The 138,251-nt window shown below is 41.0% G+C and overlaps 1 protein-coding gene across 1 annotated transcript; it reads left to right on the top strand.

Annotated features, from left to right (window-relative positions):
• The first annotated feature begins 29,463 nt into the window (after positions 1-29,463).
• Positions 29,464-94,674, top strand: LOC134578530 (mucin-17-like). Its single transcript, XM_063437511.1, has 40 exons — positions 29,464-29,594; positions 30,566-30,604; positions 33,331-33,387; positions 34,617-34,878; positions 37,845-37,959; positions 38,126-38,216; positions 38,318-38,424; positions 38,787-39,003; positions 39,566-39,691; positions 40,059-40,176; positions 40,621-40,759; positions 43,061-43,171; positions 43,275-43,344; positions 44,154-44,291; positions 44,512-44,676; positions 46,312-46,406; positions 48,828-48,954; positions 50,354-50,609; positions 55,527-55,579; positions 56,059-56,159; positions 57,282-57,433; positions 57,600-57,738; positions 58,544-58,654; positions 58,760-58,939; positions 59,742-59,981; positions 60,427-60,583; positions 61,366-61,494; positions 61,974-62,124; positions 63,775-63,815; positions 64,658-64,903; positions 66,884-82,132; positions 86,190-86,486; positions 86,762-86,860; positions 88,803-88,843; positions 90,551-90,679; positions 91,655-91,753; positions 92,720-92,848; positions 93,042-93,096; positions 93,770-93,902; positions 94,102-94,674. Exons 1-40 carry the CDS (start codon positions 29,525-29,527, stop codon positions 94,271-94,273), a joined length of 20,406 nt encoding a protein of 6,801 aa, XP_063293581.1. The 5' UTR covers positions 29,464-29,524; the 3' UTR covers positions 94,274-94,674.
• The last annotated feature ends 43,577 nt before the right edge of the window (positions 94,675-138,251 follow it).

The following is a 138,251-nucleotide window of genomic DNA, read 5'->3' as shown; positions in this document are numbered from 1 at the left end:
TGATACGGTTCCTCACAATAGGTTAGTCTTCAAACTAAAAGAAATTGGTCTAGATGATTATTATTGTTCTTGGGTAGAACATTGGCTTAAGGATAGAGTACAACGAGTTGTCATTAGTGATGTACCAAACTGTCCGACGGCGAACAGTTCCCGGCGAACTTAGCGTGTTCGCGTTCGGCGCGGCGGGCGGACACATGCGCAGTTCGATCAGCCCCCTATTCGTCATCATTGGGCAAACTTTGACCCTGTGCCTCTCGGTCAGCAGACACATTCCAGCCAATCAGCAGCACTCCCTCCCTTCCACACCCTCCAACCTCCCTCCCAGCATCCATTTTCGATTCATTCTGAAGCTGCATGCTTAGTGAGAGGAGGGAAAGTTTAGCTGCTGCTGATTAGATGGGAAATTGATAGCTAGGCTAGGGTATTCAGTGTCCACTACAATCCTGAAGGACTCATCTGATCTCTGCTGTAAGGACAGCACCCCAAAAAGCCCTTTTTAGGGCTATAACATCAGGCTGCTTTTTTTTTTTTTTTTTTCCTGTGTAATGTAATTGCAGGTGCCTGCCTGCCAGCTTCTGTGTGAGGTTCACATTGGATACTGTGCCTACTTGCCCAGTGCCACCACTCATATCTGTTTTAACAATAGGTTCGGTTTACATTTAAAATAAATATTTTTTTTTCACTGTAATAGAAGAGCAGTTGCCTGCCTGCCAGCTTCTGTGTGAGGTTCACATTGGATACTGTGCCCACTTGCCCAGTGCCACCACTCATATCTGTTTTAACAATTGGTTAAGCTTTAGATTTAAAATAAATAATTTGTTTTCACTGTAATAGAAGAGCAGTTGCCTGCCTGCCAGCTTCTGTGTCAGGTTGGATGCCTTGCCCATTTGCACAGTCAGTGCCACCACTCATATCTGTTTTAACAATTGGTTAAGCTTTAGATTTTAAAGAAATCATTTTTTTTCACTGTAATAGAAGATCAGTTAGTTGTCTGCAAGCGTCTGGGTGTCAGGCCTACTTCAGCGTGTGCTCTGTAGACCTGTTCCCGCGTGCTTTGACAGTTGCCAATCATATTTGGTGTCTCTATAGCGTGCTTTTAAAACCAAAATTTGTTTTTCACTGTTATAGATTGAATAGCAGTTACTTGTCTTCAAGCGGGTGTCTCAGGCCTACAGTGTGTGCTCTGCAGAACTGTTCCAGTGCACATTGCCAATCATATCTGGTGTCTCTATAGCGTGCTTTTAAAACCAAAATTTGTTTTTCACTGTTATAGATTGAATAGCAGTTACTTGTCTTCAAGCGGGTGTCTCAGGCCTACAGTGTGTGCTCTGCAGAACTGTTACATTTCACATTGCCAATCATATCTGGTCTCACAGTAGCTTGCACGCATAGTACCACTAATCCCCCAAAAAATGACAGGCAGAGGCAGGCCACCCCGCAGGGGCCGTCGTGGTCGTGGTGCTGTGATTCCCTTTTGCCCTAGAATAATGCCCAGTTTTCAGAAGCCACGTACCCTGAACTTGAAAAGTTCTGAGGACTTAGTTGACTGGCTAACACAGGACACCCAATCTTGTACAGCCTCCGCTTGGAACCTTGACGCACCATCCTCCTCCAGCTTAGCTTCAGGCACCTCTCAAGATAGCACTCACCCGCCTGCCGCCACCACCAAAACTAGCACCACAGCCGCTTTACTTGGTATGTCAGAGGAGTTATTCACACACCCGTTTGAAGAAATGAGTGATGCGCAACCATTATTGATAGAGGATGTAGATAACAGGGATATGTCTCAGGCAGGCAGCATTAAACACATGGAGGTACGGTGTGATGATGATGATGTTGTACCCGCTGCTGCTTCCTTTTCTGAGTTGTCAGATACAAGCGAAGCGGTTGATGATGACGATGCGTCCATGGATGTCACGTGGGTGCCCGCTCGGCAAGAAGAAGAACAGGGCGAAAGTTCAGATGGGGAGACAGAGAGGAGGAGGAGACGAGTTGGAAGCAGGGGGGGGGTCGTTGCAAGGAGCTAGTGGCACAGTCAGACAGCATGCATCGGCACCCGGGGTCAGCCCGACAGCACGCCAATCAACGCATGCTGTGTCCACCACCAGAATGCCGTCATTGCAGAGCTCAGCAATGTGGCATTTTTTTTGTGTGTCTGCCTCTGACAACAGCGATGCCATTTGCAACCTGTGCCAAAGGAAACTGAGTCGTGGGAGGTCCAACACCCACCTAGGTACAACTGCTTTGCGTAGGCACATGATCTCACATCACAAACGCCTATGGGATCAACACATGAGTACAAGCAGCACGCCTACTCTAAGCCGCCATCCTCCTCCTGGTCCAGCATCTTCAGCCACGTCAACCACTGCTGTCCTTCTTGCCCCCTCTCAACCATCCGCCACTCCGTCTCCCGCCTTGAGCAGTTCCCGCTCATCTGCCCACAGTCATGTGTCTGTCAAGGACATGTTTGAGCGTAAGAAGCCAATGTCACCAAGTCACCCCCTTGCCCAGCGTCTGACAGCTGGCTTGTCCGAACTATTAGCCCGCCAGCTTTTACCATACAATCTGGTTGAGTCTGAGGCGTTCAAAAAATTTGTAGCTATTGGGACACCGCAGTGGAAGGTACCCGGCCGGAATTTCTTTTCACAAAAGGCAATCCCCAACTTGTACTCGATTGTGCAAAAGGAAGTCATGGCATGTCTGGCACACAGTGTTGGGGCAAGGGTCCATCTGACCACTGATACCTGGTCTGCAAAGCATGGTCAGGGCAGGTATATCACCTACACTGCGCATTGGGTAAACCTGCTGACGGCTGACAAGTAAGGAATGCGTTGCATTGCAGAGGAGTTGGTGACACCGCCACTAATTGCAGGCAGTCCTGCTGCCACCTCCTCTACTCCTCCTACTCCATCCTCTTCCATAACCTCCTCGGCTGAGTCCTCTTGTGCCGCTGCTTCTTGCTCCACATCAACGGCACCCCCCCAGCTCCCCAGGTACTATTCCACATCCCGGATACGGCAGTGTCACGCCGTCTTGGGATTGACTTGCTTGAAAGCAGAGAGTCACACCGGACAAACACTCCTGTCCGCCCTGAACGCACAGGTGGAAAAGTGGCTGACTCCGCAGCAACTGGATATCGGCAAAGTGGTGTGTGACAACGGAAAAAAATTGATAGCGGCATTGAAGTTGGGCAAGTTGACACATGTGCCGTGCATGGCACATGTGTGCAATCTGATCGTACAACGCTTTGTGCATAAGTACACAGGCTTACAGGACGTCCTGAAGCAGGCCAGGAAGGTGTGTGGCCATTTCAGGCGTTCCTACACGGCTTGACCTGTGGCCTGAGCTATCCCAATTTGCGATAGAACTTCTGGCCTGCCCCGCTTCAAGTGTCCTGTCAGAAAGGACCTTCAGTGCAGCAGGAGGTATTGTCACTGAGAAGAGAAGTCGCCTAGGTCAAAAAAGTCTAGATTACCTCACCTTTATTAAGATGAATGAGGGATGGATCCCGAAGGGACTGACACTGGGCGATACATTCGCTTAAAAAAGGCCTCATGAGATGAGCTGCCTTGGGCTAAAAATGGTCCACACGCTGCTGTATTTTAGCTCTGAATGACGTTTGACTTGCGTGACTTATCCGCCACCAACTAGGGTTCAAGCCGCCATGTTTTAGGGCACTTTCTGCCTGTGAAACAAACATCAATTTTTCTGGCCGCTGCTACAGCAGCGGCTGCAACAATACCAAATTTTTCAGGCATGTGTACATGCCTAATTTTTAGGCCCACTGGTGCAGCACTGTGGCTTCAAAAACCAAACCAAAAATTAAAATCCTCCAAGATGGCACCAATATACCAGTGGTCTAAGCATCTTCCCACCTTGGCCTAAAAAGGGGAGGTGATTCAACAATTAAAAATTTCTGCCATTTACACGTCCACTGATAGGAGACGCGGAAGGTATTAAACTGATATGAACAATACTCCACTCCTATCAGTAGGTCCGTCCCATTGTGATTTATGCCCCCCACCCACCGCGCAGGGATGGGGGCCGGGGGGGAGGAAAGTAGGCCCCCCCATTGTGATTTATGCCCCCCACCCACCGCGCAGGGGTGGGGGCCGAGGGGGGGAGGACAGTAGGTCACCCCATTGTGATTTATGGCCCCCACCCACCGCGCAGGGGTTGGGGAGGACAGTAGCTCCCCCCAGTGTGTATCATGGGCTTTGAGGACAGGTGTCAATCCATACCTGCCAAGTTACCCTATGTAGGGGGAACAGTCTCTATTCTGCTCTGTGTCAGTGTGTATCATGGTCTCTGTGAACGGGGAACAGTCTCTATTCTGCTCTGTGTCAGTGTGTATCATGGTCTCTGTGGACGGGGAACAGTCTCTATTCTGCTCTGTGTCAGTGTGTATCATGGTCTCTGTGGAAAGGGAACAGTCCCTATTCTGCTCTGTGTCAGTGTGTATCATGGTCTCTGTGGACAGGGAACAGTCCCTATTCTGCTCTGTGTCAGTGTGTATCATGGTCTCTGTGGACGGGGAACAGTCTCTATTCTGCTCTGTGTCAGTGTGTATCATGGTCTCTGTGGACAGGGAACAGTCCCTATTCTGCTCTGTGTCAGTGTGTATCATGGTCTCTGTGGACAGGGAACAGTCCCTATTCTGCTCTGTGTCAGTGTGTATTATGGTCTCTGTGGACGGGGAACAGTCTCTATTCTGCTCTGTGGCAGTGTGTATCATGGACTCTGTGGACAGGGAACAGTCCCTATTCTGCTCTGTGTCAGTGTGTATCATGGTCTCTGTGGACAGGGAACAGTCTCTATTCTGCTCTGTGTCAGTGTGTATCAGGGGTTTTGAGGACAGGTGTCAATCCATATCTGCCAAGTGACCCTATGTAGGGGGAACAGTCCCTATTCTGCTCTGTGTCAGTGTGTATCAGGGGTTTTGAGGACAGGTGTCAATCCATATCTGCCAAGTGACCCTATGTAGGGGGAACAGTCCCTATTCTGCTCTGTGTCAGTGTGTATCAGGGGTTTTGAGGACAGGTGTCAATCCATATCTGCCAAGTGACCCTATTGTCAGGGTACCTGAAGCCTCTACTTCTAAGAGAGGTAGAGACTTAGAAGTTTATCCGTCCGGACGGCATGTCTCCTCGGTTCCTCGCGGTTCACCCGGTCTTGCAAACGCCGGCCGCGAGGGATCCACTTCCTTTTATAGCAGGAGGCTCAGAGGCCGACGTCATGACGCCAACCCGGAACACCCTGTCACTCAAATCAGTGGAGACGAATCAGGACTCGCCGGAGGCGTGTCTTCTCTCCCTAACCAGCATACTTAACAGTGGCTATCTCATTTACTCATTGCCCTGTCGTGGTTCTAGTCCGCCTAGTCACACAGTGCTTTGTTATTCTCTAGTCTTTTGGTTCCGACCCGGCTTTGATATTTACTCTCCTGTCTTTCTGTTATCCTTGACCCGGCTTGTCTCTCGCTTACCTGTCTTCTCGTTCCCTCGACCTCGGCTTGTCTCTGACCATTCTATCGTAGTTATACGTTAAGTCCGGCCATTCTAAGGACCGGTATACGTATCTGCTACTCTTTGTACTCTGCGTGTTGGATCCCTGACCCGATCCTGACATTACGACAGGGCCATGGATCCTGCAGGTACAAATTGTCAGCTTGGTTCTCCTGATCCTAGGTTTGACGCCATGGATCATAGGATGGATCAGATGGCTCTAGCACTACAGGCGCTGCTGTCTCGTCCTATTAATCCACCTGAAGAGATGCGTAATATGTCTGCTTCTTCTGTGGGTTCAGGGCTAGAGGTAGTTACTGTAGGTGCTTCTTCCCGAGTTACCCCACCTGTACGTTATGCTGGTTCTCCTGAAAGGTGTCGTGGCTTTTTGAACCAGATTAGTATTCATTTCGAACTACAGCCTCGTTCATACCCTACTGATAGGGCAAAAGTGGGATTTATTATTACCTTACTCATTGAGAAAGCTCTGAGATGGGCTAATCCGTTGTGGGAGAATGATAATCCATTAGTCTATAACTATAATGCCTTTGTAGCTGCTTTTAAAAGAACTTTTGATCCCCCTGGCAGGAGGGTCAATGCAGCCAGATTACTGTTGCGTCTTAGACAAGACAACCAAACACTTGTGGATTACGCACTAGAGTTCAGGTCTTTGGCGGCAGAGGTAAAATGGAATGAACAGGCCTATATAGACGTATTCTTAAATGGATTATCTGATGTAATACTTGATGAGGTAGCGACAAGAGAGCTTCCCGAGAATCTGGAGGACTTAATTTCCTTTATCTCTCGTATTGACGAACGTCTAAGGGAGAGACAAAATACTCGAGATAGAACCGGTAAATCTTCCTTTACACTAGCACCATCATTTCAAATTTCTGAAACCAAAAATCCACAGGTTTCAGAACCTATGCAGTTAGGCCTTACTCGTCTATCAGAGGAGGAGAGACAGTACAGGAGAAGGGAGGGACTGTGTATGTATTGTGGGGCCAGAGGTCATGTACGTTTGAGCTGTCCCAGTCGTCCGGGAAACGCTCGCACCTAAGTTTCTCTAGAGGACAGACCTTGGGTGTTTCGATTTTGTCCTCTACTCATAACTACAAAGAACATAGACTCCTATTACCGGTCTCTTTAACTTGGGAGAAGGGAACTTTAGAGACTATGGCATTGATAGACTCCGGCGCTGCTGAGAGTTTTATCGACCAAGAGTTTCTCACCAAACACACTATCCCATCCCAGTTAAGGAAGACACCCTTGGCTGTTGAAGCCATTGATGGTAGACCTTTAGTTGAGCCTGTGATTTTCCGGGAGACCATACCTCTTTACTTAACTACTGGTATTCTACACAAGGAGGAAATATCCCTACTACTCATTTCATCTCCTTCTGTTCCCATAGTCCTGGGATACTCCTGGCTTAAGAGACATAACCCCGTTATAGATTGGAGATCAGGGGAGATAGTTTCGTGGGGTCAGGATTGTCAAGAGAATTGTTTAAAGAAAGTGTCACCTCTTTGTAGTGTCAACTCACTTAATAACGCTACCGACTCTACCAAGGTACAGATACCGTCCCTGTATCAAGATTTAAAGGCAGTATTTGACAAAGGAAAGGCTGATACCTTACCACCACATAGGCCTTTTGATTGCAAAATTAATTTACTTTCTGGTACCATGCCCCCCAGGGGTCATGTATACCCTTTGTCTACGAATGAAAACTTAGTTCTAGAGGAGTATATTCGTGAGAACCTAGACAAGGGGTTCATTAGAAGATCCTCCTCTCCTGCTGGGGCTGGATTTTTTTTTGTTAAAAAGAAGGATGGTTCTTTAAGACCCTGCATTGACTACCGAGGTCTTAACAAGATAACCATCAGAAATGTATATCCGATTCCCTTGATCACCGAGCTTTTTGATCGATTAAAAAGTTCTAAAATTTTCACTAAGTTAGACCTTAGAGGTGCTTATAATTTGGTGAGAATTCACGACGGTGACGAGTGGAAAACTGCATTCAATACTCGATATGGGCACTATGAGTATACTGTAATGCCTTTTGGTCTCTGCAATGCCCCGGCGGTATTTCAGGACCTTATTAATGAGGTTCTTAGGGAGTTTCAAGATGACTGTGTGATTGTATACCTTGATGATATACTTATACATTCCAGGGATATTGAGACTCACCACGGACAAGTCAGAAGGGTTTTACACAAACTTCTTCAGCATGGCTTATACTGCAAACTAGAGAAATGCAGCTTTGACCAATCACAAACTACCTTTCTTGGTTATGTGATTTCTGGGGAAGGGTTTGAAATGGACCCGGAGAAGCTCCAATCCATATTAGATTGGCCTTTACCTAAGGGTCTCAAGGCTATCCAGAGATTTATTGGTTTTTCCAATTACTACAGACGTTTCATTAAGGGATACTCCTCTATCATTGCTCCCATCACCAATATGACCAAACAAGGGGCTGACACTAAGAATTGGTCTACTGAAGCACTTCTGGCTTTTAAGACACTCAAGGAGCTGTTTGCTTCCGCACCAATTTTAGTTCACCCTGATACTACACTACCTTTCCTACTCGAAGTTGACGCTTCTGAGACAGGTATAGGTGCTGTTCTGTCCCAAAGGTTGGGTGTAGATAAACCATTACATCCTTGTGGATACTTTTCCAAAAAGTTGTCAGGTACTGAAAGCAGATATGACATTGGTGACAGGGAACTACTAGCGGTTATAATGGCCTTGAAGGAGTGGAGACATTTATTGGAGGGTACTTTGCATCCTGTTACTATTTTGACAGATCATAAAAACTTATCCTATATTGGAGAGGCTAAACGACTATCATCTAGACAGGCTCGTTGGTCCATATTTCTCACTCACTTCAACTACGTACTCACATATAGGCCAGGTTCTAAGAATTCTAAAGCCGACGCCTTATCTCGCCAGTATGAACCTGCTGCCGTATCTGAGCCGGTTTTGTCCTCTATAGTACCCAAGTGTAACATTATTGCTAACACTACTCTCAAAGTCCATTCTCCGCTACTTGATCAGATAAGGAGCTTGCAGCATCTGGCACCTAGACTGACTCCGGCTTCCAGACTTTTCGTTCCTCCTGAACTCCAATTGGAGCTCTTACAGTGTCTTCACGAGAGTAAGGTGGCCGGTCATCCGGGTGTTCGCAAGACGTATTCTTTGATCTCCAAAGATTTCTGGTGGCCTTCGCTACGGAAGGATATTAAGGATTTTATCGGAGTTTGTGTGGTCTGTACTAAAACTAAATTACCGCATTCGCTTCCTTGTGGCCTTCTGCAGCCTCTGGAAATTCCTGGCAAACCTTGGTCCTGTGTGGCAATGGACTTTATTGTGGATTTGCCTGTTTCTAAAAAGCACACTGTTATCCTCACCGTAGTCGATAGGTTTACCAAGATGGCACATTTCGTACCGTTGCCTAAACTCCCGACTTCTCCTGAATTGGCGGAAATCTTTGCTAAAGAAATTTTTCGCTTGCATGGGATTCCCTCGGAGATCACTTCTGATAGAGGCTCCCAATTTGTTTCACGCTTTTGGAGATCATTCTGTTCTCAATTAGGCATCAAATTGAATTTTTCCTCCGCCTATCATCCTCAGTCTAACGGAGCTGCCGAGCGTACCAACCAGAAGATTGAGCAATACCTACGTTGTTTTGTTTCCGATCACCAGGACGATTGGGTCGGTTTGATTCCTTGGGCGGAGTTTGCGCACAACAATCTCGTTTGTGACTCTACGCATTCAAGCCCCTTCTTCATGAACTATGGCTTTCACCCATCTATTCTTCCCTCGGTTTCTCCTTCCCAAGGAGTGCCGTCGGTTGATGTCCATGTGGCCAATTTGAGGAAGTTGTGGGATCAGACTCGACAGATTCTTCTACACAATTCTATGCTGGTTAAGAAACATGCTGACAAACGTAGAAGGGCGGCTCCGAATTTTGCTCCAGGCGATAGAGTTTGGTTGAGTACTAGGAATATTCGCCTTAAAGTTCCTTCCATGAAATTCGCTCCTCGTTATATTGGTCCCTACAGGATCTTGACTCGAATTAATCCAGTGGCGTATCGTCTAGCTCTCCCAGCCGCTTTACGCATCCCAAACTCCTTTCACGTGTCATTGTTGAAACCTCTAATCTGTAACAGATTCTCCTCCACAATCGCCCCTCCGCGCCCTGTTCAGGTGGAGGGTCAGGAGGAGTATGAGGTTAACTCCATTATTGATTCTCGTGTCTCCCGGGGGAGAGTACAATATTTGGTTAACTGGAGGGGTTATGGTCCTGAGGAGAGGAGTTGGGTACCACAAGAGGATGTTCATGCTCCTCACCTTCGCAGGGCATTTCACTCCCGCTTTCCATCTCGCCCCGGCTCCTTCCGCCCGGTGGGCGTATCTGAGAGGGGGGGTACTGTCAGGGTACCTGAAGCCTCTACCTCTAAGAGAGGTAGAGACTTAGAAGTTTATCCGTCCGGACGGCATGTCTCCTCGGTTCCTCGCGGTTCACCCGGTCTTGCAAACGCCGGCCGCGAGGGATCCACTTCCTTTTATAGCAGGAGGCTCAGAGGCCAACGTCATGACGCCAACCCGGAACACCCTGTCACTCAAATCAGTGGAGACGAATCAGGACTCGCCGGAGGCGTGTCTTCTCTCCCTAACCAGCATACTTAACAGTGGCTTTCTCATTTACTCATTGCCCTGTCGTGGTTCTAGTCCGCCTAGTCACACAGTGCTTTGTTATTCTCTAGTCTTTTGGTTCCGACCCGGCTTTGATATTTACTCTCCTGTCTTTCTGTTATCCTTGACCCGGCTTGTCTCTCGCTTACCTGTCTTCTCGTTCCCTCGACCTCGGCTTGTCTCTGACCATTCTATCGTAGTTATACGTTAAGTCCGGCCATTCTAAGGACCGGTATACGTATCTGCTACTCTTTGTACTCTGCGTGTTGGATCCCTGACCCGATCCTGACACCTATGTAGGGGTAACAGTCCCTATTATGCTCTGTGTCAGTGTGTATCATGGTCTCTGTGGACAGGGAACAGTCTCTATTCTGCTCTGTGTCAGTGTGTATCAGGAGTTTTGAGGACAGGTGTCAATCCATATCTGCCAAGTGACCCTATGTAGGGGGAACAGTCCCTATTCTGCTCTGTGTCAGTGTGTATCAGGGGTTTTGAGGACAGGTGTCAATCCATATCTGCCAAGTGACCCTATGTAGGGGGAACAGTCCCTATTCTGCTCTGTGTCAGTGTGTATCATGGTCTCTGTGGACAGGGAACAGTCTCTATTCTGCTCTGTGTCAGTGTGTATCAGGGGTTTTGAGGACAGGTGTCAATCCATATCTGCCAAGTGACCCTATGTAGGGGGAACAGTCCCTATTCTGCTCTGTGTCAGTGTGTATCAGGGGTTTTGAGGACAGGTGTCAATCCATATCTGCCAAGTGACCCTATGTAGGGGGAACAGTCCCTATTCTGCTCCGTGACAGTGTGTATCATGGTCTCTGTGGACAGGGAACAGTCTCTATTCTGCTCTGTGTCAGTGTGTATCAGGGGTTTTGAGGACAGGTGTCAATCCATATCTGCCAAGTGACCCTATGTAGGGGGAACAGTCCCTATTCTGCTCTGTGTCAGTGTGTATCAGGGGTTTTGAGGACAGGTGTCAATCCATATCTGCCAAGTGACCCTATGTAGGGGGAACAGTCCCTATTCTGCTCTGTGTCAGTGTGTATCAGGGGTTTTGAGGACAGGTGTAAATCCATATCTGCCAAGTGACCCTATGTAGGGGGAACAGTCCCTATTCTGCTCTGTGTCAGTGTGTATCATGGTCTCTGTGGACAGGGAACAGTCTCTATTCTGCTCTGTGTCAGTGTGTATCAGGGGTTTTGAGGACAGGTGTCAATCCATATCTGCCAAGTGACCCTATGTAGGGGGAACAGTCCCTATTCTGCTCTGTGTCAGTGTGTATCAGGGGTTTTGAGGACAGGTGTCAATCCATATCTGCCAAGTGACCCTATGTAGGGGTAACAGTCCCTATTCTGCTCTGTGTCAGTGTGTATCATGGTCTCTGTGGACAGGGAACAGTCTCTATTCTGCTCTGTGTCAGTGTGTATCAGGGGTTTTGAGGACAGGTGTCAATCCATATCTGCCAAGTGACCCTATGTAGGGGGAACAGTCCCTATTCTGCTCTGTGTCAGTGTGTATCAGGGGTTTTGAGGACAGGTGTCAATCCATATCTGCCAAGTGACCCTATGTAGGGGTAACAGTCCCTATTCTGCTCTGTGTCAGTGTGTATCATGGTCTCTGTGGACAGGGAACAGTCTCTATTCTGCTCTGTGTCAGTGTGTATCAGGGGTTTTGAGGACAGGTGTCAATCCATATCTGCCAAGTGACCCTATGTAGGGGGGACAGTCCCTATTCTGCTCTGTGTCAGTGTGTATCAGGGGTTTTGAGGACAGGTGTCAATCCATATCTGCCAAGTGACCCTATGTAGGGGTAACAGTCCCTATTCTGCTCTGTGTCAGTGTGTATCATGGTCTCTGTGGACAGGGAACAGTCTCTATTCTGCTCTGTGTCAGTGTGTATCAGGGGTTTTGAGGACAGGTGTCAATCCATATCTGCCAAGTGACCCTATGTAGGGGGAACAGTCCCTATGCTGCTCTGTGTCAGTGTGTATCAGGGGTTTTGAGGACAGGTGTCAATCCATATCTGCCAAGTGACCCTATGTAGGGGTAACAGTCCCTATTCTGCTCTGTGTCAGTATGTATCATGGTCTCTGTGGACAGGGAACAGTCTCTATTCTGCTCTGTGTCAGTGTGTATCAGGGGTTTTGAGGACAGGTGTCAATCCATATCTGCCAAGTGACCCTATGTAAGGGGAACAGTCCCTATTCTGCTCTGTGTCAGTGTGTATCAGGGGTTTTCAGGACAGGTGTCAATCCATATCTGCCAAGTGACCCTATGTAGGGGGAACAGTCCCTATTCTGCTCTGTGTCAGTGTGTATCATGGTCTCTGTGGACAGGGAACAGTCTCTATTCTGCTCTGTGTCAGTGTGTATCAGGGGTTTTGAGGACAGGTGTCAATCCATATCTGCCAAGTGACCCTATGTAGGGGGGACAGTCCCTATTCTGCTCTGTGTCAGTGTGTATCAGGGGTTTTGAGGACAGGTGTCAATCCATATCTGCCAAGTGACCCTATGTAGGGGTAACAGTCCCTATTCTGCTCTGTGTCAGTGTGTATCATGGTCTCTGTGGACAGGGAACAGTCTCTATTCTGCTCTGTGTCAGTGTGTATCAGGGGTTTTGAGGACAGGTGTCAATCCATATCTGCCAAGTGACCCTATGTAGGGGGAACAGTCCCTATTCTGCTCTGTGTCAGTGTGTATCAGGGGTTTTGAGGACAGGTGTCAATCCATATCTGCCAAGTGACCCTATGTAGGGGGAACAGTCTCTATTCTGCTCTGTGTCAGTGTGTATCAGGGCTGGGCTTTGAGGACAGGTGTCAATGTTAGGTGATTTCTGCCCTTTATGGATTAAAAGCAGACTCTGCATCAACTGTGCAATTTTCCATGGGAGTTTTGCCATGGATCCCCCTCTGGCATGCCACAGTCCAGGTGTTAGTCCCCTTGAAACAACTTTTCCATCGCTATTGTGGCCAGAAAGAGTCCCTGTTGTTTTTAAAATTCGCCTGCCCATTGAAGTCAATGGCGGTTCTCGCGGTTCGACGGTTCGCGAACATTTGCGGAAGTTCGCGTTCGCCGTTCGCGAACCGAAAATTTCGGGTTCGCGACAACACTACATATTACATTAAGTTTAAAGGTTAACATAACCACTACTACATTTGTACACAGTTTTTAAAAAGCAAGGTCTTCCTGGGGAAAATAAAGGATAGCTATCTCATGGACGACCTCACAGCCAGGGTACGAGGCACCCAAAGGGCATTTGAGAGGACATGGGGATTGTGGAGAGAATGCCCTTTGGCAGAGTAATGGACCTGACACTTTATGGACAATGGGGCCGCTGACTGGAGGGTCTTAGGGCCAACCAGGGTGGTGGGCCCCGAAGTGGGGGCATGCTGCTGCGCTCCCCGTGCCCTCTCTTGCACCCCCACCCCGTCGCCTCCTCCCCTCTCCTCCTCGAGCCCCCTCTGCCCCCTCCCGGTGCCTTGTCTACTCCTCTTCTTTGCTACCCCTCTTATTTCTCTACTTTACTTCTCTACCTTTCTCTTACTGTGGTCCTTACTCTAGACGAGGACCTTTTCCTTTTTTACATATGTAGTGCACATAGGCACTGATAGCTCACTGATGCTCACCATTAGCTTAATCACCCACGTAATAATCGCATACCAGACAGGTAGGCACCAGGGATTAGAATGGGTTTTCATACTCACCGGAGCTAAGCTGAGTCAGCCATGCGTACCATAGTAAGGATGATATACCGCAATATGATCAATTACACAGTTCCAGCACCCTCTTCTAACATTTCCAGCTGCTCCACCGCATTACTGAAAGTTACGTAATAATCCATTCCTACTCTAAGACCCTTACAATGCTTCAGGGTAGGCACTACCGGATGCCCACCGAAACCTATTTCCCACCCGGCCACCTGTGACCGAGTCATTGTGTCTTAAAAACGAAAATTGACAGCACATGTATGATGTCCGTGCCCCCAGTGAAGGGTATTGCTTACTAAGCGTTTATTGTTTACCTTGTGTTTACCACACCTGCAAAGTTTATGCTTTCACTGTATTAATGCTTTCTACACTTGAACACTGTATATGCTTAAACTGGAACATCCTGCCTTGTCATATGGTTAATGTAAAAAAAAAAAAGCAAGGTCTGTACCTGGCACCAAGAGGCCACCCCTCTCTGGCTAACTTGATAATGCAGAATTTACATTTCCACATATACATTCTATCCTGGATTGCAGTGATAGGCTATGAGCACATGGCCCTTCGCCCTTAATCTTGGGAATTAATGAAATAGGTAAGGAACTGAGACATCTTTATAACTTCCTCCTCCATCTTCACAGAAAAATAGGATATGTCTGGGTGATATTAGTAGCTATGAATCCATAAGGAGATTGCTCAAAACTAAGGAATTTCTATCCAACCCCAAGTTTTTGTAGGGTAAAACACGTCTTGAGATGGTGGCAACGTTTCAAAAAAGATTAGCATATTTGAAACAAAGCATTTTCTCTGTTGTAAATGACTTCTTCTATCAATGATGATTGGCTGGACAACTAACATAACTAAAGGAATAATCCAAACACCATAACCACTATGAACTCACTGCAGTGGTTATGGTGCCCATAGTGGTCTATGTGCACATCAATGTAAGTAGTCAAACTGGGGTCTATCAGGCACTCATGCCTGCCTTCTCACAGCTGCCAGGAAAGCTGGAAGCACCTGTTTAGGAACTTCTGTTAGCTCTCTTCCGCAAATACCTGCAGTGCAGGGCAAGCTCACTGGCAGAAAGCACCAGCAGAACAAGCTCATTGGCAGAAAGAACCAGCTGCATAATCTTAGCCAATGGAGGTTAACTCAAACAGGTCGATTCTTGCTTTCGAAAGACTTTAGGGGAGGTGGAGAGTGGTGCCCGAGTTGCTACTTACTACTTACAGTATTACTACTTATAATGGGGGTGCCTTCTTACTCCGGGCACCATAACCACTACTCTGCAGAGTGCAGTAGTGGTTATCGTGCTTGGAGTGTTCCTAAACCTTCTAGTTATTCTTACTGTTCCTTGTTATTCCGATCATTTAAAACTAGCAGTTCTGGCAAAGTAATTAGTTACCTGTTCCATTGCTATTTCATAAACTAGACCTTCAGCTATCACAATCCTTTTTAATCCTACTCAAGCTTCTTTATTACTTCTTGGTCTGCCCTCGATTTGCTCAACAATTAACCTAGCTATAATATTTTTTTTTCCAAGGATTAAAAACAAGAAGGTGGAGTGCCCTATAATTTAACTATTATATAACTTATCATAATAAGGGAACCAGTATGACAATTTTTATAATTTAAGAAATATAATTGCATACATATGACAAGGATACAACTCTGAAAAGGTAAACCTTGCTTATCTCACATGAAGAGGCATACAGATTTATTCAGTAAATTCAGAATTTTGTCTGGACAGACAAAATCAGGTAAAAGTGACAGAATTCTGACCACAATGGAAATTCTCATATTTACTAAAGCCAAATACGGTTGTAATTTGAGAAGCCTGAGCTAATCTGCAGCAACCACCTGGATGCAGTCAACTCCTGGATTAAAATCAATGCTTTCGCTTCGGAACCCTATACAAAGTATCGGATTTGGAATATCCACAAACCACCAGTGTTAATCAAATTCAAAACCAAATGCATCATGATGAATGTACTTTCACAAATGATTGCTCACAAATTATTGTTCATTTGTTGCAGTGATAATTTAAGATACTATTTGTCCACTGACATTGCTAGCAGCCAGTGGGTAAGTAGTTAAAAAAACAAAAAAAACAAGGCAATGCAAGCATTAATTAAGTGGCTTGTTATCCAGCTGTCACATTAAAAAAGGTAAAAATAATAAATTAATGCATAATGATGTGATCTGTGATGTGATTTGTCCATCCCCAACGTGGATGGATTATTTAGTAAAATAGAAGAGGTGACTTCCTATAATCCCCCACTGCTGCCACCCGTGGTCAGTGGTTATGGGTTATTACGATATGGAGGGAAGACCTAATGATCTTCCCCTGGCCACCCACCTCTTGGCAGCAGGGCCGGACTGGGACAAAAATTCAGCCCGGGCAATTAAAGGCAGAGCAGCCCACTATTAGGGGCGGGGCCAGAAAGGGGGCATGTCATGTCACCACCATTGACACGCACACCCCCTTCCCCCCCCACCAAATGAGTATGTTAATGTGACTGCTCCAGAGCATCCAGTGCTCCTGGCTAAAATAAATGCCAGGATTTTTTTGGGGGGGGAAGGGGGTGTTGAGTTTGTGCTGCGTTTGCTGGCGATTTGTCTCTGGTGTCCTCAATAGTGGGATACCAGAGATCAAAACAGGAACCGGACTGTTAAAGAGTGTTGTGCATGTGTGGGGATGTTCCTTGTGTTGTTGTAAATGTTTGGACGTTGCATGTGTGTAGAGCAATTGTGTGTGTGAAGAGGTCTGTTTGTGGCGTACTACATGTGGCTAGTGGCTGTAGTGTGTGTGTCTCTGGGTTGTAAAGTATGTGTGTTTGTGTGTGTGTATTTATATAGGGCCTGTGGAGTGTGTGCATGTAAGGAGCTGTACTGTGTGTTTGTGAGTGTATCTAGGGGCTCTAGTGTGTGCATGCATATGGGAGCTGTAGAGCACATGTGTATAGGGGGGATAATGTATGCATAGGTGGTGTAGTGTGTACAAGGGGTGCAGAATATGTATTTATAGGGGATATAAATTAGTGTGGGTGCATGCAGGGGGTGTGATGTGTGTGTTTATAGGGGTATAACGTATGAGAGTGCAGGGAGTGTAGTGTAGGTTTATGGGGTATAGAGTGTGTTTAGTGTGTGTATGTGAGTGTCAGGGGAATAGTGTGTATATAAGGGGTATAGAGTGTGTGTAGTGTGTTTGTGTGTAAGTGCAGGAGGTGCAGTGTGGATATAGGGGTATAGAGTGTGTATTGTGTGTTAATGCAGGGGCTGTAGTGTGTATGTAGGGGTATAGAGTGTATGCAGTGTGTTAATGCAGGGGGTGTAGTGTGTTTGTGTGTTAGTGCAGGGGGTGCTGTGTGTGTAGTGTGTTAGTGCAGGGGGTGCTGTGTGTGTAGTGTGTTAGTGCAGGGGAGCAGTATGTTTGTGTGTTAGTGTGTTAGTGCAGTGTGTGTTAGTGCAGTGCGTGTTAGTGCAGTGCGTGTTAGTGCAGTGTGTGTTTGTGTGTTACTGCATTGTGTGTTAGTGCAGTGTGTGTTAGTGCAGGGGAGCAGTATGTTTGTGAGTTAGTGCAGTGTGTGTTTGTGTGTTACTGCAGTGTGTGTTAGTGCAGTGTGTGTTACTGCAGTGTGTATTAGTGCAGTGTGTGTTTGTGTGTTACTGCAGTGTGTGTTAGTGCAGTGTGTGTTAGTGCAGGGGAGCAGAATGTGTGTGTGTGTTAGTGGTGCAGTGAGTGTTACTGCAGAGTGTGTTTGTGTTTTACTGCAGTGTGTGTATTAGTGCAGTGTGTGTTTGTGTGTTACTGCAGTGAGCGTTAGTGCAGTGTGTGTTAGTGCAGTGTGTGTTAATGCAGGGGAGCAGAATGTGTGTGTGTTAGTGGTGCAGTGAGTGTTAGTGCAGTGTGTGTTTGTGTGTTAATGCAGGGGAGCAGAATGTGTGTGTGTTAGTGGTGCAGTGAGTGTTAGTGCAGTGTGTGTTTGTGTGTTAGTGCAGTGTGTGTTTGTGTGTTAATGCAGGGGAGCAGAATGTGTGTGTGTTAGTGGTGCAGTGAGTGTTAGTGCAGGGGTGCAGTGTGTGTAGTGTGTTTGTATGTGTGTAATGTGTTTGTGTGTGTATATGGCCTTAAATTATTATTATTATTATTAAAAAGTAAAAAAAAAAAAAATCAATTTATTCCCCCTTTTAACTTTTATGTGGGGGAGGGAACATTCACATACCTGGTGGTCCAGTGAGGGGGGGGGGGGCTACGCCACACACACATCCCTGGCGGTCCAGCGGCAGGTAATTCAGTCTGTACCCCGCAGGGTACAGACCATCTCTCTCTCTCCCTCTCGCGAGCGCCGTTTTTTCAGAGCGTTGCCGCGGGTTACCATGGCAACGCTCTGATAATCTCGGAGCTCGCGAGAAGAAGAGAACGGAAGCTGCTCGCCGTGCGCGGAGGGAGACCGGCTCCCTTCCCGATCTCCCCATCGGCCCATGATGGGATAGAACTCCATCTTGGGGCCGGTGCTGCTGCGCATGGGCCGGCAGGGGAGATCTCTTGATCTTTCCTGCCGGCCTCGGCCCATGGCCATCGCGGCCCACCGGGCATTTGCCCGGTTTGCCCGATGGCCAGTCCGGGCCTGCTTGGCAGTGGGGGGAGAGGTCCTATTACATTTTTAAGAGGGGGACTTTGTGTCTTCCCCATGACCCTCATCCATCTGCAGTGGCCCTAGGTATTATATTCAAGGAGGGGACCTAGTGTTCTTCAACAGCCAACACCAATGGGTGGAGTTGTTGGGCCCGAGATAATGAAACGATGGATGTGGACATGCCATTGATCACCTCCCCCCAATAGTGGCATTTCTACCCTCTCCCCTCCAGGTGGCTAGAAGTCCCCAATCCTTTAGTCAAACCCCATTAAAATTTAATAACACTACCTACCCCCCTCACCTTAATAATATTGAAAAGAGCAATTAAACTAATACATGTAAAATAAAAAAATTAAAAACTTAACACTAGAAGTCTTCTTTCTTCTATTTATTATTTTCTTTAGCTCCAAAAAAGGTTAAACTATAATACAAAATTCTGATTAATAAACCATCCCGAAAATAAAAAAATATAGCAAATCATTAAAAAACCCAACACGATACATATAATCCATTTTTTCCCAGCAAAGTATTTTCCATAGTATGTCAGCTATTGCATTGTTTAGTTTTTTTTTATTTATTGTCCATTTAATTTGTTTTGTCATTTGGTCATATAACAATTCAAAGTTATGGAATAGGGCGGCATGCCTATTGCGTAAAATTCGGACAATCTGCCATGTATTCGAAACTGAATGTACAAGTCCAGGAGCCATCACAATGTAATTACTCTATATACACTACTAAGAAAATGCACTGGAAAAGCAGTCCTATGATATAAAAATACAAAAAGCACTACTGTTTTCCATTTTACAAACTTTTTTCATGTATGTCTAAATACATGCCTTTGAGAATTACACTTAAATTATATAACCAGACATTTATTTCTAATTCTCAATAGGTGAAAATCACTTGTTTTTATTCTCTCTTTTATTTGACACCCTCATAAACACCTTCAAGACCCTACCAAGTTCTACATGAACTAACATGAACTGTCAAACATTTTACGCATCTTGACTTTGATGAAGTGTTTTGTTAGTTGTAAGGCTAGGGGTAGGGAACATACAAAAGGTACAATCACTATGAAGCAGGCAAGTGAATTTGCTGAACTTATGTAAATGGAAAATGTTTCACACTTCGTGCATTGAGCGTGCTTGTTTACGGAAAGTGTCTATCGTTTGTCTTGGATGAATTCCAACACTATAACCAGCAATGGGAAACTGTAAGTGAATCTGTCATTAAATGAGTCTGAAGAAGACTAGAGGCAACATATTCCTCTCTAGCAGCACTAAAAAAATAGATGGAGTTTTTTTTTTTTTTTTTTTTAAACAAAATGTAAACTTGATGACCCTGTAGATACAATGATGCTATGTATGTATATATAATGATATAACACTATCTTTGAGGGATTGAGTGGTTCTGGGGCCGTTAGAAAACCACAAGGATGAAGGTCAAGTAACTTTTCTATTACAATATACTTAAGAATTAGGGTTGGATTTAGGGTAAAGTTTAGGGTTCCTTTAATCTTAGTGTAGCACCACAAAGTACATGTCCAGGTATACCCAATAATTGGTGGTGTTTATTCTCTGAGGTAGCAACTGCTCTTTGCATATAATTATATTTCAGAGAGAAGCGGTGGATACAGAGTTTAGCTGTTTTTGCCTCCTCGGATATTCTCCTAAAACATTTTTCACCAGTAGAATTAAATTGGAAGAAGCAGCAGACAGCTTGCCAGTAGCTCCCACTACTCAAACCATTCCTGAACATTTTTTGCAGTGTGGCATGGTGCATTATACTGCTAAAGGAGGTCACTTCCATCAGAGGACACCATTGCCATGAAGGAGTGCACATGGTCTACAACAATCTCTAGGTACGTGGTATGTGCCAAAGTAAAATCCACATGAATGCAAGGTTTTCCAGCAGTATATTGACCAGAGCATAACACTGCCTGTGCTGGCCTGCCTTTTTCCCATGGTGCACCTTCGTTTGATGATTGTTTAACCCCTTAAGGACACATGACGTGTGTGACACGTCATGATTCCCTTTTATTCCAGAAGTTTGGTCCTTAAGGGGTTAAGAATGACATCTCTTTAATATTCAGCCCCCTCTTTTTCTAGGCACCAAAAGTAATTGGACAATTGACTTAAAAGCTATTGCATGGATAGGTGTAGACCATTTCTTCTTTATTTCTTCATCAATCAAGCAGGTAAAAGGTCTGGAGTTGATTCCAGGTGTAGCATTCATATTTGGAAGCTGTAGCTGTGAATCCACAACATGCAGTCAAAAAAGTAATCAGAGAGATATCAGGAACATTAAAATTGTCAAATCAACAGTTTGGTACATTCTGATAAAAAAAGAATGCACTGGTGAGTTCTGCAACTCAAAAAGGCCTGGACGTACATGGAAAAAAACAGTGGTGTATGATCGTAGGATCCTTTCCATGTTAAAGAAAATCCCCCCACAACATCAAACAAGTGAAGAACACTCTCCAGTACCTAGGCATATCATTATCCAAGTATACCATAAAGAGAAGACTTCACAAGAGCAAAAACAGAGGCTGCAAACCATTCCTAAGCTTCAAAAATAGAAAGGCTTGATTAGACTTTGCCACAAAAATCTGAAAAAGGCAGCCCAGTTCTTGAACAGCATTCTTTGTATAGATGGAACTAAGATCAACCTGTACCAGACTGATGGGAAGAAATAAGTATGGAGAAGGTCTGGCATGCCATATAATCTGTAAAACATGGTGGAGGCAGTGTGATGGCATGCATGGCTTTCAGTGGCACAGGGTCACTAGTGTTTATTGATGATGTGACAGAAGACAGAAGGAGCCAGATGAATTCTGAAGTGTATAAGGATATACTGTTGACTGGACGGTGCTTCACTTTGCAGACCCAAAACATGCTGCAAAAGCAACCCTTACGTTTTTAATGGCAAAGAAATAGAATATTCTGCCATTGACGTGTCAATCACCTGATCAAGCATGCATTATACTTGCTGAGGACAAATCTTAACTCAGAAAGACACACAAACAAACAACAACTGAAGACAGCTGCAGTAAAAACCTGTCATAGCATCACAAAGGAGGAAACCCATCATTTGGCCCATGCATTCCAGACTTCAAGCAGTCATTGCCTCCAAAAGATTCTCAACAAAGTAGTAACAAGTAACATTATATTTATTATTGTGTAATTTGTCCATTTACATTTGAGCCCCTGAAATGAGGAGACTGCGCGTGTAAATGGTTGCAATTTCTACACGTTTTATATGATATTTTTGTTCAACGCTTTGAATTGAAGCTGAAAGTCTGCACTACAATTACATCTCAGTTGTTTTATTTCAAATTCATTGTGATGGCTAACAGAGCCAAACTAATGACAATTATGCCCCTGTCCAAATCTTTCCAGACCTACTGTATACAGTGTCAAGTGAGCTGTTGTTCAACTGTTGCTGATAATCACATGTGACATTGGCCGCCCAGAACGCTGTTCCGGGCTGTAAATGTAAATTCTGTGCATATTTTACATCTATTGTCAGAGTGCACAGCGTCCTGGCAACAGACACAAACAGTTTCTCCCTTGAAGGCAAAGCGCTTGCAAGGTGAAGTTAGCCCTCCCCCCCCCCCCCACAAACACACGCAGTGTGCCCTTCCTCCCACTTCCATGCACTGCAGGCAGTTTAAAAAAAATCAAAAAACCTCCCTCCCCCTTTTCCCCACTCCATATCTCTCCTTGCTGGTCCAGAGCACACGCACGCACTCTAAACAGGTGACCAAGGCTGAGTCCCCTGTGACGTGAGGATGGGGCATGGAAGTCAGTGATTACACTGGAATCAAGATGAGTGAAAACCCTTTTAGAGGTTATTCTGCAAATGGAGACGCGGGACCTTATTGACAGTGCCAAATAGGACATATAACAGAGAAAAGGTCCCCCCATTCCAAATGGGTAAAGTAACCCTTTAAGGCATCTATGCTAGTGAATAACGGCAATCCATTTAAAATCACCCTTAAACTTACCATTATTTCATGGTTGAGACAGACTCCTTACTGCAGTACAAGCCTCCTAATGTGGAATCATGAAGCTTGATTACTTTTGTCTGATCAATCCTTCTCATTTAGAGGCATTGGCTATTATCATAATCTACCAATCCAATGCTTCACCCTAATCCAAAGAAATAGATGCACATCATCTAATATCAGCAGCATATCGAAAATAGATTCAATTATTGAATCTATTTTAGTGTGGAGCCCTTAGTGGTTGTCTGAATGAGGAGCATGGATTGCAAAATGTAAATAGTGCTTTTTCTGAATGGGAACGGTTTTCAAATGCATGTTTACAGGGCCAGCATATAAGTTCCAAAATCATCTTTATTAAGATGAAGTGATTTAGGTGCTTTGACTATCCCTCTAAAATAATAGCTGCTCATACCTATATATTATAAATCATCAACTGGTTACTTGGAAAAACATTCCTTAATTCTACTGGTAAGTTTTCTGCCTTTGTAATTAAAGTGCTACTTCAAGAAGCATGGCTGCTCCGATGATTTGTAGTTGTTATTGTGCTTGGAGACTGTATGCACAACGTTTTGCTATGAAACGCTGAACATACTGAGTTTAACCCCTTTGCTGCCAGAGATATAACCAAGAGAGGTGTAACCAGTAGCTTGATTAGCCAGTCTGGAACAAGAGTTTTAGGCTGGTTAATGTCAGTTCTGTGCACATTGCATGGCTGTCATCAGTACGCACAACATGCTGGCAACGGGTGTCCAGTGGCGGCACTGCCCCCCTCTTTAACCCCTTAAGGACACATGACGTGTGTGACATGTCATGATTCCCTTTTATTCCAGAAGTTTGGTCCTTAATGGGTTAATGCTGCTCAAGTCCTTCTTTCAGCCTATCTGGCCTGACATCCGCACCCCTGCAGCGAGGTTGAGTGATGTTAAAGTAGGAGAATTGGGATAACTTAGCCTGGGCACTAGAATGGAGGAACGTTTTAGCTTTATCTTTAATTTTGGGGTGAAGTAAGGCGTTACCTTAAGCCAAAACAGTACTTTATTTATTTGTGGTCCTATTCCATTGTCCCAGGTTTGATCTTTGGTGTCCTGCATCTGGTGAGACCAGAGCCTTGGTACCTCATAAAGCCTAGTGTGAGCGTGTTATTAGTGGTGTTAACGCTGCACATGAAATGCTCTGTGCATGCACAGCCTTCAGGGGGTCTGGTCAATTCACGCCAAACTAACATGCCTCCTTTCTGGCTGGGCTCACCCCCTTTTTGGGTATCTCCCCTCTACTTTGGGCGTCACCAGTAATGTAAGTCAATTCACTACAAAAGACACAGTCTATCATGCAAGAGTGCACAGACTTATGCCCCAGAAAATAACAAAAAGTCCAGCACGATCCTTAATTTGATTTTTTTTATCTCAGTGTAAAAATAACATGTTATTAATAGGCCTTTCTCAGATATATTCTAAAATGATGCGTGGAAAAGCATTTGTGACTTTCTAGTTTACGGTTCATCCATTCCCAAAATATGCTGAGTAATTATCAGAGGCATGGTCAGGTTTACGTCAATGGAGCTTAGCTGTACATGCAAGACAAACAGGATCTGTTAAGTCAAAAATAGGTATGCACGCACATTTTTTCCACAGTGATGACTGCTGTGGATCTGTTTCTATGGCATATTCAATTGCTATAATGTATCCAGTGGTTTAGTGAGTAGGGAAGAAATTCTCTGCTATCCCTACTGTTGCATGTTCCCAGTTACTTACTTACTTGTGCTATTAGATCAAACCTAAATGGTCAAGTTTGAAAGGTTTATTGAAAAGGAATTCCCCCTAATCTGCTTTTCATGGTTCTGACTAAAGTAATTAAAAGTGATTCAAGGTGATTTTTTTCACTTTTTTTTTTTACAAAAATGTATAACATATATAACTTATATAAGTGGGATGAGTATGATAACCCCCACTATAGACACCCAGACCACTTCAGCTTAATGAAGTGGTCTGGGTGCCTGGTCCATCTAGGATTAACCTTGCCTGCTGTAATGTTTACTTTAGGGTTAATCCAGCCTCTAGTGGCTGTCTCATTGATAGCCGCTAGAGGTGCTTCCGAGCTTCTCACTGTGACATCAGAAGAGGGAGGAGAGTCCCCAGCGCCGAGGGGACTGTTTAACCCCCTTCCTCCAAGTTCAGCCCGGCGGGAGGGGGGCAATGAGGGTGGGGGCACCCTCAGGGCACTATAGTGCCAGGAAAACGAGTTTGTATTCCTGGCACTATAGTGGTCCTTTAATAAATTGAAATAATTAGGTTACCTTCACCTCTAGTGGTTTTCTAACAGACAGCCAATAGAGGGACCTCTGGGGGCTTAGGCAAATTTTGATCGCCCAACTGACCCTGGACATCCTCATGCTAAGCATCAGGACATTCAGCATAATCTAAAAGGAGGAACGGGGGGACATTGGCGCCACTATCAGGTTAGACAGCAGTGGTTTTAACCCCTTCTGCACCACGGGGTGGGGGGGGGGGATGGGCTATGCAAGGAAGAGGGGCACTAAAGGAAGCTATAATGCCAGGATTTTCATTTTAACATGCCACTGGAGGCAATTCTGCAGCTATAGCTCAAATGACTCTCCTGCGGAGTATTTGGTTGGTGTGGCACAGCATTTTGCTTCAAGCAATGGTGCCCTATAGGATTGGCTGAGGGAGATCTTTGATCTCCTTCACCAACCCACAGGCAGTGAGGGAGGCAGGAGAGGACCCGGGGAGCTCTAGCCAGCAGGTCTGCCGGGTTCCTCTCGCGAGGTCGGAGCATTGCCGTGGCAATGCTCAGATCTCGCGAGAGTGAACTCTAGCCCCGCAGGCTAGAGTTCACTCACCACTAGGACCATCAGGGATGGCAGCAGCATGGTCCCCCTCCATACAAAAGGTAAGAAGGGAGGGGGGATATTAACTAAATGGTCCCCTCACCCCACACAATACACACAAACAGCACACACACTAATAGCACCCACACACACACATCACCCTTACACATCCACACACATACATCACATTTACACACACAGCACCCTTACACATACACACACAGCACCCTTACACATACACATACAGCACACCCTCACACTAACAGCGCCCTCACACTAACAGCACCCTCACACATACAGCACCCTCACACATACAGCACCCTTACACACAGCACCCTTACACACACACATACTAACAGCACCCTCACACACACAAACAGCACCCTCCCACACAGCACCCTTACACATACACACACGCACAGCACACACTAACAGCACCGTTACACACACAGCAACCTCACACACAGCACCCTTACACATACACACACAGCACAAACTAACAGCACCCTTACACAAACACACACACATCACCCTTACACACACAGCACCCTCACACACTGCACCCTTACACACAACACCCTTACACATACACCCACTAACAGTGCCCTCACACACACAGCACCCTTACACACACACACACACTATCAGCACCCTCACACACAGCACCCTTACACACACACACACCACTCTCACAAACACACACATAGCACCCTTACACACAGCACCCTTACACACACACACTAACAGCACCCTCACACACAGTGCTATCACACACACAGCACCCTTACACACACACACACACACTAACAGCATCCTCACACAAACACAGCACCCTAACACACACACACACACACACTGCACCCTCACACACACAGAGCACCCTTACACTCACACAGTGCCCTCACACACACACAGCACCCTCACACACACACACACACACACACACACACACACACAGCAGTGTGTGTGTGTGTATTTATATATATATATATATATATATATATATACACGCGGCATGTGTGTTTTTGCTTTAGGGTGCACACCCTTATGCAATAGGCTGCGCACGCCTATGGTGTCAACTGAGTATAGATATGATAGCAGACAGCAAACACGAATAGTAAGGGTTACCCTCAACCTTTTATTGACAGCACACACACTAATAGCACCCACACACACACATCACCCTTACACATCCACACACATACATCACATTTACACACACAGCACCCTTACACATACACACACAGCACCCTTACACATACACATACAGCACACCCTCACACTAACAGCGCCCTCACACCCGCACTTTAAGATGAGTACATAGAAAAAACAGAAAGACAAGATACAAATAATAGTGCAATACTGTATGGTATATCAAAATTGATTTGTGAGATATAAATATGAATAAACTCACATATTTTAGAGCCTTTTACAGATCTAAGGTTCTAAACTTCCAGGTGTCTGTATCTTTAAGGTAGATCACACAACCTTCTTTTAGTTGCACAATAGGTATGTTCCTCTACACGTCATATATAGTGAATAGATGCAGAGAAAGAGTGATCATCTAAGTGTAGTATCTTCAATAATTAATATGAACAGGAATAAGGCATAGAAATGCTCACCTTGTAAAGAGCCTTTTGGAAACTGTCTCTAAGTGTATAGGCCTAGGTTCAATTTCTGGGGTGACACTCCCCTGACCGGAATCACATCTATATAGTTCTTTTGAAATAACGTTTTTATTGGATTTCTTTTGGAATGGCTGGCTCTACTAGATTGTTCCCTCGTGTATAGTAAAAAGTATATATTTATCATATTAGCCCAAGGGATTGGAAAATTTCATTTTAATCTTATAGGGTATGATGTGATAATTAGATCTCTTATCTAGTTCGGACTAATTTCCAGATGGAACTGACTACAACAAATAAACACATTTCCTTGTAGAAAATCTGCCCCACGAGGGAACAATCTAATAGAACCAGCCATTCCAAAATAAATCCCATAAAAATGTTGTTTCAAAAGAACTATATAAATATAATAAGTTCTCCATATGTGACTCCATATGTGATAATGACACAAGAGATTAGTATAAGACTAAGACAGTTGCAAGAGAGAGTTGGCAGCTATTAACCGTTCAATTGATACGCTTTTATGAAGAAGTGGGTTTTTAATGATTTTTTGAAGGAGTGGAGACTGGATGAGCATCTAACGGAGGAGGGAAGCGAGTTCCACAGGAATGGTGAAGCCCTTGAGATGTCTTGAAGGCGAGCATCAGAGGTGGGAGTACGGACAGAAGATAGACGTAAGTCTTCAGCAGAGCGTAAGGGCCTAGATGGAACATACTTGTGTATTAGGGGGGATAGATAGGTGGGAGCAGCGTTGTGTAGAGATTTAAAAGCAAGAAGCAGAATTGTAAATTGAACCTTATATCTTACAGGAAGCCAATGTAACAAAGGGGTGAAACGAAGGCGGTGCGGGCGGACAGGAAGACGAGCTTCGCCACCGCATTCGTTATGGACTGTAACAGCACGTAAGACCACTGAAGATATACTGAAGATATTTAGCTATTGTTTAAACTTTTTGTAGAATGTTACAACATATTTGCACATCCCTAGTTATTCCATTTATCTCCTCCACTATAAAAGATTTTCACATTTCTAGTTTTAAATTAGGGAAAAATGTAAAACTTACAAACACGCAGTGAACAGCATACTCTTCATCATCTCCATTGTGAGATTGTGAGGGAATGTTATTGTAGTTGGATTTCTATGCATTGAGGCTTAATGATAGGAAATCCAAAAAGGCCCAAGACATTCTACTACCTTCTTACCTACTTTATATATTTTTTTTATTCCTTTTCAAATGTTTATTGTTTTGAAGAATAATAATAAAAATAACAATTGTACATTTTTGCCAACGTTTTAAGGATCCTTGTTATGGTTACCTTATCAATACTATAAGTAACAACACAAATATCATAAATCCCTACTCTCTATTTTTTTTTTTTTTTTTTTTTTTTTTTTTTTAATTCTTTATTTTATGTAGTGCATTGTCAGGTTCACAAATAGACAGGACATGTTCAAATATAACATTGAAATTTGTCATCAGGTAGCTTACTTTACATGTTGAGAATACTGCACTATCCTACTCTATATTTAAGTGGAAAGTACGAAGGTATCCATAAAACGCTGATTCAAGGTATGGAAGATTTACCATACCAATCATGGTGTCTTTCCTACACTTAGCAGCTTCAATGTACTTTATGTAAAAATAATCTTCAAGGTACTTCATGTAAAAATTAAAACACTATAAACCAATGCAAAGGCATTGTGGGGATTAATAGATCTCCAAGTTACAATAAATTATGTTTTGTTTTGTTTTGTTTTTTTTAGCATGCTTGAAGTATATTCTTTTATATGGTATACATTCAAACTGTTGCATTTGTAATACTGCAGTCGTCTTTTTAGTGTGATTAGAGTTCCAAAAGTGGTAACATTCAAAATATAAGGCATTTGCACCGAATAAGGACTAATTTCTGTTTCAGCACAATCTAATTAAAACTACTTTTAACTCTGTGCACAGCATGTTTGAGATAAATTTTTTTGTATGGAAAGAATATATTTGTGTTATAAAATATTGTTAGAAACATAAATAGCCAATAAAAGCTCTTATGTTTTGATCCTTTAGTTGCTAGGCATTTCAGGTTATCGGGAAAACAATGACTCATTAATATTCACTATTTATCTGTGCTCCTTCTTGACTTTCAAGTTTCTTTAAATACAAAGAAAAAAAAATCATACGTTTTTTACTCAAACTAAGTCAAACATAAGTTGTTCATTTGTTATGGTTGTCTTATTCTATGTCTTTGACTCATTTTCACCTCCTAGAACTTTCTTGTGAAAGTAAACTTTAACCATCCGCCATAAAGCAAACATCCTGGGTCATACTCCTCTATACAGAGATAAAGCTCCAGTTAATCTCCATCAAAGTCCACCCACCCTACCCCTAACGTGATGTCACAGGGACCTTTCATAAACGTTCTCTATAAAAAGAGTCAAGCAGGATACAGGACAGCTGCACCTGCCCTATATACCCCTCAGTTCAGTACTTGGTGACTGAACATCAGGCAAAAATGGGAACTTGGAGGGGCACATGGATACCAATATGTTCCATTGTACTGCTTGTCTGCTTTCATGCACAAGGTAAGCATCCGTTAATCAAGTGAAGACTCAAATCCTCCAAAGGAAGAAAAATAATGTGATGGAGATTAGATAGATAGATAGATAGATAGATAGATAGAATTGCTGTATTCATCAATACAGAAAATAATATATTTACAACAGATGAAGGAAAACCATGATAAAATTGTATATATTTTTTTTACTTTAATATAGTGTGTACCAATTTATATAACTTAGAATGAACAACATAATAATAACATCATTTTAGTTATTATAGGGTTAACATAAACCTTATAGTAGATTTAGTATATAAATAATATTTCATGGTTAATGTGCTTTATTATAATTGTGGGTATTAAATTGCAGACGCATTAACAATCCATAAAACAAGATTGCATATTCCTCAATTATAATGTTTAACCATGATAACTACATGAATTACATGAATGGACAGTGACATGCCCGCACTTTCATTAAAGTAGTAATAGAATAGTATATCTTATATAGAGTAGTATATTTTTATTTACTTTATCTATTTTTTTTATTTTATTTTTTAAATAATTGATCTTGCCAACTGCTGGTCAGGTAGAGATAGCATCATCCCCAATCAGAAGTTGGCTGGTTCTAGATTGTTATAAATGCAGCTCAACAGCCCCTAGAAGGACCACAACAACAGGACCACCATCCATTACAACAGCAACAACATAATATACTGTGTTTAAATACAAAACTACCACTCTCAACCTATTCATGTAGACAGGTGCTTAGTTATCATAATGCCATGAATAAAAATGTTTTTAGGTTTAACATTGTATAGGGTCACTAGAAAGGCACAGTATAAGAGCACCATTCCTTTCCAGATGATAGACAACTATTTAGCAAATGCTGTAACAGCAAACACATTACTGTTCACAGTCCAGAACAAAAATAAGTGAATTATAATCAAATCATATTTCTTAATTCTTCCTTTCTCATTTATTTTTCTTAAAAAGGTTCAATCGTCCTTCAAAGTTCAGTGCAGCAGACATCTGGTAAGTGATCTGTTTACATTACACCAATGTAAATTTTACACGCTTAATATATATCAATGATAAAGTGATTAATTTCCTATTTCCAGTTGTCACTATTAATAATAACGGAAGTGCAATAAATAGATAAATAAAAATGCAAAAAAAGTACATTGGAATTGGATTACAAATAAAGGAGATTAAAAGGGATTTCTATGCTGTAGTTGGTTACAGACTTTGAGATTCATTTAGTTACGAACTACAATTATCGGAATTTGAGACATTCGGGTAATTGGCTGAATTCCAAAACTCTAAGCCAAAATGTAGCCAAATAAAAAACCAAGCTAAATGTGCAATGGCCGAACATTACATATACATTTTTGCAGAACACTGATTTTCCTATTTCTGCAGCCTTTTGGCTTGTCTGTTTAATTTTCTCTAATGTTTCTTCATTAATGGAATTTGACTTAGCCGAACTGCCGTATGACTGAAAAATATTTAATCAGAGGTGATTCGTCCAAAATTAAATTTTGCACAAAGATAGTGGCAAAATTTACTTAATAAATATCTAAACAATTTGTGATTTTTTTTATTTGTTTACGATTGCAAAACCAAATAAATGCTATACAAAATGTACACACATAAGTAAAATATGTTTGCAAAACAATTGAAATATGTTAAATTAAAAGGGAATTAAGAGAATAAACCTAGAACTATCTTGCAAAATTGGAAAGTTAGGCTTAATGTGAAAGGAATGACATTATCTCCACTGTTTAATTCCATGCTCAATGGGATAGGCATAAGGCTATCCTAACTATAAGGTAAGGCCAGGGACTAATGAAAGTATTTAGAAAATTGGGCAGACTAGATGGGCCGAATGGTTCTTATCTGCCGTCACATTCTATGTTTCTATGTTTCTGTTGTAATGTAGAATTTGTATATAAGAAATAAAGTTGTGCTCACCTCTATAAAAGTCCCCCAATCAATTACAATTGCTTTGTTTGATAAGACAATCCAAGATCTGGTGTATGCAACATGGTAGGCACTTCATAAACTCAAGCAACAAATGAAAAACACCAACTCTCCAGGACTTAAAGTAGTACGATATAAAACATGGCTTTTATTAGTAGATACTGTTTAAAACCACATTGTAAGTAAGAGATATGGGTCACAAAATCATTATCATTAAGAACAATGTACTGTGCATAATCTACCTTAAAAAGCATATTGTGATCCACCCCAAGCATGCTACATCTCAGAGCTTATTCATAGGTATTAATGTAGGGAGCTTCTTAAGTAGAAATTGCTTAATTATCAAAGTTAACTCTTCGTGTTCCCACGGGTAACACAGGGCATCCTATTTCATGCTCATCCATCACATGAATCTTACAATATCTACACTTTTTCTACACAAGAAAAAATAATTCAAAGAACGTAATGTATACGTGAGAAAATGTGAGAAAAGACAATTACAAATTTTAATTAGAACCAAAGCTGCCTGCGTGCATCGTAGCCATCACATAAAAGGCAGAACAGAGCCAAATAAATCTACAATATTCTCACAAAAATATAGTTAACTTTACACAAAGCAGGTAACATCATATACAAAGTTTAAACCTATGCAAGCTCTTGTTTTCGAGTAGAAAATCCATGAGGACTCAATTAATTAGAAAGGTTTATGTCAGCACCCCTATTACCGCCTTTACTTATTGTATGCCTTGTATCTACAAATACTTTCCATTGGCCCTATTACATAGTCTAAAGCAGGGGTCCTCAAACTCAGGCCCCCCAGATGTTGCTGAACTACAACTCCCATGATTCTCTGGCTACCTATGTAATTCAAAGAATCATGGGAGTTGTAATTCAGCAACATCTGGGGGGCTGGAGATTGAGGACCCCTGGTCTAAAGTGTCTCACACCGGAGGCGAATTTGGATTATTAACATCAATGATATAATTTATGTGCTCTCTCATTCGGTCTTTAAGGAGACAAATGATCTCCCACAGAAATACATCCGTAGGTCATGCATGGTTTGGTTTCACATCTAGATGTTGCTTTTTTACTTAACCAAGTTTGATTTTGTTTTGCTGCTAAATAATTAAGGAACTCATAAAGTGCCAATAATACACTAAGTAGTTATATTCACTAAACAGTGATCTGATAGTTGACATGCAAAAGTTAGGCTATGGTAGATACGTTGAAAAAGCTATTCCCAATATGGCTCTGAATTTAGCAAGTTAGTTGGCAATACACCATATCATACTGTTATGTAAGTATATAACTAGAGAGTTCTGTATATTTTTTTCAATACAGTTAGACATAATTTAAAAAATAATAAACTATCCACTATTGAGTTACAGCCTCTTTCTTACCAGTCTTAATTTTGTGGTGTCTACATTCACTTATCTTCATAGAAGAATGGGTGAGTGTACACTTAACAAAGTTAATATTTACCTTATAGTTTGTCAAACACTACGTATTGATAGTTACTTAGTTCTCAAAACAATTGGCAGACAGGACTGTAATGCAAAGGCCAGGTCATGTATTTAAATGTATCTGTCCAAATGATGTGTATTACATTTAGAAAATAAACTGAATGTCATGTTGAGAGAAGTTTTTAGATAAATGGGAAACATTTTGAGTAACATTAAACAATACATATAAAAACATAACCTATATATAAAATAAAAATCACAATAAAGGTAATCATTGCCTTGTATTTTATTTATGTACTTATTTAATTTCCACAGACGTGCAATCTCCATTGGTGAACTTCATCGGAACAACTGTGGCTCCCATTGTTAGAAGTAAGTATCTGAATTGTTGTATTGTAGGCATGATATCTGGACTAATCTTGAAAGGTTTCTAAAAGCAAATCACTAAATGGTATCAGATAACTTTTTACTGTGGTTACGGCCCTGCTATGTTGTTCTCATCAGCTGAGATGATAGAACTTTGTTATGGCTAAAAACACATGAAAACATGTTCTTCCTACACAAGAATAGTTTTCCTTTTTGCAGTCTATCTACATATCCAAATATGAACTAGGCAACTAAATGGGGGGATGGACCCCCATTTAGTTAGTTTTATTTAGATAATGCATTAAAATAAGAGAAGAAATAAAGAAATAATAATTAAAAACAAATACTTATCATCAAAGTTTTATGTAAATGCACAGTCCAGAGTGTTCTTCTGTAGTTACAAGTATATCTCCTTCATGAGTGAAAGAAATTCCAATCAGGGGTGTATCATTCAGATCTATGGGGGTCTGTTCATATGTAATATATACCTGTCCATCAGAGGTTAATTGGATGAGTATGTTTGTCCCAAGAGCAGTTCTATTTAGGGCATATGATTAGTGGAACAGCTCTATAAACTGATTGATTAAATTCTGGATCAGATTAAAAATGTGGGTTTTTATATATATATATATATATATATATATATATATATATATATATATATATATATATTCTGTTTCTGGGTTGTGTTGTGGTATTTTTATAGTTTCGTTCTTTTGCTTTTGACTATTGTCTTGCATTTTCTGGTTTTAGTTGAGTAAAAGTGCTCTATGCCATGAGTTTAGTTTTTTTTTGGCATGAGAAGCAGGACATAAGAGTTCAAATCCAGACAATGGCCAGGAGCTCTACGCCAGATTTGTCCCACTAAATATAAGATTGTTGAATGACTTTTGCAACTCATTCATGATGACAACATTCATAATGAGAACATGAACATTTAAAAAAGGAAAAGATTAGAGAATAAAAAATGAAAGAATGTTGTCATAACTAAAAATGTGTCTGTTCCACTTAATATTACCTTATAGGATTTTTTTTTTCTCTTACCCGATGTCTTCTTCTTATGATATTGTGATGTACACATTGGAAACTTGAAAAGTTAGAACTAAAAAAAAAAAAAAAAAGAAAAGATTACCTTATGGTACATATAATATATATACACCTTATAACCATACCTTATAACCTGTAACCTATAAACAATACTTCATACTTTAAATCTATAACTCATTGACTTACAGATAGTGTATCTATTCACAATGGACAAGTCTGCAGTTCCTGGGGTAATTACAACTTCAAGACATTTGATGGGGACCTATTTCATTTCCCTGGAACTTGCAATTATTTATTTGCATCCAACTGCAAAAGCAACTACGAAGACTTCAACATTCAAATCAGGCGTTCCATTGTGAACACACTGCCCACCATCAGCAACATTGAAATGAAGATCGATGGTGTTTACATTGAGTTGAAGAATAACAGTTTAACATTCAATGGTGACCCGTGAGTCATTCTTAATTTTTCTTTGACTAAAACGAAATGCCCGTAGTTTGTGTTAACTGCATACTCACATATAGGCTTTTTGTAGTTATTTGTTGCTTTCACAATATCAAGAAAAAAAATACCAACATATAAAATTATATAAATGTCTATGTAATGATTATTCCGTACAAAAATTCTTAAAGTGAACTGACAAAGCATTTTAAATAATGTACACTTGTAGTGGCACTGAATTTAAATCAGAACAAAAGCTAGTGTAGGTATGGATATGGTACATTTTGGACCAGGGAAAATCATTGATACTCTCCATTGATAGCATCTGTCCACTTTCATCAAACAAGAATAAAACACTAACAAGGTTATTCACAAAATGAGCATTCATGTGAATGTCAAATTTAACGTCAAAATAGTCAAACTTGAATTGTATATTTAGTGAATAACTCTGCAGACATTCTGTTCGTCTGACTATATAAATATCACACATAGAAAAACTCCAATTGAAGAAAGGGCTGGGTCACTGTAATCCAATTGGAATTGTATATTCATAAAAAGTAATTATTATAGTGAAATATAGTACTATAGGTATTACATGGATTTCAAGATCAGAGACAACAGTGGTTTACTTCAGGGAGATCATGCCAAACTAATCTTATTGATTTTTTTGATTGCATAACTAAAATAATAGATCAGGATGGTGCAGTAGACATTGCTTACCTAGGATTTTGACACTGTTGCACATAGAAGGCTTATCAATAAACTGCAATACTTAAGTTTGGATTCCAATATTGTTGAATTTGGCAGTGTCTGAGTGACAGGCAACAGAGGGTTGTAGTCAATGGAGTATATTCGAAGCATGGGATTGTCACCAGTGGGGTACCTCAGGGATCTGTACGTGCACCCATTCTCTTTAATTTTTTATTAGTGATATTGCAGAAGATTTTGATGGTATGATATGTATTTTTGCTAATGATACTAAGATATGTAACAGGGTTGATGTTCCAGGAGGGATTAGCCAAATGGCAAATGATTTAGGTAAACTAGAAAAATGGTCAGAGTTGTGGCAACTGACATTTAATGTGGATAAGTTCAAGATAATGCATCTTGGACGTAAAAACCCAAGGGCAGAGTACAGAATATTTGATAGGGTCCTAACCTCAACATCCGAGGAAAGGGATTTAAGGGTGATTATTTCTGATGACTTAAAGATAGGCAGACAATGTAATAGAGCAGCAGGAAATGCTAGCAGATTGCGTGGTTGTATAGTGAGAGGTATTGGCAGTAGAAAGAGGGAAGTGCTCATGCCATTGTACAGAACACTGGTAAGACCTCACTTGGAGTATTGTATGCAGTACTGGAGACTGTATCTCCAGAAGGATATTGATACATTGGAGAGAGTTCACAGAAGGGCTACTAAACTGGTTCATGGATTGCAGGATAAAACTTACAAGGAAAGGTTAAAAGTTTAAAGGAACTTAACATGTATAGCTTGGAGGAAAGACAAGACAGGGGGGATATGATAGAAACATTTAAATACATAAAGGGAATCAACACAGTAAAGGAGGAGACTATAAAAGTTTAAAAGAAGAAAAACTACCACAACAAGAAGACATAGTCTTAAATTAGAGGGGCCTAGCTAATCCTGTTGCAAACGCAAATTGGAAATTTATGCAAGACTGGCAAGAAGATCTTCAAGTGAATATTCCTTTGAGGGAATGGGAACATATTTTTATATACCGGACTAACTACAAGCACTGCGCATTTTGAAGCAGCAAGGAAAATAATGTACAGGTGGTACATGGTTCCTGTGCGTTTAAATACTATGTTCCCTGCAACATCGGACATGTGTTGGCACTGTCACACAGATAAACGCACCATGTTACATGTCTGGTGGACATGCAAAGCAGTGAATGCATTATGGAAGAATATTGAAAGAATAATAAAACAAATAACAAACCAGCAGTTATCTCATGATCCAAAAACAATACTCCTTCGATCACTCCCAACCAATATCACTAAAGTGACCAAGAAAATGATATTCCTTCTACTGAGCACAGGGTCTATACTAATTGCTAGATACTGGAAGACTAATGATTTACCTTTGTTACAGGAAATTGAAGACGTAATGTCTTCTACAGTAGAATACGAACTTTTAATGTGGAACCAAAGAAAAATAGGAAAATTGAGCCCCCAAACAACCCAAATGTGGCGAACATATCTTTAATCTACTTATGAGAATTAGCCAGATAAACTTAGACAATATATGAGGTATCTGCATTGAACAATTTAATGTTCTCATATAAAAATATCTAAAATTTTAATATGACACCATAGATATATTATAATTCGGTTTATGTCTGAGCAAGAAATATAAATAAATGATTCTTATCTGCCGTCACATTTGATGTTTCTATGTTTCTATGTAACTCAGGAAAGCGTTTAAATGTTTAGCATTGTAATTATGCAATAAAGTGTGTTTTTCTGCAATATCTTTTGCCCCCTTTATGACAGGCCTACCCGTAAGTTGCTTTCCGCACACCACTACGAACCTTCCCCCCTATTCTCTATTTCCATTTACGAATTAAGTTCTGACCACAAGTAAAAGACCATAGGCCTGAATTTGTGGGAGGAGATTTCCCAATATAAATTTTACCCCCCTGCTTACTTATGCCGTTTCCTGTTTGAGTGACCCCACCCACCACTTCCTCTAATACCTTACTATCACTATTACATTATCTCTGGTGGGCCCTCTTTAACACAGGCCTACCCGTACGTTGGTTTTGGCACACCACTACCAACCGTCCTACCTTTTCTCTATTTCCTTACACGAATAAAGTTCTGACCACAAATATATATATATATATATATATATATATACTCACTTCTTTTTATTGCTGAATGTATATTCTTTTCTGTAAATCAGTTATAATAAAATACATTAACCATCCTGGCATAATATTGTCTTCCTGTAGAGTGCAAATTCCATACAGTTTCTCTGGAATACAGATTGATAGAAGTGGGTTATACATCAGAATTCTGTCCAAGCTGGGTTTGAATTTCATGTGGAACGAAGACGATGCCATCCTGGTAAGCTCAACTTAACTGTATTGTTTACTTATCATATTATGATTATATAACCATCTCTATATACTTAAATTGATGATCATACATTTGTGTTACTTTGATCCATTTTAATTATTGCTTGCCTTAAAATGTCTTTATAAAACATTTTGTTCTTTTATTTAAAACTTAGTTGGAACTGGATTCAAAGTTTGCAAATGAAACCTGCGGTCTTTGTGGAGACTACAATGGGATTCCAGTATACAACGAGTTTATAATAAACAGTAAGAGGCTTTCTCTTTTCTGGATATTGCAAAGAGTAAAGTAAAAAAAAACAATGTAAACTAAAAAAGATGTAAACTCACAGTAGCATAACCTCTTTCAGATGTGCAGGTCAGTGAGGTTCAGTTTGGAAATATGCAGAAGTACAATGGACCTACAGAATTGTGTCCAGATTTGTTAACCGCTCCTCAGAACAACTGTACCGACAATGTAAGTATAGCATTGTTTCACCATAGGACTGCACAACTGCTGACCTCAAATAAATATAAAACTTATTCAACAACATTAAATCAACTATATATGCATTACATTTTAAATTTCATGGCTGACATAAATCTTAAACAAGAACTGGTCCTCCAAATATCTGTTTTTTTTTTGTTTTTTTTTTGTTTTTTTTTTTAAATGTCCAGGGGTTTTTACTTCCTTCTCTCTCATTGTCTTCTCAACAAGACTTTGTGACCGTTTTCCCATAATATGAAGAATTCAGACATATATGTTGGTGTAGTTCATATTATGTAGGTAAGAAATACACATTTGTATTCTTAACACAGTTGTTGTCTTTATCTCAACAGAGGAGAATGTGTGAAGTTATTTTGACTGGCTCAGCATTTTCAGCTTGTAATGTCCTTGTGAATCCCACTGAGTATATTGATAGCTGCGTCCAGGACCTGTGCAGATGTCAAGGAGATGGACTTGGATTCTGTCTTTGTAACACCTTTGCAGAATACTCCCGTCAGTGTACCCATGCAGGGGGAACTCCAGAAAACTGGAGAAGTGATTCACTGTGCCGTGAGTATTACCAGAAAATCCATCAGTGATCAATGGGCACAGAAAGCAGTATTATGAAATATAATCCATAGATTTAAAATAAAATAAAGAATAATGAATGTTTGGTTAAGATAGACTTTGCTAAATTCATAAATGAAGGTATTTTGCTTTTTGTGTCAGAAAGAGTAGAGAAATAGGCAGACAAACTGATGATAGAGATAGACAGATAGAAAGATAGATAGATAGATAGATAATGCATATGTTAGGAAATATATAGAGAGGGTTGAGAGAAAAAGGGAGAGAGTTATTGCAGATAGATTGTATAGAAAACAATATCTATATCTCTGTATATTTTCCTACATCATCATTAGCATGATATATTATTATTATTATTACTGACATTTATATACCGTCAACGTAATCTACAGTGTTTTCTATTCTGTTTGTCTATCTATTTCTTTCTGTCTTTTTCTATTACTGCTCCATACTACTCCTAAATATTTCAACACCCCACCATCTATTTTCAGTGTTTTGTCATGAAACATAATGCAAAACTGAATTATTTTCTTCTGATATGCTTCAGCCGTAACATGTGCTAACAACATGGAGTACAGAGAATGTGGAAGCCCTTGTACAGACACCTGCACCCACCAACAGAGGTCATCAGTCTGTGATGACCATTGCATTGATGGATGCTTCTGTCCTGCAGGTAAACATGGAACAGTCAAATACAAAAAGAACAAAATAATTAGAACTGTGGTAAATGTTTTCTGCCCTTTGACACAAATGATCTAGGCTTAGTGACATCAACTTCCAAATTCCAACAATTATCTTAGTTAAGCAGCACCAAGCACTCAAGATGTTCCTGAGCTAAGTTTCGAGCATTTTTCAGCCAGCTTTAAGGTTTGCAGAGCATAATGTGATATATATTATGTTGCAAAGATCAGCCATTCCTGCACTACTTTAAACAGAAGTACTACCACTCATAAATATCTGAATACATTAACACACTAAAAGTAATGATTGATATTTCCTTTGAACACACTGTAACATACGTTATCACATTAATGTTTAAGGAACGGTCTATGATGACATCAACAACTCCGGCTGCATTCCAGTCCTGCAGTGCTCCTGTGTATTTAATGGGGAAACCTATGAATCAGGAACAGGATATTCTGCTCAGTGTCAATCTTGGTAAATCATATGTACTTATTGAATGTGTAAAATTATATTTATGTAGCACTCCAAGTCTACTTTGATGTTTGTGTAGCACCCAAAAAAACTTTCAAATGTAGAAAGAAGATATGCCCCCTTATAAAACTTGTCATCTAATCCAAATGTTGATAAAACTGGTACTTGTCAAGATTTGACCATGGAAATACAAGATTTTAACCAAAAAAAAATCAAAATTGCAAACATTATCTAACTTTTTGCCTTGACTAATTTATTGACCAATCATTCCAACCATATATGGTTGTAATATTTATAATGGACAACATGGTTTCTTGACTAGGTCTGTCTATTCTTTTACAATTCATACACTGGCTTACATCCTATCATTAGAATAACAAATATAACATTTGGACTAACATTAGCATTAGTCTAGCTATGTGTTAAGTATTCTTGTTATCTCTGTAGTACATGTTCTGGAGGTATCTGGAAATGTTCTGAAGAAGCTTGCTTGGGATTGTGTTCAATCGAAGGAGGATCTCATATCACCTCGTTTGATTCTACATTATATAACTTCCATGGAGACTGCAGCTATGTAATAACAAAGGTAAACAACGAAAACTTAATTTGCTAAATGCTTTCATATTTTAAAAACTGTAATACATTTGCATGCATGTTCTTTTAATGTTATGTGGATATTTAGATATCCATGATCACCCTTCATCGGCCTACTTATATCATACATACATTCCTAACTGGAGTGGTTTATTTGTGTTTAACATAATTGCCATGACTGAGATGAAAACTCCTCACATTTTATTCAGAAGTAGGAAGCACAGCAGAACCTGTAATTTTGCATTTGTTATTCTTAATGTTAAATTAGAGTCCAATAATCTAAAGCACCTTTTTTTTTAATTAGTTCATTATAAGAATTCATTTCTGCTTTGGGAACAAATAGTACTAGAGAAATATAGGAGGTGATTGTTGAATTCATATGTGGACACTTAAGCACAATGGTGGCTGCTTTATAGAACACTCTGGGCACCACTACAACTTGTTTGTTTTATATTCTTTGGTCACTTATTTGTGCTGTATTTTTCTCCACATTCAAATTGTAATAGAAGTTTATTGAGTTTTTCATAAAGGTTAATGGGATACAGAAATGAAAAGGGAGAAAGTACTTTTTGGGATTATGAATACACATGAATAGTGCTATTGACACAAAAGCTATATATGCGTTAGTGCTGGTGTAGGTTGTCAAAGAATAAACAGCTATGGAGTTGTGAATGCTAGTGTGTGAGGAAAGACAAACGTTTCTCTTTTTTATAATTTCTTTAGTTAATTCCACCATCGTAGTCCCGTCTCCTCTTTTCACAAAATATAGGTAGGTATGCAGACAGACAGATAGGTATGCAGACAGACATATAATGTAAATATCAGGAAAAATCTGTGTAGAGATGACATTGTAGGGAAGTACTATATAATGTTACATAACAGTCTTCTGTGTAACTGTACATAGCATACTGTGTAACTGTAGATAACGCTCTTTAGATAAATAGTGCCTAACACTCTTCTGTGAACTGTAGCTAACCCTGAAGGCAGTGTGAGACACCATAAGCAACCCTTGCAGCATCTGTGTATAAACAGGCAACCCATAGCATCCAGCTACGGAAAGTCACCAGGGAACAGAGAGTGGACAAGGAAAATCACAATGTAGCAAAAAACAATAGTGCTAGTGTAAACTACAATAGAGAATCACCAGTGATCATTCACCTTCCTCAACGTTTGACAAGGAGCCATTCTAATACAACATACAGTGTAAACTGTAACCTGCCTCCCCACCGGCGCCTGGATGGAGGGGCCCTGCAGTGTGGGGAGGCCAAACGAGGTCTGGAGTCGTCGCTCCCACATGGCCAGGAGCCGTCGCTCCACCGTGGCCGGGAGACGTCGCTCCCACGTGGTCGGTCATTCCTCCCACACCACCCGCAGGCGCGAAAGCTAAACGGCTTCCCAGCAGTTCGGGGAGCGTGGGAGGGAGACAGGCAGATGGGCAGTTCCCGCGCGCCGTGATAGCGGCGTGCAGGATACCCACGTGGGACCACCGGCCGCTAGTGAAACAGAAAGAAGACAGAATGAAATGCAAGGGAGAGTAGGGAAAGCAGAGGGAGAAAGGCACCCTTACAGACCCCACAGAAAGGGGGGAGGTAGACAGAGCAGGCAAGAAGAAGACACCTGTATAAGGCACAATACATGACCTCACATCATAAAATCAAATCCTAAAATCTAATCATAGAATCAAATTATAAAATAAAATCATAAAATCTAATCACAGAATCAAAGCATAAAATCAAATCATAAAATCTAATCATAGAATCTAATCCTAAAATCAAATCATAAAATCTAATCATAGAATCAAATCATAAAATCAAATCCTAAAATCTAATCATAGAATCTAATCCTAAAATCAAATCCTAAAATCAAATCATAAGATGTAATCATAAGATCAAATCATAAAATCAAATACAAGTAAAAAGTATATCCCACTACCACCCATATAAAACAGGAGGCAGTGGTACTCTGACCTGTACTGACTGCGGAGCAGCAAAAAAAGAGGAATAGTTGCTTGGGAGGAGCTTTTTATGCATTCCTTACTTTTTGTCTCTGGTGTTTTTCTCTCTATGTTAATGCGCTGCTGTGGAGTTCTAGTAAAGAGAGACTTAAGCAAATATGAAGCCTCCTGTCATGTTATAAAATTATATGTCTATAACTATTTATCTATTTTATCTGTCTGTTTTGGACAGAATAAAAAAGACATTTGCACACAAAAAAAAAGGTCTCTAGAGTTTATGGATTAGGCTTTATGAGAAAATCACCTCACTAGATATTCGTCTTTCATATTCTTTTCTAGACCTGCAACAACAATGATTTCAGTGTGTTGGCAGAACTGCGAGACTGTGGCCTGACAGATACTGAGACTTGCATAAAAAGTGTCAGCCTCAGTTTACACAATGGGACCGATGTAAGTAAAAAAATATATTTATTGGCTATGGATAAGCCACACACTCTGCTCTTTTCTATTTTCCTGCCTTAACTCACATAATTTTTTCTTTTTTGTTTGCCAGTTTATCTATATTAAACCCTGTGGAAGTGTATATGTGAACTCATTGTACACCCAGCTACCCGTCTCTTCAGGTATGCAAAGTGAAATGTTAATATTATCATAATAGTTCAAGCAATGTTGAGATGGATGATGGTCTGTTATTTTAGTCTTAACAGCAGTCCAGAATTTGCCCTTTACCTGTTCAGGGACTACATTTCCCATCATCCCATTTTCTGAGTTTAGAGATTCACAACTAGCAGGGCAGCAGCTAGCTTAAATATCCACAACCAGGTCTGATGCCATATTTCTATATTTACAAATACACTTTTCCGTACCTTTCAACATTTAAAATGGACAAAGAGCTTCATTTAGGCATGATTGCGGGTGTGACAGGCGGGGCTGTTCTGAGAAAATGTAGGTGACTTACTAAGAACAATTTATACAACTTAAATGTAATTTAGAACAAGAACAATGTATTATATATATACACACACACACACAGAGATATTTCTAAATGCATTTTTGTAGTTTAAAGAAACATTATTTGTTAGTATTTTTGCTGTGGAGCTCTGTTATACATTCAGACACACCCACAATATGGAGCTTCTAGAAAAGGGACTGTGTCCCCTAAATAGGGACACTTGGGAGATATGTTTTTTTTAGTATGACCACATGTTTTTCGTATGCCTCGTTTGGTTCTATAAAACTGCACCCATACAGGAACTTCAAAGGTGAACATATATTTTGTTCTAGGTTTTTAGATTGTTTTGGTTTATCTATATACTGTGTTTCTCTTTTTCATTATTATCTTAAACAAGCATAGACTTGGGTATTATCCTCACTCACCCAGTGATACATATCTTACAATATCATCTTTTTTTTTTTTTTTTCTGGGTTACAGCCAGTGTCACCATCTTCAAGCCTTCATCCTTTTTCATTATCGTCCAGACCAACTTTGGCATCCAACTTCAGATCCAGATTGTTCCTCTCATGCAGATCTATATTTATTTGGATCCTTCCTATAGAAATAAGGTTTGCGGTAAGGAACATGTATATTTATATTATCAGTCATCAATAAATGTGTTATCATTCCGATAGGAATATTTTTGGTAAATTAATAATTACATTTCACATGCGTGATACATAGTCTTGATCTGTATTCATTCTGAATTTTTCATATTGGCAATGCTACCTTTCTTGGTGGTGTTAGGAACATGGAATTGGTCACATTGTCAGCTAACAGAGTTCTGCTTTCACAGGTCTCTGCGGAAACTACAACAATATTCAAGCAGATGATTTCAGAGTTCTCAGTGGAGTGACTGAAGGAACAGGGTCTTCTTTTGCAAACACCTGGATGACCCAAGCTGACTGTAAACTAGTCACAAACAGTTTCGAAAATCCTTGTTCTTTGAGTGTGGAGAATGGTAAGTGGAGTCTACTATCAATTACTAACAAAACTGTGTTTGTTAAAGAAACTGGATCTGTCATTCAGAAGCACCATTTCAGGACTTTCTCCTGTTTTCCAACAAAACAAGAACATTTTGTCATTAGTTCCCCAACTCGTACGTTCACTTCCTCTGGTTCATTCATATTTCCTCTGTATCAAAGGATCACTATAGGGTCATGTTTTCCTGACCCTATAGTGTTAAAACCACCATCTAGCCCCCCCCGGGCCCCGCATGCCTCCATAAATATAGTGAAAATCTTAGTGTATTCAAGCCTGAAGCTGTAACTCTGCATGCTGTTTGTCTCAGACAAATACAAGCAGTCTGCTGACATCATCAGAAGTGGTAGCCTGATCCAATCACAGTGCTTCTCCATAGGATTGGCTGAGACTGACAAAGAGGCAGATCAGGGGCAGAGCCAGCATGATTCAAACACAGCCCTTGCCAATCAGCATCTCCTCATAGAGATGAATTGAATCAATGCATCTATATGAGGAAAGTTCAGTGTCTGCATGCAGAGGTAGGAGATACTGAATGTTTGGATGCATTTTAGGCAGCCATGAACCAGGAAGGATCTGAGGAGTGGCCAGTGAAGTTATCACTAGGCTGTAATGTAAACACTGCATTTTCTCTGAAAAGACAGTGTTTACAGCAAAAAACCTGAAGGTAATGATTCTACTCATCAGAACAAATTCAAAAAGCTGTAGTTGTTCTGGTGACTATAGTGTCCCTTTAATTGTTTTGGAAAAGCTATACCTACAATAACAGGATAATACTAGGATAGCTTGTTTGTTAGAGATGGCAAGAACCACACTCTTAAATAGGTAAGCAAGATGCATACAAGATCCATAAAACATATAAAAATAGGAGCAACATATAAAATATAAAGGATAAACACTCAGAAAAAAACAAAAAAAAAAACTTCCTGGTCAGAGACTTTCTACTTATATGGTCACTGTGGATACACTGTGTATCAAAATAGGGACAACATATAAAAATTTAAAATACAATAGATGAATATAAAGAAATAAAAAACAGCAAAACGTCCTTATCTGAGACTTTCTGCTTATGTCCCTATGAATAATTTATCAAACAGTCCAGAGTTCTTAGTCTGTAAGGTATCCCAAAGACGTTCTATTGCAGCTCTTAAGAGGTAATGTCCTACTCCTTAGCACTCCTTGATCCAACAATTTAGTACATAAGACCTAAAAAAGCGCAAATGAAACAGGGTTTATATGATGCAATATTGTTTATTTAAGACACCATCTTAAAGAAACAATATTGCACTAAATAAGCGTTTTTAGGTTTTCTCTACTAAATGAATTGATTTAGGTTACACAAACAGAAAACCTTGTATTACCTAGAAATTCTGCAAATGTTCCATTTTGATGAAAGACAAAAATTTGAAATCATCTTGTTAGTGCCCCACGTTTTCCATTTAATTAATAAATCCCATAGAATATTCATAATTTAAAATAAGTGCCTATCGATTACCCATTTGCTTATTTTGTGTAATGTTTGTTCTCTGTTGTAAGCATACTGAGCAATTACTGATGAACTTATACCTATATTGAACTTTTTTCCTTTGTCTTTTTTCTTCTTTTTTTTTTACAGAGAAATATGCCACACATTGGTGTTCCATGTTAACTGACCCCAGTGGAGTTTTTGCATCATGCCATTCTAAAGTCAATCCAAACCATTACCTGCAGGTACGTCAATGTTTTATTAATTACAAAAACAAAGCAAAACACTATGTGTATAGAGTTTACTGAAAGGGTTACTACAAGCACCATGACTACTTCAGCATTTTAAAGTGGTCATGGTACCTAAAGTCTGCATGTGCAGCATTTTGTACTGCCATCCTGCAATGCTGAGTTTAACCCCATCTGCTGCCAGAGGTGTAGCTTTGTAAGGTCATGTGTTTAAACTGAAAGAAAGAAGATTTAGTTTAAGGCAAAGGAAAGGGTATTTTACCACAAGAACAATAAGTATATGGAATGAAGAAGTGGTTTTATCAGAGTCCATACAGATGTTTAAACAGCAACTAGATGCATTCTTGCAAAAACAGAGTATTCAAAGATATACTTTTTCAATAAAGGGTAAATGCTTCTTAATTAAAGGATTAATCCGTCTGCCTTCTTTTGGATCAACAGCAAAAAATAAATACGAGGAAGGCTCAACTTAATGGACACATGTCTCTTTTCAGCCTATGTAACTATGTAACTATGTAACCGCTACTCGTTTCCCTATTTACCACTATAACGTCTTAAAGCATAGAATTTAGCAGGGCTAACAGTACAGATACATTAGCTATAATATCATATAGTTAGGAAGAGTTCCTCCTAACAGCCTATAACAGCTTCACCTCCAGTAGCAGCATTAGCCTGCCGGGCAGACAATGTAACAGAGCAGCAGGAAATGTTAGCAGAATGCTTGGTTGTGTAGGGAGAGGTATTACAAGTAGAAAGAGGGTAGTGCTCATGCCATTGTACAGAACACTGGTGAGACCTCAGGATATTGATACTTTAGAGAGAGTTCAGAGAAGGGCTACTAAACTGGTTCATGGATTGCAGAATAAAACTTACCAGGAAAGGTTAAAGGATCTTAACGTGTATAGCTTGGAGGAAAGACGAGACAGAGGGGATATGATAGAAACATTTAAATACATAAAGGAAATCAACACAGTGAAGGAGGAGACTATATTTAAAAGAAGAAAAACTACCACAACAAGAGGGCATAGTATTACTTTACTGAGAGGGTAGTGGATGCATGGAATAGCCTTCCAGCTGTAGTGGTAGAGGTCAACACAGTAAAGGAGTTAAAGGCATGTGTGGGATAGGCATAAGGCTATCCTAGCTATAAGCTAAGGCCAGGGACTAATGAAAGTATTTAGAAAATTGGGCAGACTAGATGGGCCGAATGGTTCTTATCTGCCGTCATATTCTATGTTTCTATGTAATATAATGAGAATGACAGTGCCACCTAGTGGTATATTGTAATATTAGCTCAGCAATGCAGTCAAATTAGCTTTTATATGAAATGGCACAATGATCATAACTAAAACAAATTACAACTTATTTTACTGCAACAAAAAGCACTTTAGGGAAACTTTAATGTAATGAGAGCTGCGGTCAGAGATATAAGGAAATAAAAAAACAGAGATTGAAGATGCATTAAATGTAATCAAATAAACAGCCAAAGTGGTTTAAATAATGGGAAAACCATTATTAGGAATGGTAAAAACCAGAAAAATGCACAGATTAGAAAAAAAAAGCAAACTTTAAGCATTCTATGAAATGCATAATTTCTTGAGCAAGTCAAGAAAAAATAGATATCCTGCACTTTTGTACATTAAGGAGATGGAATTGACCCTTTTTAAATGCACTGGACAGATAATCGCGTAGGTATAGGTGCAAGCAGTCTCAAATTTGACAGAACCGTCCCACACTTTAGGGTTCTGTTCTAGTAAACAAGTTGTCCCACATTTTAAAATATGTCTGCAGTTTCTGTGCACTTCTAGAGAGGGCAGGCTGTCAGTCAGCCTGTCCACCCTCTTTAGTGGTGTGCCCTTTCATTTAAGGGCCGACGAGTGCCTTATTTAGCTGAACCCACAGATTTTTACAAGTGAACACCCCCCCCTTTCCCATCTGCATCCACTTCTTTGATGGGCAGGTCCACCCCTTTTGATGACTCCTATGCACCCTACACTCCTGCACACTTCCCTGTCGACTTACGTGATTAGGGAATGCTGGCAGGTATAATAATGCATTACAAAATATCAACAAATAACCACTCAAATTAATAATAAACACTTTTTGCATAATAGTAATAATGGTGAGATTTTACCTAGTACAAAATAACCTAGAAAACAATATTTAGATATTTTAAACACAAAACGAAAACAATACACAATTCAGTTTCATTCCTTCATATTATCAAGAGGCTGTTATAACATGCTTTTATCTCTAATTTTGGGATTGTAGTATATTTGTCAGGCAAAAATACTGTTTTCATAATTCACAAAAATGAACACTAATTTGTACTACTCCCAATGTCACTGTTATGTTTGATGTTTTATAAAAGACCAGCAAATATTATATTACTCTATATATTTCTCCATATTCACACAGAACTGTATGTTTGACTCATGTAATTGTGCCAAGAGTGAGGACTGCATGTGTGCTGCCCTTTCATCCTACGTATATGCCTGTTCTAGACAAGGAATCACTCTTAATGGATGGAGACAAAATGTCTGCAGTAAGTTATGTGTACCAGCCAATATTGTAATTTGTTATGGTAATCACAAACTAAGTCATGGACAGGGTTATTTACTAAAATGGGAATTGTTGGGAACGAAAAATTAATTAAAAGTACATTTCTAATGTTAGCTAAAATAGTCAAACTTAGATAATTTGACGGTTTTTTTCCAATTTTTCTGAGATTCATTTTGAATTCACTTTAAATTCATAGACATTCGCAGTCTAGTGAATTACACTATTAGTATAATATACTATAAGAGCCCTGTTGTAAGTGTACACTGCATAATAATGAATAACCTGCAGAACTGCAGTTAGAAACAAGAAGTGCTCTACAAATCACTGATACGAGAATGGTTACACTTCATTCGCTTGCTCCGGCAAACATGCAGTGTTCTAAAACTACAACTACCATGAGGCTATGCAGTTATCTTAAAAAAATAAAAAATAAAAAAAATATGTCTGTGACTGACTGAGCTTCATGGGAGTTAAAATTCTAAAATCCTGGATCACTTTTAGTGATCCATAGAACATTTGATTATTCAGATGATCTCCATAAAGTAGGTTTAAAGATTTTACCTACATTTGTTCTGTTTCATACAGAGATGCAGTATTTTTAAAATATGCTTTTTTTCTTTGCACTGTTTACTGATCTAGTCTTTCCATCTGTGTTTTAAGTTCAAATGCTGTAATTTAATAGACTTTACAGCTTGTAACTTTTTAATGTCCACAGAAATTAAAATACAATAAAAAATCTAGAAAATCCAAAAGTCTAATCCATTGACAAATAATACAACTATTCTAGTGGTATCGGATTTTTCCCAAATGAAGATATAGGTGGAAGGGGAAAAGGGTCAATAGATAACGAGATAAGAGTTAACCCTTCCCATCCAAGTAACACCTACCCCTAGGTACCCCTCACTCCACCGGCCCAAGACAAATTAACAAATTATGTATTATACAAATATATGGTTTGTAGAGAGTAGAGAGATAAGGGAAGTAATAGGAAGATTGAGGATAGAGAGAGTAGTGGGCGCATGGATTAACCTTCCAGCTGAAGTGGTAGGGGTTAACACAGTGAGGATGTTTAAGCATGCGTGGGATAGGCATAAGGCTATCCTAGACTTAAGAAAAGGCCAGGGACTAATGACAGTATTTAAAAAATTGGGCAGAGTAGATGACCCAAACGGTTCTTATCTGCCATAACATTCTATGTTTCTATCAGGGAAAATACTTTTAAAAAAGAGTATACGATAAAGTTATAAAAAATATCAAATGTAAATTTTACATTTTAAATAAACAAGAAATTAATATGTAGTTTTGGTAACTTCATGTGGAAGCGTTTGAAAGAGGAAGGCTAGATGAAATTGATTAACTTAAACTTTGTATTTAAACCCTAGATACATACACCACCACTTGCCCCAAGACCTTGTCATACAGTTACTCTATAAGCACCTGCCAACAAACATGTCGCTCCCTCAGTGAGCATGACATCACTTGTGACATCTCATTTGTACCTGTTGATGGCTGCATATGTCAGAATGGAACCTACCTTGATGACACTGGTGCATGTGTTCTCTCTACCTCCTGTCCTTGCTATTATAAGGGTACAGCTGTACCTCCAGGGGAAGTGGTCCACGATAATGGAGCCTTGTGGTATGTATTTTATGCCATGATTTTAAAGCAAGGTTTTCTATTTAGTTTGTATACTGTTATTTAAAGGGACACTCAAGATCCCTGCAGCACTTGTGCTTTCTGAAATGCTTTATGTATGCATAATAGTTTTATACACCATGTGCCACAGCTCACCACTCTATGGATTTACCTGGTCTTCCACTTCATGACTGAGTTGCTGCTGTTCCTAAATGCTCCAACTTTCCAATAATATCACTTACAGCTCGCCATAAAATATCCATAACATTTCACAAACTTACTTCCTTGCATCCTATCCTGTCCAACCCTGGCATACTATCACAGTACCATGCTTGAATTCACTGAGCTTTTTTACAATTACCTATTTCACAAATGTTTGTAAATGCAGACTGCATGGCTAGGTTCTTGATTTTATACACCTGTGGAAATAAGTCTTATTGAAACACCTGCATTCAATGTTTAAATGGTGTATTCCAATAATTTTGTCTATATAGTGTGTGTGTGTAGATAAAAAAAACTCTGGCTTTTTATTTTATTTTTTGTGTATTCCTCCCTATCGTCACTGTACTAAAGACTGCCCACTTCCAGACAACTATCTCAGATGTCCCACCAGGAATCTGCTGAAGCCAATCCCCCAACTTCAGTGTCACAGCTCTGAGTGCTCCTATCACAACTGGGACTACAACTGCCTTTACTTTCCACATCCTTTCTAGCTCCTCTTTCAGTCCTTAGTATTTGTCCACCTTCTTATGTTCCTTCTTCCTGATGTTATGGTCACTGGGTATTGCCACATTCACCACCACTGCATTTTTCCATTCCTTATCATCCATCTGGACTTAGGCAGGCCCAGCTCATATTCTGTGCAGATATTTTGGTACACCATCCTAGAAGCTTGGTTGTGCTTCTCAGTATATGCTGTCCCTGCAAACATCTTGCACCCAGCTACTATGTGCTGGATTGTTTCAGAGACCTATTTGCACTGTCTGCACCTTGGACCCACATTGGGTCTTGCCTGATGTGGTAGACCCCTGCTTCCATTGATTCGGTGCCTGTTCCTGTGCTGCTAGGATTAATGCCTCAGTGCTGCCTTTCAGTCCTGCATTTTTCAACAACTGGTAGGATTTTACAATGTGAGCCACATCCACTGTCTGCCTGTGGTACACCCCATGAAGAGATTTGTCTTGCCATGGAGCCTCTTCATTTCTCCGTCCTCTATCTGTTGTTGTCACAGGCATTCCCTTATCAGTTCACCTTTGACAGTCATCTTTGTGATGTACTTGTGGATGCTCTGTATTTCATCCAGGACTGTGGCTTTGACATTCATCAGGTCCCAACCTCCTTCCATCCGGCTGTTGTAAGTCTCTGAGTGCTTTATTTTAGGTGGAATCCTTCATTCATATTGAGTAGTTTTCGGATCATGACATCCATGGTAGCAAACTCTTCTCTCGGCCAGGTTATTATTTCAGCTGGGTACCTAGTGACTAGTAGGACTAGCTTGGATTTTGTTCTTGCAAAGGAGCTAGGACTTCAGGATCTGTGTGACTCCCTGGAGGTACTTTATATCCTATTTAGGCGTATCAGTGAGTCAATGTGCCATTCACTTTTGGCATACAACTTGGTGTCGTCTATGTAGAGAAGGTGGCTGATGGAAGCTCCATGTAATGGAACCGCTGGCACCCCGACCGGGTACCCTCCGCTGACGGATGCTCCTAGTGCTTTCCGAGGTCTCCAAGCACTCCACCAGACACCATAACCACTGTAGACTCCCACGAACCGCCGCAGCTTGGTTGGGGTCTCGCCACGCTACCCACTCTGGACCCAAGACCAGGGTCTAGCTTCCAGTAGATGGACCTCTCCGAATTCCAGAGAGCAGGCACAGGAACAGCTCTTAGCAGAGCTCAGCGATAATACCCTGGGGAGTATAGTGATTATAGCAATCCCCAGAGTGTAGTTCTCCAATCCCCCAAACATGAGCCGAAACTTCATGAAGGTACAAGATGATCTGAGGTGCTAGCACACCCAGTCTGCTTTTATTTCCATCTTACACATAAAAGACCGCCCACAGGGGCGGGGTAAAACAGCCAATAGCATAACGGTTACAACCCACAAGTTCCCTCCCCTCAGATAACCAGTTAACATAATTATTACAGCCAGGGAAAATACAGTTTTTATACATGTGCTATAACTTTAAAACCGTACATCCAATCTTCCCAAAAACCATATATTTAGAATCAGCACATTTTAAACATACACCCTTCCAAAATTCAGCCAAATCCCTCCAGCGGATCAAAAGTTAGCTGGAGGTCCCTTTATGACCGACCGCAAGCACGTTTTCCTGCCCAAAACAGTTCCATAGATTTGGGCTGTGCGGCCGGTCAATTTCATGCGAAAAAACGACTAAGTCCCATTTCGAACGGGACTTAGTCTCTGGAGCTGCAAGTTCAGTATGGAAGAAGGTAAGGGTCAGCGGTGTTCGGTAAAATGTGTAGCCGATTTTAGTTCCACAGAATCTTTAGCATACACCGCTGACCGCATTCGACTGAACAAAGATGGCCGCCGCCACGTGCAATTAACCTGCAGTAACCTCACAGCCTGGGAGGTAAATTGCCTGCACACTTTAACTTCTGGGTGGTCCGCCTATGTGGTACTTGGTTCAGTAAGCCCTATTTACTGAACCAAATGTGGGAAAGCCAGGAACAAGTTATTTTACAGGTCTGGGGACATAGTCTTAAAGGGGCATTGTTCAGCAAAGTCACAATATGTCCCCAGACGGTTCTTAAAGGGCCATACACACACAATAAAAGTTCATACTTTTCAGGGGCCATAGTCTTAAAGGGTATTGTTACCCAAAGTCTCAATATGTCCCCAGACAGTTCTTAAAGGGCCAGCAGCAGTACAATAAAATACCATTCAATGTGCTTAAAGGGCCAGCAGTCGCACAATAAAATACAATATGCCCAAATATAGTTCTCTAAATGTACCAATTTTCAAGGGGCCATAGTCAGCAGGTAGGAGGCGGGCAAACAGGCTTCTCCAATGCCCAGTGGCGAGGTTGGTTTCGTCACACTCCACTCCTTCATGATAATCTGGCTAATGGGGTTGGGAGCTATGCAGAACAGCACTTGGGATAGCACATCACCTATTTATGCCATATTTGATGTTCACTTATATTGGCTTCTAGAGTATTTTTCCACTTGCCCATTGAGTTATTAGGGTCTTCCTTACCTTGTATAGGGTCAAGCATTCCAGTATCCACATGTGTGGCATTGGGTCATAGGTTTTCTTGTAGTCAAACCAAGATGTGCATAGATATGGTCTTAGAATTGCGTAAATTACCTGATTTACCAGCTGTTAATGTTTTAATGTTGTTGTTTCCAATGTTCTGCTGAGTATTGCTCATGTATTGACGCATCAATCTTGGAGGCTAGGACCTTACATATTGTGGGGAGGAAAGCGATTGGTTGGTGGGTAGATGGTGTTGTTTACTTGTGAGGGTCCTTCATTATTGTTCTGCATGGGGAACCTGTAGCTAGTAGCTAATTCATTTGTGCTGCTAGATGTTCATGTAGCATTGTTAGTTTCTTTATTCAGTAGGTGTGAATCATGTCAGGTCTTGGGGCTGAGCAACTCACTTTCATGTGGGCTAGACATTATTGGATGTCTCCCACTGTAATGGTGACTGGTTCAAGAGAGCCTGCAGTGGTCTGCTTTTTTAGGTTAGTAGCACCTGGCCATGGTGTCATGAGATGCTTCTTTCTCCCAGTACTGTTCAGTCTCTATTCTGGGTGGGTCCTGACTCCTTGCAGGCTGTCAGCCTTTGATTAGTTGTTTCCAGTGCCTCTGGTATGGGCTTTCCCTTGTATTTCCTTAGTAGCCAACATATTTCCACATCTGTGGAGTTGAATCACCTTACTAACTTCATTACTTGTTGCCTTTATCTTGGCTTCCAGTCTTAGTTTCTCCTTTAGCCTGATCATGTGGTCCAGGAGGACCATTATGGCATATATGATCTTGGTCGGGATTGTGGGCATACTGCTAGCATACTATCTCTGATAATATTGATCATCATTCTTATATCTGCTGTCTTAGAGCAGAAATTCAGGTTGGCATCTCTGTAAGTATATTCTTTCTCATGACTCATGCATGGTGTTTTGTGTAGTCCCTCTAATTCCGGTTAACTCTAGCTTCCTTTTGACAATGTTCAAATATTTTGTAATGAGTGTAGAGGAAGGTCTCTTATTCATCCATATTTCCAATAGACATTTCATGTAGCCTCTCTGATTGGGTATGCTGTTGTACTTGCAGTCAAGCAGGCCTAGGTTCTCACTTCATGTCCAGGCATGGTTTGTTCCCACTTGATGTCAGGTTGCCCTGGTTCCCTAGCATCTGATGCAGACTCTGTTAATCCAGGCAAAGTCGCTTGGTTTGTGTTACTCTCATATGATTGCAATATATGTATATGTTCCCCATTTCCTCTTCCATTGGGTATAAGAAGCAAGAGATATCAGACACAATGTAATGATAAATTAGTATCAAATGCTAAAGCTTAGCTAACATAAGGATGGGGCAGTGGCAAAGAGTGTCAAAAGTGAGAGCAACTGCCAGTCTTCCAAATAGTAGACATACTATTCCTAACAGGAGTTAATAGAAAAACAAAGGAGCAGGGGGGAGGGGTTAAGATACACACAAAGGGGCAAAGAGAGGCTTAATGGAAACACAAATGAATAAGGGGAGTTTGATAGACACACTTAGGGGGTAGAGAGGGTTAAGAGATTCATGGACAATTATGACAAACACACAATGGGATGATGGGTGTGAAGCAAGACTCAAGGGGACGGTGGAGCAACAAAAAAAAAGTACTATTCTGGTGGAGAGCGTCAGAATTCTAACCAAGGTATGCCTCTTGTTCTTCTATCTTAGCACCTGTACCAGGGGTACATTGGACTGCATTGGACAACAACCTCCAGTTACAGGTACATTTACTTCTTAATTCCAGCACACTTGTGTGTTTATTTATTTATTTTAAAGTCATTTTTGAAGGTTTGGGGAAATTAAGAAGTGATTAACTCAGTTTACACCTGTGCAAGGTTATAGGTTTTGATAAAAATATAAATCAATATAATGTAAATGATCAATTATTATAATTTGTAAATACAAATATTGGCATAGTAGGTCAGAGCAGGAACTCATCCTAAATATGTCCCATAAGGTTATAATCTTGCAGGTAAACCTAATTACACAAATGATAATAATTCTTGATTTTTAAATATTTTTTTTTTCTATACCCTGTACGGTAGTTCTCAACATTCTGTAGTAACAAGTGGATTGACTATAGTAAAATTATAAAAAGAAAATGTAAAATGTAATGTAAAATAATGTAAAAAGAAGCAGGTGTAATGGATAAGGTTTGTTGCTTGAATCATCCTAACTTTCCATTTACTCTTGTGTGTAGTTTGTGCAGCTCCAAAGGTCTATTTTGATTGCACCAACCAAACTGCTGGAACCAAGGGATCAGAATGTCAGAAAAGTTGTCAAACCTTTGACATGAACTGCGTAAGTCCATAGATGAACTCATTCAGTCAAATAAGTGGAACGGGTAGTTCTATCTACAGCATAAACAAGCTTATAATATCAACGTTCATTGAAACCTATAAGAACTAATTTTATGTGTCTCAATAAATCAACTTTGCTTATTAAAAGATATGAGGACTGTAGCTGCTTTTAATGTTGTGACTTGAAACATAGAGCTTTGGTCAAGGTGTAAGGGCAACTTAATATGCAGGTATTTAATCTTTATACAAATAGGAGGTAGCTAGGTGAGGTAACTATAAAAGTGTTGGAGCAGTATCCTTGACAAAAAAAAAGGGCCTAAATGATGCTGAGCATTGGAAAGCACAGGAAGAGGTATTTTTTAAAGCTAAAGCCAAAGGCGATGTTACACTTTGTTACAGAAAACATGCAATAAAGTAAGGTTCAGCATTGTGTACCTCTTGCAGAAGTTGTATGAGTAAGCAATATTAGGAGCTAAGGATTTCAGTTTGAATAGAGTTAGGGTCTAAGGGTTAACAGGACTTAAAACCTTTTAAACCAGGCGTCCCCAACTGGTAGATCCCCAGATGTTTTAAAACTACAACGTCCATGATTCTTTGTAATCTAAAGGCAAGTAGAGGCATGCAAAGCATCTTGAGAGTTTTGGTTCTACAAAATCTGGCGATCTACCTTTTGGGCAGCCCTGTTCTAAACCTATGCTCTCCCTTAACCTTACCATAATCTTCTATCTCAAGTAATTTATATTGTAGGCCAGGGATAGGCAACCTTCAGCACCCCAGATGTTGTGGACTACAACCCCCATAATGCTCTTACCCCCATAATGCTGGCAAAGCATCATGGAAGGTGTAGTCCAAAAAATCTAGGGTGACGAAGGTTGCCTATGCCTGTTGTAGGCTAATTGTTTAACCCTTTTTGCATTGTACTACAAGAGAAGGAACATGCATATTTCCATTTTTAAACAAACATTCATGGTTACCCCATACTGAAAAAGAAATTGATACTTTAGTTTCAAATACCTGTGCAGGGTATGGAAATTTTTAGATATACACATATTTACGAATAGAAAATAAAATGCTTTAAACATTACCTGTTTCATCTAATGTATTTTCTTGTTGCCATCTACAGTATAGCACACAATGTGTATCTGGCTGTGTTTGTCCTAATGGACTGGTAGCTGATGATAATGGAGGATGTATTAGAGCAGATGAATGTCCATGCGCACACAACAACGAAGTATTTGCAGCTGGCTCTAGTATCACCGTAAAATGCAATACATGGTGCGTATATTTAACGTTTGATTACTGAAGATTCAGATCTGACTCTTTAAAAGTTGACAATTTAAAAATATCCACGTTATCACAGACAAAACAAAAAAACGTTAGAAACATTGAGGCCAACATCTATGACATTTTGGTAATTAAAAACTATTTTTTTTTCTTATAGTACCTGTGTAAATAGAAACTGGGTCTGTACCAGTGAGGCATGTTTGGGAACGTGTACTGTGTATGGAGATGGTCACTACCTTACATTTGACAACAAAGGATATAATTTCAATGGGGACTGCGAGTATACATTGGCTCAGGTAAATATCTCCAATCTACCATAAAAAAATCTAGATAATTCTACCAACTTCTCTTTTTCTCTCTATTCTAGAATAAAATTATCACCTACCATTCCATTTAAGTTTTAACATTTTAACACTTATCCTTTTCGAATTTTAAACATTACATTCTAAGACATTTCCTGCCTTGTTTTAACTGTGATTAGTATTCAAAACTAAATTACAACACTTAGGCTAGCATAAATAATAAATTATTTGGAACAATTACCCAATTTCCAATAATCACACACCAGGCAGCTTCCCAAAAACCTTGAAAAAATTGATTTAGTTTCAGTTTTTCTAGAGTCTTTTCAGTCTTCATAATACTTTACCTGTCCTCAATTTAATTGTTCTAAAATTATTTTATATATTAAGACTTAATTAGAGGGACAAAGGTTTAAAAATAATATCAGGAAGTATTACTTTACTGAGAGGGTAGTGGATGCATGGAATAGCCTTCCAGCTGAAGTGGTAGAGGTTAACACAGTAAAGGAGTTTAAGCATGCGTGGGATAGGCATAAGGCTATCCTAACTATAAGATAAGGCCAGGGACTAATGAAAGTATTTAGAAAACTGGGCAGACTAGATGGGCCGAATGGTTCTTATCTGCCGTCACATTCTATGTTTCTATGTTTCTATGACTATGGCAATTGTTTCTGCCCTTGCTTTTTCTTCTAACTGATAACATAATTTGACTCTTTGCTATGCATCCTGCAACTCTACCTGGCTAATTTTCCTTTTTAGATACACGGAAAATCTGATTTTTTTTTTTTTTTTTAAATGCTAGGATTATTGTAGCAGTGACTCTACTTCTGGTACATTCAGAGTAATCACACAAAATATCCCATGCGGATCCACAGGAACGACATGCTCGAAAACTATCAAGGTTTATCTAGGAGTAAGTAATCATCCTCTTGAATGTTTTTCTCTTATCATCTTGTATGTCTTTTAAAGTAGAAAGATAACAAACATGTGCTAAATATGTTTTTATTTTGCCCTTCAGAACTATGAATTTATACTCAGTGATGAGAAATTTGAGGTGGTCCAGAGAGATGTTGGACAATATGTGCCATACAAGGTTCACCAGATGGGAATATATTTGGTAATCGAAGCATTGAATGGATTGGTTTTGGTGTGGGACAAGAAGACAACTATATTTATCAAGCTTGAGTCAACTTTCCAGGTAAATTATTATAAATACTGATATTATTCAAGAAAACATGCATATATTTGCAGTCTCTTTAGTCACATAAGTCCTGGCAACAGACACGGGATATTTTCAATGGTTTAGTGGTTTCCTCTGTATCTCTGCCAAGACAGTGTGCCTGAAGATGTCGTGAAATGTACAGAGAGGTGCAAGTGTAGGGCATACAATGATTATATAAGCATCCGTAGATCCTCAGTATTGAGAATTTACTGAACTTGATGGTAACAGTTAGGCTTATTAGACTTTCAAAGTCTATTAGAAGATATTCATCCTAGGTTCAAAGAATGAACTTACTGGAAAGTATCCACAGCTCAAGACCAGGTTTTTAAAAATTTGAGCTGGTGATTCCAACATATAGAAGAGGATTTTATTCCTTACATTCACTAGTGACTCACTAGTGCCCCATCCTGGAAAACCCAAAACTTGTATGTATGGGTGTAATTGGATCATGGATAATGTAGGACCACTATGTCCTAGAAAGATTTTCTTGACCATAACACTTGTAGCAAACGAATAACAGAACCAGAATATTGAGCCACACATGACCTATTTTGTTGGAAAGGCCCTTCCTAATATCATCTAGTTACTCTGATCTGTAGCTTTAATGACAACACATAAGGGGGACACAATATAGATTAAATTGAATTTACAAACTACTGCATTATAGTTCTGGTGGGTTATACATATAATATTTGCAATGCAGAGCTTGCATTTTTGAATAGTTTTGATATTTGTGTTGGCTTCACCAACCACCTAATTGTGCATCTCTTGTTTTCAGGGTAAAGTGTGTGGATTGTGTGGTAACTATGATGGAAACGCTAATAATGATTTCACCACCAGGAGTTTCTCAGTAGTAGGAGATGTACTTGAATTTGGTAACAGCTGGAAACTTTCACCAAGTTGCATAGATGCAATTAACCTCAACGATCCTTGCAATCTCAATCCATACAGAAAATCATGGGCTCAGAGACAATGTAGCATCATCACTAGTGCAGCCTTCTCGACTTGCCACCCCCTGGTATGGAATTGTAATGTTTTTTTATGAAAATTAACTAATAAAACACATATTAAATCAGCTGTAATGGGGATGCTCAATGAGAGTATAACATTTAAATTGGAACTGGCAAATTTGTCAGCTTAAAAAAACAAACAAAAAACTTCACACAAATGTACATCCACATTTAAAGTGAACATTAGTCTCAGACACCCCTGTATTAAAACACAATGAATGTACACAAGCACCCCTTCATACACCAACACTGTACATTACACTATAGCACTAGATATACAACTTACAAATTTTGACTAGGGGTGTCTTGGAAAAATAATAAAATATTAAGGGCAACAGAACACTGGTCTATACCAATTAAACACTTGATAAATCAACCTATTTTTCTAAACAATATGCTTAGAACAGTGGACTAAGTAAGGACTACCACTTATTATTCAAGCTCTATTTACAGGTGGACCCAGTTAAATATTATGATACTTGTGTTAATGATGCCTGTGCTTGTGACACCGGTGGAGATTGTGAGTGCTTCTGTACAGCTGTAGCCTCATATGCCCAAGCTTGCAGTGAAGCTGGCGTATGCGTTAGTTGGAGAACACCAAACATGTGTCGTGAGTATTACTTAAAACTATTTCATAGCTATTCAAAGACCCTGAGGGTTGCAACTTTCATCTTGGGGATTCCACTGCATTATTGGGGTCTTCTTGTCAAAGAATAGACTTTCATGGTCACAGGTTCTGAGGAATTTAATGGTGCTTGATGTTCTTACTAGTAAATATTCTGCTTGCATACAGGTGACTCAGTTATATGGTTATATGCTGACAAGTTTTGATTTCTGCAAGGTTTCACATTAGTATCAACACATTTTTTCTTCATAATGAGTTACTACTGGGTTAGAATTTGAAGATTTTCAGGTTCAACTAATTTAAAAAAATCGAAGTAGAAAGAGAGTATACATAATTAACATTGTGCTATATATGTTTTAATCGACTTTTAAGATAATGATATAATTAAATATGAAATGCTATTTCTGTGAATGAAATACACAAATGTGTTCATGTGTCAAAAATAATTGTGCATAAGCTAATTATTTCTGGACAGACCAAAACAATATAATATAATATAATGATATATTATTTTGATATATTTTGGCAGAAAGCTTGCCATATAATATTTTTTTTTTTTTACTTTCAATGTCAAGAAAACAACTTCTTATCTCTAGAAAACAAAATGCTTTCTAGAGAAAGACAGTTGTTTTTTTGACGTAACAGGGCAGATAAATAGTAAAAATACACAGCCCCTCTCAGATTCCACAGATCTTTTTTCTCCAGTTTCTTTGGTTTTCTTCTATAATTAAGCAAATGTTGATTCCCCCCCCCCCCCCTCCAAACAGCTCTATTCTGTGATTTCTACAACCTTGAAGGGCAGTGTGAATGGCACTACAAACCATGTGGGGCACCATGCCTGAAGACCTGCCGTAACCCAAGTGGAACCTGCTACCACCATCTACCAGGCTTGGAAGGTAAGATACTTTTTAAATAGGCAACAATGCAATTATGTCAGCATCGGGAAAGGATGAGACACTTCCTGGCTTGGGAATAATCTACTGCAGAGGTTGCAAAGCATGGGTGTTAGTAGCAAATGTTAGAATTTAAAGTGATAGAAGCTTTTTTATTTATTAATTGATTTAGCATTATTGCATGTTTTGTAGAACACATTGTCAGTATAAGGCATTAAAGAGAATGGATCAACTCCAGCCTATGTTCCTTTATTTTATTTATTTATATTATATATTCAATATAAAAATCATAGAGTAGTAATTTCTTGAAATGTTGTTGGCTATTAAGTAGTTTGAAGCGACTTCACCAATTCTTGATGTTTAGGCATTCTACACAAAGTTACATTGTGTCAAGTATGTACATATTGTCACTATATAATAGATGCTCAGTTGTTACAAAACATACAGAACATATGTTTTAAATATATTCTTTGTATTTGCAGGTTGCTACCCCAATTGCCCTGAAGACAAGCCCTACTTCGATGAAGATTTAATGCAATGTGTGCCAGTTTGTAACTGTTATGATAAATATGGCAAAAGTTATACCATTGGACAACAAATGCCTCCTACAAGGAATGGAACATGCACAGCCTGGCAAGTAACAATTAGGAAAAATATATAATGCATCCAAAAATAGCATAGAACACTCTAGGACACTCTATTGTCTCTAGGATAAGCACCTAATAGGTGCTGCCACATGCTGCATAAAGGTGATTCAATCCAGGGCTCCTTCTTTCGTGGGTCCTAGGCAGTTGCCTTAGTTCTGCTAACAGGCCATGAGTGCACCCATATACGCTCATAGCCTGGTATTCAGAACACATGGAATTCAGAACAGCAACATATGCATTTTGACAGTCACCAAATCCGGAATTGTAGAAAATTGAAAACTGAATTATAAAATGTAGGCAGTAATAGTTAATAGCAAGATTCTCAAAAAAATCTCAGATTTTAGCCTACATTTTTGCAATTCAGTTTGTGTTGTAATTTGGTGTTTGGTGACTAAGCTCTTTTAAAGGTGTGTAAAATAACAACATAATACAATATACTTACCTTCGTTCTTCTTATTATATAGTTCAATCAAACAAAAAAATAAAAAAAAATCTAGAATACAACAAATATATACTGTATTTCTTACATAGAGATCCTAAGTATATATTATAGTCTTGAATGTTGTGTTCATTGCTTTTCATTACTAAGATGATATGACTAAGTTGCTTGAGAATGTATGTGTAGGGTTCACCACATTCCTCATTTGATTCATATGGAGTTGCAGGCTTGCCTTCAAGGAAATTAAGGAAGTACTGATTACCAGCCCTAAGGGCACTTTAAATCTAAGTAATCCTTTTGGGGAGAAATATTTCCCCATCTGAAATGCATTAAAGTTCTATCACACAGCAGACCCATTATCTAACAACCCTTTAAGCTCTCCTTGCTGTCCCAGCAGTGGTAGGAGGATGTAATGTGGCATCACTTCCTCTCAGTACACAGATTGTAATATTTAGAAAAATATTTTAATATTTTATTTAAAAATGTTTTTTTTTAAAAAGTATATATATAAAATATATTTTTAATATTATATTTTAAAAAATAATTTTAAAAGTCTATAAAAAATGAAATAATTTTCAAATATTATGCAAACATATTAAATCAAGTACAAATGTGTATTCCTAAAGCTACAGTGGCCGAGTCATCATTTAGGTGATCATGCCCACACTGCCGGGGTTAAAAGGTGAGTTTTATTCATCTTTTCTCACTTGCGATACTGGTCTCAGGTGCTCCACTCCATCTCTTTGAGATCATAGAATCATGGGAGTTGTAGTTTGGCAACATCTGGAGGGCCGGAGTTTGGAGAAGCCTGATCTAGAGCATAGTAAAGCACTGGAGAGCTATTGCACATGTTTAGCAAAATGCTGCACCGCGCCAATCATATGATCTCCCTTAGACCATCTGATTTAAATAGTGGAATATTTTTACTCCACTATTTTGGCTGAAACTCCTCTAGTGGCTGCCAGAATGACACCCACTAGAGACTAGTTAATCCTGCGATTCCTTCAAAATGACAATGTTTTCAGTTGGACATGTCACTCAGATCACTAGAATAGATGAATAGTCCCTTTAAGCTCTTAAGAGTACATCTTGAGGACAGGACAGGTGCCTATAAGCAGGTACCTACTCTGCTTTCCATAAATAATTCTTCTTTAAAATGCAATATAATACTAATAAGCACTTTCCTTCTACCTTTAGTAACTGCACAGAAAATGGAGAACAATGTTATGACCTCACAGGTATTTTGTTTTTCTTTCATATGATTTGAAAAATCAGACTGACTCTTTTTTCATAGCTAAAATGGATATAGTCAGTAATCAAACAATTTACCTTTACGAATTTGCATTTTTAAAATAATAATGATGTTGCTTAGCTTAATGGGCAAAATATTTATGTGAACATTACTATAGAAATATTTTTTTATTTAACTGAAAAAAAATTGATAAATTGACCAAGGAATTAGCAGTGTATGAAAAAAAAGAGCACACTGTGCTGATGATTGCACCATGAGTACCCTGTCATTCCTCCTCATTGTATATAGTCAAACTGTGTTTGAATGGTTTGACTTCATCCTGGGTTCCACCATGCTCCTCTTCCTGCCCTGACCACAGCTACAGGAGAGCATGCAGCTCCTACTTAGGTGTTTCCTTTAGCTCTCTTGAGCTAAGTCTTGAAGTACAGGGCTAACACATTGACTGAGCGAATTAGCTGATCACTCCTAGCCAATAAGCTAAGCCCTGCAGCACCATGATTGGCTAAGACAAAGAGCTTTAAGCTCTCCTGTTGCTGTAGTGGGGATGGGGAGCAGTGCCTTGAAGACCCCAAGTAAGAAGTCAATCCATTATAAAATAGTTTTACTACTAACTGGGAGGAGGAAGTTCCAGAGTAGTCCTGGCATCATAGCTACTGCAATGCTTAACAATATGTTTTTTGTAGTGTTCCATTAATGTATCTGTAAGACTTAAATATAAATATATATATATATATATATATATATATATATATATATATATATATATATATATATATATATATATATATTTAACTGGTTCTGCTTACTAAAGACACCCCTTTTCTACAGATTGTTGCCTTTATGATGGTCGGATGTTTAAGAACAATGCCACAATCTACAAAACTACCGATGGCTTAGGAGGTTGTTTTACAGCTATCTGCTCTGATGGAAACATCACAAGAATTGTTGACAACTGTTCTACTACTACTACTACATCAGTACCCACCACACCATTCAGCTTCTCTACCACCTCTCCAGTTACTGTAACAACTACTCCTTCAGTCACGAGTCCAAACATTACAACAGTCACAAAAGGTACATTATGTAAAATGTATAATAAAATAAAGTGCATGCTACCTAATATATTGTTTCCCAACTAAGAAAAGAAAACTTACACTTCATAAATCTTTTTTAAAGACACTTGTTAATAACTGGAGTTCAGTAACAAGCCAGTGAATTGTAGTGTATTGAAAAGTAAGGCTCATACATATAAATTATTATTATTATTATTATTATTATTATTATTTGTAAAGTGCCAAAAAATACCACAGTGCTGTACAATTGGTGGATTAGCAGACACGTGCTAACCAGACGCATTGGACACACAGGAACAGGGGTTTGAGGGCCCTGCTCAATGAGCTTACATGTAAGAGGTAGTTGGGTATTGTGACACAAAACTTGTGGACAGCCATATGCATTGATGATAACGATAATATGTGGCATACGTGAAAATACCATCTTATATTCCATGTGGACATTGTAGTGTGTATTTGTTTCTTTAGGGCACCTTTAGATGGATATTTCCAGTATGGTGCACATGTGCATTTGTTATATTATACATTTTGCTAGTTATATTTTAGTTACAGTGCTTATTGTTACTTTAGTTGTTGCAATAAGGAATCATTAGTTAATATTTTTGTGCACATGATCAAGTCAGAAGAAGTATATGTTGTGATTACTCTGCTCATCAACAAGTTGATTGTGGGGTATTGGTTACATGAGATTGTGATTTCTCCCTGTGTTGCAAACCAAAATTTATGAGCTGGAAAAATCCCCCAGCTCAGCTATAGTCACAGCTATTTTAGTCTGTATTTAGTCTGAATTTTGCAAACTACGTTTATAAATTCACCACAAATATAAAGGGACAACGGTAGTCACACTGATTCTACATGTACTCATATACCAGTGACCAATAATACACATGCAGAACTGGCTGGAAAAAGTGGTGTTGACAATTGTTTTTTCCAATACGGTTATTTTGGTCTAAATCCTGAAGTCTTCCAGACTAGAACCAGTGCCATGCTGATGAGACCCACAAGGTTGAACCTGCAGTCCATAGCTGGCTCCTGGTCATTGATTCTTTTTGCTCATAGCCAATGCTTTAGTTTAAATAAAGCTGTGTTCAAAGCAGTGTCTATTGCTAATGGTAGCTGCAGAAATCCAGTATGAAGTCTTAAACACGATGCTGATCTGTGCTCATTTGCATGTCAAGTTTCTATGCCCAAGAAGAACTCTAAATGTCAAACGTGAGTTATGTAATACATGACAGGAATGTTTCTAAATGTAGATGTATTTTTGTGCCTGTCCAAAACTGTAATTTGATGAATACTACCTAAGTAAGCATGGCATCAGGTAATTAATTTAAGGAATTAAGTAAATTCACAACCTTTTTGGGGGCTAAGACACCCATGAGTGAATATGTTTGCCAACATGTTTTTTGAGTGTGTATGTGTTAGTGTTTGTCTGTATATAAGAATGTATTTGTAAATTTGAGTGATGGCATACGCACATATTACATGCATATGTATACATTTGTATGCATCACATTTGTCCATCACAACGTATGTATGTGTATATATATATATATATATATGTAAGTTGTTGGCCAAATGTGAATGTGTGTACGTAAGAGTGTAAGTAGTTAGTGTGCATTATAACCTCTATCTCTTTTTTTTTCTAAATTGCTTGAAATGTTTTTTTGGTTTAGAGTTTATGATTCAATTTAAGTGTGCCAAATTAAATCTTACCTGTATCATAAAATTAAATAGCATTAGCAAATATATCTTGAAAACAAAAGCCATTTACAAAGGAAATATTATATGATGTGAAATCCCATACTACTAATCTGGCGCTAAAAGTTACTTGTCACTGCAAGACATAGCATAGTCACCAGAGGTGAATTTTGACACACAAGTGCTACATTTGGACCCCTGTTATACATATATTACATTATTCATATTATTTACTACATTATAAAATTTAACTATTTGCATCACTATTTTCTTATTTCTGCAGTGTGCGCCGAGTGCAGTTGGTCACCTTGGTACGATATCAGCTATCCATATGTTGGGGCAGACTCAGGAGACTTTGAAACCTTTCAAAATCTAAAGAAAAGTGGCTATAATATTTGTGATGCTCCTCGAAGTGTTAAATGCAGGGCAAAGGCATTTCCTAATGAAAAATTAGAAGATTTAGGGCAACAAGTAACATGCAGCAAAGAACTTGGATTAATCTGTTATAATAGTCAAAATTTTCCAGTGTGCTACAATTACCAAATTAGCATTGAATGTTGTGGTACCTATGCAGAATGTAGTTCACCAACTACTCCAAGTACTCCTGTAAGTCCAACGACAACACCTACTGTCACTTCACCGATTACTGGAACAACATCATCAAGCACTTCAACACCAATCACTACTTCTCCTACTTGTACTCAAATGGATTGCCGTTACACAGATTGGTTTGACTTCCATGCTCCTACATCAGACATAAGAGATGGAGATATTGAAACTATTCAGGATATTAAATTAAGAGGATATACTGTATGTAGCGAGAATGAATATGAAACTAACATACAATGTGAACCTATTAATTACGGGCAGTCACAAATTGGGCAAAAAAATCAAAGTTATCAATGTGATTTAAAGAATGGATTGGTCTGCAAAAACATAGATCAAAAGAGCTCATCAAATATATGCTACAATTACAGAATTAGAATTGAATGCTGTTCTAAGTACTGTGAAAAATCTTCCCCAACCACCACTTCTGTAATCACTTCAAGCCCTCCAACAAGCACCTCACCTATTTCTGAAACAACTCCAGGATCAACTACTTCAGTTATCACTTCAACAACAACCCCATCTTCCACAACATCTATTGTAACAGAAACAAAAACACCTACTATCTCTGTATCAACTACTTCAATTCCAACTACATCAATCACACCTCCTACAACCGAGTTAACCACCCCAACTACTACTACCTGTACAAAAATGGATTGCCGTTATACAGACTGGTTTGATTTAAATGAACCGACATCCAGCACGAACGGTGGGGACATTGAGACTTTGGAAAGAATTAAAGCCCAGAAAATTGCTGTCTGTACAGAACAGGAAATAGAAACCAACATACAGTGTGAAGCAGCAGTAAGTGGAGGATCACAGAAACAAGTTTATACGTGTGATCTAAAGAATGGACTGATCTGTAACAACAAAGATCAAACTGGCTCCAGTATTTGTTATGACTATAAAATCAGAATTGAATGCTGTTCTAAGTACTGTGAAAAATCTTCCCCAACCACCACTTCTGTAATCACTTCAAGCCCTCCAACAAGCACCTCACCTATTTCTGAAACAACTCCAGGATCAACTACTTCAGTTATCACTTCAACAACAACCCCATCTTCCACAACATCTATTGTAACAGAAACAAAAACACCTACTATCTCTGTATCAACTACTTCAATTCCAACTACATCAATCACACCTCCAACTACCGAGTTAACCACCCCAACCACTACTACTACTACCTGTACAAAAATGGATTGCCGTTATACAGACTGGTTTGATTTAAATAAACCTACATCCAGCACGGACGGTGGGGACATTGAGACTTTGGAAAGACTTAAAGCCCAGAAAATTGCTGTCTGTACAGAACAGGAAATAGAAACCAACATACAGTGTGAAGCAGCAGTAAGTGGAGGATCACAGATACAAGTTTATACTTGTGATTTAAAGAATGGACTGATCTGTAACAACAAAGATCAAACTGGCTCCAGTATTTGTTATGACTATAAAATCAGAATTGAATGCTGTTCTAAGTACTGTGAAAAATCTTCCCCAACCACCACTTCTGTAATCACTTCAAGCCCTCCAACAAGCACCTCACCTATTTCTGAAACAACTCCAGGATCAACTACTTCAGTTATCACTTCAACAACAACCCCATCTTCCACAACATCAACTGTAACAGAAACAAAAACACCTACTATCTCTGTATCAACTACTTCAATTCCAACTACATCAATCACACCTCCAACTACCGAGTTAACCACCCCAACCACTACTACTACTACCTGTACAAAAATGGATTGCCGTTATACAGACTGGTTTGATTTAAATAAACCTACATCCAGCACGGACGGTGGGGACATTGAGACTTTGGAAAGACTTAAAGCCCAGAAAATTGCTGTCTGTACAGAACAGGAAATAGAAACCAACATACAGTGTGAAGCAGCAGTAAGTGGAGGATCACAGATACAAGTTTATACGTGTGATCTAAAGAATGGACTGATCTGTAACAACAAAGATCAAACTGGCTCCAGTATTTGTTATGACTATAAAATCAGAATTGAATGCTGTTCTAAGTACTGTGAAAAATCTTCCCCAACCACCACTTCTGTAATCACTTCAAGCCCTCCAACAAGCACCTCACCTATTTCTGAAACAACTCCAGGATCAACTACTTCAGTTATCACTTCAACAACAACCCAATCTTCCACAACATCAACTGTAACAGAAACAAAAACACCTACTATCTCTGTATCAACTACTTCAATTCCAACTACATCAATCACACCTCCTACAACCGAGTTAACCACCCCAACTACTACTACCTGTACAAAAATGGATTGCCGTTATACAGACTGGTTTGATTTAAATGAACCGACATCCAGCACGAACGGTGGGGACATTGAGACTTTGGAAAGAATTAAAGCCCAGAAAATTGCTGTCTGTACAGAACAGGAAATAGAAACCAACATACAGTGTGAAGCAGCAGTAAGTGGAGGATCACAGAAACAAGTTTATACTTGTGATCTAAAGAATGGACTGATCTGTAACAACAAAGATCAAACTGGCTCCAGTATTTGTTATGACTATAAAATCAGAATTGAATGCTGTTCTAAGTACTGTGAAAAATCTTCCCCAACCACCACTTCTGTAATCACTTCAAGCCCTCCAACAAGCACCTCACCTATTTCTGAAACAACTCCAGGATCAACTACTTCAGTTATCACTTCAACAACAACCCCATCTTCCACAACATCTATTGTAACAGAAACAAAAACACCTACTATCTCTGTATCAACTACTTCAATTCCAACTACATCAATCACACCTCCAACTACCGAGTTAACCACCCCAACCACTACTACTACTACCTGTACAAAAATGGATTGCCGTTATACAGACTGGTTTGATTTAAATAAACCTACATCCAGCACGGACGGTGGGGACATTGAGACTTTGGAAAGAATTAAAGCCCAGAAAATTGCTGTCTGTACAGAACAGGAAATAGAAACCAACATACAGTGTGAAGCAGCAGTAAGTGGAGGATCACAGATACAAGTTTATACTTGTGATTTAAAGAATGGACTGATCTGTAACAACAAAGATCAAACTGGCTCCAGTATTTGTTATGACTATAAAATCAGAATTGAATGCTGTTCTAAGTACTGTGAAAAATCTTCCCCAACCACCACTTCTGTAATCACTTCAAGCCCTCCAACAAGCACCTCACCTATTTCTGAAACAACTCCAGGATCAACTACTTCAGTTATCACTTCAACAACAACCCCATCTTCCACAACATCAACTGTAACAGAAACAAAAACACCTACTATCTCTGTATCAACTACTTCAATTCCAACTACATCAATTACACCTCCAACTACTGAGTTAACCACCCCAACCACTACTACTACTACCTGTACAAAAATGGATTGCCGTTATACAGACTGGTTTGATTTAAATAAACCTACATCCAGCACAGACGGTGGGGACATTGAGACTTTGGAAAGAATTAAAGCCCAGAAAATTGCTGTCTGTACAGAACAGGAAATAGAAACCAACATACAGTGTGAAGCAGCAGTAAGTGGAGGATCACAGATACAAGTTTATACGTGTGATCTAAAGAATGGACTGATCTGTAACAACAAAGATCAAACTGGCTCCAGTATTTGTTATGACTATAAAATCAGAATTGAATGCTGTTCTAAGTACTGTGAAAAATCTTCCCCAACCACCACTTCTGTAATCACTTCAAGCCCTCCAACAAGCACCTCACCTATTTCTGAAACAACTCCAGTATCAACTACTTCAGTTATCACTTCAACAACAACCCCATCTTCCACAACATCTATTGTAACAGAAACAAAAACACCTACTATCTCTGTATCAACTACTTCAATTCCAACTACATCAATCACACCTCCTACAACCGAGTTAACCACCCTAACTACTACTACCTGTACAAAAATGGATTGCCGTTATACAGACTGGTTTGATTTAAATAAACCTACATCCAGCACGGACGGTGGGGACATTGAGACTTTGGAAAGACTTAAAGCCCAGAAAATTGCTGTCTGTACAGAACAGGAAATAGAAACTAACATACAGTGTGAAGCAGTAGTAAGTGGAGGATCACAGAAACAAGTTTATACTTGTGATCTAAAGAATGGACTGATCTGTAACAACAATGATCAAACTGGCTCCAGCATTTGTTTTGACTATAAAATAAGAATTGAATGCTGTTCTAAGTACTGTGAAAAATCATTCCCAACCACAAATTCTATAACAACTGCAAGCACAGTCTCAACAACCCAATTATTGAGTACTTCAGCAATTTCAACAATATCAACATATTCTGTAACATCTTTAATAACAATTCCACCATCAGAACCATACATTGTAATTTCAACTCCTTCATCCACCACACAAACAGTCTCAGAAACAACTGTTACAAAGACAGTTTCAACAACCCTATCATCCAGCACACCAACAATTTCAACAGTATCAACATCATCTGTAACAACTTCACCAACAACTCCTTCATCCACCACGCCAACTGTTTCTGAAACAACAACAAGCACAGTGTCCACAACCCCATCATCAAGCACACCAACCATTTCAACAGTTTCAACCAGCTCTGTAACAACTTCGCCAACAACTCCTTCATCCACTACACCAACAGTCTCAGAAACAACTCCTACAAAGACAGTTTCAACAACCACATCTTCAAGCACACCAACAACTTCAACAGTATCAACATCATCTGTAACAACTTCACCAACAACTCCATCTTCCACCCCAACTGTTTCTGAAACAACTCCAACAAGCACAGTGTCCACAAGTCCATCATCCAGCACATCAACAATTTCAACATTTTCAACCAGCTCTGTAACAACTTCGCCAACAACTCCTTCATCCACTACACCAACAGTCTCAGAAACAACTCCTACAAAAACAGTTTCAACAACCACATCTTCAAGCACACCAACAACTTCAACAGTATCAACATCATCTGTAACTACTTCACCAACAACTCCTTCATCCACTACACCAACAGTCTCAGAAACAACTCCTACAAAGACAGTTTCAACAACCACATCTTCAAGCACACCAACAATTTCAACAGTATCAACATCATCTGTAACAACTTCACCAACAACTCCTTCATCCACCACGCCAACTGTTTCTGAAACAACAACAAGCACAGTGTCCACAACCCCATCATCAAGCACACCAACCATTTCAACAGTTTCAACCAGCTCTGTAACAACTTCGCCAACAACTCCTTCATCCACTACACCAACAGTCTCAGAAACAACTCCTACAAAGACAGTTTCAACAACCACATCTTCAAGCACACCAACAACTACATCAGTATCAACATCATCTGTAACTACTTCACCAACAACTCCTTCATCCACCACGCCAACTGTTTCTGAAACAACAACAAGCACAGTGTCCACAACCCCATCATCCACTACTCCAACCATTTCAACAGTTTCAACTACCTCTGTAACAACTTCGCCAACAACTCATTCATCCACTACACCAACGGTCTCAGAAACAACTCCTACAAAGACAGTTTCAACAACCACATCATCCAGCACACCAACAACTTCAACAGTATCAACATCATCTGTAACTGCTTCACCAACAACTCCTTCATCTACCACTCCAACTGTTTCTGAAACAACTCCAACAAGAACAGTTTCCACAACCACATCATCAAGCACACCAACAATTTCAACAGTATCAACTACCTCTGTAACAACGTCACCAACCACTCTTTCATCCACCACACCAACTGTTTCTGAAACAACAACAAACACAGTGCCCACAAGCCCATCATCCAGCACACCAACAATTTCAACAGTTTCAACTACCTCTGTAACAACTTTGCCATCAACTCCTTCATCCACCACACCAACAGTCTCAGAAACAACTCCTACAAAGACAGTTTCAACTACCCTATCATCCAGCACACCAACAATTTCAACAGTATCAACATCATCTGTAACAACTTCACCAACAACTCCTTCATCCACCACGCCAACTGTTTCTGAAACAACAACAAGCACAGTGTCCACAACCCCATCATCCAGTACACCAACCATTTCAACAGTTTCAACTACCTCTGTAACAACTTCGCCAACAACTCCTTCATCCACTACACCAACAGTCTCAGAAACAACTCCTACAAAGACAGTTTCAACTACCCCATCATCCAGCACACAAACAACTTCAACAGTATCAACATCATCTGTAACAACTTCACCAACAACTCCTTCATCCACGACGCCAACTGTTTCTGAAACAACAAGCACAGTGTCCACAACCCCATCATCCAGCACACCAACCATTTCAACAGTTTCAACTACGTCTGTAACAACTTCGCCAACAACTCCTTCATCCACTACACCAACGGTCTCAGAAACAACTCCTACAAAGACAGTTTCAACAACCCCATCATCCAGCACACCAACAACTTCAACAGTATCAACATCATCTGTAACTACTTCACCAACAACTCCTTCATCTACCACTCCAACTGTTTCTGAAACAACTCCTACAAAGACAGTTTCAACAACCACATCATCCAGCACACCAACAACTTCAACAGTATCAACATCATCTGTAACTACTTCACCAACAACTCCTTCATCTACCACTCCAACTGTGTCTGAAACAACTCCTACAAAGACAGTTTCAACAACCACATCATCCAGCACACCAACAACTTCAACAGTATCAACATCATCTGTAACAACTTCACCAACAACTCCTTCATCTACCACTCCAACTGTTTCTGAAACAACAACAAACACAGTGTCCACAACCCCATCATCCAGCACACCAACAATTTCAACAGTTTCAACTACCTCTGTAACAACTTTGCCATCAATTCCTTCATCCACCGCACCAACAGTCTCAGAAACAACTCCTACAAATACAGTTTCAACTACCCCATCATCCAGCACACCAACAACTTCAACAGTATCAACATCATCTGTAACAACTTCACCAACAACTCCTTCATCCACCACGCCAACTGTTTCTGAAACAACAACAAGCACAGTGTCCACAACCCCATCATCAAGCACACCAACCATTTCAACAGTTTCAACTACCTCTGTAACAACTTCGCCAACAACTCCTTCATCCACTACACCAACAGTCTCAGAAACAACTCCTACAAAGACAGTTTCAACTACCCCATCATCCAGCACACCAACAACTTCAACAGTATCAACATCATCTGTAACAACTTCACCAACAACTCCTTCATCCACCACGCCAACTGTTTCTGAAACAACAACAAGCACAGTGTCCACAACCCCATCATCCAGTACACCAACCATTTCAACAGTTTCAACTACCTCTTTAACAACTTCGCCAACAACTCCTTCATCCACTACACCAACGGTCTCAGAAACAACTCCTACAAAGACAGTTTCAACTACCCCATCATCCAGCACACCAACAACTTCAACAGTATCAACATCATCTGTAACTACTTCACCAACAACTCCTTCATCTACCACTCCAACTGTTTCTGAAACAACTCCTACAAAGACAGTTTCAACAACCACATCATCCAGCACACCAACAACTTCAACAGTATCAACATCATCTGTAACTACTTCACCAACAACTCCTTCATCTACCACTCCAACTGTGTCTGAAACAACTCCTACAAAGACAGTTTCAACAACCACATCATCCAGCACACCAACAACTTCAACAGTATCAACATCATCTGTAACAACTTCACCAACAACTCCTTCATCTACCACTCCAACTGTTTCTGAAACAACTCCAACAAGAACAGTTTCCACAACCACATCATCAAGCACACCAACAATTTCAACAGTATCAACTACCTCTGTAACAACGTCACCAACCACTCCTTCATCCACCACACCAACTGTTTCTGAAACAACAACAAACACAGTGTCCACAACCCCATCATCCAGCACACCAACAATTTCAACAGTTTCAACTACCTCTGTAACAACTTTGCCATCAACTCCTTCATCCACCACACCAACAGTCTCAGAAACAACTCCTACAAAGACAGTTTCAACTACCCCATCATCCAGCACACCAACAACTTCAACAGTATCAACATCATCTGTAACAACTTCACCAACAACTCCTTCATCCACCATGCCAACTGTTTCTGAAACAACAACAAGCACAGTGTCCACAACCCCATCATCAAGCACACCAACCATTTCAACAGTTTCAACTACGTCTGTAACAACTTCGCCAACAACTCCTTCATCCACTACACCAACGGTCTCAGAAACAACTCCTACAAAGACAGTTTCAACTACCCCATCATCCAGCACACCAACAACTTCAACAGTATCAACATCATCTGTAACTACTTCACCAACAACTCCTTCATCCACGACGCCAACTGTTTCTGAAACAACAAGCACAGTGTCCACAACCCCATCATCCAGCACACCAACCATTTCAACAGTTTCAACTACCTCTGTAACAACTTCACCAACAACTCCTTCATCCACTACACCAACAGTCTCAGAAACAACTCCTACAAAGACAGTTTCAACTACCCCATCATCCAGCACACCAACAACTTCAACAGTATCAACATCATCTGTAACAACTTCACCAACAACTCCTTCATCCACCACACCAACTGTTTCTGAAACAACAACAAGCACAGTATCCACAACCCCATCATCAAGCACACCAACCATTTCAACAGTTTCAACTAGCTCTGTATCAACTTCACCAACAACTCCTTCATCCACTACACCAACAGTCTCAGAAACAACTCCTACAAAGACAGTTTCAACTACCCCATCATCCAGCACACCAACAACTTCAACAGTATCAACATCATCTGTAACAACTTCACCAACAACTCCTTCATCCACGACGCCAACTGTTTCTGAAACAACAAGCACAGTGTCCACAACCCCATCATCCAGCACACCAACCATTTCAACAGTTTCAACTACCTCCGTAACAACTTCACCAACAACTCCTTCATCCACTACACCAACAGTCTCAGAAACAACTCCAACAAAGACAGTTTCAACTACCCCATCATCCAGCACACCAACAACTTCAACAGTATCAACATCATCTGTAACAACTTCACCAACAACTCCTTCATCCACCACGCCAACTGTTTCTGAAACAACAACAAGCACAGTGTCCACAACCCCATCATCAAGCACACCAACCATTTCAACAGTTTCAACTACCTCTGTAACAACTTCGCCAACAACTCCTTCATCCTCTACACCAACAGTCTCAGAAACAACTCCTACAAAGACAGTTTCAACTACCCCATCATCCAGCACACCAACAACTTCAACAGTATCAACATCATCTGTAACAACTTCACCAACAACTCCTTCATCCACCACACCAACTGTTTCTGAAACAACAACAAGCACAGTATCCACAACCCCATCATCAAGCACACCAACCATTTCAACAGTTTCAACTACCTCTGTAACAACTTCGCCAACAACTCCTTCATCCTCTACACCAACAGTCTCAGAAACAACTCCTACAAAGACAGTTTCAACTACCCCATCATCCAGCACACCAACAACTTCAACAGTATCAACATCATCTGTAACAACTTCACCAACAACTCCTTCATCCACCACACCAACTGTTTCTGAAACAACAAGCACAGTATCCACAACCCCATCATCAAGCACACCAACCATTTCAACAGTTTCAACTAGCTCTGTATCAACTTTGCCAACAACTCCTTCATCCACTACACCAACAGTCTCAGAAACAACTCCTACAAAGACAGTTTCAACTACCCCATCATCCAGCACACCAACAACTTCAACAGTATCAACATCATCTGTAACAACTTCACCAACAACTCCTTCATCCACGACGCCAACTGTTTCTGAAACAACAAGCACAGTGTCCACAACCCCATCATCCAGCACACCAACCATTTCAACAGTTTCAACTACCTCCGTAACAACTTCACCAACAACTCCTTCATCCACTACACCAACAGTCTCAGAAACAACTCCAACAAAGACAGTTTCAACTACCCCATCATCCAGCACACCAACAACTTCAACAGTATCAACATCATCTGTAACAACTTCACCAACAACTCCTTCATCCACCACGCCAACTGTTTCTGAAACAACAACAAGCACAGTGTCCACAACCCCATCATCAAGCACACCAACCATTTCAACAGTTTCAACTACCTCTGTAACAACTTCGCCAACAACTCCTTCATCCTCTACACCAACAGTCTCAGAAACAACTCCTACAAAGACAGTTTCAACTACCCCATCATCCAGCACACCAACAACTTCAACAGTATCAACATCATCTGTAACAACTTCACCAACAACTCCTTCATCCACCACGCCAACTGTTTCTGAAACAACAACAAGCACAGTGTCCACAACCCCATCATCAAGCACACCAACCATTTCAACAGTTTCAACTACCTCTGTAACAACTTCGCCAACAACTCCTTCATCCTCTACACCAACAGTCTCAGAAACAACTCCTACAAAGACAGTTTCAACTACCCCATCATCCAGCACACCAACAACTTCAACAGTATCAACATCATCTGTAACAACTTCACCAACAACTCCTTCATCCACCACACCAACTGTTTCTGAAACAACAACAAGCACAGTATCCACAACCCCATCATCAAGCACACCAACCATTTCAACAGTTTCAACTACCTCTGTAACAACTTCGCCAACAACTCCTTCATCCTCTACACCAACAGTCTCAGAAACAACTCCTACAAAGACAGTTTCAACTACCCCATCATCCAGCACACCAACAACTTCAACAGTATCAACATCATCTGTAACAACTTCACCAACAACTCCTTCATCCACCACACCAACTGTTTCTGAAACAACAACAAGCACAGTATCCACAACCCCATCATCAAGCACACCAACCATTTCAACAGTTTCAACTAGCTCTGTATCAACTTCGCCAACAACTCCTTCATCCACTACACCAACAGTCTCAGAAACAACTCCTACAAAGACAGTTTCAACTACCCCATCATCCAGCACACCAACAACTTCAACAGTATCAACATCATCTGTAACAACGTCACCAACAACTCCTTCATCCACGACGCCAACTGTTTCTGAAACAACAAGCACAGTGTCCACAACCCCATCATCCAGCACACCAACCATTTCAACTGTTTCAACTACCTCCGTAACAACTTCACCAACAACTCCTTCATCCACTACACCAACAGTCTCAGAAACAACTCCTACAAAGACAGTTTCAACTACCCCATCATCCAGCACACCAACAACTTCAACAGTATCAACATCATCTGTAACAACTTCACCAACAACTCCTTCATCCACCACGCCAACTGTTTCTGAAACAACAACAAGCACAGTGTCCACAACCCCATCATCAAGCACACCGACCATTTCAACAGTTTCAACTACCTCTGTAACAACTTCGCCAACAACTCCTTCATCCTCTACACCAACAGTCTCAGAAACAACTCCTACAAAGACAGTTTCAACTACCCCATCATCCAGCACACCAACAACTTCAACAGTATCAACATCATCTGTAACAACTTCACCAACAACTCCTTCATCCACCACGCCAACTGTTTCTGAAACAACAACAAGCACAGTGTCCACAACCCCATCATCAAGCACACCAACCATTTCAACAGTTTCAACTACCTCTGTAACAACTTCGCCAACAACTCCTTCATCCTCTACACCAACAGTCTCAGAAACAACTCCTACAAAGACAGTTTCAACTACCCCATCATCCAGCACACCAACAACTTCAACAGTATCAACATCATCTGTAACAACTTCACCAACAACTCCTTCATCCACCACACCAACTGTTTCTGAAACAACAACAAGCACAGTATCCACAACCCCATCATCAAGCACACCAACCATTTCAACAGTTTCAACTACCTCTGTAACAACTTCGCCAACAATTCCTTCATCCTCTACACCAACAGTCTCAGAAACAACTCCTACAAAGACAGTTTCAACTACCCCATCATCCAGCACACCAACAACTTCAACAGTATCAACATCATCTGTAACAACTTCACCAACAACTCCTTCATCCACCACATCAACTGTTTCTGAAACAACAACAAGCACAGTATCCACAACCCCATCATCAAGCACACCAACCATTTCAACAGTTTCAACTAGCTCTGTATCAACTTCGCCAACAACTCCTTCATCCACTACACCAACAGTCTCAGAAACAACTCCTACAAAGACAGTTTCAACTACCCCATCATCCAGCACACCAACAACTTCAACAGTATCAACATCATCTGTAACAACTTCACCAACAACTCCTTCATCCACCACACCAACTGTTTCTGAAACAACAACAAGCACAGTATCCACAACCCCATCATCAAGCACACCAACCATTTCAACAGTTTCAACTAGCTCTGTATCAACTTCGCCAACAACTCCTTCATCCACTACACCAACAGTCTCAGAAACAACTCCTACAAAGACAGTTTCAACTACCCCATCATCCAGCACACCAACAACTTCAACAGTATCAACATCATCTGTAACAACGTCACCAACAACTCCTTCATCCACGACGCCAACTGTTTCTGAAACAACAAGCACAGTGTCCACAACCCCATCATCCAGCACACCAACCATTTCAACTGTTTCAACTACCTCCGTAACAACTTCACCAACAACTCCTTCATCCACTACACCAACAGTCTCAGAAACAACTCCTACAAAGACAGTTTCAACTACCCCATCATCCAGCACACCAACAACTTCAACAGTATCAACATCATCTGTAACAACTTCACCAACAACTCCTTCATCCACCACGCCAACTGTTTCTGAAACAACAACAAGCACAGTGTCCACAACCCCATCATCAAGCACACCAACCATTTCAACAGTTTCAACTACCTCTGTAACAACTTCACCAACAACTCCTTCATCCACTACACCAACAGTCTCAGAAACAACTCCTACAAAGACAGTTTCAACAACCACATCATCCAGCACACCAACAACTTCAACAGTATCAACATCATCTGTAACAACTTCACCAACAACTCCTTCATCCACCACGCCAACTGTTTCTGAAACAACAACAAGCACAGTGTCCACAACCCCATCATCAAGCACATCAACCATTTCAACAGTTTCAACTACCTCTGTAACAACTTCGCCAACAACTCCTTCATCCTCTACACCAACAGTCTCAGAAACAACTCCTACAAAGACAGTTTCAACTACCCCATCATCCAGCACACCAACAACTTCAACAGTATCAACATCATCTGTAACAACTTCACCAACAACTCCTTCATCCACCACACCAACTGTTTCTGAAACAACAACAAGCACAGTATCCACAACCCCATCATCAAGCACACCAACCATTTCAACAGTTTCAACTACCTCTGTAACAACTTCGCCAACAACTCCTTCATCCTCTACACCAACAGTCTCAGAAACAACTCCTACAAAGACAGTTTCAACTACCCCATCATCCAGCACACCAACAACTTCAACAGTATCAACATCATCTGTAACAACTTCACCAACAACTCCTTCATCCACGACGCCAACTGTTTCTGAAACAACAAGCACAGTGTCCACAACCCCATCATCCAGCACACCAACCATTTCAACAGTTTCAACTACCTATGTAACAACTTCACCAACAACTCCTTCATCCACTACACCAACAGTCTCAGAAACAACTCCTACAAAGACAGTTTCAACAACCACATCATCCAGCACACCAACAACTTCAACAGTATCAACATCATCTGTAACTACTTCACCAACAACTCCTTCATCTACCACTCCAACTGTTTCTGAAACAACAACAAGCTCAGTGTCCACAACCCCATCATCCAGCACACCAACAAGTTCAACAGTATCAACTTCCTCTATAACAATATCACCAACCACTCCTTCATCCACCACACCAACTCTTTCTGAAACAACAAGCACAGTTTCAACAACCCCATCATCCAGCACACCGACAATTTCAACAGTTTCAACTACCTCTGTAACAACTTCACCAACAACTCCTTTATCCACCACACCGACAGTCTCAGAAACAACTTCCACAAAGACAATTTCCACAACCACATCATCAAGCACACCAACAACTTCAACAGTATCAACATCCTCTGTAACAACATCCCCAACCACTCCTTCATCCACCACACCAACAGTCTCAGAATCAACTCCTACAAAGACAGTTTCCACAACCACATCAACAAGCACACCAACAACTTCAACAGTATCAACACTATCTGTAACAACTTCACCAACAACTCCTTCATCCACAACACCAACAGTCTCAGAAACAACTCCTACAAAGACACTTTCAACAACCACATCATCAAGCACACCAACAACTTCCACAGTATCAACATCATCTTTAACAACATCACCAACAACTCCTTCATCCACCACACCAACTGTTTCTCAAACTACGACTATGAGTACAGTGTCCACAACTCCATCATCAAGCACATCTACAAGTACTACTGTTACAGAAACATCTGTTTTTACTCTTTCAACTGGAGGTCCAACCTCTTCTCCTATTTCTACTGTACCAACCATTACAGAATCTTCAAGTTCTTCTTCTGGGTCAACTACTTCAAGCTCAACGGAGACTACTTCTTCCACTACGACCACTACTGTGTATACAGTTACTGTCACTTCTACTTCTGGAACTACCACATTGTCATCAACACCATCATCGTCAGGTTTTACTTCTTCAACCACACCTACAATTAGTTCTACAATTTTTACAACAAAGGTTTCAGAATCTACTCCTATCTTTTCTGAAAAAACTACACCTTCATCATCATCAACCACATCGCCCTTGTCATTACCTGTCACCACAACATCATGCTTCTGCAAAGTAAATGAAATCCTTTTTTCACCAGGTAAGCAGAAATGCAGAATTTTTCTTTTAGTAATGTAAACGTATTAAATATTCATTCACCTTTTGTTTATTAAAGGGACACTTTAGTCACCAGAACAACATCAGCTTATTGAATTTGTTCTGGTGAGTAAAAGCATTACCTTCAGGCTTTTTATTGTAAACACTGTCTTTTCAGAGAAGATGCATTGTTTACATTACAGTCTAGTGATAACTTCACTGGCCACTTCTCGGATGGCTTTTAGAGATCCTTCCAGGGTCATGGCTGCCTAAAATGCATCCGAACATTCAGTGTCTCTTCCCTCTGCATGCAGACACTGAACTTTCCTCATTGAGATTCATTGATTCAATTCAACGCTATGAGGAGATGCTGATTGGCCAGGACTGTGTTTGAATTGTGATGGCTCTGCCCATGATCTGTCTCCTTGTCAGTCTCAGCCAATCCTATGGAGAAGCATTGCAAATGGAACAGGCCACCACTTTTGATGATGTCAGCAGGCAATGGGCAGGTCAAAAGGAAACAGGGACAAAGCCTGCAGCTTCAGGCTTGAATACAAGCAAGATTGTATTATATTTAAGGAGGCAAGAGAGAGTCAGGAGGCCTAGATGGTGGTTTTACCCCTATAGGGTAAGGAATACATATTTTTGTTTCTGACCCTATAGTGCTCCTTTAAAGTCGAACAAATAAAAAGCTACCTACATTATTTTTTTCCACATTGTGAACATGGTTCTAGAAGCATGTTAAAAAGGAGTTGTACTTAAATTACTGACAGAAGAAATTTGTTTTAAACCCTTATATCCAAAAACACTGGATATAAATTCTGTTGGCTCCTGCACTCCAACTTATGAAGATATAAAGTACCTGGTGCTCTGGTCACATTTGTATAGAAAAGTAAAAATACCGGCACTCCGAGGGTTTCCAAATATAAATCTTCCTTTATTCCATATATCGGTCAACGTTTCAGCTCCTCTGCGGAGCTTTCGTCAGGACACACCCTGACATAATTCCAATATATAACACAAACATGTGTACATATTGTTATTCATACAAATTAATACAAAGCAAGAGATTCCCTTGTATGGTTTTCGCACAGGAACCTCACGAACAGAGACCAGTCAGGGCACCTATTCTCCTGGAACTATTTTGGGCTACCACCTCGTGTCTGGCCGGTCAAATCTTAGACACAATCCCGTTCCCCTTCTACCAAACCAATCTGAGTGATTCTTGGATATGTTGGTCACTCAGACCAATCAGGGAATAGAATCAAGGGCTATCAGGGAATCTACTTTTTGTGGGGTTCCTACGTATAGCTGGGGGATTTTTTGGGTACAGAATATTTCTGGATTTTTTTTTTGTACCTGATAGATAATTAAATTGGAAGAGTTTACTCAGGCGATTATGTCTTAGGCACAAGGGATCCTGGGATTGAAACCCTTACATTTTCTGCCTGTGAGACCCCTTGCATGGGATATGGCATAAAAGCCGTGTATGTGTGAATACAATTCAGTTATACCCCCAGAGTTGAGTGTCGTCCAGTTGCTGAGGACGAGGTGGGAGATTCTTGGATTGCTTTACTTGCTCCTGACTGTAATTTGGTGTAACCAGCAAAGGGACGTCCCTGCTAGGACTAGGGCTCTGCTACAATTTCTTTTGTACTAATGTGTGAAATATCAAGTATTCAGCATCAACTCAAAGCGACTTTCACATTGTTGGCTAATACAGTAAAACTGGAAATATTCTTACAGCTGAATATATTTTGAAAACAAGAAAAAAACATGTTTGCGCTAAGTATAAATTGAAATAAGTGTGGATGTATATATCTACACTAAAGGATCTTCTCCTCACAGGTTTATAGAAAAAAGACACGTTTATATTCCTCTGTAAATTTATCTAAGTATATCTAAGTTATTTCTATCACTATATATATGTATATAGTAAAACCAAATAGTGATAGAAATTACTTAGATATACTTACAAAGTCCCAGAGGAATGTAAAAAGGGTATTTTTTTCTATAAGCCTTTGAGGAGATGCTTTAGAGAAGATCAGTCAAAGGTCCTCCTTGGCATTCAAATAAATAAGGTTTTGATTTAGGTAGGGAGTTCTGTTATTGGCATCTCATGTAAAATATAAGCAGAAAAGAAAAACCAATAGTGCGACCCAGTACGTTCAATATCTCAATTATGTGAAGAAAAAGCATACATTCACAAGGATAGAGCCTCCAATCAGCTCGTCAATAAGGCTCTGAGTGATATAATCCCCACTCAGGGATGAAACTGGAATTTTTATCTTGTGAAAATTACTCAAAAATTTCAAGAGCACCTTATGCTCAATGATATCACCCTAGGTGGAATGATTACCATTGAGGATATATATGAGTAGAGGTAGATGTTGTTATGGTCCCTGGAGAGGCTCCTTTAAGATGATGAAATAAATGCAGGATAAAAAATAAAAAACATGAGATTTTGAAGGTAAAAACAATATAGATTGTAATATACTATACAAAATGAAATAAAATTAAAAAGTCGTTCTGAATAGTCACAATCGGTTTCACCGTTGGGCTTTCTCAAGTGACCACTGTGAACACTCAAAGAGAAAAATTCTAGTTTCATCCCCGAGTGGCTCTATCCTTGTGAGTGTATTCTTTTTCTTCACATAATTGAGATATTGAACATACTGGATTGCACTAGTGATTTTTCTTTTCTGCTTATATTTTACATGAGATGCCAATAACTTCTTACCTCAATCAAAACTCTTATTTATTTGAATGCCAAGGAGGACCTTTGACTGATCTACACTAAAGAATCTCCTCCTCAAAAGCTTATAGAAAAAAAGACACATTTTAATTCCTCTGTGAATTTTTAAGAATATCTAAGTTATTTCTATCACTATTTGGTTTTACTGTGTGTGTATATATATATATATATAAAAATTTTATTGGAAACCGTGAGTGCTGCCATCTCTACTACTATCTGGATATTAAAGTCCCAGGCTAAGCACCTGGCAAGTATTTATACATATAGCCCGAGTGCAAGGATTTCTCACAGCATTTATATATATATATATATTAATTTATACTTGGAGCAAACCTGCTTTTTCTTGTTTTCTACCTATTGTTTTCCTTTGGATTGTTAGGGTATCCAATTAACGGAATCTGCTGCCATTTGAGTGAGCGCTGTATCTCCCCCTCTCTTTGTTACTGAATATATTTTAAGTTTGACTTCTTTGGGCTACATTTAAAATTGACTTAGAATTCCTGACATTTCACACATTTAATGAATAATTTTGTAAAATTATGTTCTTTTTGTAATAGCATAAATTTTGCTTTATATTAAACATTTTTTTTTACTGAATGCATAAGTGATGAAGTGACTAGACCACAAAAAAAAATCTAATAAACCAGATAAACCAGACTCTAAAACAATTCAAATCAGTTTTTTTTTTTTCATTTTAATTATTCTGGCATAAAATTTGAAATTCACACCTAATTCCTGAAAATGTATGCCTGAAATACCTTGTCAATAGATAAGAAGTAAATATGACCCAAGCACTCCAGAGCTATCACGAAGCAGCCTCATTGGAACAATAAGTGTAACGTTTCGGCCTATGCAGAAACCTTTGATAAGCTTGGCAATGGCCTTTGCGTAGGCAAAAACATTGCACTTCTTGTTCCAATAAATCTGCTTCATAATACATCTGGAGTGCCTTGGCCATATTTACTTCATATTTGTTGTACTGGGGTTTACCAGCCCTAGGTCTGGATAACCTAGATTCTAATGTAGCAGTGCAGTATCTGTTCCTGTGTAATTACCATATTTGAAATACCTTGTCAAACTTGGCCAAACTAGAGTTTTTTTCTAATTTGAGTATATTCGTCTAAATCATGTAAGTAAGTTGTCTGCCCACTGCAATCCATAAGCAAGTGAATTGAATCATCTGATTGTGTAAAATTAAGATAAACTTTTAGTATAATTTATTTTTCCAACAACTGACAATATACAGTTAAAGTGAAGAGTAAAATATGTTCTCGGGAGTATCTTGAAGAATTACATTATATTTCAGGTGAAACAATCTACAGGACTAAAGATAACGATGGCTGTGAATATTATGCAATATGTGGTAGTCAGTGTACCCCTGAAAGGTTTGTGGATAACTGTGTCACGTCATCCACCACTGTCTCATCAACACCAACCACTGTTCCTTCAACACCAACCACTGTTCCTTCAACACCATCGACAGAGATTACTGTTTCATCAACACCATCAATGTCTACAGCAACAACTGTATCAAGAACCACATCTTCAACAACTTCTCCTATATCCAGTCCCAAGCCTACAACTGCTCCTGTATCAAGTACAAGTAAGTAAATGCTTTTAATGATATGGTGTTTAAAATATGTGTTTTTGTGATATGATATGGTGTTGCTGCTTAATGGTCTTTAAAAGCCTGCAGCATCTATTGGCAACAAAATAACAAACATCATTACTATATTGCCATATGGCAATGGCAGGAAGTTAACTCATATTATTTAAAAAGTTTAGCTCGTATTCTTCTGCTAGCTGGTACTTATTGGAGTAGATAAGAATCATTGTGGTGGCAACACTGTAAATCTTGTTTGTAATCTCCTTTAACAGCATCTCACATATGTGACTGTCAAATGCCGCAATGTGGTCCAGGCTTCCGTGTAGCAACACTAATGCCTTATGGAGCATTCTGCCCCAACATTACATGTGGTAAGTCTCTATTACTTGACTGCACATAATTTTTGTCTCTATATCCATCCCTGATTCTCTATGTGTGTATCTTTCTGTCTATCAATCTAATGGCCTCCCTGACATTAGTAGGAGTTACACTAGCTAGACTCCTGAACAGCACCTTGTCACTATTACTGTGTGACCCAACACATAGAACTATATTAATACAAACAACGTTTACCTTAGAATGGACAGACTTAATGGTAAAGAGAATGGTCAAAGAACAAGCCAAGGTTGTGGAAACAGAATGAGACAATACGAATAACTAGCCAAGGGTCAGGATACCAGAAGAAGGAAAGTCAAAAACAATAACCAAAGTCAATAACAAGAAAAATATACCATGAATGCGCTCTATGACAATCAACAAGTGGAAACCATGACAGGGCACTGAGAAAAGGCATTACAGGGTTTAAATATGCCCTTTAGTGCTGTGATTGGTTAGTACATGGCCTTTGACCCCAAAACGTGCGTGTGCGTCGATAACGTAATGTCACACGCATGCTGGCACCATCTTTAATGTAGGCAGTGCAGCCTTTAACAGTAAGAACGGGACCTTAGCCGCACCAGCCAGGACCCGTCTTCTTGGAGTTTTGGGCAGCATTCCGCCCCGATCCAGGTAAGTTAATTTTTTTCCTTTTCGGCGAGACCACCCTGCTCATGTGCGGCTGCGCCGATCAGGGACTTGCTATTATCTGAAGTATCGGCGCGGGCACACTGATCAGACATGACCGCGTCAATACAGACCCCCTGCGCTGTGACACATCTGAAAGAAGGTGAAATTGCTTCCGCATGGAATTTTGACTTGTGCAAATCTCAGATAGTTCAGAAACATGTATGTCCTAGTGTTGCCCCTTTAACACTCAACACATTAATCCCTACATTACCAAATGTGCTGCAATAACCAATAAGCATTAACCCCTACTTCCAGTACTACTCCAGCACTAAACCCAATTTAAGATTATTATGTAATATAAAATATACATAATGGTGAGGGCAATTATTAAAGGAAATATATATATATATATTGTAGCAAAGAACAGCCGCTCACCGGTCTTGTAAAAGTCCAAAATTTATTTAAATAAAGTTAAAAAAGAGACCAACGTTTCAGTCCCAGGTCGGGACTTTCCTCAGGGTAACAAAAACATATATATAAATATATATATATATTGTTGCATGGATCATCGTTCTGCTATCTGAAGGCCATAATCTGAGACAGATTCATAGCACAGTCTACATGGTGAACCATGCATAATGGGAAAATAAAGCAATTGAGAAGAGATTAACCATGAGATCGGAACTTGAGTCTCAAGAACCCCAAGATTATTATTCTGAATTATTTTCCCATAATGCATGGTTTTTATGTATTTAAATATGTATGGAAGCTACTAGGATAGTGTGTGGTTGATATAAAGATTCTATTCTTAACTGTTCCAACACTGAGACAAAGGAGACCTCCACTCATAGCAATGGCATGAACACATGTGTGTGTGTATGTGTGTGCATATAGATCACTTCATCCTGAGGAAGGTCCCTGTGTGGACCGAAACGTCGATCTTCTCTTTTCTATTTTCGATGGAATAAACACCATTTATATTTTCAAGTCCGAGAGTGCAGCCTGCTTTACTTCACTAACTACAGTTTACCTCCCTGAAAGACTGGCACCCGGCAAGCCTCATAAGGCATATCCCTACAGATTAAGCATGAGTGCAAGGAACTTTTGTATTTTTAAGGCTTGCACTCACGGTCTTTCTCCTTTGTAAAATTTCTTTCTTTATTCCATTTCTTGTCAAAACATAATCATAATCAACGTTTCAGCCATCGTTTGTGGCTTTCATCAGGCTGAACTGATCCTATATATATATATAAAGAATTAATTTACCCATCAATTAACTAACAATTTTACCTTTTTTTTCTTTAACAGTTCCTGAAGCCGTTTGTGTTGTGGGGAATGAAGTATATCAAGTAAGATAATACTATATTTTACAATGTTGGAAATTTTGTTTAATTTAACAGCTGAATTTATAAAACACCAATAATTATTTTAGATAAAGTATGCATTGCTAATTTAGAAATATACAATACAAGGAGTCAATGTGTGTTTGTTTTGAATAGTTCAGAGGCAGAAAATATCATTTTAGAAGGTTTTGTAGATGTTAGACAGAAAATATAGTTATGTAGTAATATAGTTAGTAATTTGTAGCAGTGAATGAAGATTCCCAAAATGTCAGCACAATATATAACATTATTGGCACGTTAAGTGTCATTGTAATAACTTTATATAACTTTTAATTTGATATGAACATTGCCTTTGTGCTGGAACCATTGTTCTGTAAAAATAATATAATTCCACTTTACTGAAAAAGACCCAAATAATTAAAAAGAAATCTATAATCATCAACAAAATTAAGACATTTGCAAACTAACTAAAATTCCATAATCAGTATAATGTGATGTGAGAGACTAAGGATATTTTCTATGTTGTGTGTACAATAGTATTTTTAATTAAAGCATTATTAACTAAAGGTTTAGTTTAAGCACTATAACCACATCTGCTGTCTGTTTTGGTTAAGATGTAAAGGTCCTGTGTGTGCAGAGTTTCAATTTGAATTGCTGCCGGATCTGAGATACTATTTACCTTTCGTGCAGAGTTGTAATACTCTACCTCTGACTCTTGTCAATCAGATAGCCATAAAGTTTTCCAAGTGCAAGTACATTTTTAGCCATGTTTTCTGTGCAGTACTTATAAACACACAACTGGGGCCAAGCCCTTTCTCCTCCTTAGTGAAAGATCCAACCTGTGGACTGCATTAGTGTAGGATGCAGCTCTGTCAAGGAATTAAAGGGACACTGTAGTCACCAGATGAATGTAGTGTTGCTGGTGTCCGTAGCATGTCCCTGCAGGTTTGTCACTGTACACACTACCTTTTCAGAGAAAAGGCAGTGTTTACATTGCTGCCTAGTAACACCTCTTGTGGCAGTCACTAGAGATGTTTCCTAGTCCAGTGATGACCAATGTGCTGCACTGCTTTCAAGCATCTCCACGCACTGAGTGGAGGCACTGAACATTCCCTATAGAAATGGATTGATTAATGCATTTCTATGAGGCGATGCTGATTGGCGCAGCATGGCGTTTTGCAGAGATTGATGATGTCAGCCATGGAAGTGGAGCCATGTGGGACCTGATGTGGCAAAACCGGCCGTTTTGGAGAAAAGGGTGAGAAAAATCACCATTTCAGTGAAATCGGAGCGGAGCAGGTCACCTAAAAGGCCACATCAGGACTAGTGTTCCATTATCTTGGCCCTATTCACTAATCATTGAACTAGTCTGAAAAACTATTACACTTAAATTATAGGACAGGAGTCAAGGAGGGGTTAGCCCACATCTGCAGGGAAACCCACTAAAGAGTGCACAAAGGGAATTTTAAAGATATGTATCTTTATTTAATTTTTTGCATGATTCTTTTAATGCATTACCTATATAATGCATTAAAAAGTTAGTAATATTTACCCCATAGATTTCCTTTAATGTGGTAGGGTGCTGCAATTCTATTTATTTTAGATTACTTAGTTAAGGTATTACGGTTTAATATACAGGTTGACATTTAAATGTAAGGATTTACCAAAGTTAATATTATTAACTTTACAAATTAACAATTTTTTTTCCTCTAGCGTGGTTCAAACATACCTCAGGCCAAAGACGTCTGCCAGACATGTACTTGCTCCTATGATATGAACATGGGTTCCGACTTTTACGCTATTAAATGCCAACCTGTTGTGTGTGATACAACTTGCCAGCCAGTAAGTTCTACTTTCTCACCTGAGTATAATGTTTTGTGATTGCTGGCAACATATTTTTATATGGATTGCATGGTTTTCTATAATAAAATTTTACTTTTAATAGTAAATGAACCTATTAACCACTTCACTGTTTAAATCAAGACATAACATTTTTATATTCTTGTATTTTACATAAAGTCCATAAAGCCTCAGTCACCCTAATTTATACTCTAGTTCTGATTACCAGCCTGTAAAATAATGCATTTTTGTGCCAGAACCCACTAGTAACTGACATAATGCCTGTGAATTTGCTGACAATGTAAGCTTGCCCTGGCTTTCAAACAATACAAAAAGTTTTAATAGGTTATATTATTCCTATGGTCAGGGAGGGGAGAGGAGTGAAATGACTCTAAAATGTTACTGTTAGAATTTCATTAGTATTCCAGAGATTGAGAAAAATTGCTATACCTCATTTAAATATTATTATTTTTTTTACAATTTATGACTTAATTGTATTACTTTATGTTGTTTGTACTTTAGAATACAAACAAACTAAAAATAAAGCATACATTCTAGCGCCCTTTGTCAAAATATTATTAACTGATGTATAAAACAGAAACTTGGGCTGTTGTGGATGTCAAACTCCAAATCTCCTCTAGAGTAATCATACAACAATAATAATAAAACAAACCAGCAGATTTGACCATCTGGTTATTGAACTTGTAATCCAATAATAAATGAGATTAGGCACTTCTCCTCTAGTCCTTTACAATGAACAAGGGAACGTGTTTTTTTTAAAAATTACTTTCTGCAGCCTTGCAGACTGAAACATCACAATATATTTTCAGTGATAATTTGAGTCTTGTAATACTTTTTATGTATTTTTTTTTTTTTAATTACTTAACATGTTTTTGTAAATGTTTGTAAACATTATGTGTCTCTTAAAATGGGTTCAGCGTCATTGGTTATATTCTTTTTTTTATCTCCACTCTCTAGGGTTTTGTATACAAACAGAGGTCAGGAGAATGCTGCGGTGAATGCGTGGCCCAGCATTGTACAATGAAAAGTAATAATGGTACAAACGTAGACATTGAGGTAAGTGTTTTTTATTATTTCACATGCAGATGCCTCCAAATTTAATTAGATTTACTGCATTCTTCATATTTCCGGCAGTAAATGATTAATTTACAACCACCTGCAATAATAAATAATAACATTGAAATGGTCATTTACCAAAGTGAATAATTGAAAGTGAATTTCAAAATTTAGCCCAAAATAGCCAAATTAGAAAATATTTCAAAACATTTTCAGTTTGAAAATGTTGATTTTAAGTTTTAAATTCACTTTCTATTTTCATTGAACTACCCTAATAATGTTTAATTTTTTTACTATTAAAATATTGTCAAGAAAAATTATGCTATGTGGTCCATTTGTTCTGGTTTTCCAATTAATTACTTAGGTAGATAATCCCATTAATAGATAATAGATAATCCCATTAACATTAAAGGGATACTATAGTCACCAGAACCACTGTAGCTGAATGTAGTGGTTCTGGTGGCTATAGCATGTCCCTGCAGGCATTTCAATGTAAATGCTGCCTTTTCAGAGAAAAGACAGTGTTTACATTGCTGCCTAGTAACAACTCTAATGGCAGTCACTCAGAAAGTCATTAAAGTGCTACCAATCTAAGTGCTCCACAGTGTGCAATACATTCAGCATCTCCACACTCTGCATGGAGTCGCTGAACGTTCCCCAAAGAGGCAAATTGATACAGCGTGTGTCTATAATGAGATGCTGATTGGCTGACTGGAGAGAATGTGCAATAGCCTCTCAGTGCTTTAATCTGGGATTGGCTGAGGTCATCAAGATTGTGTATTCCTGACACTATAGTGTTCCTTTAGAGCACCCTTTAGCACGTCTGTATTTCTCTAATTACTAGACTGGTCTTCATAAAGGAAGTACTAAGGATGGACACATACTTTGATATGAAATTGACTGCTTTACATGTTAAATCTAAAGGTAAGAGTACAGTTAATTACCCTTTTCTTTTCTTTTTCTTAGATCGGAAAGGTATATCATCCAACAGAGAGCACCTGCTCCTACTATGAATGTCTTGAAGAAAATGGACAGCCTATCTTGACCAAAGTGAAGACTGTGTGCCAGGATATAGACATCGATAAATGTGAACTGGTAATATATGGTTTATTTTTTCTAATATTTTCCTGATGTTTGTGGTTTACCTTGTAATTAAACACAATTAAATTACAAACAAGATGACTTTTCTCTGAAATTCAATTTTAACTTAACAAGATACATTAGATATTAGGTAACTGAAAAAGTAACTTTTTTATTGCTAAAAAAGTCCAAATGATTTTATTTACAGAATACACTCACATTTGAACCTAATGGCTGCTGTAGGACGTGTACATACAAAACTGGTAAGGAAAATCTACTGGATCATCCCTAGACTTGTGTTACTTGTGATGCTATCAGATAATTAATATACAACTAATTTTAGATGACAAGATGGCTGCAATATAGATACAAAGTGCAGAATCATTGAGGAAATCATATAAGTGAATGACTTAATAAAACCCTTTTTTTAAGGTGATCTTAGTCATATGGAAATAATTCAAATTATAATTTGTGAGAAGACTAGGGGAAGACTGTGAATTAGGCATAAACTCTGTAGTTTTCCTCTCAGTAAGTCCTTTGTCAAGTCTCATACAAATGTTTAGTTTCTATGTGCCATTACAGAGGGGATTTATACAATATCAGTTTAGTCCCACACACATGAATAGTCCAGAACCCAAATGCTGACAGGTTCCCACTGTACAAGAGATAAAGCAACCCTAAACAATTGTTTAAGCATTCTTTAGATTTCATCAGCGACATATAGTTGATAACCTTCTGGGCAAAGTGAGCAAGGTGTCCATGTCTAGATTACCCTTTAGACTTAGGGAGACCCACAACACATGCAAATACACACTTTAGTTAGACAAGCTGCAACACTCTTGTTGGTGTGGGTTTTTTATGTGTACTGATTGGCTTGTTCAGTGTTGCCATTTTAGTCTTTTAATTCATTTAATTGTGTGCTTTCTTTATTTATAGTTGATGTTACGAAGACACCTGAAGTGATTGAAGACTGCAGTGCTCGAAAGAATGTCACAGTTTTGCAAGAAGGCAATTGTGAACTGCAAGTAGAGCTCACATACTGTGGAGGACCCTGCATGGGAACATCTATGTAAGTCACCAACTAGAGTAGATTTATAAATGATATATTTATTTAATCCCATCTTGAAATTATTGGTTGCTATGTTGAACTTTTTTTTAAATCTGAAATATTTTAAATATTTTCAGTTATAATTCCTTAGAAAGTGTTCTGATATGAAATATTAATGTTTTTCAAAAAAGGAGTAATGAGATTTTTTTTTTTACACCAGATATTCCATGAGTACAATGAACATTAATCATCAATGTACCTGCTGCACAGAAATGGCTGTACAGACAAAGACTGTTCAACTGCTTTGTGATGATGGAACATACAAGAGCTATAGTTATACTGATGTGGTTAGCTGTGGCTGTGCCGGGGCAGTGTGTACACCATCTGTATAGTGGTTTACTGGCATAAATAATCAACAAAGCTGAGCGAGTAATAATGTCTACGAAGTAACATTCTGTATATATGCATTAAGCACCTTTCTCATATCTTTATACCCATGACACATGTTGAGTAGGTTTAGACTTTTATTATATATGTAAAAGCTATATGACCTGTGTACTTAGGTGATTTCCTTTATAGTCTATCCTAGATTAAAGCGTCATGAGGTACTATAGCTTAAAGGTAAGCAGAGACATATTGTGATCCACACGTTTAGAGAATGGATATTAATTCAGCTTTGATGAACATTGTGTCCAAAAATTTCTGAATCTTACTTATTATATTCTCTTATAAATTAATAATGTTCTGTAATAAATGGTAGCTCTTAATAAACATCAAAAGTGAAAGCATCAAACTTGGCTCCAGTGTGAAGAAGTATATTATAAGGTATTCTTTAAAAAAAAAAAAAAATACAAGTAACATGAATTTGCTTTATCAAAGAGGTAATGAATTATCTTCTGCAGTTATGGCCATTTGTTGTATCCTATGTATGTATACACTTTATAAAAGCTATCTGAACCAAATGGGAAATATAGATGAAATGCAATGGAGGGACTACCACTCATATATATGATCTACATTTAGCAAGAAATATTCTTGGTATCAAAAAAATATCTGGTCTTCTATTACTTCATAATGAGACAATAATATTGGATATTCAAAAACTATGAAGGCAGTGAGATTGAAGGATTGGGATAATAGGTGGCCCACTGACATGCAGGAGGTGGACTATCTAATGGGCTATCTAATGGGGAAGATGATGTTTTAGAAAACAGAAATACATCATGTTATAGATAGAAGAGTGGCAGTTTGTGATATTCTCCACGAGGGTGGGCTAGAGGTCAGGGAAGGAGAGGTAACTAGTCACCAGCAAATAGATGTTATTGAAGTCCATACAGTTAATAATGTTACCGAGAGAGGCAGTGTAGATGGAGAATAAAAGAGGACCAAGACATTGGGGAACAACAACTAAGGGAGGATGTGGCACCAGAAAAGCAGGCATTACTTGAACCGGATGAATGGGATTCAGCAATAATGTATAACCTAACCTACACATTCCACAAAACCTGGGTGTGTGCCTGGAATGTCCCTTTAAACCACTACTGTTTTGAAATCAAAAGTGGTTCAATAATTCAAGTAAAATGGTTTCTTCAAAAGGTTGTATATGACAACACCTATGAACTGAATTGAACTGAAAAAAAACAGAGAGACCTAATGACAATTAACTCAATTAAACAACCCCAATGGAAATGTTTGCTTGAACAGACCTATTTGCTAAAACAATATAGTACAGGTAAGTACAGTGTTCCTGTAATACAGTCACATATAGCAATACATGACTGCATGTAATAATACAAAATTTCACTTGGTTGCCAAAGGTACCTGTAATAAAAAAAAGGTAATTCATAGTGCTCTCTGTATGAATTACACCTTAGTAAAAAAATAAGATTAATAACTATCACATTAAATAAGTACAAAAAAAAAAGCCAAATAGGGAATAAAACCTGTAAGAACGGGTCCTGTAGGCTTAGGATGGATGTGCAGTGTGGGAGCTGCAGTCTGCCCAGCTGAATGGTCCATCACCAGCGAACAAATTAGCATGTATTCTACTCTGGGGTCTGTGTCCCACTTGTTTGCTTCACTCTCAGTTTTGCAAATTGGTCCGTTCGTTGGTATTTGATCAACCAAATTGAATCTTTTGTCTCTTGTGTTTTGTTGAATACAGATCGACTGCTTAAGAGGCAATTCAATGGGATGAATGCTGGATCCGAGTATATTTATGGACAGCCCCTTAAATTATTGCAAATCTAATTGGACTAGTTACTCTGTGGGTCAGGGTGTTTGAAACTGCCAGAAACCTCTTGAGAATGGAGTTCTGGACACTGTGTTTGGTTCTGAATACCAAGTGCAAAAAAATATTATATTGTCTGTGTATTTTTTTGAAAAAGAGCTAATTTGGCAGAAAGGATTACATCATATAAAATGATATGGTACAGTCATTCAGGAAAAAAATTTAAATAGATATTTAACATCTTAATGGGTTGTGATAAAAATTATTAAAGTGCAATGAAAACTGATAACAATTAATTATTGCAAATAATAAAAACTATATGTTTATGGAAAGGTGAAAGGACTAAAAAATGTAATGGGTTCTGAGGTTAACCTATTGTTAAAAGCTCATAACATGGACAATGTGTATAATGGATAAATAAGATAAATTATACATTAAAAATGTAAGTGGTGCATGTAAATATAAATAATAATTTAAAACATAAAAAATGAAAAATATACAATTAAGTGAAAAATGCGGGTAGCACATAAATAATTATTGTCAAATCTGACTATAAAAAAAAAAAGCATGATAAAAAAAGAAGGTGATATAAACCAATGGATACATTTAGAATAAAGTAAAATATGATGTAAATAGTAGGATCAAGCAAGTAAAAAGGAAAGATATCTTACTAAAAATCTGAATGCTGGTTTGCGTATGAACCATTCTAAATAAAATACATAATGTGATAGTTAAGATGCATATGGATGAGTGGGAAAAAAAAACCACATGACTGGATACAAGACTAATGGGAAAAAGACTGGAGGACCTCATAGAAATGCATTAAGCTTAAAGTCAACGTTGATGACATTGGGACTAAAGTAATACGTTTATAGATCCATATTGCTTCAGCCCTTTCTAGGTCCTTATCTATGTCACCTCCTCTCCAGTGAACATGTATTTGCTACATAGCTAAAAAAATGAAGTCCACTGGGATCTTTGTGATGTTGCTGGCTAAAGTGCTTTGAGAGGCTGTGTGTTTGTAAGGCAATCTTGATGTTTCTTGTAGTTCCAATAGTCTTTTCTTGAGAGGTCTCTTGGTGCTTCCCACATATTGTTTGGGACAGGGGAAGTTAAGGAGATAAACGACTCCTTAGACACCAATTTAAAAAACAGTTGAAGGACTTTTTCATTCTAAATGACAGAGAATAAAGTATCTATTTACACAACATCCAATAATACCAGTCTTCTACCAACTGCCCAAGACACTAGAGATTGCAGAAGCCTCTGGGAAGACTCATAATGTCAGGAATGGACTCTGCAACTTCCAGCAGATATGAATATGTGGATAAATATTTGCAGCCGCCTTAGATCGTACTTGAAAGCTATCACGTAGATTTTAAATGATTCATCAGAAATCATCTGGAGAGAAGATTAGACATATATTACATAAAAAATAAAAGTTAATAGGGGCTCACTACAGTATAGTACAGGGGGCAACAGGCTGCATTATGTCAGGATATTTATATCGGCAGACATTTTGTGCTAAGATAGAAATTAAAAGTGTATATTGCCTGAGTCCCTCAGAACAGAGTGGACTCCATTTTGGATCTTCAGGCTAACAAAGACACATAATTTATTCTTGCTTTCAGTAACACTAGCCACTAGCCTGAGCTAAAGAATGCATTATGTAAACAAGCCAAGTGATAAGCAATGAAGCAGGGGGATGGAATGCTCTGTTTGAATGTTAATGGGATAGAAATGATTTGAAACACAGACACTAGTGACAGAGAAGACTAAGTAATTAATTTTACTTTCTAAATCTTACAAAGTCCCATTGTAAGTAAGGGGTGAAATTGAGTTTAGAACTGTCAATTTTAGAAATTACGATCAAAGTCGTTGCCACAAAGACTGAGGCAAACACTTTGAACTGACAGCCAATTTAAAGGTGTCATGCCCCAGCTACCGGTAATTCCCTGTCTCTTCCGGGTTGACAGAGTTTAGCCACACCCCCTCTCTGACGCGGTCTCTCCACGTTACATAATGCGACCGCGCCAGATACAAGACGCTGGATTAATGAACAGCGTTACCGCGATATCAACCCGGCTGAAAGTTTTCTCTGCAAACCTACCTATGTACCGAACCGGACTGGAACTCGAACTAGCCTCCTTCTCCTCTCCTCGACCACGGCTAGTATCTGGACTTCTCTCATCCTGTCTCATAAAGAACCTCCCCGGAGGAGAACTCCGGAACCTGAATTCCACCCTCTGGAAGCTAAGTTAATCGTTTAATCTGTGATACGAACTTCTTTCTCTCAAGACTGCTGAGCATTCCTTCCATAGTCTGCTCTCAAGTTCTCCAATAATTTCTGCTACAGCCTGCTCTCAAGCCCGTTAAGCATTCAGGCACCAGCTGCTCCCTAACCTGCTAACTTTAAACCTAAAACGAATCTCTGCTGTTAGAACTTCATTATAGCTTTCTTCATTAACCTAAAACTTGCAAACACCAAATGTGCTAGATTGCATGTATATAGGAAGCTGCTTACCAACAGCGAAGTATTTAAAGATACAGTACCTGTATTTTCCTACAGCGAAGTAATTAAAGATACAGTACCTGTATTTTCCTATATTGAATAGACAATTCCTATTTTATTCTCTAATTTTCTAATCAGCAATTTAAATCCTAAGAAATCTGCAGTTGCGCTCCATCTCAATCTATGTAAACGTGACAGATTAATCCAGCCTCTGTAATGGATCCAGTAGATTTCGATTCAAAATTTACTATGCTGAATCAAAGAGTCGATACACTTGCCCAAGGCATGCAAGACCTCCAGGTTACAAATGAACGAATTCTTACTTATGTCAGAGACTTACAAACCCATACTCCTCATACTGTTATGCACTCAGCTAGCGACCCTGCTGTCTGTAATCCCGAAAAGTTTTCTGGAGATAGATCCAAATACAGGGAGTTTCTTAATTCCTGCAAGTTATTAATTGCTCTAAAACCTAGATCTTATCCCACTGAAAGATCTAAGGTTTGTTCAGTTATCTCCTTCCTAAGAGGTGAACCTATGGCCTGGGCCCACTCCTTCTTGGAAAATGACGATCCCATCTTAGACTCATTGGATGAATTTTTTGAAGCTATGTCTCTTCTTTATGAAGATCCTAACAAACAGTCTACAACTGATTTAACCATCAGAACCCTTCAGCAAAAACATAGACCTGTCGAAGATTACATTGCTGAGTTTAAAAGATGGGCAATAGAAACTCAATGGAATGACATAACCCTGCGCAACCAGTTTCGAATTGGGTTATCCGAAGCAGTAAAGGATGAACTTTCTAGAACTGAACTTCCTACTACAAACGCACTGATTCAACTATCAATCAGCATTGACAGAAGGCTTAGAGAAAGAAAGGCCGAAAAAGCTCTCTCGGGTTCATCATGGAAAAAACAATTTGGTCCTTCAAAAACAACTGAAAAACCATCATTACCAAATTAACCTATGGAAATAGGCACTATAAGAAGTCCACTCACACTAGAAGAAAAAACTAGAAGACGTCTACTAAACCTCTGTATGTATTGTGCCTCACAAGATCACTTGATCCCAGATTGCCCCTTATTGAAACGGCCAAAGGGCGGTAAGCATGCTCATACCACTTCAATACTAAGTGCACTTCCTTCTAAATCAACCACTCAATTTTCCTCTATTTCTCTCATATTACAGTGGGACAAAGAAAGAATTACGACTGAAGCCATCATTGATTCTGGGGCAAACGGGGTGTTCATCGATTCATCCTTTGTAACAAAAAATAAAATTCCTTGTGTTCGCAAAAGCACTTCTGTTTCTGTCAGAGTGATTGACGGCTCCCTCATAGCCTCGGGCCCTATAATAAATGAAACTATTCCTGTAAGAACAACCACCCATCATACTCATACTGAATATCTTATATTCGATATTATCTCTTCTCCTCTTTATCTGATCATACTAGGAATCAACTGGTTAAGGGACCACAACCCACAAATTACTTGGTCTCCCTTCTCTCTCACCTTTAACTCTGCGTATTGTAAGGAGACATGCTTACAACATATTCCAATTTTTCAGACTATTGAAGAACCAACTATACCTTCCTGTTATTCTGAGTTATCAGATGTATTCAGTAAAAAGGAAGCTGAAACACTTCCACCTCATCGTCCCTACGACTGTCCCATAGACCTCATACCTGGTGCCCCCATACCTTTTGGGCACATCTACCCTCTCTCTGAATCTGAATTAAAAATCCTCAAGGAATACTTGGATGAAAACCTCCGTAAGGAGTTCATTAGACCTTCCAGCTCACCTGCTGCCTCCAGTATGTTTTTTGTGAGAAAGAAAGACCAGACCATACGTCCCATCATAGATTACAGAGACTTAAACAAAATAACAGTTAAAAATCGTTACCCTCTTCCACTGATAAATTAATTGATTGAACGGTTAAAAACTGCTACTATCTACACCAAGCTTGACCTCCGTGGGGCATATAACCTCATTAGAATCAAGGCTAATGATGAATGGAAAACTTCTTTCCGAACAAGATATGTCCTCTACGAGTATCTTGTGATGCCTTTCGGCCTCTGCAACGCCCCTCCAACCTTTCAACATTTTATAAATGACATCTTCAGGGATCGTCTAGACGTCTGTGTTATCATTTATTTAGATGACATTCTTATATATTCTAATACTCCTGAGGAACACAAAAAACACGTGAGATGGGTGTTGTCCAGACTTAGAACTCATAAATTATACGCTAAACCAGAAAAATGTCTTTTTAACGTCAATGAAATAACCTTTTTAGGTTACGTTATTACTCCTCATTCAATAAGTATGGATAGTTCTAAAATCAATTGTATCCTCAACTGGCCCATTCCTTCTAATGTAAAAGAATTACAACGTTTTCTGGGGTTTGCCAACTTCTACAGAAAATGTATTAAAAATTACTCTGACGTAGCTCATTCACTTAATTCACTTAACAGCAAAAAACATCCTTTCAATTGGAATGAAAAGGCTCAAACAGCTTTCGATGAATTAAAAAGAAGATTTACAACTGCTCCTATCCTCCAACTTCCAAACCCCACACGTCTTTATGTCCTTGAAACAGATGCTTCAGAAACAGCCATCGGAGCTGTCCTCTCCCAACACAAAACTCCTCAAGATCCTCTTCATCCAGTTGCCTTTTTCTCACGTGCAATGTCTCCTGCCGAAAAAAATTACCCTATAGGAGAAAAAGAATTATTGAGTATAAAAGCAGCATTAGAAACCTGGCGACATCTTCTTGAAGGAACACAAGCTCCTATAATAGTTTATACTGACCATAAAAACATTGAATTGGAACCCCCACATACAGTCATCGGAGTCTTAACATCCCTTATAGATGACATAAAAGGCCTAAGTCCGGATGCTCTTGAACTTCCTAAATCAATTAAGTTATCACTGAAAGATGGTCTCTATTATTTCAATGACAGGATTTACATTCCTCCCGCATTCAGAAATAAAACACTCAAATTCATTCATGATTCTCCTCTGGCTGGTCATCCTGGTATAAAAAAGACCCTAGAATTATCCAAAAGATATTATTGGTGGCCTCGCCAGGACACCACCATCGAATCCTATGTCAAAACTTGTTCAACCTGCCAAATATCCAAATCTGAACATCATCAACCCTTTGGTCAATTGTTGAATCTACCGATTCCGGAAAGACCTTGGCAATCCATTTCCATGGACTTCTTGGTGGAACTTCCCCCTTCTCAACATCATACTACCATTTTAGTAGTAGTGGACCGCTTCACAAAAATGTCCCATTTTATCCCTTTGAAGAAATTACCCTCATCATCTGAACTTTCAAAAGTATTCCTCGATAATATAGTGAAACTTCATGGACTTCCAGACGAAATCATATCGGACCGTGGAACCCAGTTTACCTCCAAATTCTGGAACGCATTGTGTGCTTCTCTTCGTATTCAACGTAAACTATCTTCCGCTTATCATCCCCAAACCAATGGGCAAACTGAAAGAGTTAACCAATGCTTAGAACAATATTTACGATGCTATTGTTCCCACCTACAGGATGATTGGATGACATGGTTGCCCATGGCCGAATTTGCATTTAACAACTCAGTTCATACAAGCAGCAAAATGACTCCCTTCTTCTCCAATTATGGGTTTCATCCCTCTTCGTTTCCTGCTCATATAATTCCTTCATCTAACCCCACCGTTTCAAATCAAATCTCTCACATGTCCTCCCTATTTCGAAAATTACATGAAAATCTTGAATTAGCATCCTCCACCCAAAAGAAGTTTTTTGATATTAGAGACAACCTCCTCCCGCTTATAAAATTGGTGATCTTGTCTGGCTCTCCTCAAAAAACATATCCACCAACCGTCCTTCAAAGAAACTAAGTTCCCTTTTTCTTGGTCCTTTTCAAATATTGTCTATTATCAACCGTAACGTTGTGAAATTGAAACTCCCACCTACTTTAAGACTTCATCCAGTCTTCCATGTCTCCTTGCTCAAACCCCATCTTCCTGACCCTTTCCATAGAGATGTAATCACTACTCCTGATCCTATTTTGGTACAAGGTGAAGAAGAATACGAGGTCCAAAAAATTCTGGATTCACGGATCCATCGTGGCTCTCTACAGTACCTCATTAGATGGAAAGGTTACGGAGTTGATGAAGATACATGAGAAAACTCCTCCATGATCCATGCCAATAGGCTAATTACAGCATTCCACAAACGTTATCCTTCTAAACCATGTGGATAGCACCCGGTGGGTGCTCCTTACAGGGGGGGGTACTGTCATGCCCCAGCTACCGGTAATTCCCTGTCTCTTCCGGGTTGACGGAGTTTAGCCACACCCCATCTATGACGCGGTCTCTCCACGCTACATAATGCGACCGCGCCAGATACAAGACGCTGGATTAATGAACAGCGTTACCGCGATATCAACCCGGCTGAAAGTTTTCTCTGCAAACCTACCTGTGTACCGAACCGGACTGGAACTCGAACTAACCTCCTTCTCCTCTCCTCGACCACGGCTAGTATCTGGACTTCTCTAATCCTGTCTCATAAAGAACCTCCCTGGAGGAGAACTCCGGAACCTGAATTCCACCCTCTGGAAGCTAAGTTAATCGTTTCATCTGTGATACGAACTTCTTTCTCTCAAGACTGCTGAGCATTCCTCCCATAGTCTGCTCTCAATTTCTCCAATCATTTCTGCTACAGCCTGCTCTCAAGCCCGTTAAGCATTCAGACACCAGCTGCTCCCTAACCTGCTAACTTTAAACCTAAAACGAATCTCTGCTGTTAGAACTTCATTATAGCTTTCTTCATTAACCTAAAACTTGCAAACACCAAATGTGCTAGATTGCATGTATATAGGAAGCTGCGAAGTATTTAAAGATACAGTACCTGTATTTTCCTATATTGAATAGACAATTCCTATTTTATTCTCTAATTTTCTAATCATCAATTTAAATCCTAATAAATCTGCAGTTGCGCTCCATCTCAATCTATGTAAACGTGACAAAAGGGACTCTATAGTCAACATATAAAAGCAAGAAAGACAGGTCCCACAGCCATCTTTCTTGCTTTTATATGAACTTGTCATAAAAAAAAAATCAGAGTAAGTTTTAATAATAAAACTTACCTCCGTTCCAGCGCCGAGCTCCCCGCTAGGCCACGCCCCCTTTTTCGTCAAAATGACGAAATCGCGGGGCCCAATAGGACGCTTCTCCTTGAAAAGCGTCATTGCGATGTGGTGCGCATGCGCGGTTTCACGCTGCACCAATCGCATTCTTCATAGAGCGGCATTGAATGCCGCCCTATGAAGAAACTGAGCGCTCAACCGTGCATGTGCGCGGAATGCGCGTTCGTGAGCTGAGCTGTCTGACTGACAGCTCAGCTCACTTTCTATACCCACCCCCCTCCTCAGCCAAACTGTGTTTGCCTATAAACACTATATATAGAGATCTCTCTATATATAGTGTTTCTATGCAAACACACAAGTAGTAAAAAATTAGACATACACACACACTCTTTCTTCATCCATATCCATCCATCCCCATCATCCATATCCATCCATCCCCATCATCCATATCCATCCCCATCATCCATATCCATCCATTCCCATCATCCATTTCCATCCCCATCATCCATATCCATCCATCCCCATCATCCATATCCATCCCCATCATCCATATCCATCCCCATCATACATTCCCATCATCCATATCCATCCCCATCATCCATTCCCATCATCCATATCCATCCCCATAATCTATCCATCCCCATCATCCAAATCCATCCACTCTCATCATCCATATCATCCACTCCAATCATCCATATCATCCATCCCCTCCCATCATCCAAATCCATCCCCAAATCAATCCAATTCCATCATCCATCCACTCCGATCATCCACATCCATCCACTCCCATCATCCATCCACTACCATCATCCAAATCCATCCCCAAATCAATCCAATCCCACCATCCATCCACTCCCATGATCCAAATCATCCACTCCCATCATCCAAATCATCCACTCCCATCATCCATATCATCAGCAATACCCCCGTATGTACCTTTGCCAGGTATATGTGGACATTGAAGGGGCACATTTGAGACACAGCCATTCCAGTTTTTTTCAAACTTTGAATTTTTACGCTGTGTCCATGTCCCATTTTAGAGTATTTTACAAGGCTATATAATCCAATTACCCCATAAAGGCATACCATTTCTTAAAGAAGACATCCCAGGGCAATTCAAAAGGCATATTTTGAACCTTAGCATGGGATCATTTTTCCGCTAGCTTGTACCAAGTGTAGTGGTAATGAGCATTTTTTAATGTATTTTTTTATTTTGTAAATCTTTTTTTACTTTGTAAAACTTTTTTTACTTTGTAAAACCCGTTTTTAAACTTTTTTTTTTACTTATTAAATGTTTTACATTTTCTTAACTTTTTTTACACTTTTACATTTTTTTTCTAAACTTTTCTTTTACCGTTAACCCCTAACTAGCAGTAAGCAGCACTAACAGTAAATTCCCCATTTTCCCATAACTCCCACCCACCCCAGCTAGCAAAATATATAATTATAAAATATTTAAATGAATTAATTCAATAAATTGAACCCCTGAGGGTTAAAAAAAATAAATAAAAGTTAGTCCTCAGGGGTTAAAAAAAATTAGATCACAGTATAATACTGCGATCTGTATGTTGATCACTGTAGGCAGTGATCAACTGGCAGGGAAAGGGTTCATTTTTATTTAGACTGGGTAAAAGGGGGTGGTGTTTTTTTTTTCTTAAACATTACTAAAACAGTTAAAATTAAAAATGTTTTTACCTTTTTAAAGCTTTTTTTAAAAAAAATACATATACATATGACCTATTCAAGAATGTCTGATTGTCATATTAGACCATGGGTTGTCAACCTGGTCCCTAATGCCCACTAGTGGGCGGTTTGGGATTTCAGGTGGGCGGTGGTGGGTTCTGCAGAAAACGCCCGGGGGGCCTCGATGGCCATGGACCAAGGCCGGCAGGGGAGATCCTTTCATCTCCCCTGCCGGTCCATGCAGAGCCAGCCTTTCTGTAAGTCCTTTGGGCTGGTGAGGAGACCAAAGATCTTCCTCACCACACCAGCCCGCTGGCACTTAGTTCCAGCAGAAGGAGGGAAGGGCCTGGGAGGCTCTGTGTTCCTCCTGCGAGCAGGCTGATCAGAGCGTTGCCACGTGTTATCATGGCAACTCTCTGATACAGTGCTGTGCTCACAGGAGGACAGGAGAGTTAGCTTACAGCCGGAGGAACTGCAGGCAAAGTGAACATGCAACCACTGGACAACCAGGGCTTGCAGCATTATGTCCCTCCTTCCTGGTAAAACGTAAGAAGAAGGCAGGGGGAGATAGTAAGATAGCTTTTCACATCTCACCCACCTACACACAGCATAGGCCATATGCACCCTTCACACATACTACACCCCTCAAACACACACAAAGCTCCTTCACACACACACACACACACACACACACAGCTCAATCACACACACTACACCCCTCACACACACACACACTCCCCCTGAAACACACACACTGCACCCGTCACACACACACACAGATTGCCCACCTTACACAGACTACACCCCTCACACACACACACTGCCCCCTCAAACACACTGCACCCCTCACTCACACTGTGCCCTACACACTCACCCACACTATCTTACACTGCATCCATCACACACACTGCACCTTTCTCACACACACACACACACAGCACCCTTTACACACACACATCACCTCTAACACACACACTGCACTCCTCACGCACTCTGCACCTCAACACACACACACACAGTGCACCTCTCACACACACTGTCCCCTCACACACACACTGCACCTCAGACACACACACACACAGCACCCTTCACACATACTGCACCCTTCACACACACACTGCCACCCTTACACACAGCACCCTTCACACACACACACACACACACACACACTGCCTGCAACACTCACACACACTGCACATCTCACACACACACAGCACTCTTCACACACACACACACACACACACATACGCGTGCAGCACCCTTCACACACACGGAAAAAAGTAGAATAGAAAACAGAAAAAAAAGAAAAACAAATAGATACATTTAAGTACATTTTTATTTTTTGTTAAAAACCTCTCCTATCTAGAAAGAAAAAAAAAATCACACATAAAATTAGTTACTGTGGCACTAGTGGGCAGTAAGGACATTTTACCATCAACATAGATACAAAAGTGGGCGGTAGGTATTAAAAGGTTGACTACCAACATCCAATACTCCTCCCATTTCTTTCCCCATACATTTGCACATTTGTCTTAATATGGCTAAAAGAGCATTTCCGGTATGTAAATATCAATGTACTGAAGGAGTGTCACTTCCTTAATGACGTCACGCTGATCGGGATCATTATCTATGTATCACACATTTTATAAATATACAACTAACATTTTGGCCTATTATTTACCCAACATACACTCCATAAGCATATAACTCAATGGAGCATATTGTCAATAACGTGGATTGTCACTAGAATATAATCACAATGTTACATTAACACTATTGTATGTCTGACAACTTATTTTCCCCATTTCTTCTTTCCCATACGCTGCCCTACTCCAATATGGCTGAAAGGACACTTTCGGTATAAGTACACCATAAGAAGCGTCACGTCACTTCCGCTATGATGTCACACTCATCCTGGACCATCATCTATGTATTAAATGTGAATATAAATACAAAAAGATCCTGCGCTCACACCCATCACTCCTGGGCGGCAGCAACGACCACAGTACACATCAGCCCCAATATATAGTAAAAACCAAAGAAAAGAAAGGGAAATAAAAGGTTACCTGTGCTCTCTCCTTAATCCCTATGTATATTTAGACAAATGGAGGTAATTTAGTTACTCCAATTGCCATTGGAGGGAATGCCCGCCTGCCAACGTCAAGGCAGACCCCCCTCCCCCCCCCCCCCCCCCCAAGCGGGTCCTACACTGACCCTTCACCTTGCTTCTTTGAGCTTCTGGCAAAGATATCTCTAATGAGACAGAGAGGGGTATTTTTTTTACATACACCCCAATATACTTATTAACCCTTAATAGGGAACATATTGGATGGGCGACAGCATTGTGATACAAAAAGTGAATACAAATACAAAAAGACTAGTCCTGTGCTCACTCCCATCACTCCCGGACGGCAGCAACAACCACCATATACATAGGGATTAAGGAGAGAGCACAGGTAACCTTTTTTTTCTTATGTATTAAATGTGTTAATACACGTATATAATTACTGAAACTACCACATACAACCTATCCCTGCTTTGCCTTTGCAGAAAAGACAATTAAGATACAGCTGGAATTGCAGTGAAGCCATTTCGGCTTGTTTGCTTTCCAAGCTGGAATACATGCAAATGCCCATGGTGGATATATGATGCGTCATTTCCGGTACGACGCGTGCGTTCCACCATGGCCACAGGAACCATCAATCAACACACCAGGAAGTAATTTTTCAATTATAGACTGCCTATAAAAACAGAACTTTGTGAGGACTACGCCACACTTCTAAAGAAACCTTTGAAGAGGCGAAACACGTTAAGTGGGACTCCTTAAGCGTATCTACATTTTTTTTAAATGCTTTTTATATATGGGTCGAATAGTGTATTTTCATTTATATTTACACTTTTTTATTTTTCCATTCATCACTTCTGGGTACCATTATATTCCTAGGTGGGGATTATACCACCAACGCTACACATACCAGAGCAAGTTTTGCTCTGGGAAATGTGAGTATGTTACATTATTTATTTTACTCTACATTTACAAATACTTATTTCACCATTGGAGTATTCTTTTTGTATCTATCCATACATCTGTTCTATATACTGCACTCCATTTGAGCCATTTGGGTCGCCTATGTAACGGCCACCCAGGTTGTTAGAGGGGTGTATGCCGTTGGAGACGTCCTTTTCCTCGGCGAGAGGCTGTGCTGCAGTGTATTCCCGATATCCCATCCACTGGATCAGTGTAGAGAGGGAGACAGAGCTCTTACAAAAGCTAGTGATTTAGCTGGATGCAGGTTCCTTTCAATAACAAGACGAGTCTACGTATTGAGGGTTAAGCAGAACTGATTTAATGGGCACACAAGCATTTCTTTTATACAAGTTTTCTCGACAACCAATCATTTACAGTTACACAGTTAAAAACTCCCATTCATGACTGTACATTCCTCCCCTCTGCTTGGGAGATAATTGAGTTAATTGCTGTATCAGCTCAATTATCTCCAAGCGAAAAATATACTTTTTACTCAATTTTTATAACTTCAAAATTATACATTCAATTCACATGAAACTTACATTTTCAGAACAAGCATACCTATGGGAATAACGTGAAAAAATCATCCGAATCGGTTCAGTGGTTTGGGAGATAGCTGGAAGTCACATTTGACCGACAGCAAGCATGGCTTTTATGCCCAAAACAGATCCATAGATTTGGGCTGTGCGGCTGGTCTATCTTCTCCTTCAAAATAGGTAGAAATTGCACGAACTGATCCGTTCGTGCATACTGTCATTGCAAGCATCTTGTTTGTGAGTTTCTTCCCTTAGAATAGTGCTCCGTTCGTATGGATTTAGCCAAACGCACGGAAGGTAGAAGTCTCAGCGGTGTTCGTAGAAATAATAGCCGAAAATAGTTCCAGATGTTCGACGACCAAACAACGCTGTGCGCCTTCGACTAAACAAAATGGCTGCAGCCATGTGTTCGTTCATATGAACGCTGACCACCCAGCCATTCGTCAATTAAGCTGCGGTTAACCACAGCTCCTGGGAAATCAACGAGCAGCACACTCCACTTGCGGGTGGTCTCTGGTTCGGCAGTTTGTTCGTTCATACGAATGGGTTAGCAGTGTCATCAGTTTTTCCATTTGTCTGTTAAATATAACAATAGTAACAAATCCAGGGATTACAATGTTTCAAGTATGTTGGCCAGGCAATAACATGAGTTCTGTTACAGCCTTTTCCAACATATATCCTTAGACGGGTATCCTTATATCCTTAGATGCGCTGAAACAGCTGAGCTCTGAAATAGCTCAAATTAATGTGAGTGTAATCACACAAGGTCACACATCACGCACTTATTGTATATATTGTATTGCACTATTATTGTTTCTTCTGTTTTATTACGTGTATAATTTCAAAAGACCTGTGTACGTATTACGTTTTGTACATAATCCTTGGGCGTGGTTACTTTCTCTTTTTCTTTATAATATATTACATAAACATTGGGATATTCTAAAATGTGATCCTACTCTAGCCTCTGTCTTGGATAACTCCTCAAATATCATCTATTCTAAAGCACCCAACTTACCCAAATGAATATGTGTACTGTTAGCGCTATATTGGAGAAACCCTCAATTATATACTGGGTACTCCACATATAATCTATGAAAAAAACCTTAGACGTGTCTACAGCATATATTTCAGTGTGTATTCGTCCAAAACTTTGTAAGAATAGTGTAATGTCCAAGAGCTCTTGGGTAGTAGTAGAAAGGGTTAATCTTGCTACACAGGTAGGATCCACAGTCTAAGGATACAATGTATACCCCAGCAGTAGTAGTACTGCCCGGGTCATGGCTGAATCTCCATGACCCGGAGATCTTTTATACACATTGTCCACTATAAGCTTTTTACAATAGGATACCCTGAGAACCTCAGATTATTTCAGTCCTTTCATTTTTCATCTTTTAATTTTCAATTCAAATAGATAATAAACATATTATTTATATTATTTGCAATCATTATTTGTTAGCATTTTTCCTTGCACTTTAATAAATCTTATTGCTTAATCATTCTATTTATATCATTATATTCTACTTTATTCTAAATTCATTCATTCGTTTATATCACCTTCTTCAGGACCTAGATAGGGCTGAAGCAATATGGATCTATAAACGTATTACTTTAGTCCCAATGTCATCAACCTTGACTTTAAGCTTAATTAATTTCTATGAGGTCCTCCAGTCTTTTTCCCATTAGGCTTGTATCCAGTCATGTGTCTTTTTTTTTCCACACCCACTCATCCATATGCATCTTAACTATCACATTAATTATTTCATTTAGAATGGTTGATACGCAAACCAGCATTCCGATTTTTAGTAATATATCTTTCCTTTTTACTTGCTTGATCATACTATTTACACCATATTCTACTTTATTCTAAATGTATCCATTGGTTTATATCACCTTCTTTTTTTACCATGCTGTTTTTTTTTTTTTTTATAGTCCAATTCAACAATTATTATTTATGTGGTAGCCACATCTTTTTACTTATTTGTATATTTTTCATTTTGTATTATTTATAGTATTATTTATACCCTAGTATACCCAAGGGGGTGAAGGAGCAAATTGTGTAACCCAATGTAGCTACTATAGCATACAGCGAAGCCTTAAATATGTTAATTGTAGTATGCTTCCTTGCTAAAATAGGCTAGAAAAGGGTGCAAGAAATTCTCATTCACTTATATTTAGAATTCCTGTCCGTAATAGGAAACAGGTGCCTAAGGGAATTAGCTCAACTACTGAGACAAGGTAGCTAGAGAGTCTCAGAACTCCCAGTGCTATAGAACACAGGGGTGTACAACAGCCATAGACCACCCAGGTTAAAGGGGGGATGTAGGGATTCCCAAAGTCACCAAAACTGATATATGCTACTAGGGTAGATCACCCAAATGAAAAGAAAAAGGAGTGATCTACTCAAGTATGTAGCTACAGTGATAGCACTAGAAAAAGGAGAGATCCGTTTAAATAGCTGTATGCTATAGTAGCTACATCGGGTTACACAATTTGCTCCTTCACCCCCGTGGGTACTAGGGTTAAAACGAACTATAACTTAATTTTGTATTCCGTTAACCCTACTTTAACCCACTCTAATATACAGCACGTTCTCTTATGATACCATAGTACTCCTTATACTTCATTTTAGCCATTCTGTCTAATTGATTCTGACCATTGTGTGTATCCCTGTACTTGGAATAGACAGGTCGCTACTCTGTTGTAATGTTACATGTTTAGTGCACCTAGTTTACACAAGCTGCTACATTTGTAACTCTTACATCTAACTCTAAAGGGCTCATACTGTGGTTAATCATTGATCTATATATTGCAGTCTTTTTAACCTTTTTTGTATTACATGGTGTTTGCTTTTTTTCACTTCACACTTATCACTTGTATATTTAGAAAAATATTTTTTTGTTAATTAAAGGGACTCTCCAGCCAACCCGTTTTGCTCACCTGGTTCCAGCGCCGAGAGCCTCGTGAAGCCGTGCCCCCTATTTTGTCAAAATGACGAAATAGGCGGGCGGGAGCAGGGAGCAATCAGACGCTTCCATTTGGAAGCGTCATTGCTCTCTTTTGTGCATGCGCGGCTTCGCCACACATTCGCACATACTTCATAGGGCGGCATTCATGCTGCCCTATGAAGTCCTGAGCGCACTACCGCGCATGCGCGGGGTGTGCGTGGCCGCGAGCTGAGCTGACTGACAGCTCAGCTCGCGGTCTTTGCCCGCCCCCTCTCCTCTGCTGACAGGCAGGAGAGAGAAGGTGCGCATACAGTGCTTTCTCTCTCTTGCACACGTCAGATGTATTTTAATACATCTGACGTGTACATGGCCTTTTTAGGACCATGCATGATAGGAAGTCCCTCTGGTGGCTGTCTGAGTGACGGCCACTGGAGGTATTCCTATCAATCAATGTAAACACTGTATTTTCTCTGAAAATACAGTGTTTACATTAGATTGCCTGCAGGGAGCTGTAGATCTCAGCTGAACAACTACATTAAGCTGTAGTTCTCCAGGTGACTATAGTGTCCCTTTAATAAAATGTATTGATCTCTATATAAGAGGTAGTACTAGTGAGGAAACTGACTCCTTGTTGGAAGAGTCTCTTCTCCTATCTAAATATATATTTTTTACTCATTTTGTATATCTCCTAGGGTTATGCCCTTTACTACCTCTGTAACCTTCTCTACACTCCCAGTCTAGAATTTTCTGGGCTGAGGGTGTTTGTATATATTATAACTAGAGTTGAGCGAACCCGGACTGTAAAGTTGGGGTTCGTACCAAACATTACGTTTTTTGGACCCCGGACCCGAACACGGACATATCCGTGTATGTTCGAGTTGGAGTTCGGTGTTCGGCGATTTAATGATGCATTTTGAAAGGCTGCAGGGCAGCCAATCAACAAACGTTTGACTCGTGTGCCCTTAGAAGCCATCACAGTCATGCCTACTAATGGCATGGCTGTGATTGGCCAGTGCAGCATGTGACCCAGCCTTTATATAAGCTGGTTACTTAGTATTATTAACCTATGCCCCTACTCACTATACCGCGAGTAGGGGCATGTCTATTAAACAGTGAGCACTGTTAAAGCGAGTGGGGGCTTTTAAACTAAAGGGGGGACCAATTGCCCCCCCCCCCCGGCCCCCACCCCTGAGCGGTGGGTGGAGGCCCTAAATATCAATAAGGGGTGGGACCTAATGTCCTCCCTCCTGACCCCCATCCCTGAGCGGCGGGTGAGGTACCTAAATATCAATAAGGGTGGACCTACTGTCCTCCCCCCGGCCCCCACCCCTGAGCGGTGGGTGGGGGCCATAAATAAAAAATTGGGGGGGCCTAATGTCCTCCCCCCTGACCCCCAACTTTAGCGGTGGTTGGGGGCCATAAATAAAAATTGGGGGGACCTAATGTCCTCCCCCCCTGGGCCCCACCCCTGAGCAGTGGGTGGGGGCCATAAATAAAAATTGGGGGGGGACCTAATGTCCTTCCCCCTGGCCCCCACCCCTGAGCAGCAGGTGAGGGCCCTAAATAACGATAAGGGGGGGGACCTCCTGTCCCCTTCCCCCCTGATCCCCTCCCCTGAGAGGTAGGTGGGGGCCATAAATAATAATTGGGGGCGGGACCTAATGTCCTCCCCCCTGGCCCTCACCCCTGAGCGGCAGATGGGGGCCCTAAATTAAAATGTAATCCCCCCCAGGTGACTAGGGGTCCCCAAAACCCTAGTCACCCCCCTCCCACCAAAAAAATAACCCCTACCTAACCCCTCATCCTAAAAATAATGTGGGGGACCCTTATCTAAATACCTGTAAAAAAAAAATAGACTTACCATTTGATGTCTTCTTTCTTCTAAACTCTTCTTTTTTCAGTCCCAAAAAAGGCTAAATAAAAATCCATAATAACCAACGCACTGCAATTAGGCAGCCTTGCCCGCCCTGCTATTAGGCTCAGAGCACTCCGATTGGTGGCTTTAAATCCACCAATCAGAGTGCTTTGTGTCATTTTACACAGCATGGGAAAGTTCTTTGGAATTCTCCCACGCTGCGTAATTTGACTCATAACACTCTGATTGGTTACTTAATCCACCAATCAGAGTGTTATGAGTCAAATTACACAGCGTGGGAAAATTCCAAGGAACATTCCCACGCTGTGTAAAATGACACTTAGCACTTTGATTGGTTAGCTTGAAATCCAGCCAATCAGAGTGCTTTGTGTCATTTTGCACAGCGTGGGAACGTTCTCTGCAATTTTTTCACGCTGTGTAAAATGACACAGAGCACTCTGATTGGTGAGCTGATCAGAGTGCTGTGACAGGTAAATGTAAAGACTTACCTGTCAGTCTCTTAATTTACCTGTCAGAGCACTCTGATTGGATGGCTTAAACCCACCAATCAGAGTACTCTGAGCCTAATTGCAGGGCGGAGCAAGGCAGCTCAGTCTGCACGGAGCCCTGCATGGGTGGAAACGGATTAATTGTATTTATTTTTTTAAGTGCGTCAGTTATTATGGATTTTTATTTGGCCTTTTTTGGAGCAGAAAAAAGAAGAATTTAGAAGAAAGAAGACATCAAATGGTAAGTCTATTTTTTTTTACAGGTATTTAGATAACGGTCCCCCCTCATTATTTTTCGTATGAGGGGCGTAGGTAGGGGTTATATTTTTTTGGGGGGGGAGGGGGTGACTAGGGGTTTGGGGCCCCCTAGTCACCTGGGGGTGTTACATTTTTATTTAGGGCCCCCACCCGCCGCTCAGGGGTGGGACCGGGGGGAGGACAGTAGGTCTTCCCCCAAATTCTTATTTATGGCCCCCACCTACCGCTCAGGGGCCCCCTTATTGTTATTTAGGGCCCCCTCCCGCCACGCAGGGGTGGGGGCCGGGGGGAGGACAGTAGGTCCCCCTTATTATTTTTTAGGGCCCCCATCCGCCACGCAGGGGTTGGGGCTGGGGAGGAGGACAGTAGGTCCCCCTTATTTTTATTTAGGACCCCCACCCGCCGTGCTGGGGTGGGGGCCGGGGGGAGGGCAGGAGGTCCACCCCTCAATTTTTATTTATGGCCCCACCCACCACTCAGGGGTGGGGGCCGGGGGAGGACAGTAGGTCCCCCACCAAATTCTTATTTATGGCCCCCACCCACTGCTCAGGGGTGGGGGCCGGGGGGAAAGGACAGTAGGTTCCCCCCTTATTGTTATTTAGGGCCCCCACCCGCCGCGCAGGGGTGGGGGCCAGGGGGAGGACAGTAGGTCCCCCCTTATTGTTATTTAGGATCCCCACCCGCCGCACAGGGGTGGGGGCCGGGGGGAGGACAGTAGATCCCCCCTTATTGTTATTTAGGGCCCCCACCTGCTGCGCAGGAGTGGGGGCCATGGGAGGAAAGTAGGTCCCCCCCCATATTCTTATTTATGGCCACCACCCACCATTCAGGGGTGGGGGCCAGGGGGTAGGACAGTAGGCCCCCACCCTTATTGTTATTTAGGGCCCCCACCCGCCGCTCAGGGGTGGGGGCCGGGGGGAGGACAGTAGGCCCCCCCCACCACATTCTTATTTAAAGCCCCCACCCGGGGCAATAGTTTTTTTGGTTTTTTTTAACAGTGAGCAGCCACTGGCTACTTAGTTCCCACAACGTCTTGTGGGAACTAAGTAGCACCTATAAATATGTTTATAGTGCAGTTCCAACATAGAGATACTGAGGATATTCCGAGACACAGATTTAATGCCTTTCAACCAATCCTCTATTGGGAATTCAACATCCATTTCTTGTTCCCATTTATGTATTATTATTATTATTATTATTATTATTATGATATTTATATAGCACCATCAAATTCCACAGCGCTTTACAATGGGTGGACGAACAGACATGTAGTTGTAACCAGACAAGTTGGACACACAGGAACAGAGGGGTTGAGGGCCCTGCTCAATGAGCTTACATGCTAGAGGGAGAGGGGTAAAATGACACAAAAAGGTAAGGATAGTATTAGACTAGTGACAGTTGCAGGTAAAGATTTATGCCCTTCACAATTAATACTTAATAATTATGGTTGGATAACTAGAGTTGAATAACGTTAGCATTTTAGATAACATTTTCCTTCTCTAAGAAAGGGAGAAACATAGTAACTTAAGTCATCCATCCAATGCATAAAAAAATACGAAGAAAGTATAAAAATAAGAGCGGAGCAGTATAATAAAATGACCATTTAGGTGATAAACCCAGACCAAGGATAAATTGTGAAAACTTTGAGAATATTGTAGTAATACTCAATGGCCTTTAGATGGCCCCAAATTGACACATCTCACAGCACATGTAAAGAAAATGCATAAACACACATAGTAGTGCAGATTGCTTTAACCCCTTAAGGACAGAGCTTCAGAAGCTTGTCTTTCACTTAATGACAACGGCATTTTTTGCTGTTTGCGTTCAACTGCAATTAGCATTTTACTAATTTATTGCACCGATGCATATTATATACTGTTTTTTAAAGGACAGAAAGGGCTTTAATTTGATGTAATATATATATATATATATATATATATATATATATATATATATATATATACATAAATGCTTATTTATTATTAAATAATACAGAAAAATGCAAAAAAAATAAAAAAAAATGTTTTTTTTTTACAGTTTTTGCAATAATAATGTGTGCACAATTAGTGCAGGTTAAGGAAAGTAAAAATAAATTCATTTAGTTCTGATTTACAGAATATATAATGTGTCTGGGATTTTAAGTTTTTTTTTTGGTAGTTACAGGTCACAAAGCACAAGGAGTAAAATAAACTTTTAATGTGGAGCGATTTTAGAATTTGGTATGTTTGTCTTGTAAGCTTAATAGCCATAAAATAAAACAAAATTGCCACACAAAAGTATATATTTATATAAAGTAGACACCACAGGCTATTTACCTAAGGTTGTTTTGACACTTTCTACGTAGCCATTTCACCGCCAACCTCTGCTAAATATTGGAGTAAAATTGTATTTTTGGGGGGTTTTGGCACACAAACTTATAACAAAGAACTTCTCATGTGTATTTTGTAAAGTTGGTGTGTGCTATTCCTGTACAAAGTTTTATTTTGTATTCAGTTACATCTGCTGAGTAAAATGACACTCCCATTGTATGTCTTTGGCACTATTTTGTGAAGCTACAGTGCCATATAGGAGACCTGTCCTTTTCAGTATTCACAGTCGAATTTTGAGAGACGGATTTAATGAGCCTATGCTTCCATTTGGGGTATTATAGTAGTTTGACTGTTAAAAAAAACCCCACAAAGGCCTACCATTTGTAAAAGTAGACACTCCAAGGTATCTCATAAGGTGCATATTGTGCCTTAACATGCCCCCATTATTTCACCAATATATGACAAAGTATGTGGTAAAAAATAATTTTGTGCATTTTTTACATACGGATTGCATTTATGCTGGGCATTTTGTATATTTCATATCTGCCACTAAGTTCAAACCCCCCAAATTATGCTCAGCTAAGTATTCTGTGTAAAAGGACATCCCCATTGTATATCTTTGGCACTATTTCGTGAAGCTACAGTGCCATACAGGAGACCTGCCCTTTTCAGTATTCACAGTAGAGTTTTGAGAGACGGATTTAATGAGCCTATGCCTCCATTTTGGGTATTATAACAGTTTGACTGTTCATAAAAACCCCACAAAGGCCTACCATTTGTAAAAGTAGACACTCCAGGGTATCTCATAAGGTGCATATTGTGCCTTAATATGCCCCCACTTTTCCACCAATATATGCCAAAGTATGTGGTAAAAAATTATTTTGGGCATTTTTTTACATACGGATTGCATTTTTGCTGGGCATTTTGTATATTTCATATGTGCCACTAAGTTCAAAACCCCCAAATTATGCTCTGCTAAGTCTTCTGAGTAAAAAGACACCCAAAATGAATGTCTTTGGCACTATTTCGTGAAGCTACAGTGCCATATAGGAGACCAAGCCATATCAGTTTTTACCGAACTTTGAATTTTGACGCTGGGCCTATGTGCAATTTCCAAGCATCTTTGCAGGTTTTAAATTCAAACTACCCCACAAAGGCCTACCATTTCTTAAAGTAGACACCCCAGGGTATTTCAAAAGGCATATTTTGAACCTTAGCGTGGGATCATTTTTCCGCTAACGTGTACCAAGTGTAGTGTAGTTTTTTTCTGCCTTTTTGACACACAAAGTGAGTTTGCACAGTATATTTTGCAAACCATATGTGTACTACCACTGTATAATACTTCATATGTTGCTCAGCTATGTCTGCTGATTACAAAAATACCCCTGTATGTACCTTTGCCATGTATATGTGGACATCGGGGGGGGGGGGGGGCACATTTGGGACACAGCCATTCCATTTTTTTCAAACTTTAAATTTTTACGCTGTGCCCATGTCCCATTTTAGAGTATTTTACCAGGCTATATAATCCAAATACCCCATAAATACATACCATTTCTTAAAGAAGACATCCCAGGGTATTTCAAAAGGCATATTTTGAACCTTAGTGTGGGATCATTTTTCCGCTAGCTTGTACCAGGTGTAGTGGTAATGAGCGCTATTAAATTTATTTTTTTACTTTTTAAAACTTTTTTTACTTTTTAAAACTTTTGTTTTGCTTATTAATTTTTTTAAAGTTTCCTAAACTTCCGTAAAACTTTTTTTTTACAGATTTAACATTTTTCTAAGCTTTTTTTTTTTACCGTTAACCCCTAACTAGCAGTAAGCAGCACTAACAGTAAATTCCCCATTTTCTCCCACCCACCCCAGCTAGCAAAATATTTAATTATACAATATTTAAATTAGTTAATTAAATAAATTTAACCCCTGAGGGTTAAAAAATAAATACAAGTTAATCGTCAGGGGTTAAATAAAATTAGATCACAGTATAATACTGTGATCTGTATTTTGATCACTGTAGGCAGTGATCGACTGGCAGGGAAGGGGTTAATTTTTATTTGGACTTGGTAAAGGGTTTATTTTTTTTATTTTTTACTTAAACGTTATTAAAACTTTTTTTAACTTAATTTTTACACTTTTTAAAGCTTATTTTAAAACTTTTTTAACGTTAACCCCTAGTTAGCCTAACACTAAATCCCCCAATTCCCCACTATCTTCCACCCTCCCTAGCTAGCTAAATTTATAATTTTAAAATATTTAAATTAATTAATAAAATAAATTTAACCCCTGAGGGTTAAAAAAAAAAAAAAAAAGAATTAACCCTCAGGGGTTAAAAAAAAAATTAGATCATATTAAAATGTAATCCCTGCCAATTGATCACTGTAGTCAGTGATCAATTGGCAGGGAAGGGGTTAATTTTTTATTAAAATGGGTAAAGGGGGGTGGGATTTTAATTAAACTTTATTTTTTTTCCACCAGGGGGCAGGATCAGCACTGATCCGTCTCCCTGCACTTCACACTGAACCCGGAAGTGCAGGGAGGCGGAGGTGAGTATACTGAGCACATGTGCCCGCTCTGACATGCTGTCAGAGCGGGCACATGTACTGGGACAGCCCGATCCGGTGCTCCCGGTCTGCCTCTAATACAGAGGCAGACCGGAGCACCATTAACCCCACGATCGCCGCGATTGCGGCGATCTGGGGTTAATTTTACCGCGTGACGGACGAGGTCCGTCACTCGTCATTAAGGGTTTCCCCTGAGTGACGGACCTTGTCCGTCACTTGTCCCTAAGGGGTTAAAGGACCACTATAGTGCCAGGAAAACATACTCGTTTTCTTGGCACTATAGTGCCCTGAGGGTGCCCCCACCCTCAGGGACCCCCTCCCGCCGGGCTCTGGGATGAGGAAAGGGTTAAAACTTACCTTTATTCCAGCGCCGGGCTGGGAGCTCTCCTCCTCCTCTCTGCCTCCGATCCTCCCTTTCGGCTGAATGCGCATGTGCGGCAAGAGCTGCGCGCGCATTCAGCCGGTCTCATAGGAAAGCATTTACAATGCTTTCCTATGGACGCTTGCGTGCTCTCACTGTGATTTTCACAGTGAGAATCATGCAAGCGCCTCTAGCGGCTGTCAGTGAGACAGCCACTAGAGGATTTGGAGGCTGGATTAACCCTATTATAAACATAGCAATTTATCTGAAACTGCTGTGTTTATAAAAAAAAAGGGGTTAATCCTAGAGGGACCTGGCACCCAAACCACTTCATTAAGCTGAAGTGGTCTGGGTGCCTAGAGTGGTCCTTTAAATGAGAAATGCTTTCATCATTATCATTAATGTACCAAAAATCCCATAAAAGTCCCCAAATAATTAGGTTAAGGAAATCAGGTATCTGTCATATAATGATAAAGTGCAAATAATGTTTTTTAAAACTCTGTGATAGTAAAAACTAAACAGACTGTCTCTTACAATAGAACGTGGTGAGTAGGCTTCACGTACGCCGTTACTCACTGCAAAGCTTTGTAATGTATCTGGTTGTGGAGTTGGGGACACTGGCTCTGGATAGCTGTAACGTCCGGAATGCAGTGATCCGGGTTCAGTGCAGCCCAAACGATATGAGCGTGGTACTTCTGAGCTCCTGTAGTCTCCGCCCCCTTTGATGACGTCAACACGTTTCTCCGGTGTGCCCGGCTTCCCCAGAACATGATGCTGTCCTCGCCATCTTCAAACAGGGTATTTAAAGGTCTGAAGGAGGTAGTTTTTATTCCTTATAGGTATATCAATTAAACTTTATTTGTTCATTATTAATCTCAGACGGCAGGAAAAGAGTCTTCATTTGAGAGAGCCTTTGTATTTAAAGGACCACTATAGGCACCCAGACCACTTCTGCTTAATGAAGTGGTCTGGGTGCCAGGTCCATCTAGGATTAACCCTGCCTGCTGTAAACATAGCAGTTTCAGAGAAACTGCTATGTTTACAAATGGGTTAATCCAACCTCTAGTGGCTGTCTCATTGACATCCGCTAGAGGTGCTTCCACGCGTCTCACTGTGATTTTCACAGTGAGAAGACGCCAGCGTCCATAGGAAAGCATTGAGAATGCTTTCCTATGGACTGGCTGAATGCGCGCGCGGCTCTTGCCGCGCATGCACATTCAGCCAATGACGACCGAAGGAGGAGGAGAGTCCCCAGCGCCGAGGGAGCCCAGCACTGGAGAAAGGTGAGTGTTTAACCCCCTTCCTCCCCCTTCAGTCCGGTGGGAGTGGGATCCTGAGGGTGGGGGCACTAGTATCTAGTACTTTAACTGGGAACAAGGCATTTCCTGTAGGAAAGAGGGGAATTATAGTAGGTTGATTGGTGTGATTGGTTTTGGAGGTTTGAAATGAAAGGATTTAATGGTCGTTGTCTTTAATCAGGTGAGAATTCTTTAAACTTATATTGGCATCTGACTGGCGTATGACAGTGAACTCTGTAGGTCTAAGGAAGCCATAGAAGGCAATGAATATAGCGACTTTAATTACAGAATTAGTCTGAGAATCAAAAGGGCTGGCGTCTAATAGGTCACTGAGTTTCCGGAATATAGGCCCATCTATGGGCAGTCTACTGGTTGCAGGGGGGCTGATGGTTTTATTGATAACTTTAAGGATATTCTTTGTGGGTAAAAGGATAGAAAAGGAGGGTGATTGGGAAAGGTGGTGAGAACGTGATGTTGTACCCCTGTGAGATATAGTTTGATGGTGTTGTGTGATAATTTCAGATGTAAGTGGAAGAAAGAAATTACCCTGTACTTGGAATTCTGCTGAATACGTGTGGAAAATACAGAAAATATGAAAGAAAAGAGTCAACAATTTTATACATTTCCCTATAAAAAAAAACCTCTTTCTTTCTTTAGGGTCAGTAGTATGTAGAGGGATATGGTCTGTGACAAAGTGCCTGACTGGTCAGTTCGTCCCTGTTAATGCATACAAGTCTGTGCCTAAATATCAAAAGGAAGGCTGCAAAAGGAAGTAAAATGGGGGTAAGAGTAGGACAAGTGCTCTGCAAACAAATGTGGATAGGGAAATCACTTAAAATAACATAACAATTAAAAATACAGCTGAGCCATAAAATTGCACTAGATGGAATCTTTGATTTTAGCTTTGGAAGAACATAAATCAGAATCTAAAGCATGGCTGTCAGGAGGATCACCAGAATTATCCATTTGAGAGAGGGTTGGAATGCAGGGTATTCTCTTTCATTGTTCAAACTGAGCTCAACTCCTGATGCATGGAGAAAAAGGCCTTCACAAACCTCTGCTATTGTGTACATCATTTATACTACGTGACCCATAGGTGGAGGAGGCGGTGACCGTGGCGGTGGAGGTGGAAGCGGCGTTGGAGGAGGTAACCAACATTGTTTTTTCTTTGTTTGTTTTTAGAAAAAAAATATATATATTTGGGGTAGCCCCCAAAATATTGGGACATATAAAAAAAGAAACATTTGCGGCCTGCGGTGCATTTCTTGCAGTCCTGATGCATGGAGAAATGCTCAACTCCTGATGCATGGAGAAAAGGCCTTCACGAGACTCTGCTAATGTGTACCTAGTTTATACTAAGTGACCCATAGGTTGAGGAGGCGGTGACCGTGGCGGTGGAGGAGGAGGATGAGGTAGCCAACACTGTTTTATATATATATTTATATGTAGCCCCCAAAATATTGTGACATATAAAAAAGGCAACTTGTTCCGCAGAGTAACTGTTGACATTTTAGTTGCGCAGGCACTTTTTGATTGGGCCAATCGCACATCCCCGTGGCGGCGACTTTGCATGCGCATGTCATCCATATCAACTTTCAATGCCAGTTTCTGCGCCTACAATGGTGACCACGGGTAATGGGGAATCAGGGTTCCATTCTGTACAGGGACCCTGAGAAACGGCTACCACATGCAAGGAAGGCAGCAGGCGCGCAAATGACCCACTCCCGATGCGGGAAGGTAGTGACGACAAATAGCAATACAGGACTTTTTAGAGGCCCTGTAATTGTAATGAGTCCACTTGAATTCCTTTAACTCTGATCAATTGGGGGGGGGGGGAGTCTGGAGCAGAGCCACTGACCCGTGCGTGCTGCAGCTGAAACTCCACTATTGCCTGCTGCTGCTCGCACAGTCTCATGAGGTGGTGAGCGGGAAGGCCGAAGTTATGCTGCAGCGCAGAAAGGCGAGCAACAGCAGGGTGACAATGCCAAAAGCGTGCACATCCGCTACAGTGAATGTCACATCCTGTTCCAAGTTGCGGATCAGTCTGGTGATGGCTTCTGGTATCCAGTACTCTTTTTACTGAAGCTGCATCAGGGTCCTGGTATGTGGCCGCACAAACGCTTGTGCTCAACGCCAGGGGACATGTGGTTACCCTGCACAAGACCCTGCTAATCCATTCCACACTGTGACTCCTAACTTCAACATCAGGCATACTGGGACCCGGTCATCCGACCGCCGCCCAGACAGTGTCAGGGTCATGGTACCGGACTGCCCCCCTCACTGTGAAACTATGAATGGACCGTTAAATTCACTCAACTCTATTATGGATCCTTTGATCGCTACATGTATTCCTTGGATAACTGGTAATTCTCGAGCTAATACATGTCGACGAACTCTAGGGGACGGCCGCTCCGCTTTTGCACCCTGCTCCCTCTTATGCTGTGCTGGTGCCTCTGTGCGACCAGCGCCTCATCCTCCAAACTGCACATGTCACTCACATGACCTTGATTACATGTGGGGTCTAGGACCTCATCATCCTCCACATCATCTTCCATCCACTCCTCAACCCTGCCCTCTTTGCCGGTATGTACACTGCAGAAAGCCACAGCAGTTGGCACCTGTGTTTTTCCAGCATGTAAAGTTTGCAAAGGACATATGGAAATTGTTTTAGAATTGTATCCAGGCAACAGTTTTCCCTATAAACTGACTTCTCAGTTTGACTTGTGAGGGTATTGCCCCAGAATTACAATAATGTTGAAGAACCTCTTAGCTATTGATCACTGGTTTAAATATAGCAGCTTGTTATCTGGTAGTTTCTAGTGTAGAAAATAAAAATCGGTTTTCTATCACTTAGATCTGTGTAACAAGTGTTGTAGGTGTGAAACAATGTTACAAGTGACCGATGTAGTAAATTCGAATCAGAGTACCATTTGCAAAAAAAATTCTCGCCCATCTTCTGTGGGTTATTGCATTTTTAAGATGTAGACTTATTGTATCACACTAGCCATGCACAGGTAGATTATCTGGCACGTTGTTTTGGTGTTTGGTTTTTAACTTTGTAGTTGTGTCTTTACACAATATAGAAATGTATATTAATGCTTCTGTATATGAAGCAATCACAATAATACTTATTTTTAACTTTTTTTTTTTTAAAAATCAGGCTACATAAAAATTGGTAATTCATAATATGACATCTGAAAAGCACATGAAAGGATGCTGTATGATGTTAAAAAAAAAGAACACACTACATGAAGGTCCTGTTCACTAGAGTGTGTAGTCATGAATGTAACCAGTAAAACTTTGTTGTTTACAGCCACTGGTTGGCCCATACATGACAGGCGCACAGTCGGATTTGCTGGCATATGCGCTAACCTTACCCAAACCCCCATTAAAACACGGACACAGGTTATACTGTGTGAAATAATTAGTCCACAGCTTTATTAAATTATTAATAAAATAATTAAGGAATAACAAATGGGGTCATTGCCAACAAATGTTACTAAAGTTAACATCCCCCCATATACATAACATACCCCTAGCAATGACCCCACAATAATAACAATAGATAACAATCTAAATAACATGTTAATACAGAAACTGGCCGCCCAATATGACCACATTTCCACCAGGTTAAGTTGTAGGGGTGTACCGAGACACCGCTACCCACCATATCGATTGTAGGGGTATACCAAGACACCGCTACCCACCATATCCATTGTAGGGGTGTACCAAGACACCGCTACCCACCAGACCCAGTGTAGGGTGTACCAAGACACCACCACACCCCCAGGTTCGGAGCCACCGACAGGCTCAAACCTACCAACCACATGCAACACTGCCCGATCCACACTAAACCTCAGGATGCCCACTTTCTCCTCCATCTACCCTCCGATTTAACCAGGCCATTCCCCGCCGCTGTGAAAAAACGGGAAATTAACTAACCTAACCAAATACAGGGAGGGTGGGAGGGACAACTGACAGGTAAGTTTAGGTTCAGTTAAAATGGCCACTTCATATAATGGCTGGTGTAAATATTCCCCTTATGGCTCTGCCCTACCCAGCATGCTATCTGTCACTAACTTCCTGTGGTTGCTATGCCTACCTCCTGGCTCTGTCAAGGCCTATTCCTCTTACCTGCGCTGATCCATGGGCTACATGACAGGCGCACAGTCGGATTTGCCGGCATATGCGCTAACCTTACCCAAACCCCCATTAAAACACGGACACAGGTTATACTGTTGGAAATAATTAGTCCACAGCTTTATTAAATTATTAATAAAATAATTAAGGAATAACAAATGGGGTCATTGCCAACAAATCTTATTAAAGGTAACATCCCCCATATACATAACATACCCCTAGCAATGACCCCACAATAATAACAATAGATAACAATCTAAATAACATGTTAATACAGAAACTGGCCGCCCAATATGACCACATTTCCACCAGGTTAAATTGTAGGGGTGTACTGAGACACCGCTACCCACCATATCGATTGTAGGGGTGTACCAAGACACCGCTACCCACCATATCCATTGTAGGGGTGTACCAAGACACCGCTACTCACCAGTTCCAGTGTAGGGTGTACCAAGACACCACCACACCCCCAGGTTCGGAGCCACCAACGGGCTCGAACCTACCAACCACGTGCAACACTGCCCAATCCACACTAAACCTCAGGATGCCCACTTTCTCCTCCATCTACCCTCCGATTTAACCAGGCCATTCCCCGCCACAGCTCAGGACTTGACACCTAAAGCTCCTGAGCGACCCCCACCACACCGGAATAAGACCTGTTGAATGCCTTCCTGAAGGCCCAATTTAAACAGATCACACCTTACATCCGAAAACGTACCCCATCCCCTCTGGAGTACCCCAGTTCATTGTGTCTCCCTGTTATACCGCCCCCACATCTGATAAATACCGCCATAATTTTTTTATTAATTCGTCCTCGCCACCGAGACCGGGTACCTAGTATGTCTCCAATGTAACCGAGGAACCATCTTGGACCGCACCAAGACCACACCTGTGGCCAGCTCCCATAGCCAGTCCACCTCCCTCTGCCTCCACCTGGTCAATTCCTTTTCCGGGACCATGCCGATATCCTTCTCGCCCTTGCGGATTACCAGAATGTCCTGGACAGTACACCTTGTTACCTTCCGGAAAATGTTTTCCACTATTTCCTTGCCATCAAAACCCCCGAAAACCAAAACCACTCCAACTCCACCAATTCCAAAGGAAAGCCCAGTTGCGCTTGACCCGAACCGCGGCTCCCTTATGCGCCCCTTAGATGTAAGAGTGGCCCACCAACCATGTCACCAAACCTGAAACGAAGGTAATTAGCGACAAGGCATAGCCCCAAACACAAACCCATACGTCCATTGCCATTAAACCAAACAGACCGGCCGTAAACAGGACTTAAACTGTACTGACTCCCACCTGCCTAAACGTTTCCCCAGGTCCTCACTTAAAACCAGGCGGGATGCCTCTGTCGCCGCCATTATCCGGGAAGCATGGGCCCCAAAGTGCCCGGGATCCAAACCCAACATTGTCAAACCCCACCGAACAAACCTCTGCGGGAATTGAATCGTGACAGCGCCGCCCTTTTACCAGTAAGCCACCCGGGATGTCCGGGCGAAGCTCCAAGTAACATGATGCGCTTGACGCGTACCCCTGACCCCGGCAAGGAATATAGCTTTACCAAACCTCCTTTACCAGACACATCCGTTCTTGTACAACCCTACCGAATCATTACCTTAACCGACTGAGGTTCGACAACCTAGTGTAGAACCCCCCAACACCCGCCTGAAAGGCACTCACCAGCTCCCCAATCCGAATGGCTCCAAGCCCCCGAGAAGGTCACCACAAACAAACTCACCGCAAAAGTAGAGTAACACACCACCAGGCGTTGCGTTACCCAAGGAAACCAGCCACCCGGCACTGACATATTTCATACCTCTCCGTAAGACCCGCGATGCCTGATGGACGTGACAACATTCCTTCACTTCCTCCCAATCGGTCAGTTTGAACCCTACCGCCAATGCTGCCATGCTCCTGTCCATTGCCGATGGAGCTAACGCTGAAAGAACAAGTGGCTTAGGAATCACAGCAAGGTATCCCTTCGCCCCTCCTTTGACTGGGACCCCCCAGTGAAACCAACCGCCTCGTCCTACATATCCCAAACCTTCACATAGGCAGTCCCCGTGCCCAGTGCCATAGGATTCCGTATCAATCCTCCAAGCATGGCGTCTCGAGCTGCCACATTTCCTCCAGACCGGCCTGTCCCTCCTCCCGCGCCCCCTGGGGCCGCCATTCGCAGCTTGTCCCCTTGTGCGCGAGCCAAGTAACCAGCCCCTACCTTCCGCCAACTAGGCACGTGGCGTGCCTGCACCTGATATTAAACGACCTGCACAATAATACGAATCGCCGCCATTGGCGTACCTCCTGAACCGAGGACCCGGCTGAATGGTAAACCGCATGAACCCCGCCATATTGTCCGTGAATTACGACTTTTCGTCCCTTAATCCTTCACCTTTTAGAGCCACAGCCACTCCCAATGGAAATAACTCAAAAGATGCCAACTTCGAATTAGAGGAGTTACCTTTCATGCCTCCAAACACCGCTCCGCGCACCACCTGCCTTCCAGGTATGCCCCAGAATCTATGTTCCCAGAGGCATCCATGAACAACTCGATACCACCTGCAATGGCTCCACAAGTAGCCTTCACCATGAAACGGCTACAGACCCATTCCTCGCGACTAACCTGACATGCGAACTTGAACAACTGCGATTTCTCAGCGTGACCTTCTTGGACGTGTGAACCTTCACCCTGAACTCCCGAAGTGCAGTCAACTGATCCCCAGGCAATTGACACTCTCCTACCACCGAAACAATTTCCAGCCTAAGCTAAGACGCGCGTTAGGATTCCCGCGACCGTAAGGTATGTCCACAACGGCCCGGCCCAGCCGAGCCCACACAGCAAGCTATCTTACAGATAATGTACTAAGGAAGCCCTTCCTGATTCCTCTTTCACCACCCACTCCCAGACGGAACCAACTTCCCGAAGTAGGAACTGCCCCTTGGCAAGCAGAGGTTACCAATAGGCACCTGCAAACATGCAACCCAAAAGATGCAAGGGTCGTCAATAATCGAACGCGTCCCGCTCCCCCGAACCAACTCGACGGCAAGGCCGAATGATGCCAAAGATACAGAACAGGTCCGCGTCGATGCCCTCATTTACTGATGCCCCTTTCGGGTGCGTAAGTTTTGTATCAGATGGAATTTGCCTGCCCCTTTCTCGGGGACCACCCCCCACGGAGACACCCACAGATCCGCTAATGGCGGGATGTAACGGATCTGCCATCTCCCCAATTGGGCCTTCCTCGCGTGACCACTCGACTTTGAATGGCATAGCGAACCCCCCCCCCAACAATCCCAGCCATAAAACTAGCGCCTTCATGGGAGGCATACTGCCTTAGCCACGGCAGCAAGGCACTGATCGTCACCGGTGCCGCTCCGAGCTGAAGCCCCGGCGAGTACCCCTCCTGCCTTTGGTTTTCCTTTCTTGATGCGTCAGTTGACACCGTGACTCCCACCGCTTCCGGAACACCCGTATCCAAGCCTACCAGACGGTCCCCAGTTGCATTGACCTTTCTTCTGTCTGGCCAGCACCGCACCTCCTGGGGGCGCGCCGGCAGCCCCCGGAAAGAGCGAATTTCCTGCACCATCATTAGGAAACGGGGACCTTACCCCGATTACGCCTACTAGGATACAAAAGCCCTAAGCCAATTCCTAAAGTCTTCAGTATCTTGCGATACTTCCGCCTATCCCCTCCTCTTCTTTTCTGGACTCCTTCCTATCATGCCCTTTTAAAATCAAGGAACTCCTCGAGCAGCAGACAGGAATTTTTTTTATTTTTTTTTACAAATCCCCTTAATCAAATCTTATCCTCCGCCTTCAAGTGACCCCCCAATGTCCCCGCGATAGACACATGCCCATTTTGTCGCGCCGCGCCTAGAATATTGCCACACATCTAACTCTCCTGCCCTGTCGAATGTCCCTGGTACCGGTACACCGTATTCCCCTTCCCTTCCCGGCACGCCATTACCACCGCCCTAACTTCTGCCTCCCGACCGCCCTTCGGTGACCCCACCCTTATGCACCGCGGGGACGGCCCCTTTTTCCCTTGATCAGGGCTCTAAAATGATTTTTGCAATTTAAAAAGTGTGGTGTCTTTATTGACTCACTGCCCGAACCCCCGTCTGCGCTGTCCTTCTGTCCACCTTGCCAGGCTCTGGAGTATCCGGTGGACGCCGACTCCTGTCCGCGCTGGTCCCGCCTCAAGCTCGTAGGAGTAACACTCCTCGACCTGCTGGGAGAAGATAACCTGGGTAGTCTGTTCTGGTATAGCCTTACCAGCCCTTCCTCTCTGCGCTCTTTTCTGTCGTCCTAATCTCTGCTCCTTCTTGCTGCCTGACCTTCCTGGCCGCAGGCGTCACGCCTCTGCCCTAGTGAAATCCTGCCAGATGAAGCTGAAGCGCTGCACTGAGACCTCCTCCTCTCCCAGGAACTGGACCACCTCCTACCACAACGACTTCTTGACGGGCTCCTCACCTGCTCCTCCATCCCTCATCCGACCTCCTGCTGCTGCTGTGCCTGTCATTGTCCCTGCGCTGCTCCCTCCTGTACTCACACCTGCTGACGCTCCTCCTGTGTTCCTGCTCCTGAGAATGCCCCCCAGGGGGCTCCCGCTTGTCTCTGTCCCTTACGTCCATTTCCACCCGTCCTTGTCCTCTCTTTTGCCCTCTGCTTGCATTACCTGGCCTCTCCTGGTTGCTGGCCTTCCCCCCCCATAGCTGCTCTGCTGCGCCTGTGAAGACTCCACCTGCTGCTTTCACTATCCCCTTCCCTCACCTCTGACCTGACCCTGGCCCCATCCAGGGCCGCCTCTGTCTGTGTCCCGCCGACCTGGACCCCCCTCCGGGGGGGGGAACGCTTTTACACTGCAGACTCACCAGGACGCTCTCCCTGCCCGGCAGCCATCATGTCATGCTGGATTCCGCTGTCCTTTGTGCTTTCCCACCTTACGACCGGTTGGCGCTCTTCCTGTGCGGCCTCATCATGCCCTGCCACCTTGCCTGACCGGTGCCGCGTCGAACAGATGGCGCCGTCCGCCCTCCAACTCCCGCCTGCTTTCCGACCTTGTTTTCAGCTGTCCCCTTGCCGCCGCCTGACAGGCTCTTGCGCCGCCGAATTGCCGATGTCACTCCCGGGCTGCCGCTGGGACGGCCTTACTCTCCTTGCCTGCCTCCGTTCCGTCGACACGTGGGGGGGGGGGGGGGGGGGGGGAGCAGACGTACTTGGGGCCCCCCAGCTGCTCTTGCAGCCACCAGCCATGATTTCTGCCACAACCTTTGTGTCCAGGATGGTGGCTTGCTTGGAGTTCTGTCTGAGGCTGATGGGAGTGAGCATGCAGCAGCAGCTCACTCCAGCCTCTCCTGTACCTCCATGCTGCTTCCTGCCTCAATACTGCTCTGTTCTTCTATGCTGCCTCCATGCTCCTGTCTTCTCTCTCCAGGGCAGGCAGCTTTCACAACTGACAGGTAAGCTTAGGTTCAGTTAAAATGGCCACTTCATATAATGGCTGGTGTAAATATTCCCCTTATGGCTCCACCCTACCCAGCATGCTAGCTGTCACTAACTTCCTGTGGTTGCTATGCCTACCTCCTGGCTCTGTCAAGGCTTATTCCTCTTAGCTGCGCTGATCCATGGGCTACATATTTTAAAACTTGTTTAATTTTGTTGCAGCATGACTTGTAGATATGAAGAGCAGGCCCCAAAATTTACTATTTAACAGATTAGCACCCAGAAAATTAGAATTTTTACAAGTGCGCTGTAAGCACACTATTAGACGCTTCTATTTGACTCTCAGATATGAAGTGGACCCCACTAAAATACTATTTAGCAGTTTAGCACCCAAACAATGTAAGTTTTAAAACTGCAATGTGACAGCAGTATTTGACGCCTCTATTTGACTCTTACATATGAAGTGCACCACAGGCCGCAAATGTACTATTTAGCAGATTAGCACCCAGAAAATAAGAATGTTTACCACTGCGCTGTAAGCACACTATTAGACGCTTTGATTTGACACTCAGATATGAAGTGTACCGCAGGCCCCAAAATGTACTATTTAGCAGATTAGCAGCAAAACAATTAGAATGTTTACAACTGCACAGTCAGCACACCATTAGACGCTTCTATTTGACTCTCAGATATGAAGAGCAGGCCCCAAAATGTACTATTTAGCAGATTAACACCCAGAAAATAAGAATGTTTACCACTGCGCTGTAAGCACACTATTAGACGCTTCGATTGGACTCTCAGATATGAAGAGCAGGCCACAACATGTACTATTTAGCAGATTAGCACACATCATCTTCCACCCACTCCTCAATCCTGCCCTCCTTGCCGGTATGCACACTGCAGAAAGACAGCAGTAGGCACCTGTATTTTTCCAGCATGTAAAGTCTGCAAAGGACATATGGAAATTGTTTTAGAATTCTCTCCAGGCAACAGTTGAACTTGTCCCTATAAACTGACCTCTCAGTTTGACTTGTGAGGTTATTACCCCAGAATTACAATATTGTTGAAGTACCTCTTAGCTATTGATCACTATAGCAGTTTGTTATCTGGTAGTTTCTAGTGTAGAAAATATCGATCTGTTTTCTATCACTTAGATCTGTGTAACAAGTGTTGTAGGTGTGAAACAATATTACAAGTGACCAATGTAGTAAATTCGAATCAAAGTTACGCTTCGATTTGACTCTCAGATATGAAGTGAACACACCAAATATACTATTTAGCACCAATTTGTTTTTTTTTAAATTTACATTTTAAAACTCCAATGTAAGCAGCAGATTAGCAGCTAAACAATTAAAATGTTTACAACTGTGCAGTAAGCTATTTGAAGCTTCTATTTGACTCTCAGATATGAAGAGACAAATTGACTCTCAGATTGGGCAGACTAGATGAGCCAAATGGTTCTTATCTGCCGTCACATTCTATGTTTCTACGTCACATTCTTTGAAGTGCACCGCAGGCTGCAAATGTACTATTTAGCAGCTTAGCAGCAAAACAATTAGAATTTTTACAACTGCACAGTAAGCGCACTATTAGACGCTTCTATTTGACTCTCAGATATGACGAGCAGTCCTCAAATTGTACTATTTAGCAGATTAGCACCCAGAAAATAAGAATTTTTACAACTGCGCTTTAAGCACACTATTAGATGCTTCGATTTGACGCTCAGATATGAAGAGCAGGCCACAAAATGTACTATTTAGCAGATTAGCAGCAAAACAGAGTGTTTACCACTGCACTGTAAGCAAACTATTAGATGCTTCTATTTGACTCTCAGATATGAAGTGCACCCCACTAAAATACTATTTAGCAGTTTAGCACCCAAAAAAATTTAAGTTTTAAAACTGCAGTGTGACAGTAGTATTTGATGCTTCTATATGACTCTCAGATATGAAGTGCACCCCACTAATGTACTATTTAGCACCCAAACAATTATAAGTTTTAAAACTGCAGCATGACAGCAGTATTTGACGCTTCTATTTGACTCTCAGATATGAAGTGCACCCCACTAATGTACTATTTAGCACCAAACTAAATTAACTTTTTAAAACTCCGATGTAACCGTGGTGTTTGAAGCTTCTATTTGACTCTCAGATAAGAAGTTCACCCCACTAATGTACTAGTTTGTAGAATTCTTTCCTAAGCTGTCCCTCACAGCTGCAGCATCCTCTCCCTACACTAATAAGAGCTCATGTGCGTGCAGCGCTAGATATAGAGGCTGGGTCACATGCTGCACTGGCCAATCACAGCCATGCCATTAGTAGGCATGGCTGTGATGGCTTCTAAGGGCACACGTGTCAAACGCTTGCTGATTGGCTGCCTTGCAGCCTTTCAAAACGTGCCATTAAATCGCTGAACACCGAATTTCAAACCGAACATACAGTGATATGTCCTTGTTCGGGGTCCAAAAAAACTAATGTTCGGTATGAACCCGAACTTTAGAGTCCGGGTTTGCTCAACTATAGTGGCAATTAAATAGTGAAAAGGCAACGCAAGGCTTTCAGGACACGTGCACTATGAGGACACTAACAGGATACACGTGCACTAACAGGATACAGTCAATAACGAAAGCTCTCACATGCTATGCCCAAGGTAAAGAGTGTTTAAGTACACACTGAACATAAACATTGAAAAATGTATTTAACAGAAAGCTAAGTGGCTCTATATGAACTGTTAGATATGTAGCTTGTTGCCAAAATAATTTTCAAGGTAAAGACTTGTACACAAGTTTAGTATTAGCATTATTGTCAGTCCCATATGGTAATGCTTTAACTCATCAGAAAAAAGGACAGGTTTCATGCACCAAAATGTTAATGTGAGTGATTTTGGTGTTCAGAGTGTTCTTAAAGGACCACTATAGTGCCAGGAAAACATACTCGTTTTCCTGGCACTATAGTGCCCTAAGGGTGCCCCCACCCTCAGGGTCCACCTCCCGCAGGGCTCTAGGGGGTGGAAGGGGTTAAACTTTCTCCAGTGCCAGGCAGGGAGCTCTCCTCCTCCTCCTCTCCGCCTCCTTGGCTGAATGCGCATGCGTGGCAGGAGCATTCAGCCAGTCTCATAGGAAAGCATTCACAATGCTTTCCAATGGACGCTGGCGTCTTCTCACTGTGATATTCAACGACTATTCAACGAGACAGCCACTAGAGGCTGGATTAACCCTAATATAAACATATCAGTTTCTCCGAAACTGCTATGTTTATAGAAAAAAGGGTTAAACCTAGCTGGACCAGGCACCCAGACCACTTCATTAAGCTGAAGTGATCTGGGTGCCTATAGTGGTCCTTTAAAGTAATGTTTTAATGTACTGCTATATGTTGCAAGTGTTGCAAATTTGTTTCATTGTCTGTTAACATTGTTTCTTTACCATACCAGTCAACTCATGCTGATGAATTGCAATCCTAAAGATGTGATTTATTTAATAACTTTTTTGAAATGTAAAAGCAATGTGTGGGACAAACTGTAAGACATTAAAACAAGAACAGAAGTGTAATTAACAAACATGCTCACCCACATATACAAACTACAACTATACAATTCAAAACAAGAACCATGGTACAAAATAGAATCTAGTACATCCAGAGTCAAGAATCTTGACATCTTACTTTGGCAAGATATTAGGGATAAACCTATTACAACAGATCTTAAGCCAATGGGAAATTATCAAAAATAATTAAGATTCACTAATATATAAGTATATGGGTGGGGCAACTATCACTCTTTTGGAGGAAATAATTCCTCACTTTAATCTATCTCACTGGCCTATAACTCACAACCTCGTTAATAATGACTTAAGCACCAATAATGACATTTTATCTTTTAATGTGTTATCTTCGAAACTAGATTACTCTAACCAAGAAGATTTTGGCTATTTAGGAATTAAAAGTTTTCTTGAAGGTCATGTGTTAAAACTTAGTGATGCCAAGGAAGGATTTATGAAAAAATGTTTTAATGGAAAGCCTTTAGGCTTCAAGATTCCACTCATCTCATCCAGCCTCATTGAATAAAACTAAAAAAGCTATTCACTGTTTAAATATTCTTGAAACGCATGTTAAGATTCTGCAAAGTTGGTACATGGTACCTGAGAGACTGTCAAAGATCTCCACAATAAATTCCTCATTACGCTGGTGCTGTGGGAAAGCGGTGGGCTCTATGATAGATATCTGGTGGAGTTTCCCCTTGATCATTCAATTCAGTAAGAATGTTTATATTATCATAACGTGTGTAGGAGGTATTACCTTACCCACCAAATCAGAAGTAGCCTTGCTCCATTTAAATTGGGAAAACATGAATAAAAAAAAAACAAAAAAAACGACTGTCATCATACAAAAGTAACGATTGCTAGATACTGGAAGAAGAGTTTGACACCTTTGCATGTCCACTTTAAAAATCAATTATCACGGGGGCGTGGCTTGGAGGCCGAAGAAGATGGCGGCGTAAACCTGGTGCTCCCCAACAGGCTCAGACTAAATCCTCGTCACAGCACCTAAATCACGGAGATCATGGGCAAAACACACCGGGCACCACACACACCCAAACCAGCTGACAAGTCTAAGGGGCCCGCGGCCCCCTCGTTGAGACAATACCTGGTAAGGCCCGCAGACATAGCCTCCCAGGCTTCCAATGACTCGGAGGTGTCCGGAGTTTCCTGCCCGACATCGCCACGTGGCTAACAACAAGAGATGCAGACCCGGACTCCCCCAGATCTCCAAACGGACTGGGTACAGATGATTCGGGCACTCCCGACCAGACAGGACCTGAAAGAAGCTAACTCGGAACTGTGAGCCTCCATCACCGCGGAAAACACTCCCTCAGGGAGGACATCCAGGGCCTACACACTAAGGTGTCCCAACTAGAAGCGGATTGTGACCACCTGACATCCGCTCAGTCGGCTAACACAGACACCCTGCACTGCCACACGGAGCAAATGAGACACATGGCCTTACACATGGAAGACCTGGATAACCAAGGTCGGCGGCAAAATATCAGAGTAAGGGGCATCCCTGAAGAAGTGGACTAAACCGCACCGATAGCGGATACCCTACGTGAGCTATTCAATAAACTCCTGGGCAAGCCGGCGACCACTGCTATCGAATTCGTTAGAGCCCACCGAGCATTGAGACCAAGAGGCCCACCAGAGGCTCCCCCAAGGGACATCATCTGCTGCTTAGCCAGCTTCCAAATCAAGGAAGACATATTGTGCAAAGCACGTGGCACGGAGAGAGTCACACTCGATGGAGTCGATATCCAGCTCTACCCGGACCTCTCATCAGCTACACTGGCATACTGATGGGCGATGAAGCCCCTCACCAGGATTTTACAATCACACAGAATTAGATACCGGTGGAACTTTCTGACCGGGCTGCAGGTCATCACACCGAAAGGACCCTTCACTGTCCGCCACTTAGAAGACCTTGGCGACCTAACCACGGAACTCCAACTCCCGCCCATCTCCATGACATGGCCAGACCCCCTCGCATTCTACACAGCACTACCTGCGGCCTGGGGTCCCCTGACCCTACCTCATCGAAGTAGAGGAACTCGCCAACAAACCACACGACCCTCGGGGACCGCAGCATAAAAAGGACTGGGGCCGGAACAGTACGCAACCGCAAGTAACCATACCTGTGACTCTTTTTCCACCAAGGTTATCAACCCCTTATGAACACTCTGCAATGCAGGCCCGATAACTCACTTTATTGACTGACCAAGGGATATGAGAAGGGGAGAGGGAAATACTAAGCCACACAACTACCACACACCAGGCACCCCGATAAACCAGCCGTAACACACACTCGAAATGGGGGGTAGGGAGGACTGGGGGAGTGGACACAGCCAGGGCCTTCCTAGGGGTGACCTCTGCTGATGGGGGGGTGGAAGAGAGAGAAGGGAGCCCACAGGGAGGCACCCCGGGTGGGGGACCACGCAGGCAGAGGGGACGGGAGGGACCCGGAGCAGGCTGAAGACCTGACATTACCACGGAGGGCGGGGGGAGGGATGCTCCACTTGAACTGGGCCCTGCCACTGGGGCCTCTGGCACCCTGTGATGACCTAACCGAGCGGGGGCCGGGTCCCACCAGAGGGACCCACTCACACGCTGGGGGCATGCAGGGAAGGGTTGAGGCCCACTGGGCTGACTGGGGACCGGCCTGGGGTCCCCTGACCCTACCTCATCGAAGTAGAGGAACTCGCCAACAAACCACACGACCCTCGGGGACCGCAGCATAAAAAGGACTGGGTCCGGAACAGTACGCAACCGCAAGTAACCATACCTGTGACTCTTTTTCCACCAAGGTTACCAACCCCTTATGAACACTCTGCAATGCAGGCCCAATAACTCACTTTATTGACTGACCAAGGGATATGAGAAGGGGAGAGGGAAATACTAAGCCACACAACTACCACACACCAGGCACCCCGATAAACCAGCCGTAACACACACTCGAAATGGGGGGTAGGGAGGACTGGGGGAGTGGACACAGCCAGGGCCTTCCTAGGGGTGACCTCTGCTGATGGGGGGGTGGAAGAGAGAGAAGGGAGCCCACAGGGAGGCACCCCGGGTGGGGGACCACGCAGGCAGAGGGGACGGGAGGGACCCGGAGCAGGCTGAAGACCTGACATTACCACGGAGGGCGGGGGGAGGGATGCTCCACTTGAACTGGGCCCTGCCACTGGGGCCTCTGGCACCCTGTGATGACCTAACCGAGCGGGGGCCGGGTCCCACCAGAGGGACCCACTCACACGCTGGGGGCATGCAGGGAAGGGTTGAGGCCCACTGGGCTGACTGGGGACCGGCCCGCATAGGGCTGCGGGGGCTAGCGTGCGGCCCTCCCCGCCCTGTGCTGGCCTGGTGCAACAATGGATCGCAGGGGACAAAGCACAGGGGACTAAGGGTGGAAGGACAACCTAGTAGGGGAGGGGGGGTGCGCATCAGAAAGGAGGGCACATAACCTAAGGATGGAAAAATTAGAGGGAGGAAGCACGCACATCCTAAAACAGGCACTGGTATTGCGGATGGAGCTACTGTTTAATGTTTACTGGCTTGCTAGTCAACGGTTTTGCCACACTCTTTTTTGTTCTTTCTCTGATGTTCTGTTATGTTATTTTTCCATGTACAAACCGCGGACACCCGTAACTACTTTATGACACAAGACCCGGAGCCCAGAAACTCCATGCTCCACTGACGAGGACCACAAAGACGACACAAATCCCACAGATAGAGCCGATGGGGGATCCACACGGACCCGACTGATCGAGAACACAACACAAAGGTACACGCCAACCACTACCACGCTCGGGGACACGGGGAGGACTGGAGCCACCCGGAGCCCCCTTGCCTCCTCCTACAACCCCACAGGGCACAGCGACCTCAGTTAGGCGAGTAGTACCCGCGGACCACAGGTGGCCACGGATCCAACTGCTCCCCGTCGCTGCCGCCACCCCGCCACTAGTCAGTGACGAGTTTACCCACACACACCTACACACACCAC

Source organism: Pelobates fuscus, chromosome 12 (assembly GCF_036172605.1).
Source record: "Pelobates fuscus isolate aPelFus1 chromosome 12, aPelFus1.pri, whole genome shotgun sequence".
Classification (NCBI taxonomy): Eukaryota; Metazoa; Chordata; class Amphibia; order Anura; family Pelobatidae; genus Pelobates; species Pelobates fuscus.
Note: the sequence above shows the minus strand (reverse complement) of the source record. Positions and strands in the feature narration are given on the sequence as shown.

What these genes read in the sequence shown, in the direction of transcription:
- LOC134578530 (XM_063437511.1), top strand. Translation starts at nt 29,525, where the DNA reads ATGGGAACTTGGAGGGGCACATGGATACCAATATGTTCCATTGTACTG. An exon ending in TTAACATTCAATGGTGACCC is followed by an intron (nt 34,879 to 37,844) that starts GTGAGTCATTCT and finishes GTCTTCCTGTAG; the next exon opens with AGTGCAAATTCCATACAGTT. An exon ending in GACGTGTACATACAAAACTG is followed by an intron (nt 93,097 to 93,769) that starts GTAAGGAAAATC and finishes CTTTATTTATAG; the next exon opens with TTGATGTTACGAAGACACCT.